The sequence below is a fragment of the Peromyscus eremicus genome, chromosome 3 (assembly GCF_949786415.1).
Source record: "Peromyscus eremicus chromosome 3, PerEre_H2_v1, whole genome shotgun sequence".
In the NCBI taxonomy this organism is placed as follows: domain Eukaryota; kingdom Metazoa; phylum Chordata; class Mammalia; order Rodentia; family Cricetidae; genus Peromyscus; species Peromyscus eremicus.
Genome location: NC_081418.1, coordinates 66,069,435 through 66,210,046, shown reverse-complemented (window position 1 = coordinate 66,210,046; position 140,612 = coordinate 66,069,435). Strand labels below are relative to the sequence as shown.

The window sequence follows — 140,612 nt, the reverse complement described above, 5'->3', positions numbered from 1 at the left end:
GCTGCCGTGCATGGAGATCTTTGTAGGGGATAGAGAAAGCTGGCTTTTAGAGGCTGTATAAAGTATTTAAACCCGTGCCTTGGGCTGATGTAGAAAGACTCCAAGAGGAGAGATGTAGAATCCCCTCTGTTCCTAAAGTTCAAAGGACATCATTGCTTGTCTGTTAATTGGGAAACCGCTGAGGCCTTCTGTCCCAGTGGACCTCCTTGGGCACAGTATCTGTTGATGAGATGAGCAGGGGACATCCTGAACTCATGAGACCTTTGGGCGTGGCAGGATCTGCCTGAACTTCTCCTTTCCATCTGGTTCTGTGACTCACTTTTCAGATGCATGACAGTACTGAAGCCACCCCAGCAGGCCAGTGAAGTACCGAGCTGACCAGGGACTCAGGAGTCCAAGGAATTACCTTGTCCTAAATCTGTTCTAATCAGGCTCTGGGTTGCAAGAGTCAGTGTTAAGGTCAACTTGGTCTCCCACTTCCCTGTAGCCCAGGGTCTGTTGGTGGCTCTGGTCTAATGTGGACGTGCCCACAGGTCAGAAGCCTTGTATAGTTCCATGTTCATCTGTGATTGGATGAGGACTACATGCAAATATTTGCTTGATTCATTGAGTAGGGTTGAAACTTTACTTGCAGATAGAATAGAAAGCGCATCCCCTGAGTATCCAGGATCCTTCTCAATGAATCTGGACTCAGTGGAGTGGAGAATGGAGGAACACAAGGAAAAAGCAGTGTTACTCTGCTAAGTTGTAGCAATCATCCTTAGGGCCTGAAGTTTCCTTCCTTTTAAGAGTCATTGTGGGTGAAGAGAGACAAGGAAATTAATCCCACTCACCCATGAATAAGGAATGATCTGCCATCATAGGCACCTCTGGACCAAAAGACAGAGTTTATTTGTTAAGGGAGTCCTTGGAAGCAGCATATTGGCCTCTGAATATGCACTGGGACACCCTGCTTGGAATCAGCCATGCATTGAGGGGAGTTTAGCCTGGGAAGAAGCATCTGAGTGGTAGAGAGTAAGAGGATGTCACTCAGTGTTGGACCCTTTCTACTCCTCAAAGGACAAAGCTGGCTTGTGCTTGAGATCTGTGGCCGCACGTGTCTGAACAGTGTTCATGCCCGTAAGTGAAGCATCCTTTTGGGAGAGAACTTCATTTCTTGTGTTGTTTCTCGTGAGGCTCACTTCTCCTGTGAAGCTGACCTCTGCTCTGTGTTGCCTGTTTGCATGGGCCTGTGACCCAGTGTTTGTGCGAGTCAACCATTTGTGGATTGTGTTTCTCTTGAGGCTGTTCTAAATATGTGCAATCTTCTTTCTGCTCTTCCACCAGGAAATCTCAGGGGACGAAAGCCGAGGCCCTGGTGCACCAGCTCTCCAACGAGAGCAGACTGTCCATCACCGACTCCCTTTCTGAGTTTTTTGATGCCCAGGAAGTTCTGCTGTCTCCTAGCTCGTCAGAAAACGAGGTTTGAACACTGTTTTCAGTCAGCTGCCTCCCTAATCTCCTTTATGACTTTGTTCACCGAACTGTTCAGTAAGATTTGTCAACAGAAATCTTAGACTCCATGGCTCCTCCACACTATTACATTCTGAGGGTCTGCTTGCAGTACACACACACACACACACACACACACACACACACACACACACACGCACCCGCCACAGCACAAAATGATACTGTCTGCCAAGAAAATGTGAAAATTCAGGGTGTGGGACTCCTCCATGTTTCTGTACTTAGACTTCTCATTGCTAGTTGTGAATTCTGCCTGTTCATGTGCCTGCCTTATATCCTGTGTGTTTTTTAATCATGTTAATTTGTTAGACATTTTCTATCATTACTGTCTGATGTGTTTATTATATTATATTTATAAACATGGATTTAAATTGATGCATAAAAAATATGATTTCTGAGCCGGGCGGTGGTGGCGCACGCCTTTAATCCCAGCACTCGGGAGGCAGAGCCAGGCGGATCTCTGTGAGTTGGAGGCCAGCCTGGGCTACCAAGTGAGTTCCAGGAAAGGCGCAAAGCTACACGAGAAACCCTGTCTCGAAAAACCAAAAAAAAAAAAAAAACAATATATGATTTCTGGAATAGGCAAGCCCCACAGTTAGCATTACTATGTGTGATTTTATCCATTAAATATAGAGAAATACAATAAAAATATTTATTTATATATTATATAGTATATAAAATACAATTTTGTTTATGTACTAACTCCCATGCAAGAGTCATTTTTCACAAAGAGTTCAAAAATAAGTTGCTAACTCCTTTACTGAAGTATTAGCTGTTCTGGAAATACTGCAAAATAAGAATTTTTATGATGACAGCAGTAACACTGGAGATTTTTTGTTTGTTTATTTTTCTTTGAGAACCAAGAATATCTAAGAATGTTCTCCCTCCCTCCCTCCCGTCCCTCACTCCTCCCGTCCCTCCCTCCTCCCGTCCCTCCCTCCCTCCGTCCCTCCCTCCCTCCGTCCCTCCCTTCCTCCGTCCCCTCCCTCCCTCCGTCCCTCCCTCCCTCCCTCCTCCCCTCCCTCCCTCCGTCCCCTCCCTCTTCCCGTCCCTCCCTCCTCCCGTCCCTCCTCCCCGTCCCTCCCTCCTTTCTCCCTTTGCTGGGGCCCACACTTGGGTCCTCGCACCCTAGGCACTAGTCCACCTGCAACCCCAGCCCTAGCAGTTAGTTTGTTTGTTGCTGTGAGCGTCACCTAGGTATATTGGGGGTGTTCTATGAAAATAGCACCCCAAATTATTTCTGTGGATTTGTAGAGTGAGACGTGGCATGCTTGGTCATTTGGAGTGGGGTTTTCTGAAAGGCTGGCTCTCTCTTCTTGCTCGCTCTCTCTCATGGGTATTATCTCTTCTTTCCCACAGATTTCTGATGACGACTCATATGTCAGTGACATAAGTGACAATCTGTCCTTAGACAACCTCAGTAATGACTTAGACAACGAAAGACAGACCTTAGGTAAGTGTTTACATTACAGGATCTCTGGAAGCCTGCAACTGAGTGTGTGCATATGCGTAGGTCAGAGGTCAACCCTAGGTATCATTCTTCTGGTGTTATCCATCTTTTTTTTTTTTTTTTTTTTTTTTGATTTTTCGAGACAGGGTTTCTCTGTGTAGCTTTGTGCCCTTTCCTGGAACTCACTTGGTTAGCCCAGGCTGGCCTTGAACTCACAGAGATCCGCCTGGCTCTGCCTCCCGAGTACTGGGATTAAAGGCGTGCAGCACCACCGCCCGGCCATCTTATTTTTTGATACAGGGTCTCTAACTGGTGCTGGAGACTTTCCAGTTAGGCTAGGCTTGCTGCCTGAGATCCCAGGGATCCTCCTGTCTCTGCTTTCCAAATGCTGAGACTACAAATGTGCACCACTGGGCCTGATTTTTTTTTTTTTTAAACAAGGGTGTCCCTTGTGAGTCAAGCATTTTCTCTGTAAGTGCAATATAGGATATGGTATTCTGTATTCAGATACTGAAATGTTGTTATAATTCATGAATTTGATAGGGCATATGTAACTAAAAGGTCCAAGTGATAGTCAGCTTCAGATTATTCAAGAGAATACACTCTTACCTCCTCTCAGGGTCTCCTAAGCTGCCCCTTTTATTACTGCTTAATCCTAAGAAGGAAAATGATGACCAAAAAAGGTATTTCTGGGACTGGCAAGATGGTTCAGTGGGTAAAGGTACTTGGTACCAAACTTAACGATCTGAATTCAGTCCCTGGAACCCACAAAATAGGAGAGAACTGACACCCACAAGTTGTCCTCTGGCCACACACACACATACACACACACATACACACACACCCCTCACACTGTGGCACATGAATGCCAAATATAAATAGATAAATGCGGTTTTTAAAGAAAGGTATTCCATTATGTGAGTCTGAGCTGTGGGGTCCCTGGAGTGCCTGACTGACTAATTCCAAGCAGCTTGTGACTTCAGGAAGCAGAGTAGTCAAGTTAGGCAGATGCCCATGGAGTGAGTTCCCCAGTCCACGTCCTCCGCACAGGGCCCTGAACGTCAGTCACTCCCCATCCTGGCGTCTGGTTTGCCCCAGTGAATACTCAAAGCATCATCCACCACCATTGTCATATCTGCACAGAGGACCGGATCCCTTTATTTCAGTGTCTCAGCTCAGCGAATGTTTGTGAACTATGCAGATGGATTGTCCAAACACTCCAGAGCCGCTGCTTTGAGGACTCCAGGGGCAGGCGGGTAACTTCCCACCATCTACAAAGCCCCCTTTCAGCATCGCCTGCTGGAAGGGAGATAGTTTGCTCTATAAAGAGTCATCTCTTGATAGAAAAACCTAAAACCCGGTGAGTTAGAAGCAGAAGGTCACAGACAAGAATGCAGATGGTTTTCTGTGAACACAAGGAATGAACAGGTTCATGAAGAAACATCACTCGCTCCCTCAGTGAGCAGTGAGTGGTATGAGCACCAAAATGGTGCTCCAGCTACAGAGGGGGAGATGATAAAGGCTGAGGCCCCTCCCCTATCTCCCAGACGCCTGAGGGAGGGAGTCAGGAGAGCACGGAGTAAACAGGATGCTGAAGTAAGGAAGAAAGGATTGGTCCAGGACATAGTCAACGGCCATGCTGCATTAACAGCAGCTGAGATCAGCATGGAGGTGGTCAGGCTACTTCTCTAGCTTAGTCCGTGGCTGTTTAGCTCGAACTCAGCACATACTGGTTGGAACTTCCTTCATCTAAGCTTGAATACTAGAATCGGATGTCCCCAGTTCTCTGTAGACTTTCTCAGATGGTGACAGGGTTTCTAGACATCTTGAAAAGGCGCCTTCAGAGATAACCTTCATGTCCTACAACCCAGTTTGCCTACTGAGGAAAGAAGAATTAAACCCACTCTGTCTGTGGGTGTAGCTCAGTTGGAAGAGTGTTTACTTAGCATGCGTGAAGTCCTGGATTCCATACCCAGTGCCACATAAAATGAGACATGGTGGTGTTCACCTGTAATCCAAGAGTTAGGGAGGTGGAGGCAGGAGGATCAGAAATTCAAGGGCATCCTTGGCTACATCGAGAGTTCGAGTCCAGCCTGTTGCATATATGAGACTGTGTCAGGAAAGAAAATGTAAATGAAAACAGCTAAAGCAGAGCTCTCCAGCTATTAAACTAGGATTTCAGAGTGTGCAGCAGACACTTGGTGTTTGGGGTACTTCCTATCAGTTTCTTGCCCAAAAGAAATCACAGGTCACGTGGCAGGACCTGTTGCTGTGCTGAATGCCACAGAAGTTAAGTAGCTGAGAATATGGACTGAAGGGAATCCCTGAGCACCAGCTCCAACCTATTCCTTGTTGGTTATGTGTGCTGGACCCTCCTCTCTGCCTCACTTTCTTCATCTATAAAACGGAGATGATAATACTGTTTACTTCAAGAAGTACCCTAAAGAGGAAGAAGAAGAATACACATCAGAGGCTGAGGCGACGAGCACAGTGAAAAGTGGGTGCGTGTGGCATCAGTAGTGTGGCTGTGGTGCTAGAGTAGCAGTCTTTGAATTGTAGACTAGTAGACCAAAGAAAGTATGCCACTACCTGCAGAGCTGCTGCTAAAGAGGCCTCCATTTACACCTGTGTGCCTGTGTCAGGTTTTGCCCATATAACCAATTAAAGTAAATTTGGAACTTAACTGGATGCTTAAGTTAGCATGCAACTGCACAGCATGACCCCAATTTCAGATTTTTCTGTTCATCAAAGCTGCCTCTTTATTCAGAGCTATTGGTTATGTAATGAGTGAATGCTGTTTATGTTTAATAAATGAGTACACACAGAAAGTGGTGTGTTATCTGTTCATCAGTACAGTGAAAAGATGCCATTTGAAAAGAGACACAGGGCAGGAGAGAGACATCAGAGCCTGAGACAAAAGTGGTGGGCAGTTTTATGTATGTGACTGTAAACGTTTCATTCATCAAATCCTCCGTGGGCCAAGCTTAAACGTAAATGCCAACTTGGGATGAAATTGTAAAAACAGATACAAAATTGTAAAGTAGACAGAAAAACGAAAGGAAGGGAGTCAATGTGTATAGGATGAAGAAGAAATGATCACAAAAGCATTCCATAACATACCAGAAAGTTCTTCAGTGTCTTCTGCTCACCTCATGGCAGCCTGGAAGCAGAGGCAGGAGAAAGGAACAGCTCCAAGGGACCACTCTCTCCAACCCCCTCCTGTCCTGTAGTCCACTCACTGTAAGGCAAAAGTCAGTGACCAGCCCATTGATCAGGTCAGAGAGCTCCTGATCCAGCCAGGTCTCAGGAATTGGATCCGTCAGCTGGGGAATCCGATCTTCAACACATGGGCTTTGTGTGTGGTGGGCGTGGGGCATCCCACATCTACTCAGTTGTCTTTTAAATAACATTCGGATCATATGAACCAAAAGCACTCAACCATATGTGCTGATAAAATGATCAGAGGACCAAGCCAATATCTTGATGTGTGGGTAGTCCATATTGTTGGTTGCTATTGGGTTTTCTTTGCGTTTTTTGAATTGTAGCTGAACATCTAGAAACACTTAATGGACCAACAGCAATGAGCGAGCCAATACATTATGATGTGTCTATACCATGGAGTATTTTTACAGTCACTAAAAATGATATTATTGGAGAATTTAAATAACAAAACTATGCTTTAGACAGCTGAATAAGCAGAACATAAAAATGCCCCTACGGTATGAATAATACAGATAGTCCCAAATGTAAAGGGGCACTGTCTGAGTTGGTAGAATAATTGATGGAAACTATTTCTTTCTTATTTTTCTAGAATGAATACAATTTATCCAGTAGGTAGTGCACCGCTAACATCCCAGTACTGGAGAAGTGAAGGCAGATGATTGTGCGTTTGAGGCTAGCCTGGGCTACAGAATAAGACCACATTTCAAACAACATAGATTTGTTTTTCAGAATTTGATGTGGTTAAGCTTTCAAATTTATACCAGTCTAACCTGTTATTGGCATGGAAACCCGATTTCCGTTCTTATTCTGAGTATGAAGCTGTGAGGAGCTAGCTTTTGAGCGGGAACTTAATAAGTCTTCCCAGGAGTGAAGTGCATGGCTTTTAGTGTATACAGTTTGGGGCATTTATTTATTTAGCAGTACCAGGATTAGTGCATAAGCACGTGCTCCCCTACTGAGCTATACCCCAGCCCTGAGTTTTGGTATTTAATTGCTCAGAATTCTTTTGCTGGATTCTAGCTTTCCATCCTACACTGCATAACTGGGTTTGATAGTGAGTACTTGCTAGGGTTATTTTCATGGACTAGCTTCCTGGAGTCAACCAGAATTCTTTCCTTGCAGGGCCTGTTCTCGAAAGTGGTGGGGAGGCCAGGTCCAAAAGGCGGACCTGCTTGCCGGCGCAGGGCCCCAACACCAGTAGTGTCAGCTTATGGAGCATCCTGCGCAACAACATCGGGAAGGACCTGTCCAAGGTGGCCATGCCGGTAGAGCTGAATGAGCCGCTGAACACCCTGCAGCGGCTCTGTGAGGAGCTGGAATACAGCGAGCTCCTGGACAAGGCTGCGCGCATCCCCAGTGCCCTGGAGAGGATGGTGAGGACCCCACTCCGTGCACTGTTCTTCTGAGCCATTCGGAGCCCAGAGGCCTAAAGCCCAGTCCTCATTCTGGTTGCTCCTTAGAGATGGTCATTTCTCAGAAGATTCTCAGCCCTCCCCTTCCTGGCTGTGTGCAGTTACCTCATCAGAATCTGCAGTGGGAAAGGAAGGGGCCTTCTGCAGCTGGTGCCTGCCTGGGGGCGGGCGGGTCGTTCTGCTGGTTTTGTGCTTGCTGTTTCTCTGGAAGCTTCCATCGGATGGTTCTCATAGGCTTGGCTGGAAAACATGCTTTAGGCTGGCTGGCTGTGTTTATTTTTACTACCCTGGGTGGACAGAATTTAATTTCTTGAGCTGTTTCTCTCATCCTGAGTAAATTTCCCTTGAGAATGTTTTTGTTTATTTCTGGAATTGTCCCATTCATTCCTACGCTTTTGGAAAGTATCATTCACAGAGGGTGTTATACATCATGACACCAGAAAGCAACCCCCCACCATCACCACCTTTCCCTCTCTCTATGGAGCTATTTAAATAAGCAATTTGGTTTGCAAAACTCTTGAAAAGATTTGTTGTGGAAACTGTTCTCCTGGCTTCCTCTTTTGGGAGCTGGTGATCAGTCGCCCCCTTGCCTGGGTGGGGGCTGGGACTTGAGTGCAGAGCTCTTTCATTTGCTGCTGGCTAGGTTGGAGAGGAGTGCGCCCATGGGCTTCACACCCCTCCCCAGCCCCCACCCCATGACAGGAGGCAGCCCCCTTCAAACTCCCCACAGCCTGCAGTTCTCAGGCTCAAGGAAGCTTCTTGGCTGCCTTGATTTGGAAACGAATGAGAACCTCAGCTCCTGGCTGAAGAGACATCCCATTGTCATTCTGTCTGATCTCTGGGACCTTCTTATCAGAGAGATTTTTCTCTCTCGATGTTAATGATCATAAATGCCAAAAACCACAAGTTGTGATTTTGCCCTTTTTGTTGACTTTCTCTAGACAGTGTCTACTGGAGATAGGGAGGCAGGAAGCTTTAAATCTAGTGGTAAAAGTCGGCATTTGTGGTGCCTTGCCTCAAAGAAAACCATTCACTTTGAACATAAAAATATGCTTTTGTTTTGTTTTGTTTTTTGTTTTGTGTTTTGTTTTTTTTGAGACAGGGTTTCTCTGTGTAGCCCTGGCTGTCCTGGAACTCGCTCTATAGACCAGAGCTGGCCTTGAACTCACAGAGATCCACCTGCCTCTACCTCCTAAGTGCTGGGATTAAAGGTGTGCGCCACCACCAGGCAGATTCCCAACATCCATATGACTTGCAGTCATCCTTAACTCCAATTCCAAGGGATCCACCATCATATTCTGGCTGGCCTCCCAGGCTCTGAATACATATGGTGCACAGCCATACATGCACACAGAACACACACACATAAAATAATAAAATTTTAAAACAGAAAGGAAGAAAATATTCTAAAGTGTGTTTAACTCCTGTGGCAATTTGAACCCTTAAGATCCTCAGCAGTTGGTCCCCGTAAAAGGGAAAGCGCAGTGGTGCACAACTGTGGTCCCAACCCTGAGGAAGCCGAGGCAGGAGGATTGGTGCACATTTGGGACTAATTGGTCCCTAGTCTTGACCTTGGACAAAAGGTGAAGCTGAGCATAGTGGTACACCCTGTAATCCCAACACTGGGTGATCTGAGGCAGGAGGATTGGTGCGACTTCGAGGCCAGCCTGACCTATAACATGAGATCTTGTCTCCAAAGCCAAAGGAGAATAAGAAAGTTTTAGGCAAGCCCCAGTGGCCGCAGCACAACCACAGAGCCGCAGCTGCAGCCTGAGGGTGTCTGTTCCTGCTCTGCAGTCACCACATTCTCCTTTGTAGGTTCTTGGTGTTGCCAAAGGGAAGATTTTGTTCTGCCTGCCCCTCCTTACTGCCCAGCGTCATGGGTAGCACTGGGTTCTTTAGTCTGCTGGTTTCGGTTTTCTCCCAAAAGATATATTAATGTATTTGTAGGAGTGTGTGCTTGAGTGAGTTTCTATGCACCACTTGTGTGTAAGAGCCCTCAAAAGCCAAGAGAGGATGTCAGATCCCCTGGCACTGGATTTAGGCAGTTGTGAACCACCATGTGCCTGCTGGGAACCAAGCTCTGGTTCTCTACCTGAGCAGTAAGTGCTCTGAAATGGTGAGCCACCTCTCCAGCCATGTATTTTAAAGGAGACTCGAGGTGTTTGGCATTCCACAGAGACAGTGTGAGCTTCCTGTTTGGTGTGTCAGAAACGGAGGAGGCAGAGAGAGAAGCATGTATCCGAGTTTCAGGAATGCAGCATGGACTGGGGATGGCTTAGTCACTAACATGTTTGCTGTGCAAGGACGAGGACCCGATCCCCAGCACCCCATGCCAAAGCCAACAGAGTAGGAAACCCTTAGCACCGGAGGGTGGCCGGACAGGTGGATTCCTGGAGCTTGCCAGCCAGATGATATCATTGCCAAATTAGTGAGCTCCATGTTTGGTGAGAGACCCTGCCTCCAAAAGAATATGGTGGGGAGCAATGTTGACCTCTCACTTCCACATGCATGCTTACATATATGTACATGACACAAGTCCACATCACACACACACACATACACACACACACACACACACACACACACACACACACACACACACAGAGTTATAGATGACACTGAGTTAGGTGTAGCAAACCTCGTAAGATGTTCAGAGAAGCCTGTTGAGACAGTTTCTATTTGGTATCAAAAAGAAATCTCCGTGTCGTTACTTTCATATGACTTTGAGGGGGAAAGCAAAATACAGACGAGAGAATCTGTTTCCCTCAATGCTCTGAAAGAGGCGCTGAAGACCATGCTGGAATCCACATGGTGAAGTTCAGAAAAGGATTTTGCTAATCCCGTCTGGACATATAGTTTATTCTTCCCTCCTCTTCCCCATCCTCCTTTTCCTCTTTCCTCCCTTCTCCCTCTTCCTCTCCCCCCTCCTCCTCTCCCCCCTCCTCCCTTGTCCTCTCACACCCTCCTCCTCTCCCCCCACCTCCTACCTCTCAATTTTCCTCCCAGAAAGGCAGAACTTCAAGGGCCTCTGGCCCGTTGCTTCTCAGAGTGCAACAGTGACTCTCACACTTTCTTTGGTCAATGAGTTTAAGTTTGCGGGTTTCTCCGATACCGATCGGTGACTAGTTAAACGTATTGTGCGTGTTTCTGAATTGGGGGACTGTTTTACTTCTCTGTACTCTTTCACCGTCTGCCCCGAGGCCCCGATGTTGGGATTGCCGGCCCTGGCTGGCTGCATGTAGAGAGGATTCAGCATCGGCATGCTGTTGGATGAATTTTATCACCTCAGTCAAATCACCCCTTCCAGATTTCTGACACCAAAATAAGCGGGCAGTTTCAACAGGTTGATTTGTTGTCTTCAGGCCCAAATGAACATTATTTAAACCTACAACTGTAAACTTAAGTTGGTGGAGCTGCCTTTAAGAGCCTTGTCTTTCTGACGTCAACATGGGTTTTATTTCTTCATGACAAATTTCTTGGTGACACAGGAGTGAGCCAGTCCTTTCCTTCCGCTCACAGGTATACGTGGCCGCCTTCGCCATCTCTGCATACGCATCCAGCTACTTCCGAGCAGGCAGCAAGCCGTTTAACCCAGTCCTTGGAGAGACATATGAATGCATCCGGCAGGACAAGGGCTTCCAGTTTTTTGCCGAGCAGGTAATATGCACCCTTTGTATTTGTTGAGAGAATTGCTTGTGTCTGCTCTTAAATGTGCTTTTGAAATATTTATTCTCCTCCTTTCACTGGCTTCAAAAGGACTGAGGTAATTACAGGCTTGACAACATAAAGTTGGGATATGTTTTCTCTCCACGGAAGCTCAGCTACTACCCACAGCACACGGGCTTTGGTAATTCTGCGCACCTGCCTGGTTACAATGCAGCAGCATTAGCTCTCCTGCAGATCATTAGCAAAAGGAAGTGCCAAGGCCCAAGCCTCTGCCCAGAGTGTGACTTAGAGAAGAAGTGTGCCCAAACAGTTGTTACCACCATTCTGGAGCCTGACTGCCCCTCAGAGTGGGTGTTGTGCCATGGTCTAGATTTTTACTGAACAGGAATCACTGTATGTGTATTTATTATTCAGAGCAACAACTTGTATCTCTCTGTTTTTAATGTTTACTATGTGCCTGGTACTATTGCAGTTGGCTCCGCCCCTGCAGTGGAGTGGGGAGGCTGTGGGGATAGACAAGAGTCCCTCTCTAATGGGTGATCATGTCCTTATGTGGCCTGAGGTCCACTGGGTCCTCCACACAAGTTGGCGTGGAAGGTTCAGGAGCCAAGCAGCTCCCATATGAAGCACAGTTCTGTTTCCTACAGGTTGTAGAGCTCGGGGCAAGTGGAGGGGACGCCATCATTTGTGTCTTCTGTGGTCCTAGAGCAAGGTCTGATCTATGAAGTGTGGCTGTGCAGCGTGCATTGGAGGATGAATGTCCCGTGTGTTTGCTGATGTGGAACACCCCTCAGCTAACACAGAATACGTAACCTTTAGAAAGATGGAAAGCAGCCTTTCAGGAGACTAGTCGTCATTGCTCCCATAGATTTCTCTCCCAACTCCTAGAAAACTGAGGGTAAAGAAGGAGTGTGGGCTGCTAAGTATTCTTTCCCTTCTGGTTATTTTTGTCAATGGATTTGCATTATGGGGACTGGGAGAGAAGGTGTAGCGAGCTTGCCTTTTCTTTTCTTTCCTGCCTCTCCCCCCCCCCCATCCCTTCCGTCTTTCTTTTTCTTTGAGATTAGTGTCTCACTGCATATCCAGTCTGGCCTCAGACACGCACCCTCTTTGCTGCACCTCCCAGTAAAGGGCTTGCAGGTTCCCAACCACCTCACCCAGCTCCCCAGAAACTGATGAATGTGGTGCTTGTCTTAATGCAATATTGGCTGGGTGTGGTCGTGCCTGCCTGCCATCCTACTGTTCAAAGGCCTCAGGCAGGAGGGCTGAGAATTTAAGGCCCATCTTAGATTCACAGAGAGTTCTAGACAAGCTTAGGCTGTGTAGTGAGACCCTATCTCAAAAAAGACAATGCAAAAACCCAAACCCAGAATAATCGTGTTCCCTGGAACTCAGAGGAAAGTGACTATACAAAAGCCCCGATTGTATCGCCAGTGGCTTCCCAGGTGAAAACGGAGCGGTAAATATTCCTTAATAAGGGGAGGTGGGAGCTAAATCAGTAGTTACAGGATCCAGTCATCTGTCTGATTCAGATTCAGCTGGGCTATTTAAATACCGAATTTAAAATGGAATGAGAGGAAATGAAAACATGGTTTGGTTACCATGGTGTTGTATGCACTCTTGTGAAAAAAAAAAAAATGAAGGCCTGAAATAGCCCCAAACTCCAGCTGACAATCAGAGCAGAAGGAAGCCTCTAAGGGGAGACTGACGTGAGCCTTGGAGAGGTGAGTGGCAGTTCCCTGGAGCCCCGAAGGGGTGGCACTAGTCACAGGCTCTGCCAGCACATCCACTGTGGGACTTGGAGAGGAGGACCAGGGCCCATGGGCAGGTGCTCAAGTACCCAGAGAGATCACCAGAGAGTTCCAGAAAACTTAGTCTTTGGTTACACGAATTGGATTCCAAGGCAAAAAGCAAAAAAGGCATCTGGCCATTTTCTGTGGCACAGGCCGTGGCCTCTGTTCAGAGTGCAGCCTTGCAGGAGTGACTTATGTCCTTGGAGCCTTTGCCTTTACCCAGTGGGGATGGCAGTACGTGGCTCATGGGCTGCAGGAAGGGTTAAGTCAAAGGATGCTGTGGCAATTACGCACTTACACAGAAGAATACGTGGTTAATGGTTATGGCTCTTATATCTAGAGGGGACTTTAAACACCTTTAAATAGTGTTAAGGGGAGTGATAAAAGCACAGAATTACAGTAAGATGCGTTGTATCTCCCTGCTAGCACAAGAGGCCGAGTGCCTTCAGTGGGACCAAGTGAGCCCTCAGGCAGCCGCATGTGGCTTTCCTGTCATCATGACCACGGGTCCTGATAGTAATGGAGCCGTATCATCTGTCTGGGTTTTAGCCCTATGGCTCAAATAGCTGCTGCTTTTAGTGCACCGAAGAAAAGCTGAGCTTCTCGAGATGCTACCACTCTGTGCATTTACTGGCACTGAGGGGGAGTTACCCATTAGCAGGTTACTTGGGAAGCAGGGTTATAATCACAGGAGAATGTAAAGATGTGTCTGCCATCTGCCCTAGAAATGGTCAGGGTTGGGGTCAGAGTCTCCTTTTCCTGGGATGCTGGGCCCACAGCTCTGCACACACACACACACACACACACATACACACACACACACACACCCCTTCCTGGGATGCTGGGCACACAGCTCTGCACACACACACACACACACACACACACCCCTTCCTGGGATGCTGGGCACACCTTAGCTCTACACACACACACACACACACACACACACACACACACACACACACCTTCCTGGGATGCTGGGCACACTTTCGCTCTACACACACACACACACACACACACACACACACACACACACACTCCTTCCTCCCATCCTCACTCACCCTCACCAGATGGCACCCTTATGGGAAGCCCTCTACCACAGCGTATCTAAGGAGCATCACCCATTTCGTTTCGTGTTCATGCCTGCTCGTGTGACTTTTCTGCTTCTGGTCCGGGACACAGTCTACCCCATGGAGGCAGCGTGAGGCTGCACTTGGTGTGTGCAGGTGACAAGCTTTTAAATTTGGGGGCATTCTGTGCTTTCCTGCACCTCTCTATAAGTACAGGTATCTAAAGGACCATAGTAATGAACTGAGTGGGGGCCCCAGTTTAAGGTGTGTGTGTGTGTGTGTGTGTGTGTGTGTGTGTGTGTGTGTGTGTGTCTTTGCATGTGTGTGCACATGCGTGCATGTGTATGTGCATGTGAATGGAATTTTATCCTAAAAATGGCATGGATGGAAGTCACAGCTCCCAGCTAAAGGCCCAAGACAGTTTGCCTCTCCTCACTTTTCTAGCCAGCCGTCTTTCATTGGAAGAGTGGTGGGTCTGTTCCCTCCTTCACTCCTGTGACTCAGTTAGTGCAGTGCTGGGTATGTGGCTCTTCGTGTCGGTGAGTCCCAGGGGATGAAGCAATGTCTGCTCCAGAGTTCAGCTAGGTCAAAGCCTATTTCTCTCCCTTGTTGCTCATCGAGAAGACATGATTGCATGCTGCGTAATGGCTCCTGTGGTCAGAAGCCATTTCTAGTTCACATTGTCCTTACCACCATTGAGTGGGAGTTTTACATAGTGCCCTCTGTCTCTAAAGTGTGTGGTCACACTTGATGTCTAGATTGCCCAGAGTGACAGGCCACCCAGGGGCCAGCTTCAGGCAGGAGACCAAGGCTGAAGGAGCAAGGCTTCCTGTGTCTCCAGATCCCATTTCCCTCCGGTTCCTTTCCCTACCACTCTTCTGGGGTCATTTGTAAAGTTTAGTTACTGGGCTCAGCTATCAGAGTTGCTGACCATGGATGTGAAAATAGCCTTTGTCTGTATTGTTCAAGGCCTGGGACCACAAAAACAACACCACTCTTACCTCAAAAGGAATGAGAGAGAGTTTATTCTGGAACCAAATGTGAGTGACCATGTGTTGAGAACACAGAATTAGGCTATCCCAAATTCCGTTTTCCAACAGGGTAAAGTTTGGTAGCAACAGAGCAAAGTAAGTCCTAAGCCAATGCAGTAGGTAGGTAATTTACGGCAAGGTGGGGAAATCCCACCAGAGGCCTCAGGTGCTGTCTGACCACGTTCTTAGCCTTTTGATTCTAGTAAGTCAGACACAAAGGTAGATGAGGAATGGCTATTAAGGGGGCTGAAGATGCCCAAAATAAATTGTAATGAAGCTTTGAACCTGCAACATTCCAACCCCCCCACCATCTTTGAAGTTCTAACCAGTTACCTGCCTTGTAGAATGTTTAATGTGAGGTGAAGTTCTTTCCAGGAATTTGTGTTCACAAACCTTTTGTGCTCCAAGTGCATGAAGGATTTTAGCCTTTTGTCGTGGGGTGTGGCCCTTGTGAGTGAGGGATGCTCAGGAATAGGTCATAGGCGCTCCCGATCTGTGTTCTAACTTGTGGCCCGTCTGCCTTTGGTTCAGGAAGCTTGCTGTGGCCATGGCTTTCTGTGAGCACTGGACCGGGGTTCTGGGAGGGAAGGCCTTCCTCCTTCTCTGGACTCGTACTTGGGGACTCATCTCCTATGCCCACTGCCAGCCTGGGGTGAACACACTGACTCTGGGCGCCCCTGAAGGAGAGACGAGTGAGTTCAGTCAGCTCTGCAGGCTGTTCGTGCCTTTGAGCAAGGCCCGGTGCGGAAGGATGCTGCACAGGGGGCCACTTCTAGAAGTTGCTTTTCTATTCACATGGGACTCAGTGTCGAGAGCATCTGCAAATGATCAGGTGCAGCAGGGTTTGCATCAGAAAAACGAAGAAGTCATTAAGACGTAAGACCTAAAAGCTGCAGTAAGAAAGAGTCCAGGAAAGTCACTTTTCCCCTTGCTCTTCGTGCGACACTTTTTTTTTTTCTACTTTTATTGATTCTTTACGGATTTCACATCATGCATCCCGATCCCACTCACCTCCCCACACCCCTCCCATCCACCCTGGCAACCTCCCTATCAAAATTTAAAAGGAAAACCAAAAACCAAACAAACCAAAACAAAACAGAAAAGGGAGAAGAATCTCATCCTGGAAGCTGTAGTGTGGGCTGTTGAGTTACACCGTGGTCAACGCTTTAGTCCGTTCATCTTTACTTACAAGTGTTCATTGCCAGGAGTCGTTGGTCTGGTTCACGGCCTCTGGCATCCACTGCACTATCAGTAATGGACTCTCACTGGGGCTCCACTTGGATATCCTGTTGTTGTCCTGTGTCATGGGGATCCTGTCATGGAGATCTGTAGGTTTGTTCCCTTCACATGCTCCAACAGCTCCTAGATGAGGTGGTGTTGGGGTGGGCCATCTCATAGCCCTGCTTCTGGGCCTGGGCGGTAGGGGCCCTCGGGTCCAGCTCACCCCTACTTACACCACCAGGGCCAGCTACAAAGTGCAAGCTCTCTCTCTCTCTCTCTCTCTCTCTCTCTCTCTCTCTCTCTCTCTCTGTAGGGACATGGAGACGGGTGTTCAGCTCTCCTGTTCTCATGCCCTCAGGGCTGGCTTACCTGCATCCCAGACAACAGGGATAGCTGTACTGTGCTTCAGCTGGTGAAGGGCAGGGCTAGTTCTCCCACTCCCATGACCCCAGTGCCAGCTCTCTCTCCTGCTGGCCCTTCTTCCTTCTCTGCTGCTCCCTGGAGAACAGCTCTCCTGCCTGGTTCATTCATGTCCCTTCTCGGAATCATTCCTATCCCAATAGTGGCCGGTTGTCTACTCCTAATTAATACTTCATTGTCTTCAATGACTATATCAGAGGGGAAATCCAAGCTGTTCATATAAAGCTATCGATAACTTGAGAATAATGCTGCTCAGTCATGGCTTTGTGCCCCTCTGTGTTTCTAGGTCATGTTATCACTTAAGGTGTTTTGGGGTTTGTTTGGCAAGAAGCTATGTTTCTAGTATAAACCGTGGGCTGTGAACACAGAACAGTTGTCATGTCCTGTCCCCAACCCCTCCGCCACCTCCACACACACCAGCCACTCTTCTGGGCACCATCCTTTGATGGTCCATCAACAAGTCTTCAAGTCCTGGGATTTCCCTTCAGAAGCCTCCACCTTTTCTACTAGTGCTGGCTACCAGCCCAAGCCACCATAAACAGTGGCTGGCATTATTGCACCAGACTGGACTGTGCTCTCGAGTCTGTGGCCAGTTCCTGGAGGACCTAGCACAGAGCGATTGTTTTAAGCCAAGGGAATGACTACTGTATATCTTCCAGTAGCTTCCCAGGCCACTTGGAATAAAATATGGAGCCCCGGCCGTAGTCCGAAAGCCATCCAAGGCCTGCCCACCCTCCTGCTTCTACTTCCCTGCCTGTCAGCTACAACCACACTGTTTCCAGGGCCCTGGCTCCTGCTGTGTTCGGCCTGTGATACCTTCCCCAGATGACTTCCTGTTTGGCTTTCTTATTTCCCCCCCAGCCAAGTAGGTTTCCATTGTCAGAGTCCTACCCAACCATTACTCTTTATGTAATGGCTCCACCCCTCCCAGGGCCTCATCTTCAGGTGCCCCTGCACCCCCATTAACACTTAACCACTGCTGACAAACTGGTACCGTGTGTGCTGTCTGTCTGTCTGTCACTGCTTCCACTCTGACACATCACAGGCACTTAGCCAGTGTTTGATGAGTGACGTGTAGAGAGAATGGTTCCTTGGCCCCTCTCGGGTAGTGCTTATACTCAGTACTTCTCTGTGTCATGTGTTACCCTACACTGTTAATGGTGTTAGGACCTGGGAGGTGTGTAGCTGGTCTCTGGCAGTTTCAGGGGAGAAATGGTGTTATTTAAGTAAGGGATACACTTCTTCTAAAAGTACAAACCCACAACGACTGAAATACATTTTCCTCTTCTGCTTCTGTGCCCATCTGCCTCCTATACAAAGTATAAGCAACATATAAATAAAAAGTGATTGTCAGTGGGAATAAAGGCCTCACATATACAAATAAAGCATAAATTTTAGAACATGTCCACTGTGTTGGGACTTGTGGAAAATACTATATAGACATACTTGTAGTAAATGTGACTCACTGGCTTCATGCACACTTGGGAATTCTAACTAGTGAGGGACTGCTGCCCCTTGGTTGGAGAGGAAGTGATAGGCAAGAGGACTGAGACCAGGTTAAATTGTGCAAATCCAGTAGGGCACTGTCTCCTCTGGGGCCAGATCAGGTCAGATTCAAAGCCATCTACTGCTTGTTTCCTTTTTATTTTACCGTGTGTGTGTGTTTGTGTGTGTGTGTGTGTGTGTGTGTGTGTGTGTTGTGCGCACGCTCGTGTGTCTTCAGATACCCTCGGAAACCAGAGAGGGCACTGAATCTTTTGGAGCTGGAATTGCAGGTGGTTATGAGTTGGGAACCAAACCCAGGTCCTCTGCAAGAACAGCAAGTACTCTTAGTTGCTGACCCCTCAGTCCAGCCCCCTTCACACGCAATCTTTCTTTTTCCTGGCTTAAGATGTAGTAATAATTAGAGACTGACCAGGTTATCTCAGTACTCAGGATGCAAGAGGTTCACAAGCTTGGCTAGCCTGAGCTACCTAGTGAGCCTGTTTCGAAAATAAAAAAAAAGCATCAAGACTAAACGATTAGCAAAGACACAGCAGTTGGCCCTACCTCTTCTTCACACTGTTGAAAGGCTGCCAGCCCCAAAGATTAAGTATCAGTTGGGAATGAGCACTTTCTGGGGGCGTTCAAAATGACAAGCCCTAGAACCAGATTTTCAGATTGCCTGGTATCTTCTGGTGTTCGTATCTGAAGATAGTGAGAACAGATGTTAGCATCAGCATAAGTTTTGAAGTCAAAACTTCTGACTTCATTCAGAAATAAATGCAACATAGAGAAGTTAGAGAGGTCAGATTCGAAAGATTTGATTTTCTTTAAGTGGCCCTGAAGAGGCTTTCATGGTGTGCTGTGACCTTAAGAGGCACGGGAGCCATCTTTGGAAGCAGTCTCTACTGGGTGCGCAGAGAGAGTGCTGGTCCTGTGGTGAGATGCTGCACGTCATTTGGGGAGCACTGGGCAGCAGGTTCTGTGCAGAAAGACCACTTCCTACTTTATAGAGGAAGGTTAATGAAGACATGAGACTACTGTGTCTTCATGAAACAATTAAAATTCCATCTCTCCCAGGCCAGCCAGAAATGACTGGGTGTGAAAGTGCCTGCCTCCAAGCCTGGTGACCTGAGTCCCATTCCTGTGACCCATAGGACCACACTGATTCCTGCAACTTGTCTTCTGATCTCTACATGCTAACACATAGTAAACAAACAAATAAATGTAAAAAAAAATAAAATCCACAGCCATCTTTTGGTTCTATCTAAAGGCAGTTGGCGGAACACTGTTAATGTGCTATAGTGGTCTTAAAAGATCATACCTGCATTCTTATAAAAATGTGTATATACTAATATCACAAGATCCCTCTAGTTCCTATGGGCAGTATGCTTCCCCGTTTTACAGGATTTGAAATAATTACAGAGCAGGCGCATGGTGTTTGTATACAGTAATTTGCTTTGATGTTTATATTTGGTGATCCTCATACACTTACCAAGTTCTTGATGAGCTCCCTCCCATATTGCATGGCTCCTTGCCCTGTCCAGTGGGACATGTCAGGTAAGTGGAGAACTGTGGTTGGAGGAGGCAGCCTTATTCCAGTTTAACTGTATGCTATCCTGTGGTTTAAAATTCAGCAAGCCTATTCTGAGAGCTCTCTCATGGGAGAAAGGAGGATGATAAAGCGCTTTGTGATAAAACTATCGCCAAGTAGTTGGGCTTTTAAAACAGAAGCAGGCGGTTGCTTTGATTATAGGAGCTGGGGCCCTAAGACAGTGAAAATTTCTCTCCAAAACTGCAGAGAAAAGCAGGGGCCTTGTGGCGTCAGACAGCACACAGGGAACTAAGACACATCAAGCCACAGCAGGGTTCCGCCTCCTACTTCCCATAGCGGGGATTTCAGTTCATTGAGTAATCCGAAGGTGTGGGTGCTATTTCTGTCTTTTCTCTGCTTTCCCGGCTCCGCAGTCTGTCAGTTAAGGCTGTGGCAGGATGCCTGGGGATCCTTCAGCCCTGCAGCTCTCCACATAGGGGGTGGTTTACAAAGCAGGATCCCCAGCATGGGTGAGCCCAGAGTGAAGTCAGCGAGTGGCTGTGGACTTGTCGGCCCCTCTCCCCTCCTGTCTCCTTACACGCCTGCTTGTTCCAGACAGAGCTCAGTACCGAGTGGTGAGTGTGAAGTGGATGTGTTTGAGAACATTTCAGCTGCTTAACTATTTTTTTCCTGAAGTCTATAAACCACTGATACTCAGTTTTGCTCTGTGGACTCTCTGAATGCTGTGGTTTGGGAAACTTGACCTATCTGGTTTCAGCCTCCATGTTGTTCCTAGGAAAGGCTTTAAGTAGACATTCCAAATAGAAGATAACCTCTGCTAACAGCCATTGAAATCAGAGAAATTTTGGAAGCATACTGACAGCATGGCTGTTTTTTTTTTAAAACGAGTACTGGTCTGTGAGAACAGCACAGGGTCCTGAGTGCTACTGAAGAGATGGAACACAGCGTCCATTTTGTATTGAGCGTCTTAATTGATGGGTAAAACAAGCAATGGCGTCCCCCAGTGGCAGACTGTTTTGAGGATCATCCCTTCTAGGATGTAATTACTTAGTCATTCAAGATTGCTTTTATATATTGATGATAAACACTTTTTATTTGCGAGCATGTGCCGTGTGTGTGTGTGTGTGTGTGTGTGTGTGTGTGTGTGTGTGTGTGTGTGTGTATATGTGTTCATGTGTTGGCAGGTGCATGTAGGGAGCCAAAAGAAAACCTCATGGTACCATCTGCCATGTTTTGTTGTTTTACTGAGGCAGGGTCTCTCACTGGCCTGGTACTTATCAAGTAGGCTAGGCTGGCTGACCAGTGAGCCTCAAGGACCTATTTGTCTCTGCTGTAGCGCTGGGATTACAAATGCCAGCCAGCACATGCAGCTTGCTTGCTCCACCCCCACACACACCATGTGTCCCCGCCCCGTGTGGGTTCTGGGACTGTATTTCAGTCCCCACACTTGTACAGCAATGGCTGCTTCATGGACTGAGCCTTCTCCACAGTCCCAACACATTTCCCCCCATAGCATTTGATGGACTTTCCTCAGTGTCTACAGGTCTATGGTTAGCTTCACAGACACATTATTTCTAAGAATTACTTTCGGGGTCAGTGAGATGCCCCAGCTGGTCAGGGCACTGGCTGCCAAGACTTAGGACCTCAGCTCCATCCCTAGAACCCACACAGTGGAAGGTGAGAACTGGCTCCCACAAATTGTTCTCACACTTCCACATGTGAGCCATGGTTCATGAACATGTGTATGTGTGTGCACACACATACACACATTCATAATAAATGAATGGATAAATTTCAAAACTTAAAAAAAAGCACTATCTTGGATTGACCATATCAATGACTTAGGAGCCTGGACTTCATGACTCAGTTTCCTGAGCCCTAGGGGGACATATTTTTATGTTACTTAGAAGCAGCACGCTGAAGGGGTGATGTTGACGGCTTAGTTAAAATGCTTGCAGGTTGTTCCATAGCAAGTCAGTTACAGTGCTGGCTGGGGAAATGCAGTCCTCAAACGCCCCTCTTTTTATTTGATACTGTTCAAATCATGCCTGTGTCTCACCACTTGAGGCTGGGCGGGCTGCGCTCCCAGGAAAGCTTCTGGAGGCTTCCATCCCACCCACCCGGAGAAAAGGGGAGCTGGCTATGTCAAGACTGCCCTCTTGAGGACACACTTGTTCCAGCTCCTGTGGTTCCAGCTCCTGTGGTCCCAGCTCGCTCAGCTCACGGGAATGGAATGACTTTCCAGGCATAACAACATTGCCTCAAGTTATGTTTTTGGTGCTTGTCTCCCTCAGGTCAGCCACCACCCACCTATCTCCGCCTGCCACGCCGAGTCTGGAAACTTCGTTTTCTGGCAAGGTATGTGCTGATCCATTTGCCCTCTGCTCTCAGAACTGAAGATGTCCTTTTCTCCAGGGACTGCTCAGTGCTTGCCAAGGTCAAAGGTGGTCCCCAGACCTGCTCTTCATAGAGACTCTGCCCACCGGATGCCCTGGCTTCTCCCACCTCGACAGCAATTGACGTTTACCACATACTCACTGATGGCATGCTATTTCATTTGTTATTGTGGATGCTCAGAATTCAAAGATCAATTCTTTTTTTTTTTTTTGCCTGTTAAGAAACGTCCTCCCTCTTGACCTGAGTCACCTGTTCTTGGAACCTTTCTTCCATCTCACTCTCTAACATCTGGAAATGCCTCACACTGCAGGAGTTGGGCGTTCCTGGCTGGTCAGCAGAGTGTAGGCAGCCAATGGGTTTCTGGCTTTTTAAAAATTTAAATTCTGTTTCCAAAATTACACTTGACACCTCTGACTTTTATTCATCTTCGTTTCTATGAACATTTTTAACCTACTGAGCTTTCATTTCACTTATTTAGTGTGTGTGTGTGTGTGTGTGTGTGCGCATGTGGAGATCAGATGATAACTAAGAAGACAGGCTTTCTCCTGTCGTGTGGATCCGAAGGATGGAACTCCTATCATCAGGCTTGGTGATAAGCCTGAGCCGTCTCAGCAGCCCCTTGGTTTTTTTTGTTTGTTTGTTTGGTTGGGTTTGTTGTTGTTGTTGTTGTTTGCTTGTTTTGTTTTTTTTTGAGACAGGGTTTCTCTGTGTAGTTTTGGTGCCTGTCCTGGAACTTGCTCTGTAGACCAGGCTGCCCTCGAACTCACAGAGATCCGCCTGTGTCTGCCTCCCAAGTGCTGGGACTAAAGGCGTGCGCCACCGCCGCCCGGCCACCGGCCCCTTGTTTTGTTTTTAAGGTTGTTTGGAGGTTCCCTCTGTGTCTTGTGTGGTTGTTGCCATCTCTGTTCGGCTTTTGTCTGGCTTTGTTTTGCTACTCTCAAGATCATAACCCAAAGGTCTGAGAAAGACAGGCACACTTCTACCCCTGAGCTTTGGCCCTTCTTTACATTTGTGGGGCTGTTTTGGAATCAATGTTCCTAAAGCTTACATTTGGAGATGGGGGCGATGGCGAGTTGTTCTAAAAATAATGCCCCAGGTTTCTCCTGCGTGAGGTAGTTTTGTTAGGTTTTCATTTATTCAGAAGATTGGAGTACAGTAAGAGAAACTGTGTATCCCAGGTTTTCAAGAAGTTGAGCACACATCATTGTTTAAAAAAGTATAGTTTTGTTTGTTGGAGACTGAGACTCGTGTAGCCAGGACTAGCCTCAAATTCACCGTATAGACTAGGATGACCCAGAACTTCTTATCCTCCCAAAATGCTGGGCTTCCAGGCGTACCCCACCACACCTGGTTCACGCAGTATGGAGGACTGAACTCAGGGTCTCGTGCATGCTAGGTATGCAGTTACCGACTGAGTTATGCCCCCAGCCCCTAATCAGTTTATAAAAACATTTCCTGGAGTGATGTTGCCATTTGGTTCTCGTGCTGTCTTTATTCACATGTACATAGGCATATATCTATGTGAGATTTGAAAGTACCAGAGCACACTGTAACACTTCCCATTCTCCTGCTCCGTTATCCACTTATCTCTGTATGGATGCAATCGATCTTACCCATTGAAAGTTAAAAGCAAAGTGTTTCTTTTCTTTAATCTTTGCTATTGATGCTTTATATTAAATATTGAAGCTTCACCTGAGATTCCGCTGCTTTTCACCAAAGCCTTCTTGTAGCAAGTCTTTCTCTGTCCTGACAGCCCCCAAATAATGACATACAGATTTCTTATTAATTATGAAAGCTTGGCCTTAGCTTAGGCTTGTTTCTAACTTATAACTTAAATTAACCTATTTCTATTAATCTGTATGCTATCACATGGATCGTGGCTTTTACCTTTCCTTCTGCATGTCCTGTTTCCTCTGCATCCAGTTGATGACTCCCCCTTTCTTCTTCCCAGAGTTCTCTCTGTCTGGAAGTCCCACCTATAACTCCTGCCTAGCTATTGGCCATTTAGTTTTTTATTAAACCAATCACAGTGATATATCTTTTTTTTTTTTTTTTGAGACAGGGTTTCTCCGTGTAGTTTCGGAGCCTTTCCTGGAATTCACTCTGTAGCCCAGGCTGGCCTCGAACTCACAGAGATCTACCTGCCTCTGCCTCCCGAGTATTGGAATTAAAGGCATGCGCCACCACTGCCGCCACCGCCGCTGCCACCACCACCTGGCTACAGTGATATATTTTTACACAGTGTAATCAAATATTTCACAACACCTTCTGGAAATGTTTCTCATAAGACTCCTTAGCTCCTACCTGATAAATCTCATTGGCCTTGTAAGTGCTTCTTTATTGTTTTCATAAAACTTTGCATTTTTGTTTTTAACAAGAGAACCTTCTCAGAATAGTCCCTTGATGCTCTTTCTGTTGTACACATTCCTGCTCACTGTTTTCTGGGTGATTCCACCTGTTCCCTTGGTGTAGGATCTTCATATTTTCCTCATCTCATCTCACATTTCTCTGCCTTTTAACTGGGTTGTTTAGATCATTTACATTTATTGTGATTATAGATGTAGGTGATTTAAATGTGCCTTGTTTTCTAATTAGTCAAATCTGTTCCTTGCTCCCCCTCATTCCTTTTTTTAATGCCTTCTTCTGAATTAGTTGAATGCTTTTCTATATGTCCATTTTATCTCTTATGTTGGATTATATCTATAGCTCTTTATTTTGTGCCTTAGTTGTTACCTTGAGATTATATATCTTTAAGGTGTTGCAGTCTGCCATCAACTGGCATTGTTATATATCAATTTTCATGTAGTAAGAAACATAGCAAAGTAACCCCAACCTTTGTGAGATTTTGTGTTACAAATTTAGCAATGCATTGTTATCTTTGCTGATAAGTCTCCCTTTTTCAGTTTTCTTACCAATTTTATTGAGAAATACATACTGTATTGTTTACCCACTTAAATATATAACTCTGATTTTTTATTAGCACAATTAATTTTAAAATAGTTGCATCACTCCAAAAAAAAAGCTTTTTTTTTTAAGCTAATAATGCTCTCACAGCTTCCTTCAAATCCACCTTTGCAGTCTCTCATAAAAGGACTCCACTTGCCTCTCTCATCTGGACCACAGCCATGTGTCTGCAGGCCTCCCTCACCCCTGCAGTTCTGTCTCAGTGCAGCCACTAGACAGGGCCCACTTCCCATCTTGTTCTCCCTTTTCTCTCTTGGTGGTGGCATCCAAAACTTAGGACAGCTGACGCCGCTTGTAAATGTCCCCTCCCTTTCTCAGCCTGTGTCTGGTTGCTGCTCCATCTCCATTTTTGCTTCTTTCCTCGTGAGCCGCTGCACCACAGCAGTTGGCTTGACTCCTTCCCTCCTGCTCATCCCCTGAGCAGCTGCAGCAGCTGGATCTCCTAACCCCTCGCTTTTAACGCCTCCTGCCCGGGCTCTGTTCTCTGTATGGCTGTGACATTTTTTGCAAGGTTTTTATCTAATCACACTGGTTCCCTGATTCTTTTCAGCTCAAAGACGGCTTCTTAGCCAGGCTTGCAGAACCCACTAGTGCCTCAGCCTGACTTTCTTCTCTTCCCCTTAGATAATCTCAGACCTACAGGTCAGAGCCACACTTGGCTCTCTTACACCTCTGACCCTTTAAATACTATTTACTTTCCCAATAATACTCATTTCCCTATGCACCACGGACGGACGGACTCATTTGCGTTCTGCAGAGCCCTGCTTTTACAGGGCCCTTTCTGACGAGCCTCTTTGAGGCTGCAGCGCCCTGGGGACAGCCTGTGTCTGTGTGACTTCGACTTGTCTTCATCTCCCTTTTGTGCTGTTGACTCTTTCAAGAGGACTTTGTCTTACAACTTTGTGTTTCCCGATTCTGTTTTGGGGACCCTGTTGGGGTACCCATTTCTGGTGCATGAACAGTTGTCTCCATTAAAACTAATTTATCTGTGGTGGTTATAGGACGAGCAGTCGTTTGTCAAGCCTGAGACCTCTGGTCATCTAGCTGTCTTGCTTGAATGTGTGATATTTGGATTTTGTTTCAGATGTGAGATGGAAAAATAAATTCTGGGGTAAATCCATGGAAATCGTCCCAATCGGCACAACCCACGTGACGCTGCCAGCGTAAGTTTCTCTGTGTTAGGAATGTCAGCTCTCAGGCCAGGAGTCCACGTTAGTGGTCTGTCCAGGCTGCCCCACCCTGCCCCTGGCTTGGGGATGATGCTTTTCTTTTTCACTCCATCTAGCAGTGGGTTCATTCAGGTAGTGGCAGGCTCACAGTCTGGTGTTTTGTCTCACTGGGTAGAAATGCCCCCTGCGGACAATAGCTCTCTCTGCACAGAAGCTTTTAAAATTCATTTTTGCTCCCCTTCAAGATAAAGGGTCATTTTTCTTTATCATCGTGGTCCTGCCTCGCTGACAGAATTCCCTCAGAGACAGACGTGGCTTTGGTGATGCAGGCATCACCAATAGGTGTTTTTAAAGCAAAGGGATAGTGGATCCAGAATTCGGGGCCAGGCTATGGGGAATCACGTGCTGCTGTGCCTCGTTCTCCCGTGACTGTTGGTCAGGCCGCCACACCTTCCTTGTCTCTAGTGCCCTCAGCTGCCTCATAGGACACGTGAGAAGATTAGACACATGTTATGCATAAAGCACTTAAAATATTGCTTACTATTTCCTCATAGTTGCTACTTAACTCTGTAAGCAACGCCTAAGTTCTTTCTCATGAGAAGATGTAAATAATGCATAACTGTTGAAGTGTGGGAGCCTGGCTCCCCGCCCCCCAGTTGCTCCCTTTTGCCATTTTCCCCTTCCGTAGTTGGGCAATTTGCTGGCTCAAGAGCCTCAGCTTACGTGTCACTTGGAGCCTTATTTGATGCAGGGTCTGCGAATGAGGGCTGAGTTCCCTGCCTCGTTGTGTGCAGCAGGATGCCTGCCGCATCTGTGGCCGGCTCATCTGGGCTGTCTTTGACCGCTCCTCTCTTCCAGCTTCGGAGATCACTTTGAGTGGAACAAAGTGACTTCCTGCATCCACAACATCTTAAGCGGGCAGCGGTGGATCGAGCACTATGGTGAGATTGTCATCAAGAACCTGACGGACGACTCCTGCCACTGCAAAGTGAACTTCATAAAGGTACCTTGAGGGAGCCGAGCTCCTGTGCTGGAGGGCGGAGGCGGGGCCAGGTGCCCAGAGCACAGGCTGTCCTCCACTCTGTCCCTTGACTGGGACATTGACCCTGCCTGTCTCTCCTACCATCTGCCCTCAGTGCAGAGCCTGGGAGATTCTTCTGCAAGATGCCATCAGACTGTGACACAAAGATGCGTGACACATGATGCTAAGTGGATAAGCTGGATGTGAAAAGATGTATTCTATATGATCCCAATGACACGGATTCCCCAAAAAGCCAAGTTTATAGAGAAAAAAAACAGAGCAGGGGTCATCAGGAACTGGGTGGAGGGCAGGATAGTTTGTGTGTCATGGGTTTGGAGCTTCTGTTGGGGAAAAGGAAAAAGTTCTAGAACTAGAAAGTAGTGACAGTTGTACACCATTGTGACGGTACTTCATATTTTTGAGCTATGCATTTAAGAATGGCTGAAATGAAGCCAGGCTTGGTGGCATGCACCTGTAATTGTAGCGTTCAAAAGGCTGAGGCTTGTGAATGGTGAGTCTGAGAGCAATCTGGACTACAACAGGAGACTGTCATGAAAGAGAGGACTTGGGCGGGGACAGCTATGCCTGTGTGCTTTGAGGAAAGGCGTGACCAGCCGTCGCCTTAACAAAGCTTTCCACTTGCTTCCATACTCTCCAGCAGACGTCTGCAGCCTCTCAAAGGCCCACGAGGCTCTGCACCGTCAGCCCTCACCCCTTGGAATGCACATGCATCCGTAGTACGTGCACACCCACGTGTGCGCACACACACTCACCCTTACCCCTCCCCAGTCCTCGCTCCTGCCACCCTCGCTGCTCCCCTCTCACTGCTGTCTGCCTCCTCAGCCACTGAGCACACCGGCCCTGCTTTCCCCGCTTCCTCCCCACTGGCCTCCTTCCTCCAGATCCTGATGAACCATCTCATGCTGTCATCCACTCGATTTCACCATCCGACGTTCTTCATGGGTTTTGTTACCACTGAAGTGGGCTTCCTAGTTCTTTCTTTACCCATCTGTCTCTCTGCCCTCCACACCCTCCTCCTTGCCATTCCTAGCTCCGCAAGAGTAAAGGCCTGGTTGCTCCTGTTCTTCCTACAGCTCTGACTGGCCCTTGCTGCCAACAGCCGAGGCTCAGAACATTCAGAGACAAATGGACAGGTCAACCAGGTGCAAGCAGATATGTAGGGTCTCTCTGACTTCCTTAATTTGAGTCCCACCCCTTTCCCTCCCTCCTAGAAGCGTTTTACTTTTTAAACCCCATGTACTTAAAGTGACTTTAAGGTATAGTCTTTGCCAAAGAATGTTTGTATTTAACTAAGATCAAAATCCCAAACTGAGTGCAAAGTCATACATTCCTCTCGGCACCACCTGTAACCCACGGGGGACATCTGTGAGGTTGACCAGGCAACTGGGGCAAGAATGTATCCCCCTAATCCAGGTAGACCAGCTGTCCACATCTCCTCAAAGGAATATGTTCACTCCCTTGTCTACCCTGTTCTCATCTACTCAGGACCAGAGCCTCAAACTCAGAGCCGTCCCCCTGCATCAGCCCTGATTACTCAGTGTGTCCACCATCACACGGCTGTACAGGAAATATGCATGTAGTTAGTTATTTGAGATGGTGTAGTTATTTGAGTTGAGCTGTGGTTGTTGAAAGAATCTGGGAGTAGATACAGACATGTGTGGGGCATGGCCGTCTCCTCTGCGGCTTCCCATCCAGTCATCAACATTTGCTTTGTTGACGACTGTCATAAAGGGCAAAAATCTGGCCCCTGCTTCCCAATAAACCGAGGGGTCTGGGATCCATTCTGCTCCTGCCACTTTCACATGGCTGGAGAACTCACTCAGTAATTTCTCGTTCACTTCTCTGGCACAGCTGCATCCCACCCTCCCTTTGCATTTTACCAAAGCCTTGAAGGAAGGAAACTGAACCAGCAGAAAACGACCTGGAAATGCCACTACAACTTCCAAACATGGCTTCAGTTCCAGCTGAAAATAGTGCCAGGGCTTTTGATTTAAGTAGAAATGCCTTCTGTTCATGGCAGTTTTTAAGGGTGGCCAGGTACTTGAGAGCTTTCCAAAGCATCACCTCTAGGGAGTTGGCACTCCCTCTGCTGGCTGGAGAGCGGTACTGTGTAAACTAGGCAGGGGCTGGGATGAGAAGAGCTGAGCACACTAAGCCACGGTCAAGGCTGCCTCACAGACCACTGATACGTGCTGAGAAAGTGGCTTGTAGGAGGTCCCTGCAGCTAGAACAGGCCTAGAACGGGGAATAGTAGAAACTGCAGTTTTAAGCAACCTCCTTAACTAGTATGCAAATGACTATTTTCTTTAGGTAAAAAGAATTATGAGTTAGTTTTAAATTGTAATAGCAAGAGCTCTCAGCCTTTAGAATCACAGTGACATGCCTGGGGCAGCTGCTAATACACTAGCCAGTTAACACTAGCGAATGCACTAGGTTCTTGGCAAATGCCTAAGAGCTGAGTTTGGCATTCCTATGTTACACGAAGCGAAAGTAGCAAAAGCAATAACCTACACACACGTTCGTTATTGGGTTACAAACTGCAGATAGGAGACTAACTGTAAATTTTACTAAATAGCTAAAGGTATTTTTTAAATCCAGAACCTAGGCAGGCTATGGGACCAGGCTAGAAAACCTGGAAATAAATCCACATGTTTACACTTAATTGATTTCAAAAAAAGAACCCCAGTATGACATGGTGAGAAAGGGCAGTTTCTTCAATAATGCTGTTGGGATCACTGGATATCCACATGCAAAAGAGGAAATATTTGCCATCTGATAATGTGTTAAAATGCAAAACATATAAAGGAACTCAACTGGAAGAAAACAGTGGATAACTGGGGAGCTGGGTGTGGTAGTGCACCCTGGTAAGACCAATACTTGAACTCAGGCGGCTGAAGCAGGAGGATCACTGTGAGAGCTATACAGCAAGAGCCCATCCAAAAAATAAAGTGCAGTCTATATACAGATGAACCAATAGATGCTAGATAATGTACCATGAGCCAGGCTCAAGGCTAAAGGATCTTGCTGCAACCCTCAGAATCTGAATGTGGGCTCCAGAGCCTACATGGTAGGAGTGACTCCTGGAAGTTATCATCCGATTTCCATGTGTGTGCTGTAGCATGCTCAAGGACATACACACATAAGCCAGTGTGTTCAACAAAGGCAGATAGAGCTCGGTGGCAGAGAGCCTGCCTCCTAGAAAAGGGGTACAAAGTGCCTGAACGACATCTCTAAAAGTACAAACAGATAGATGAATGGATCTTCATCTAATCAATCATCCAGGAAATGCAAATTAAAAACCCTGTGAAATGTCTCCTCAATGCCTCTTAGAATAGCTCACACCGAGGGATGGTGGTGGTGCACACCTTTAATCCCAACACTTGGGATCTCATGCCTTTGCTCCCAGTACTTGAGAGGCACACATGCCTTTAATCTCAGCACTGTGGAGGTGGAGACAGGAAGTGATATGGCTGGGCAGAGAAAGGAATATAAGGCAAGAGGAGGCAGGAGCTGGGTCTGTCCCCTGAGGAGTTGGTGAGGTGAGAGATGGCTGTGGCTTGTTCCTTTGTCTCTCTGATCTTTCAGCATGTACCCTAATGTCTGGCTCCAGGTTTTTATTAAGACCAACTTAGGATTTGAGCTACACATAGTGTCATGTAGTCCAGGCTAGCCTCAAATTCAATTTGCAGCTGAGGATGACCTTGAACTCCTGATCCTCCTGCCTTCCTTGTAGAAGAGCACCACTGGGCCCTATCTTAGTTCTTTCTCTTGCTCTTCCCCCGCCCCCGCCCAATACCTGTAATAAGCAAATGCCAGAGTCTTCCCCAGACCATTCTCATCTGCATTCTAGGCGAAGTACTGGAGCACTAATGCCCACGAGATCGAAGGCACAGTGTTCGACCGAGATGGGAAGGCTGTGCACCGGCTGTTTGGAAAATGGCATGAAAGCATCTACTGTGGTGGTGCCTCCTCTTCCACATGTGTCTGGAGAGCAAGTGAGTGTCCACCAGATCCTAGGCATGGAATGGATGAGTGTCTGGGTCAGGGCAGGGGAGCTGGGAGGGGTGAGTGCTACTTCGTAGCTCTAGGTTACCACCTGCTTGTTAGCAGGTTAGCAGTACTGGCCCATCTGTCAAGTCCTTATCATGCTTACAGTAGCATCTTCGTTTGACTGCTAGGTTCTGTTCTGGGTTCTCAGGACCTCAGAAAGGAGCTGCCGTCAATCCAGGGGTGGCCTGAAGGGTTCTTGGGTTTCTGTCACACATAGGAGTATGACAAGCCCTGTTGGAATGCCTGTGAAATGCAAGAGTAGTTCTTGAGCAAAGATGAAGAGGAAAGTGTCACTAGAAAAACAGTGACCTGGGCTTCCCAAAGCGTGCAGGATCCTCCAACCGGCCCAACCCCAGAAGCCACACTGTATCCCAGAAGATACAACCCCTGGAGAAGCTGTGCCAAGAAGGCTGTGGAAGCCCAGCCTCCCAGCAGCACTTTAATCTTCTGACTGAAAAGTCAGAGTCCTTTTATTAAACCTCTATCTCGTCTGGTTAAGGGAGGGAGAGAAAGGTTGGGGGTTGGAATTGGAGGAAGGGAAAAGAAAAACCACTCCGTTCATCATTTAAGCCATGGGGCTACATGCCATGATTTAATACTGAGTTGAGAGGTGATGGCTTCCTGTTGTTATCTCCACAGTCTACTCATGTCAGAGACACGGGTCCACGGGGAAACACTATGCTACACGTTGTTTCCTCCCGTGTGTGAAGATGATTGTCACAACTCAGTATCAGGTCACCTCATAGCCGAATGCCAAGCAGGGAGAAAAGGGAGAACTAGAGAGCTTTTGATCTTGCACCTCCCTTTTCTCAAGAATGAAGCATTTCCCAGGATTCCCAGCCAGTGTGTCCTAACAGCACATCAGCCTGAAGTGGGTCCTAGCCCATCCCCGTGCCAAGTGTGGGTAACAAGGAAGGCTCAGTTCACCTGACCTTGGGCTTGTGTTCCATGAGGACGAGATGGGACCCTAGGGCCAGCGGTGTCTTTGTCAGTTGCAGCCACGTCTTCCTCCATCCCAAAGGTTGCTGTGGAACCAGAATGCCTCCCTAGCTTTGAGGCAAATAGGACTGTTCACGTGGACAGTCTCTCATTTGCTGAAAGCTGCCTCATGGATCACTGTTACATTTGGCAATAACACAGCTTCACGGAATTAAATAAACACAACATGAAAGAATGCAACACATCTTTGTATCATTAAACACATGTTCCCCAGCATAAACGAATGTGACACATCTTCAACTAAGATTCTACAACATTTCCCCCTATTTGCCTAAATAAAAATGAAAGATTTTTAACTTTAACATAGTGAAACTATTTACAACAAAAATAGTTATCAAGTAAGAATTACAATGTCTAGTCCATTTGTATTTAGCAAATTCAGATAAAATACCCCATTATCTATCTTATCTTAGTGATTCTAAGATTTTATACCTAATTTGCTTTCTATCATAAACTAAGGAAAACTGTAACTCTAACTATTTAGTCTTTAACTCCATCAAAGACCCCAGAAGGATATAATATTACAGAGATATCTGACTGCCTGGACAGTCACCCAAAGTTCCTCTGCAATGTTGGGGCATCCATCTTCAGCCTACAGGCCTAGAATATCTGGTGGACTTTTCAGTGAAGCAGGAAATTTGAAGGACTGTCCCACCTTATATTGGCAAAGTTTGTCAGTCACTTTCCTCTGTGTCCTGCAGAATATCTGGCAGACTCTTATGTGAAGAAGGAATTTTGAAGGCCTGTTTAGCCTTGCAAAGTTCAACAATCTTTTTCTTGTGTTTTTGCCACAATGAAAGCAAACTCCATATGGAGTTTCTTCAATGCCCATCATCCTTTTGTGAAGTAAATTAGTAGCTGCCGGGAACAGATGTGTCTCATTGTCATGAAAAACCTTAGGTTATTAAACATCTTAAATGCCACATTCTGTAGGTCTTTGAAGTGTTTGAAAATCATCTATCTGTCTAAAATACACCTGTTTAACCTTGAAAATATGCCTAATGTGACTATAAGTTTGATTATTATAGATTAACTACTAACCTAATTTCTTAATTATACAGTGCATTTTTAAATGAGCTTGCTGGTCACATATCCACATAAAAATGTCCTCCCTGAACGCTGCCACACACCTACTTTGTGAAGCCTCCATGTCCCACTGGCAGCTAATCCCACTACCTGTGTACCTTATCTTAAGCGTGCACACAGGAGCCAAGCTCCATGCTGCGCTTACTCTGAGACCCCGCCCACCAGAGTAAAGATGGGGGTTTCCTTCAACATGGGCCAGGAGAGCTTGAGGTCCATGTGAAGACAAAGTCAAGGAAAAATGGTAAGGATGTAACTGCTGTGGAATATTAGTTGAAGACGTGTTCCATTCGTTTATGCTGTAGAACACCTGTTTGATGATGCAAACGTGTTGCATCCCTTTATTTTACATTTGTTTAACTGTGTAAAGCTGTGTTACTGTGCTTGTCTAAAACACCTGATTGGTCTAATAAAGAGCTGAACAGCCAATAGCTAGGGAGGAGAGATATGACCCCCAAACAAGAGTAAAAACATATATCCAATATAACAAAAATAACTTTAAATTTGTATCAATATAGCAAAATCCATGCCAGGGCAAAATATCTGAGATTAATAGTTGCCTTTTATCCTATAATCTTATTTTCCCCTAAATGATAACAAACATCCATAACCTACCAAATAACACCCACTCACCCCATCTCTTGGGAATGTGGACATTGTGCTCTCCAGACTGCTTCCTGTTGTCTGTGGGCAAAGGCATTTTTAGGCGTCTCTGAGACAATTGAGATAATGGCCAAGTCCTGGGAAGACCAGCTGTAACCTTTGTTGATATATATCACCTATCAAGATTCAGGAGGTCTCCATGATCAAACCTGATCCATATCCACCCTGAAAGAATCCACAGCCTCTCGTTTCCTGTGGAAATAAAAACAAAACGTCTTCTCCAAAGCAGTGTATTTTTTGAGTTCCATTTTAATGTTGAGGCATTCTTAAAATGTCTAGGCTGCTTTATTTCATCAGTCCCTCTTTGAATTCCACATCTCTTAGCAGCTATCATTTGCTTATCAGCAATCAAAAAATTTAAGGTCAGTACAGCAACATACAGGATCCAGACTCCCTGTGTATTTTTTATCTTTATGTGGCTTATTCTTTTATATTATTTTTACTGTCTCCTTAAAGAATTTATTATTTCTAAACTATTTCTTTCTATGACTATCTATATCCTTTTTCTTTCTTTCTTAAACCTATGCACATTGTAAAACACACTGGAACCTGTTTAGAGTTTTTTTTTTTCCATCTGGACCTCTTTTACTGGATATCTCTAGTCTTTTTTGGACCACATAAGCCTTTAAACTGCTAAGTGGTGTAGCTAGGACCTCCACAGTGGCTTTAACAGCTGGTTCCACTAGCTTCTCAGGTCCCTGAAAGCCAAACCTTAAGCTTGCTGTCTGGTTGAGTTGGTCAATAACTGCATTCAACCCCCCAGAATTCTAGAATACCAATGCTTGCACTACACCAGGCATTTTTTACCTAGGCTTTTTTTTTTTTTTTTTTTTTTTAAAACTTACTGGCTGCTCAGGGGCTTCCTGTAAGGCAGAAACTCTTAAAGGAGCCATGTCCTTTTGTTTTGTTTTGTTTTTGTTTTTCAGCTTTCTAAGGCCCTACATGGAAATTCGGGCCTCATGTTGGAGCAACAAAATGTAGTTTTTTTTGGTCTTTTTTTTTGCTTTTAGCTCTTTGGGGGCCCACCACTCAGCTCACCTCCCAAATAAATACATGGCAATATATTCTTACTTACGAATGCCTGGCATTAACTTAGCTTGTTTCTAGCCAGCTTTTCTTAGCTTAAATTGTCCCACTTACCTTTTGCCTCTGGGCTTTTACCTTTCTCTATTCTATGTACCTTTCTTTACTTCTTACTCCGTAGCTGGCTGTGTGGCTATCTCCTGGCATTCTCCCCTCCTTCTCCTCTTCTCGATCCCCCTCCTTTCACCTCCTCTCATTCTCTCTTCCTGCCAGCCCCACCTCTTCCTCTCTCCTCCCTGGCTATTGGCTGTTCAGTTCTTTATTAGACCAATCAGATGTTTTAGACAGGCACAGTAACACAGCTTTACACAGTTAAACAAATGTAAAATAAAGGGATGCAGCATGTGTTTGCATCATCAAACAAATATTCTACAGCATAAACGAATGGAACACGTCTTCAACTAATATTCCACAGCAGTTACATCCTTATCATTCTTCCTTGACTTTGTCTCCACATGGACCTCAAGCTCTCCTGGCCCATGTTGAAGGAAACCCCCATCTTTACTCTGGTGGGCGGGGTCTCAGAGTAAGCGCAGCATGGAGCTTGGCTCCTGTGTGCATGCTTAAGATAAGGGACACAGGTAGTGGGATTAGCTGCCAGTGGGACATGGAGGCTTCACAAAGTAGGTGTGTGGCAGCGTTCAGGGAGGACATTTTTATGTGGATATGTGACCAGCAAGTGTTAAGTGTCTGGGAATTCCCCTAGTCTGCATTGGATCTCGCTGGTGTACACCTGATTCTTAGCTGAGATCAAAGTTAGGGCAAAGTAGAACTCTATGTTCTAACACCGGGATGTGAGATTTTAGGGGCTGAGACTTGGCCAAAAGAAAGGCGAGGGGGGAAGGAAAGAATAACGTGTTCTGATAGCCCTTAGGGAGTTCAGAACGTGTGCAGTTGCTGTGGAGTTCTGGGGGAATTTGGCGTCTCTGCGTGAACATGGGTCTTCTGCAATGGGAGTTGGCTAGTTAGGCAAAGGCCTAGTGGGTTTATTTATTTGGTTTGTTTTTTTAAATGTGTATGTGTGTGTGTGTGTGTGTGTGTGTGTGTGTGTGTGTGTGTGTGTGATATTATGAGTGCAGGGATTATGCATGCCACCATGGGAATAAGGAAGTCAAAGGACTCCACAACTTTGTGGAGTCAGTTCTTTCTACCATGTAGGTTCTGAACTCAGCTCATCAGCCTTGAGTGGCATCTCACTGGGCCCCTGGTGTGTATATTTGAATAACAAATTCTGTGATCGCTCAGACAGTACAGATGCTCCTCAGCACTGAATAAATTCACTAAAGGACCAAGGCAAAGAGACCATATCCCTGGGATAGAAAACTCAGGCAGGAAAAATCTGTAGAGAAATGCTCAGTAGCTGCTTGTTAGTCAGAATATTTTAATAGAAATGGAACAGTTTAGAGTCAGATGAAAAAGGTGAAGGAATTTAACTAACACGAATGAATTGCAAATGAGAGCGGGTGGTTTATTTCTCTTTCAGATCCCATGCCGAAAGGCTATGAGCAGTATTATGGTTTCACACAGTTTGCGTTAGAATTAAATGAAATGGATCCATTGTCAAGGTCTTTATTACCACCCACCGACACTCGGTTTAGACCAGATCAAAGGTAAGGATTTTTTCAAAGAGCTTTCTCTCCGGAGACATTTAAAACCATCTACAAAAAGTGGTATTCATAACTGCCTGGCTACCCGGAGCCTATGGTGGGAACTACCATCAGGTGTACAGGGACAAAGTGGAGGCTTGAAACATCTGTCTCCGAGGGACTAAAGCCTGTACTTCCACCCTCCTGTGGGGCATCCTCCACACATCTGTGGGGCCCCATTTCTGTTGAAATGCAGAAAAGAGGGGAGGCTTATGTTGAAGAATTTCACTGTGTGTAGTAATAAGGAATTTAATGTTTATTTGAAATAGTGAAAGTACCCAGCTCTCCTAACCCTCCCGTTGAAATGATTACAGTGAGTTGTATGGTCTGTGACAAGGCTTTTCCTTTCCCAGCCTCAGTTTCCTACTCTGGAAGACAGAAAGAATCTCCCCCAAGCCTTTTGTAATTGAGACTCAAAATCTAAGGGCCACATGAAAGGAAAGATTGCTACGTTCGATTTAACTTTTTTTTAAGCCTTAAATACGAGTATATAACCAAATTCAAAGACAATTGATCAACATAAATCTGTATTTACAATCTTACACTATGGATTTGGTCTAGAAATCAGTAAGACGTCACTAAGTAGGGAGAAAATGGAATTGGGGAAATGAACAGTTCATGGATAAGAGGCTTGGATATTCCTTAAACATGGAGAGAAATTCAGTTTTGCTTATAATATTTTTAAAATGCTAATTTTTAAATCCAGGTGAAAATAGCATCATTACCTTAGATTGGCAAAAAAAAAAAAAAAAAAAAAAAAAAAAAAAAAAAAAAATTCACTGTTGTTGGTATTCGTGGCCACTGGCCACTCCCCCAGCCACATGACCATGTATGCACTGGCAAAACAATTAGTCAGCCCTCACGTCCTATGTAATCCCTGTGCTGCGTGATCACACAATCTGCGCATGCGTGCCGTAAGCCCATATGCGCATGTGCAGGGGGATCCATAAGAGGCGGACACAGACCCCTCCCTCTTCTCCTCTTCTTCTCCGACCCACTCTCTCTGCACTTGTATTCCACAGACCTGGTCACACTATCTTTTGTCCCTCCCTTCTCCCTTCTAATAAAACTCTTGATAGTGAGTTTTGTTGTGCCTCGTGACTTTTCCTCGCTGAGTAAAAGCGCTTATTAAAGCCAACAACTATCTGTGGCTGGCAACAACATGCTATAATATAAATAAACATATAATATAAAAAGGGGCAATACAAATTGCTTCAATTCCTTATAAAGTGTAGTTTTATAATATATCAATTACAGACTCACTCTTTTGTCCAACACCCCTAAGTCTAGAAGTTTCTTGCAGATACACTTTCTTATGTGTAAATGGTGGTTGTCCAAAGTCATTCATTGCAATGTTAAATGTAACACTAAAAATAGTAGGAACAACCCAATGTCTTTATGTAGAGCATGTTTGAAATACATTCACTAAACGGAATACTATACAGCTTTTAAAAATGAAGGTGTCTGGGCACTACTGTGTGTGAGAAGTTCTCTAAGATGCATTGTTAAGTAAAAGGCAAAGTAAAGCAAAGCAGTCTTGCCACCATTTATGCCCTTAAAATGGAATAAGAATCGGTATTTATATTTGAAAACCATGTACCCAAGAAATGAAAGTGTGGAGTTCCCTGTCATGGGAGGCTGAGGGAAGTAGAAAGCTAGCTCAGGTTTCTCTGGCTAGAGTTTTTGAACCCTGCAAAGATCACCCGTCCACAGAATTTTTATCTTCTTCTGGCCCAGAATACTGCATCATGGGCTGAAGAAGGGCCAGCCTTGGGCAGAGAAGTGGTTGGTTGTTATTTTTCAGTGACTGTTCCTTTCCTCTTTCCCCTCAATGCCCAGGCTTCTAGAAGAAGGGAACATAGAGGAAGCTGAGGTGCAGAAGCAGAGGATCGAGCAGCTGCAGAGGGAGCGGAGGCGGGTCTTGGAGGAAAGCAGCCTGGAGCACCAGCCCCGGTTTTTCAGGTTTGTGCATGGGGGGGGGGGGGGGGGGCGGGTGCTGAGGGGTCCTGCCGACCTTCTGGATGCTGGTCAGACAGCAGACAGATAGCATCTGCGTGACAGTCACTGTCCTGAAACAGGATTGGTGCCCCTCGCCGCTCCCTTGCTCCTCCCCTTGGCTCAGCAGTACCGCCACCGAGTCTCTCAGTCAACCCCTGTACCGGAAGGACACTGTCAGAGCTGCTCCTCACACCCAGCCACCTTGTTACATCCGTAGCTGAGGCTGGTTACTAGCATGGCTAGATTTTACATGACAGGCTGCTGATGTCCGCCCTACCGTAGAATTCAAAGTACCTATGCCTAGAATCAGCAGTTCTGATGCGTTTGTGCTCGAGTTCGAGAGATCTGATTGATCTTTTAAAATAACTTTCTGGAGCTGGGTGGCTTGTAATCATACTTGTAATCCCAGCATGAGGGGGGCTGAGGCAAGAAGATTGGTAAGAGTGTGAGGCTAGCCTGGGCTATAGTGTGAAACCCTGTCTATAGATAGACAGACAGATGGATGGACAGATGGATAGATAAGACAGATTAATAGATGGATAGATAGACGGATGGATGGACGGACAGACAGATTGATAAATAGATGGATAGATATATAGACAGGCAGATAGATAGATAGATAGATAGATAGATAGATAGATAGATAGATAGATGATTTGTTGAGAGGGTCTTGTTTACAATGTACGTAAAATTGTAAAAGGGCTGTGAGCAATTGTAGCCCTTACCCTCTCCCGTCCCTATTCTAACTGAGGAGAAACAGAGGCCCAGAGAATAGAGGGGATTGAAGAAGAACCCGGTGGAATCTTCCAGATGGGGCCATGCCTTTCCTGACAGCCTGGCCAGTACTCTGTATGGGTTGGGGATTTGTTGCAGCAGCTTATGTAGAGAATGCACACTCCTGGTAGGTCTGCTCCTGACCTACAGCCAGTGGTTTACTGATGTTTGGGGCAGGTCTGGTTTCATTTATCAGTACGAGCAACAGACACAGTTTCCAGAAGGCTGTAGGGACTAATCCTAGCAGCAGAAAAACGTCTATCTTTTAAAACATTGAGTCCTGGTGGCACAGACATGTAATCCTAACACTCTGGAGATTGAGACAAGAGGATTGCAAGTTCAAGGCCAACCTAGGCAAGTTAAGAATGACAACAAAATCAAAACCCTGCCTCTAAAAAGAATAAAAATGGCACCCAGAACATGTGCTTTATTCCTAATGGAGTTAATGGCAGCTTAACTGCCCATCAGCAGGGCAATGCTAAGATGAACTATCATCCATCCCCACAATGGAATATCACTCAACTGTTTAAAAAGGAGTGAGAAACCCCATCACCGAGGTCACCAAGTTGACCTATAAAGAGCAGATGGTAGATGTTGCTGGCTGGGCAGGTGGTAAGGCCTCAGCAGTCACTTACTCCCCTGTTCATCGTGGAAGTAACCATTGATCATATTTAAAGAAATGGGCAGGGCTGTGTTCTAATCAAACAGTATTTCGAAGGTGTGCGTGTGGCTTGGTGGGAGAGTAGTTAGCATGCCTGAGGCCTTAGACTTGACCCCTAGCTTTGCAAACACAAACGCTCTCGAGACCGCCTTGGGTCCGTGGGCCCTAGTTTGCTGACTTACCGTGGAAGAGTGAAGATAGATGGTCCACATCTTCCTGTGTGGATGGAAAACATCTCCAGTATAGACTGTCGTGTGTAATGGAAGGGATAGTGCACTGGCCAGCGCTGTGGAAGGGAGAGAAGGCCATGTGTGGGCACGTGCAGGAGCTTTCTCCAGCAGAATGAAGCTGACATCAGTGCCTCGGGAGCAGACAGAGGCTGGGAGGTAGGGCTAACCGAAAATGGTAGACTCTGCGTCCTGTCACGCCTTTCGATTGTGGATCTGTGTAGCAGGTTTGGTTATCTTTTCCCAGAGGAGTAAACCAAAAGTTTCCTCTCCAAACTGTTGTGGTATCCAGTTCCAGTTCCTTTTTGGTCTGTTCTCTTTTTGGCTTTTTGCTAACTTAGGTTTACTTTGATCAACCTAGTTGATTGTGCAGTATTTAGTCATTCCCAGGGTGGTGGCTGTTAGCCTAGCCCTGTTTGATGTACAGCACACAGAGAGAGGATGAACGCACACACACACACACACACACACACACACACACACACACACACACACAGAGATGTTCTCTCAGAATCACCACCTTCCCAGCCTCCAGGCTTAAGAACTTAATATAATGCCAGAAGTAAAAAATGGCTGCCAGCCTGCAGACACCACTCTGATACTCGATACCCAAACAACAGGAATAGTGGATATGTCTGGAATGATGGTGGGAAGCAGGGGAAGGAGGGGAAGGGAGGGTGTGATAGCAGAGTCTTTGAGAAGCTGTCTCATCTCCCACAGGAAATCCAGCGATGACTCTTGGGTGAGCAACGGGACCTACCTGGAACTGAGGAAGGACCTTGGCTTCTCCAAACTGGACCACCCCGTCTTGTGGTGAAAAAGCAAAGAAGAGAGACGTGTTTGTGCACGTCCCTCACGTTTGATTCCAGAAGCAGCGCACACTTGTGTCTGTACGTCTAAAAGATAGTATCTAGAACGATCACTTGTGCTTAGATTAGCAGCGTGAGTACTGAAGTATATATTTTCTTCAGTAAGTTTCTTTACAGGTTCAAGTATTATCACGATTGTTTATATGAATGTAGAACACCTCGGTATTTCCTTTTATACATAAACTATTTAATAAAAATGAAAGATTGAATGTTAGTGTGTGGGTTTAAAGAAAATGAAGCTTTAACACTAATTTCCCAAAGGTAAGGGGGGAAATCAAATGTATGCCTTATAAAATCACACTGGAGAAAACAGCTATCTCCCAGGTGCATTAAGAAATAAGAACAGCCAGGGTTGCTCACCCGTGCACTAGCTCTCCAGGTTTAATTGGTAGCTGGGATATCTTTTTGCCTCAGACAGCTCTTGAATTGCTCATACAGAACAATCTGCTGGTGCTGAAGTACCAAGACTATTTTCATTTGCATTTTAGTGGTTAAGGCGTCTGTGTGAGGTTAGTGGGATGCATATTTTTTATGTGAGGTAGGCATTGCCCGTTTGGAAGGGGAAGCCTTTTCTCCCTGTAGTTCTGTTGCCTTATATACAACATTCCCCCACCCACCCACCCACACACACTTGCTTAGATTAATCAGAGAGATCTCCAATAATTCAGTGTCCTGATAGCATCCCAAGGAGGCAGAAGGCATTTCATCTCATTTCAGTGAGAGCTGAATCCTTAACAATTTAAGAAACTACTTTCAGCTTCCTGCCCCACCCCGGCTCACAAGCCCTCCTTCTGGCCCCTATTTCAGATGGAATGTCTCCCATGTAGTACAAGACATACAATAAACAGCCTGCAGCCGTGTGACCTTCTGAAATGTTAGTGCAGTCAGGGTGGTTTGAAATAACCCGGCACATCCTTCTTTCATGTGGCTTTGGTGTTATCTACCTCTTACTAAGATCTGTACTCTCAACCATGTGTAGACATTTGACCATCTGCCTTATAGACAAGCATCAAGCATTCTTCTTCTGTGTCGTCCTGAGAAAGCTGCAAAGGTTTTACCTCTCTCCTCTCCTCTCTTCTTATTTGTAATACTCTGACATCTGCATCTGTCTCAGACAGGAGCTACCAAAACAAAACGGTTGTTCTTGTAAATGTCTTACTTCACATTACGATAATAGAATGTGTGTGGTAGCTGAATTGTGTTATCAAAACAATTCTGACTTCTGCCCAGAGCACATTAAAACTAAAGCCTGATTGTTAAGCCTTTGACTTGCATGTCTGTAATGATTCTGTGAAGTATTGTGTGTAATGGTAGGGTAAAGAGATTTCTATAGAGAGAATTTGAGGGGGCCAGTGAGATCGGCTCAGCAGGTAAAGGCACTTACTGTACAAGCCTGGCAGCCTTAGTCCAATTCCCAGGACCCACATAGAAGGTGGAAGGAGAGAACCAACCCCACAGAGCTGACGTGTGTCACACCAAGTAGCTGACTGGACAGCGCTGAGTGTTCACAATGGAGTGTTGAAAGTGAATCAGTAGTCTTTGGAGTCTTCAAGTGACTGTCATTTTAAACAACTCATTAAATATTGGTTCATTTATTCCACTTTATATGGAGACATCAAGATGAACACAGTGGGAACCTCATTTCCATTTCTAAGCAGCTGGATGACACAGCCCGATTCTTTAGTTCCCATTTTTCTTCCGTTCCTTTTAAAGCATTATCCACATTCTGCTCACAGACTTGAGGAAGTGGGCTGTAGATTTAACGGCTCTCAGTGGGAAAACAAATCTGGTGTACACAATGTGAGTATAAATGTGGAAGTTTAGTAATATTGACTGTTAAATAGGCCTGCTCCAGAGGCGGGCTCAAAGGAGAAGGAAGAAAACAACAAAAACCAAAACCTAAAAAATACCACCGGAATGGATGCCACTTTGTGGTACCACTTATTTGAAAATTCTCTTAGATTATCTCATGGTGTGATTTCTAGCTTTATTTTTGGAATCCCATAAACAGCTGACCCAAATGTCACCTCTGTAGTCACCTTATTTGAATCAGAGACAGGAATGAACAAAATATGTTCCAGAACCATATGTAAATTCTCCTAGTCCCTGCCAGTGTCTGGATGAGGGCTTTCTGACAAGCAATTGGTCTGGAGGTACAACCTTGGTATTTAAATTTTAAAACTCTCTGCAGGAGGGAGGAGGCTGCTGCATTCCTTCCATCCTGTCTAACACACCCTTCCACCAACCTTGTGTAGGACTTGCATATTTTATGAGGAAAATAAAACTATGGTGTTGTTTGAGAAGAATTAAGGTAAAGGTTAAGTCTCTGGACCCTTAACTTTTTCAAATCCATAATACTAATCACTGCTCCATTTGACATTCCTGTTTCAGCCTCTCTCATTCTAATGATCCTAGTTCAAGTTTATGACGAGTTACAGATGCTCTCTTGCTGTAGAACCACGCACTACACCTCATGCGTTCCTCTTTTTAGTGCCCAAATTGCGACACATCCTTAAGGAATGAGCATCTTCAGTATAACAAAGGAAGAGGGCCGGTTTCCTCCACAGGTCCTTGAGTACTTGAAGGATGATATTTCCCCTCTTCAAAAGTGGTAGTAAAAGCCTCAGTGCAGTTCACATCCTGATGCTAGGATGCTTCTGGTACTCACTAAACAGATCAGTTCCCCTCCCAGACCCCAGGGGGAGTCTGGTACTAAGTAAATAGATGCAGTTCACTTCCAAGGCACTAGGGTGAATCTGGTACTAACTAAACAGATGTGGTGCATCTCGGAGACACTAGGGAGAGTCTGGTACTCACTAAACAGATGCAGTGCACCTCTGAGACACCAGGGGGAGTCTGGTACTCACTAAACAGATGCAGTGCACCTCTGAGACACTAGGGGGAGTCTGGTACTAACTAAACAGATGCAGTTCACCTTAGACTGGTGGTGGTGGTGGGGTTCTTGTACTAAATAGATGGAGGTTAACTTTAGGATATAGATACAGTTACTTACTAAGTAGAAAGAATGCCTCAGCAGTTCCCCCAGTCTTCCAGTGCATCTGGGGGGCTTCCTGAAGGAAAAGTACACAAACTGAATTTTTTAATGTTTACTTCATTTAGGCTAATGTTTTCCTCAAATCCTATTTTTAACTACTTCCAGTAAATCATTTGCTCAGCCTTCTAGCACTGTCCTTCATCTGCATTTGCCAGAGTCAATTTGTGATGAGATATTTTATTCTACCCTTAAAGATGTCAAGCCAAAAATAGAGGTAAGGGTTACTTTGCTTTTTAATGTAGGCTGACTGTGCACTACAAGCTCTCTGGTGGACTGTGGCTATTAGAGACTGTCCTCTTAGCTACCAGTAAGAGCAGTAAGTTGCTCTCGTGAGCTTAGGAATAGCAGCTACAGTGTGTGGGCAGAATTTATCTGAATGTCTTTAGTTTTGATATCAACATCAGCATAAATCTATTTTTGCTAGCAGATTAAAGCTGTTTTCACGTGTTCAATTTTCTGTGTTGTATCGATCTGTGACTGAGTATTTATCTTTCTCTGTTGAATTGAACAAGTATCTGCAAATCATGATGGTCTACAGTGCAAGTCTGTTTTAAAGACCAGTTTTAGGGGATGCAGCAATCAGAAATGACTCATTTATTTCATTCATGATTTTTTTTAAAAAATCTTCCTCTGTTGCCTCCAGAGGATATGCTTCTGGGGGGGGTGGGGACTGATAATTGTAAATCTTCTGCGTAACCATTTATAAAGGCTGAGTCGTACCTTGCTGCCCACACCTGTTCGGCTTCCCAGAAGCCCCTTCAATTTGTTGTCTCCCTACCCGAGTGGCTCAGTGACTGAGAATAAAGACTATACCAATGGCCACCTTTGTCTTTGTTTTCCTGGTTGTGGGCAGTTGATGGAAGGGGACAGCAAGATCTTCTTCAAGTCTTTCTAGAGGAATATACCTGCTCGTCTAAAGCGACAGATCCTGAGATACTGAACTTGGGAAACACTGGGTTGCTGTAGTCTTCACCCCACATTTCCCAGTCATCCTCAGCTATTAGAATAGGCACTAGGAGCTCCAGGGAGGTCACCTCTAGTCCAAGGATTCCTGCTCTGCTCACTTACTGTGCTATGGAAATAGCATTTCCTGTGTGTCACAACATGAAATGGAAGCATGCTGATAACACCTGTGCCATCACACAGACAGTGACTGATCCATCTCCCCTATCCAAGTCACGTCCCTGAGCATTCATGGGACTTCATTTGGTTCAAGTTGATATGTCCCAGCATCCTTCAGAATAATGTGTTGCTAAAGGAAATCTTGTTGCTAGAGTTTTCCTGCCTGGCCCACAGTCAGGACAAATCTCTCTCACCCACCAGTCCCACAGCCGCTCAGACCCAACCAAGTAAACACAGAGACTTATATTGGTTACAAACTGTATGGCTGTGGCAGGCTTCTTGCTAACTGTTCTTATATCTTAAATTAATCCATTTCCATTAATCTATACCTTGCCACGTGGCTCGTGGCTTACCGGCGTCTTCACATGCTGCTTGTCATGGCAGTGGCTGGCAGTGTCTCTCTGCCTCAGCCTTCTACTTCCCAGAATTCTTCTCTCTCCTTGTCCCGCCTACACTTCCTGCCTGGCCACTGGCCAATCAGTGTTTTATTTATACAGAACGATATCCACAGCAAAATCTGAAGAGCATCCTCAACTTTGTAAGATACTGGCCACTGTTTGCTCATGTTGGTATTAAAGCATAAAGACGCCAACAGTTGAGGAGACAGTTTGGAGGAATACATACACTCCAAGCCATTGGTTTACAATTTTAGCCATGTTCTCATTATCCCCATAAAATACTAGCGACAGTGTAATTCCCTGTCATCAGTAACGAGCAAGCCAGGACTGCATCCCCAGCTGGCGTTCTTCTCATACACTGCTTAGCAGAAGTCCTTCCAGGGAACACAGTCTAACCCAAGCCGGTCAAGAGAAGTAAATGGAAGGTCCAGAGCAAGTGTGAAGCACAGAGGATTAACAAGGCAGGAAGTCATTACTGCCTCAGTGGCAGCTGGAGCTCCCAAAATGGAGACACCATCAGAAGTGTGGTTTTGAGGTACATGCCACTTTGCCAGACAACCCAGAACAGTCTAGAAGAGCTATCCCCAGCCTGGGTCTCAAATCAACCATTTGTGTAATGGTTTTAATGAGCTGAGAAGAGGCTCCTTAATTGCCGTCATTTAAAATCATAGAGCAGGAAAGATACATTAATTAAGAGCGGGTGGTGACGGCACACACCTTTAATCCCAGCATTCGGGAGGCGGAGGCAGGCAGATCTCTGTGAGTTTGAGGCCAGCCTGGTCTACAGAGCGAGTTCCAGGATGGGCTCCAAAGCTGCACAGAGAAACCCTGTCTCGAAAAAACAAAACAAAACAAAAGATTCTTAAATTTGGTTAAAGTCCTGGGAGTAATTTACACATATGTGTATATGCGTGCACACACACACACACACACACACACACACACACACACACACACAAATTTTCCCCCAGGTATTTCAGACTTAGACAGCCCAGGCACTGTGCTGGTCAGTATTTTAGTGCCACCATGGGGCTGGGACACAATTGCCTAAAATTGTCATGCTGCTAGGGACAAGTTTCTTTTCCTAGATTGTGTATATTGTTTTATAGTGTCTTTGAAATTGAACCTGGGGACTAGGTGACCTTCGCTTTGATTTCGATGGAGTGTCTCTTTGTTGCCCAGGATGGACACCACAGGTGTGTGCTTCCTGCCCAGCTGTTTCTCGAGTAGCTTTCAAAAGGGCTGCACAGAAGGCGGCCCCAGCTGCTGCTGGGATGGAGTCTTGGGGACACATTTGTGGAGCAAAGAATGCTTCTAAACCTAGACATTTCTCCACCTCCAGAAGCCACCCGTCTGGTGGCCAGCTTGTAGGTAAGTCAGTCATCACCACATGCTCAGAAGGCTCTGTCGCTCACATTGTCCAGGGAGAGATAGATGATGGCAGCATCTCTAGACTGGTGACTGATCTAGAGGAAGTCTGTCTCTCGGTGACTGGGAAGAGCAGGGGGTGGGGGTTGTCGCCAGGGAAGGGAGAAGTTATAGGTGACCCAAGCCTTCTCTCCAAGCTTACTAAGTGCATGCTTAATCTTGTCAATTTATAATCACCATGGATACAAGTCTCTGGGCACATCTGTGAAGGAAATTCTGGTTAGGTTAGTTGAGGTGGGAAGGCCCACCTAGTTGTGGGCTCGGGTCTTGGAGTGAATGAAGGGGACACCGGGAGCTGAGCAGTAGCATTCTTCTCTCCTTTCTGACTGTGGCTGCAGTGTGACCAGTGGCCTTGAGCCTCTGTTCCATGATCATCCCCACCGTAGTGAACTGTACACTCAAACTACGGGGTTGGTTCTGACCTTCTGTATGGGTCCTGGGGGTTGAGCTTATCACCAGGCTCAGCAGCAAGTGTCTTTACCTGCTAAGTTATTGCCAGTCCCTCTTGCATGTCTTGCTATGTGAGGTGACAGATGGACACTGTTTTTCATGGTTCTTTTCCAATCTAAAGAATGCCTGTGCTGCCACTGAATGCACAGTCCATACACCATGTACTGCTAGTAGCAAAACATGACTTGGGGCCTGAAATAAGGGTGTCACAGGACTGGAAGACATTTATAGATATAGATTGTTCTGTATTCCACTCACTTCTATCAATAAGGTTATATTTTCCTCCTCAAGGCCACACTAATCCTCTCTACCGCACCTCTCTGACTGTATCTGCCATTGTGTGCTTACTGACAACTTTCCCACCCAACGGCCTTGCAGTTTCCACATCTACTGGCCCATCGTGTCCGTCCTTGTAGTTTCCAATGCCTCTTTTCCCTCAGCACACCTTTCCATTTTTCTAGCCAAATGTACAAATATGCTCATTTTCACTCTTTCAGGAAAGGCCCACATTCACATGGGCCAGGCTTCTGTATAGGTTATCTCTACAGCTGCTGGTAACCCTGCATACTGGGTCAGAGGACCAGTTCCAGCCCAGCAGCTGGGGCTTGGGTAGAAGGTCACAATATGAGAACATATGCAGAAAGAATCACTTAGGAGATGTATTGAGAAGGGTTAACTGTCAAGGATGAGCCTGCTACCCCTTTGCTAGCTGCTCTGCTCTCTAAGTTAGTCTCTCCTGTGGCTGGGCACATGGTTATCTAGCTATGACATTTTCAAACTAGTAGTTGTAATGATGTGACCAGATTCTGACTGGAAAGTTTGAGAAATGGGATCTGCATCTCCCGGGTTGTGCACTGAAAAAGAAAGAGCCAGGCATTTTCTTCCCATCTCCACTCCCTGGTATCCAGGATGTCTGTAAGGATGCTACCTCATGCTGGCAAACCAACAAAGTAGATGGATCCTGGGGCCCAACCCTGAAGGCCAACAACTCGTCATGTTTTGCCCAGGTCATTCCCTGTTCTAATACTGAGCCCTGCTAACCAGCTTCTGTGGGCTTGGATAAACTGAGATAACTGGTCAACCTACACTGTTGAACTGCCTTATCAGCTCTAGACAATATATTAAAACTCCAGAGATAGAAAGACTGGGCCCAGGGCTGAAGAGAAAAACCAAACAAGGCTTCCATCCTGACTACACCACTGCATTTGGGATCCCTTTGTTTACGTCATTATGCCCTGTCACATCAGCACAAATAAATGCCTTTGGTCCAGAGATCCTGCTAACCGTTTTCTTCTTGTCGCAGCATGAGCTCTATAGTTCCTCAGCCAGGCTTCTCCAGCCTGTTGCCTGGTCTATCATGTCTGAAATCCAACCTCTCACTCTCATAACAGCCTTTTATTTTTACGTGTGTGTGTGTGTGTGTGTGTGTGTGTGTGTAAATGTATTATATGGGGTGTGTGTCTGTGTGGCACATGTGTGCAGGCACCCATAGAGTGCACAAAGGGTGTCTCATCCCCTGGAGCTGGGATCATAGGCAGTTGTGAGCTGCCTGACAGATCGCTGGGAGCTGATCTCGGGTCCCCTGGAAGAGCAGCAAGCACTCTTGACCACGAGCCATCTCACTAGCCCCCAGAGTCTTTTAGAAAACGCCTTTGAGGAGAACAGATGGAGGAAAGCTGGAGAAGATTCAAGACATAGCAGATTTTTCTTTTTTAAAAATCTCATAATATATGTTCTTAAGAGAAAATGGAGTTTGACTTCTCCCCAAATTGTTTGAACCAAAGTAAGTGGGCGCCATCAGCTCCCTGGGGCCTGCATCGAAGCCAGGAAGTACATTTAGGCTTAGATGGTTGCTGGGGTGTGTGTCATGGGCGGCTCTGGGAAGCACATTCAGGTACTGACTGGGAAGGGTCTTGCTGATTAGTGAGTGAGCTACAAGGCTAGGCCCAAAGAAGCCAGTGAGCCCCCAGAACCCTGGCTGTACCCAGTAGAGCTCTCATCTTAAATAACTGGCTGTCTTTAAAACACCAACCAAACAAAAAACCCGAGTTGTCACGCATGTAGTACACATACATGTATGCAGGTAGAACACTCAAAACACATAGAGTGTAAATAAGGAAATCTTTAGCAAAACAACAACAAACCAGAGTTCCAAAGAGTCTCTTCCTAGATGACACTTCCTGCGCCTGCTCTGTGAAGTGTCCCTGAAAGTCTGTCACTCGATTTGTGTGCCTTGGGGTTCAGATAATATACAAGGCCACGCTTTGAAGCATCACAGGCACTCAAGAAAAAGGACGACTTATGTGGGCAATTTCAGAGTGCCCATGTCTTTGCCTTTTTGGTTGACTGATTAAAATACTTAGCATTCTTCACATTTATCCAAGAGTTAAAGCTGGCAAAGAAACCAGCATGTTGTAGTCCAGGAAAGCTCCAGAACATTGTTCATGGTGAACATTTTTATTCATTTACTGAGTCATAAAGATGCATGGTTACTGTTATTTCTTGCCTCCTAAATGCCCCCCAAAGATGTGTCTGTTGAAGACCTGGTCCCCAGCCTGTGGTGCTATTGGGAAGGAGTGGGACCTTCGAGAAGCGGTCAAGGGCTCTAGCAGGTCTACACAGCAAACACGGCACCCACAGGCCTTGCCCTTCTCCCCACGTCCCTCTCCCCCTTCTAAAAACCATAGATTACATCCCTAAAGTGGACCCCAAGGTCCACTCCATATTTGGCCACTGACTCATTCCTGAGAAAAACACCAAGGTCCAACAATTAAAATTCACTATTTGGCTAATATGTGCGACCAGGATTGACCAGCTCACCCTGGCACAGACTCTCCCTTTTCCTCCTTACAAACCCACTCCTGCAAAAATATCTTCCCTTGCTCTCTTGCTTCCTGATGCAGCAGCAACACACATACACACATACATACACATACACACACACACATACACACACACATATACACACATACACCACACACAGACACACATACACCCCACACACACACACATACACCACACACACACATACACACATACACCACACATGCATACAGCACACACACACACATACACCACACACACACACACACACACACACATACACCACACATACACATACACATACACACATACACCACACATGCATACACCACACACACACACACACACACACACACATACACACACACATACACCACACACACACACATACACCACACATGCATACACCACACACACACACATACAACACACACACACACACACACACACACACACACACACACTTGCCCCTCTGGGGCAACAAATCACCTTTGTGCTGAGAATTTGGTGTCTGGGCATGTCCTGCACTGATTTCGGGGGGCCATCCTCCCCTGCAAGTGAGGCCTGTAGAGGTAAGCTAAGTCATTGGGCCTAGGCCCTTGAAGGTGATATGGAGACACCCCCAGCTCCTCTTCTGCCTGCTTCCTGGCTATCGTGGAGGTAGGTAACAGCGTCCCCTGCTGTGTACCTCTCATTCACTACAATTTTCAACTTCACCTCAGGCCCCAAAGTGATGGGTTCGAAGGACCATGGACTGAAGCTGAGGCCATGAGCCAAGCCTTGCTTCTTTTAACCTGTACGCCTCAGATATGTGTCACAGCAACAGAAAAGATAACCAACACAATTACTTTTTAAAACAACTGAAGTTTGAATAATTGTAAAATAGTATAACAATACAACAAAATGGCTGCGTTCTTTAGAAATAGAAATTCTTACTGGGCATAGTGATGGTGGTACACGCCTCTAGGGGCTGAGGCAGGGGGATTGCCATGAACTCTGAGGCCAGCCTTAGCTACACATATAGTGACTAGCAGAACCGCCTCAGGTACATAGCAGATCTTGTCTCAAAAAGCAAAAACATAAAATAAGGAATGGGAAAATTACATCCCATCCTCCCAGGAAACGGAGACAGAAAGACCACTGAAAGTTCAATGCCAACCTGGGTGAACTGGCTGCTTTGTGTCAATTTGCAGAAACTGGAGTCATCTGGGAAGAGTGAGCATCAGGTAAGGAACTGCCTCCATCAGACTGGCCTGTGGGCAAGCCTGTGGGCCATTTCCTTGATGGATAATTGATGTGAAAGGGCCCAGCCTACTGTGAGTGGTGCGTTCCGGGCAGTTGTTCCTGGGTTGTATAAGAAAGCAAGCTGAGCAAGCTGTAAACAGCAATCGGTGTGTAACTAGTGCCCTTCCACTTCCAGCCTCAAATCTGCCCTGGCTTCCCTCAGGGATGGGTTATACAGTGTAAGTGAAATAAACCTTTCTTCCCCAGATTGCTTTAGGTCATGGGTAGAAATGGGTACCAAGATCATGGCATATTGCTGTGACCGATCCAACCATGCTGTTTTGGAGGAGGATTGTAGAAGTATTTGGGGCTTTGATCTGGAAAAGCCACTCAGTGTTCAAAATTTAATAGGCTGTCCTGTGGGAACTTGGAGGATTAGTGTGTTGAGAGAAATGTAGTCACTGGAGGCCTGGCTTATGAAGTTCCAGAGGGAAGCAGAGACTCTCCCAGAGCTGTACATACCATATTCTGACTGAGAACCTGTGGTTTGTGCATTGCCAGGGCTGAGGAATCAGCTGTGGTTAATGAGAAACAGCACCACTGGAGGGAAATGTTTGTTTCGTCGGGGCCTGCGAAGTGGGCTGTGATTAACCAGAGTGAGCATCATCGAGGTGAAATCTTCAGAGTCAGAACACAGACACTGAGGTCCAGAGGAGCCCAATGCTGCATCCCAAGATGACAGCCGAACTTGGTAATGTATATGACTCTCCCACGTGGGTGTTGGTTTTGAAGGCATGAAGGGGTCATAGAGAGCAGCTGAGGCTTGGCACCATGTGACAGGGTTGGACTCCCTGTAGAGAGGTCCTGAGGCCATTTGTGAAGATGCAGCCTCAGTGCTAGCGGAGGCCCCGGCATTGAAGGGGACACAGAGAGAGGCTGAGGTTTGGTACCAGGTGGAGTATGGGTGACTTTTCTCATTGCTATTATAAAATACCCAATAGAAGTTAAAGCAAGAAGGAGTTTTTTTTCCCTATAGTGTGAGAGAGTATAGGCCTTTGTGGTAAGGAAGGTATGGCATATGGGGACCAAGGTGGCAACCATCTCATTCAGCCAAGCCCCACCTCTCAAAGGTCCCATGACCTCCTGAAACAGTGCCACCAGTTATGGCCCAAGCATTCACATATAGGAGCCTGTGGGGGAGGCAATTCATACCCAAACTATAACATGAGTGCGTGCGCACACATGAATTTATGGTCTTTTAAGAACTAGAAGGGCACAGCTTGCATCAGACTGGTGTAGGGAGACAAATGCCCGGCCCCTGCTCCCCAGGCTCAGCTGCTGTGGGGGTTTTCCACTAAGGCCTTGACTGCACTTGTGTCTTTCAGTAATGAAACAGTAGTGTTGGCGAAGTCTTGAAGACCTGGTCATTAACTGGGTAAGATTTAGGATGGCACTGTTGGTGCTGCCAGGGCCTGGATGTAGACGACACAGGAGTGCCACCACACTGCTAACCAAGACACGGGGAGAAGAGCACAGAGGGACTAAGGGGACTTTCACAGTCTTTGATATCATTTTGACTTTTTTTTATAACAAAGTTAAAACAACACTTAGACCCAGAAACTGGCTCCTGGTGGTAGACGCACCATGACTCTGTGCCCTTCCACATACTTCCTGTTTCTGGGACTCAGAAATAACCTCAACCATATCCACCATGGCCGGTCCCTAGCAACGCGTCTTTATCATAACTCATTCTTTTTTTTTGTTTTGTTTTTGTTTTTGTTTTTGTTTTTGTTTTTGTTTTTGTTTTTCGAGACAGGGTTTCTCTGTGTAGCTTTGCGCCTTTCCTGGAACTCACTCTGTAGTCCAGGCTGGCCTCGAACTCACAGAGATCCGCCTGGCTCTGCCTCCCAAGTGCTGGGATTAAAGGCATGCGCCACCACCGCCCGGCCATAACTCATTCTTAACACAGATGCTAAGAACTAGTTGGGACTGGTGAGTAGGAGGGGCCGGTAATGTGTCAGGAATTCCCAATCTCTCTTTTCAATCTTTAATATAAATTTTTTGAGACAGGTCCTATATAGCCCAGACTGGCTTGTGACTCATCATGTCGACAAGACTAGCCTTGAACTTGCCATTTTTCCCCCATTTCCCAAGTGCTGGGATGACAAACGTGTGCAAATGTGCCTGGACCAGCAGCCCTGAAGTATCATAGAATTCTACTCAATTTACCAGTTTGTGTCAACTTGGCATTATAACAATCTGATTACTAGGGAAAATGTCTTTCTTTTTTTTTTTTTTTTTTTTTTTTTTGGCTTTTTGAGACAGGGTTTCTCTGTGTAGTTTTGCGCCTTTCCTGGAACTCACTCTGTAGACCAGGCTGGCCTCGAACTCACAGAGATCTGCCTGTCTGCCTCCCGAGTGCTGGGATTAAAGGTGTGTGCCAACACCGCCCGGCGAAAAGTGTCTTTCTGAGCCTCATTTTTCAAATTAATTAAATGGGCCATAATTCTATTATATAACTGCCCTTATTTTATAATACAGAAATTAATCAAATAACACATACCAAAAGTTATCTAGCAAGCCGGGCGGTGGTGGGGCATGCTTTTAATTCCAGCACTCACAGGCAGAGGCAGGCGGATGGATCTCTGTGAGTTCAAGGCCAGCCTGGTCTACAGAGTGAGTTCCAGGACAGCCAGGGCTACACAGAGAAACCCTGTCTCAGAAAAACAACAACAACAAAATAACCTAGCAGGCTACGCATGGTGGCACATACCTTTAACTCCATCACTCAAGAGGCAGAGGCAGGCAGATATTGATGAGTTGGAGGCTAGCCTGGTTCACATAGTGAGATCCTGTGTCAAGAAAACAACAAAACCCCACAAAAAAAAAAAACAAAACAAAACAACAAAAAGTAATCTATGTAGTGGAACCATAGCAGATGATCTGAATTTAGCTTCTTCCTTGTTCCTAAGTTGAGAATCTAAGTTATCTGCCTTCTTAGGACTAGATATGATGGGCACATAATATTTTGTGATCATAAAGCCTGGCCTTATAGTTCCTTAGGAAAGGGGCTGTTCTCATTGATGAACTATAACATCTTAAGCTCAAAAGAACAGGAAACCTGAGAGATGGATTCCCAGGACCACCTGGTGTGCAAGACTTAGCTGCTGGCTTTGGTTTCTTGTTTCCCCAATGGTTCAGTGACACCTTCCACACAGAATGCCTTCCACGGTATTATTTGTATACATGTCAACCAGGGCCTAGGTTCCGTGCCTGGACCTGTCCCAAGGAAACTGAGCAACTGGATTAGTTACTTTCTCATTGCTATGACCCCATGCTCGGCAACCCAATGGAAGGGGAGCTTCTTTGGATTTCCAGTTGAGGGCATAGTCCACCATGCTGGGGAAGGCATAGTGGCAGGAGCGTGCGACACCTGGTGACATTTCACTTGCCGTCAGGAAGCAAAGAGTAGACACAACATGGAGCCAGCATCTAGTGACTGACTTCCTCCAGTGAGGCTCCACCTCCTGAAAGCTCAATAGTCTTCCGAAACAGCGCCACCATCTGGGGACCAGGTGTTCAAACACATGAGCCTCTGGGGGACCTTGTACATCTTAACCACAACAGTAAGCATGGGCGAGTTTGCGGATGCACAGTTGTTTTTTTGTTTGTTTGTTTGTTTGGTTTTTTTTTTTTTTTTTGTTTTTCGAGACAGGGTTTCTCTGTGTAGCTTTGCACCTTTTCCTGGAACTCACTTGGTAGCCCAGGCTGGCCTCGAACTCACAGAGATCCGCCTGGCTCTGCCTCCTGAGTGCTGGGACTAAAGGCGTGCGCCACCACCGCCCGGCCGGATGCACAGTTTTAAAGCTAGAAGTGAGTTTGGGGGTTCTAGGTGAAAGGCGGGGGAGGGAACACCAACTTCGGCACAGTTGGTGTTCAGCAGCAAATGAATGGTAGGAATAGAGAGCGCTGTGGGATGAAGTTATGGGGGAGGTGAAGGATGAAAAAGACCTGGGAGTCCCTTCTAATTCTCAAGAGTCCCCTTCTTCCTGAAGACTGCAGGGTGGCCCCAGGATGGAGCTCAGTTAGCAGAGCACTAGCCTACATATACAGAACCTTGAATTTTATCCTCCTTGCTATAGTTTCCAGCAATTGGGAGCTAGAGGCTGGAGAACCAGGAGTTTAAGGCCATCCTTGGCTATTCGGTGAGTTTGAAAGTAACCTGGGTACATGAGACCCTATCTCAAAATCATAAACAAGAGCTGGAGATATGGCTTAGTCATTGCAAGCACGTACTACTCTTATAGAGGACATGAGTTATGTTCCCAGGACCTACATAGGGTGTTCACAATTGCCTATAACACCTGATTCTGGCCTCTGTAGGTATTGGCACCCATGTTCACACACACACACACACACACACACACACATACATACACATTTTTTTAATTAAAAAAAAAACTGCAGGATGGTTTGTTCTCCACTTTGATCTCACATACATTTGATCTCACATTTCAAGACATCTGTGCATCCCAGACACACATCTGGAACCCAGGGAAATTTAAGATAAAAAGACAAAGCTGGATGAACAACCAATAGAGATTGTGCTGGACACAGGGGAGATGCGATTATGGCATCCTGGTCTTCTGGTGACCTTAGAAACTGCAGAGGTTTCCAGGGCTGACAAAGATCAAGGGTTCGAAGGACACTGGAGGTCCATCCTCATTCACAAAGAGTCCCTCAAAAAGTCCTGTTTTCCCTTTCTTCCTCAAGGCTGCAGGGTGGAAACTGGGGGTGTGGCTTAGTTGGTAGGGTGCTTAGATAGATTGAGGAAAATTCTTTCAGGGAAGTATTGCTTATGGTACACAGTTCTTGCTATCCACAGGGCATTGACTTGGGGGCATACACAGATTCTAAAATCATGGATGCTCAAGTCCCTCATACAGATTGGCTCAGCATTTGCAGACAGCCTGCATGTATTTTCTCAGGCGCTTTAAATAACAATGGCTAACATAATACAGCTACTATTTGGTGTAGACAGTTATGCTGCATTGTTTAGGGCAATGACAAGGAGAAGTCTATTTATGTTCCATGGAGGTGAAAGTTTTTCAGTTTTTCCCCACGGATTCTTTGTTCTTGTCTAGTTAAATCCCCAGATTCAGGGCCTGTGCATACCAGGGCCCAATGTGATGTACGACACTCAGCCAACCCCAGGTGATTTCGGAAGACACAGAGAGACTCTTAAAAGAGAGGGAGAAGGGCTGGGCGTGGGGCACAGTGATGCAGTGTTTGCCTAGCATTCCTAAGTGCTGGGTTCAATTCTCAGTGCTATCAAAATTAACAAGATAGAAAGAAGGGGGAGAGAAAAGGAAAGACACAAAAAACTGGGCATGGGAGCGCAGGTCAGTAAGTACTCAGGAAGTTGAGGTAAGAAGATCTGAAGTTCCGAGTTGTCCTTGGCTACACAGCCAGGTTGAGGCCAGCCTGGGCTACACTGAGACCCTGTCTCAAAAGACTAGGAAAATCGTTTAGAGGAATGGGGAGAGAGGGGTCTGTACTAAGAAGTGCAACAGGATTAAGACCATTAATCCAACATCATTAAGACTATTAATTAGCCATGACAACTCTCTAGATAATGCATAATGTATCTGAAGCTGAGAGGCTCTGTAAAGCCTACACAAAAAAGAGGAAGCTACAAAGTGGCAAATGGACGAACAATGTGACCTGTGATCAACATCAAATATGAATTCAATTAAAATGAATTAGTCATGAGCCACATTCAAATGAAGGTCAGGGGTATTTGGATTTAGGATTTTTGACTGAAATGTGCACTGATAACGGCACTCTATCCTAAGCCGTCAAATCTAACTTGGGATGTTACCAGTTAGAGTTGAAGACGCCTAAGTCACCAGCAGGACTGGAGCCCAGGTGAATCAGCGATGTGAGGGTAAACACAGATTCCCTTATGGCCCAAAAGCTATCAGCCCGGATGGGATTGACTTCTTTAAAGCAGATAGGAGAACTGTATTATCACAGATACATTTCCGGGGTACAAAGGACAGATTCCTCAGAAATGGAGATGAGGGAAAGAGCATCTTAGGCTAACTGCTGAGCACTGCCTTGCATGTTCCCTTGAGTCTGGACCCCCTAAGCCAGGTCAGTGACCCAGGGTCCGACAGCACAGGGTTCCATGTGTCTGTGCCCTACCACAGAGCTCCATGTTGGGTGATGGTTGTCGGGAATAATCCAAGCCTCTTCAATTAGATCCTTCATCTGTTAAGGTCAACTTCATAGCCTTTTCCCTTTTTTATAAAATTTATTTTATAAAGGTTTTATTTTCCTTTTGTGTGTATGCATGTGTTTCTGTATGAGTGTATGTGCACTTAGTGCAGGTACACACTGGAGGCCAGATGAGGCACTGGATCCCTTGGAACTTGAGTTACAGGCGGTTATGAGCTGCCCCCATGGTGTTGGGAACTGAACTTGAGTCCTCTGGAAGAGCAGTAAGTGCTCTTAACTACTGAGCCGTCTCTCTAGACTCCTCCTTTTAGAGAACAGATTTATCTCTTTTATCTATGAGTGTGAGTGTCTGTGTGTGTGTGTGTGCCTGCCTGTGTTTCTTTGTATGTGCATGTGCCCCTGGAAGTGAGGGGGGGGGGGCTTCAAACCCCATATGAGCCACCTGATGTGGTTATGGGACTCTCTTGTACCCCTTTCAGCTAGCTTTAGGCTCCTGGACAGTTTTTGCTCTTGTTTTTTTGAGACAGGGTTTCTCTCTGTAGTCCTGGCTGTCCTGGAACTTGCTTTGTAGACCAGGCTGGCCTCAAACTCACAGAGAGCCGCCTGCCTCTGCCTCCTGAGTGCTGGAATTAAAGGCATGTGCCACCGCCACCAACTGGCTTCCTGGATGGTTTTAACTCTATCTAGATATCAAGAAAACATGAAGCCTCCATGTTAGATCTCCCAGGACAATGTGCATGCTCATTTTGAAGTTTTTAAGGGCATATTTCTATAACCTGTAAATACTGATCAGGGTTATATTCTGGAGGTGTGGGGCCAAAGTCCTCAGATTCAAATGACCAAGGGACCTGTTCCAGACCACAAAGAAACCAAAGCAGCTTTGGTGTGCTATCAGAAATTCAAGCACTCATCTGAATTTAACTGAAAGTCTTTTGGTTGAAATGGGAGGGGGAAGAAAGAGGCAGAGTGGAAAGAATAAAAGTGCCACATGATAGTTTTAATTGTCAACTTGAAACCCCCTAGAATTGCCTGGGAAGACATCTCAGCCTGGAACTGTCTAGATAAGGCTAGCCTGTGGGGTTGTCTTGATTGCCTTGGCTGAGAGAAGATGCAGTATCTACCGTCCCTGGTTTGGGGCCCTGCACTGTGTAAGAATCAGATAATTCAGTAGCAGGCATGCTTGCGTTCATTCTCAGGGGTTCATTCTCTTTTCCCTGACTCTGCATGTGAACAGCTATTTCAAGTTCCTGCCTTGACTTCCTGGAAACACTGGAGTGTGATCCAGAATTATAAATGGGATAAATTCTCTCTCCATTAAATTTGTTTTGTCTGAGTATTTTAATTACAGGAAGAAATGAAACTAGGGTGGCATGCCTTTAATACCAGCATTGGGGAGGTAGAGGCAGGTAGATATCTGAGTTCAAGGCCAATCTGGTCTACATAGTGAGTTCAAGGACAGCCAATGCTACAAGACACCCTGTCTCAAAATGAAGGAAAACTCGAAAAGAATATGTTTATTTATCTTTGTCTTTCTGCAGTTTTCTTATGGCATGCTTTAGATGTGTGTGTGTGTGTGTTTTCTGTATTCTGTGTCTTCCCAGCCATTCCCTAGCCCCCATTTATCCTGTTTAGTGTTCTATAAGATTTCTGGGCCTGTGGTTTTATAACTGACAGCATTAATTTGAGAATTTCTCAGTCACCATTGCTCTGGGTATTTCTTCTGGCTTATTCTCTCTGTGTCTCTTACATTTTTATCAACATATCCACAAGCGTGGAGAATGTCTCTTTCTCTGTCTGTGTCCTGTGCTCTAATGAGCCCTCAAAGGCGGTCTCCACAGCTGTACAGGGCCTTTCATCTCCAGCACGCTTTGAGCTCTGAGAGTCTCATCTCCCTGCTTGCATCAGTCTCAGATTCTTTATGGGGTAGTTTCTGACCCCAATTCTGTTCTCCAGTTCTCTCCCATTGGCTGTGTATTCAACCATTCAATTCAACTTAAAACCAACTCCCAACGCATGTGCAGACGTCACAGGCTAAGGGCTCAGTCTCATAGCTCATCTCCATGCCAGACTAGACATGACAGCTGCAACTATCCTGTCCTTATGTAACTCTGTGCTTCTGTGTCTCTTGGCTCAAAGAGGAAGGGGGTCGCTGTAACTCTCTCCTCAGTTTCAATTATTTCCTGGAATGGCTGACACAGAACTCGGGACAGTCCTTTTTCACTATTGCCCAGTTCTGAAGGAGACAGCTCAAGGAGAGGCCTAGCGGAAGAGACGTGGTTTGGTACACCTGGTAGTTTTTTCTTGCAAGCTGGGGTGCTGTCCTGGGTAAAAGGGCAGAAGAGCCAGAGGCAACGGAGCTGAGCTGTGATTTGAAGAGATCTCAATGATTTGGGCTCTAGCAAAATAGCTTCCTTTTAACCGATGTTTTATTTATGTGTGTACTCACATGTGTGTGTCAGTACCTGAAGAGCACCTGAGGCCAGAAGATGGCATCAGATCCTTTGGAGCTGGGTCTACAAACGTTTGTGAGCCACGTGACATGTGAGCTGGGATCAGAACGCTGGTCCTCATGGTTGAGCAGCAAGTGCTCTTAACCACTGAGCCATCCTTCCAGTCTCAAAACAGCTTTTCTTGAAGACAGGTCTTGTTAAGAATTTATCTGGTGTCTTAAAAATGCCTTCTTTTTTCTCCTCTAGCAACTCAAGGGGATGTTCTGGGGCAGTCTCTGGATACACCTCGGTGGAGAAGTTAGACTTGGTGTTTCAGGCCTGTAATCCCAGCACTTAGGAGGCAGAGACAGGGACATTCAGGGGTTAAAGGCCAGTGTGGGGTACACAATGAGTTTGAAGCCAGTCTGGGATAAATGGGCCCTTGTATCAAAAACCTATTGCTAAAAAGAATTTGGTTCTTTTTCAAATAAAACTCATAGTAGTGGGGCAAGTTTTAACTCACGGAGGATGCACCCTGAGCCTTGGCAACTGATGATCACAACAGACGCTTTCCCGCAGCCACGCTAATGCCCACTGGGGTGTCCGTTCTGGTAGCTGTGCCTTTCTGTATCTGTCTGTTTTTCTGGGAGAGAGGTTTGCCCTCTGATCCCTCTTCTCTAAGAGACCCAAGGAAAACATCTGATTTTTCACTTTGTTCAGCTCGCCCTCCCTCCCTCTCTCTCCCTCTCCCTCTCTCTCTTTTTCCCTTCCTTCCTTTTTTTTTTTCCCCCTTTTTTTTTGAGACAGGGTCTCACACAGTACAGGCTGGCCTCCAACTCACTATGTAGCCACAGATAACCTTGAACTCTTGACCTTTCTGCTCCTACCAAGTGCTAGGATCATAGGCATGTATGCCACCATGTGCTGTTTATGAACCCAGGGGTGCATGCATGCTAGGTAAGTACTCTCCCAGCAGAGCCCATCCCCTGATCCTTAGTCAGATTTTTACTTGATTGTAGTAGAATAGGAATTTTGTTTGGTTGTTTTCTTGGTGCATGGTCTCATGTACCCAGACTGTCCTGGGTACATGGCTGACTATGTAGCCAAGGATGACCTTGAACTCTTCATCTGCTTTACCTCCCAAGTGCTGGGATGTTTTCCTATTCTTACTTGTTAAGTTTTAAGTAATGTGTCCAAGCTCCTTACAAGCCATTACCATCCATATGTTTTCTTTATTCATCCTGCTTATTGTCATTTTACCAACTAGAATATGAGCTCTGAGCTGCACACACCTCCCACCCCTGTGCCCAGGATAGAATCTGCACCTACCAGAGATCTAGTGAGTGTGGTGGGTGGGTTTTTCTTCCTTGTCTTCATCCATCCATGGAGCTAACAAAATATCATCCACTACAACTTAATATTATGGAATTTAGTATAAGCTCACCTATGTTTTAACTGGTGGTAATTTAATAAGTAATTAAAATAAGACTAGATTGCCCCATGCCATTGCTCTCAATCTCCATGGTTTCCTACCACAGACAGAAAATAAAATGTGTTCATTCGATAACCAACCAAAGACTCATCTCAAAGACCTCAGGCCTCAGTGTCTAGTCTCACTTGCTACCCATGTGTGGTGCCAAACACACCTTGATTCAACAGTGATGTTTAGGACCAGAGAGATGGCTCCGTGGGTAAGGGTGTCTGTCACCAGGCCAGGTGACCCGAGTTCGAACCCAAACACCTACATGGTGGAAGGAAAAAAGTGACTCCTAAAAGTTGTCCTCTGACCTCCACATGTGTGTTTGCATACATGTACACACACACACACACACACACACACACACACACAATGGAGGGGGAAAGAGGAAGAGAGAGAAGGGAGAGGAAGTGTGTATGTGTGTGTTTAACCCACTGAAGAGACCCATCTGTTAGCTAGATCAAGCTGAGTGTCTCCAAAGACTGCAAAGCTAAGACCAAGAAGGGGAGGAAGATGGTCAAGACTCTACACTGTAGAGAAAAGATCTATCTGGGCATGCTGGCAGAGGCTAGAATATTAGCTCTTGGGAGGTGGAGGAGGAGGATCAGAAGTTCAAGGCCATAGCTGACTACATAGCAAATGTGAAGCCAGCCTGAGTTGTAAAAAAAGAGAAGTAAAAAGAAATGGTTTCTTTAAAAAAAAATGCCTAAACCATGCCTCATACCATCCTATTGTCCTGAGAATCCTTCCCAGTGAAGTGGTCTCATCTCTCCAGTTGGTTTCTGGTCTGGAATGTTCCACCTGATGCTGTTTCCCTTCCCCATATCTATTCACCAGTTCCCAGCAGCCCAGCAGCCCCAGCCTCCCCAACAGCATCCCCCCCACCCCGGAGCTGCTGGGTGGTTGGCCCACAAAGCTGTGTTTGCTGTAACTGGGGGAATGGGTCCAACCTTCTATTTTGAGGTGAAACACCACGTAACCCAGACAGGTCGAGGGTTTGTGCTGGCCACAAGACTAGCAGGGGGCAGGTTGGGAACATGGGTCTCTTGGTCCTCTGCCCAGTCCACTACTCAGCTTAAGTTCTCCTGCTAATAATAAAAACGTAATTTATTGATGGTGATAACCAACTCAGCCAAGAGTCTATATGATTTGTAGCGACAACCAGATGGTCCTTAATAAAACATTAATAAAGCAAAAGCAGATGGCATTTAATAAAGGATCGTATAAGCCTGTCTGGGAGCCATAGAAAGCACTTTTTCTAGACTGTCTAATAATAGGGAATTATCAGACAAGTTATAAAAGAGGAAGCTGGTTCCAAACTGCGATGTAGGAAAATGTTTTAGGTTGTTGCACATATTGGATAATAAAAGAGTTTAAGTGTAATTTTATCCCAGATTTTTTAAAATTCTAGCATGATTGTAGTTTGGGGCAATTTACAAGAAATGGTGGAGTCATCACTAAAAACAAGAGGAAGTGCTTAGAACTCCTTCCTCTCTTGGAATTCCCTCTAAAGCCACACTATACCGTTCTTCCTACTGTTACAGGAAACCCAGTGTCTAGAATTCATAGAAACGTTTCCTTTGGTTGCTCGTTCACCTGTTCTTGCCTTTTTTGTCTGTTTGCTGCATTGATTGGCTAGTATTTTGTTTTGGAATTGTTGTTGGGTTTGTTTGGGGAGAGAGTCTTGCTATAGTGCACGCTAGCCTTGAACTCTTGATCCTCCTGACTGCTATGGCCATAAGCCTGTGCTATCAGCCCAATCAAAATAATGTACTTTAATATCAAAATGGGACACAGTAAATCACTTCAATGGACCACAGGGGCTGCTCTAGGAGTCACTATCAGAACTCCGTAGAATTGAAGAGCTAGGAAGATGTTGTATGCTTGTGGTCCCACCGTTCAGGATCCTGAGGTAGAAACGCTGAGAGTCCAGGGCTAGCCTTGACCATATAGAGAAGTGAGGTCCAACTTGGGCACCACAGGAAGACCCAGTCTTAAAAACAAAACAAAACATTGTGTGCAAAAATCAAGGAATAACCTATTTTGAATAGTTGGATCTTAATCAGCAGGAAAGTAAAAGGGTGAAGACCAAAGTTAATATTTAGATGTTTGATTCATCCCAAATCTCCCTATCAGGCGGGAGTCAAAAGTTCCAGTATGGACTCTGGCCTAGAATCAATTTTGCCAGATTCCATCATTACCTTTGTGTTGTTTTGTTGTTCTGTATTGTTCTTTTCTGATGGTCTCCTCTTTAGCCCATAAAACCTTGGAACTTGCTGTATAGTTCAGGCTGGCCTGTGTTTACATGGCGGTGCCCTCTTGCCCACGTTCACAGATCTGTGGAGATCAAAGGTTGATGAACTGTCTTCCTCCGTCACCCCACTTCATTTATCTGGGCAGCCTCTCCTGCAGAACCCGGAGCTTGCTGCTTTGGCTACTCTACCTGTAAGTTTCCTCAGGCACCTGTCTCTACCTCCCAAGCGCTGGGCTCCCTGGCTGCTGCGTTCTTTCCGGCTTTCTTGTGGGTGTTGGGGGTCTGAACTCCAGTCCTGCATTTCCATGTCAAATACTTTATTCACTGGGTCATTTCCTCAGATTCTTGCTTTGTTTTTGAGGCAAGGTTTCATGTAGCCCAAGGTCACCTCTAATTTGATATGTAGCCAAGGCTGGCCTTGAACTCTTGATCCTTTTGCCACCACCTCCCAAGTGCCCACATTCCTACATTGTTTATTTGGTGCTGAGGATGGGGCCCAGGGGTTTGTGCATGCCAACCAAGCACTGTACCAACTGGGCTACATCCCTAGCCCAACGGGGATGTCTTACTATAAGTGCTGCAGTATGACTTCTCTAGGGAATCTATGTTTCAACAACTTCTAGTTCCTGGAGGGGATGTCGGCATTCTCTGAGGGGTGGGCTTTGGCTTGAGAAGGAAGAGAAGAGAAGCAGAACCTCACAGCTTCTTTAGCCTGCCATCTTGCCTTGTGTGGATCCTTCTCCTAAAGGTCCTGGCCTGAGGCTGGTCTTTGTGGGACACTGGAGCACATCTATCCACAGCTGTTCCTTCCCTGGTGAGGACTGGGTTCTTTTTCAGCCCTTGAGCAAGCCAGTTGTAGGTGTGTGTTCAAGTGCCCAGAGAGTCCTCAGTGCTGTTTGCAAAATTGAATAGAGATCTAGGGAATGGACATTAATAACCTTAGTCACTATTTATCAGGATCCCAGTGAGTGCCCAGCAGTGGAGTCCCAGGGACCCTGGGAGTTGGGTGTTATCATCTCTGCAGACGAGGAGACTGGGCCTTGAAGGACTGAAGACAGCGAGCAGGCAGCTCAGACAAGACTTGGGTGACTTCCAAAGCCACAGCACAGCCTCATCTCAGTCAGCCTGCACACTGGCATTTACCTTTGAGGCCATTGGGGCTTTCCTTATCTCTAGTATGAGGAAGTTGACCAATGAAGGCAGAGAGCAAAGCCACTTGAAATCGGAAGTTCCCGGGTGCCCACTTCCTGCTGGCTGCCTAGATTGCCCAGACAAACCAGGATCACTGTGAACATGGACACTCCTTTGAGGAGAAAGAGAAGCTTGAAGATTCAGTGTGGCAATAGAAAAAGATGCTCCCTGTCTACCAACAGTGAAGAAAATCAAAATACAAACAACAACAATCCCTTTTTGTGTGCTCCAAGGTGCACAGGTAAGGTATTCAGCTCCCAGAAGTGTTATCTCTTCCACTGTCCACACTAGCAAACATAACTGGCTGGTGTGTTTACAAGGCAATCAGGATGGAGTCAAATGCCAAGATAATTTTTCCTTGCCAAATTACTTTCCCCATTGCAATTAGCCCTTTTAGGGACCTTACCAAACAACAACTACGCACACAATTCCCTCTGTCCCCCTCCAATTATAACCTGGCTAGGAAGCTTTATTGGTAATAAATTGTTCTAGATGAAAACACCAGCCCCTTGCCTGTGAGAGCTCCAATGTCTACACTCTCAGCGATCCTTTAACCAGGCAGAGGAGTAAGAAAGGATCAGTTTTTAAGAAAACAGACTGTTTATACAAACTGAAGCTATATTATTTAACTGAAATCAGCCCAGCTGTCTGGGCTGTCCCAGATGGGGCGCCCATGAAAGCCGAGGCAGCAGAGGCGTCTTTGCCCTCGAAGGCATTCTGTACCTGAGTTTGCTGCTGTCTTTTTACAGGGTTCACAGACTAATAAACAAGCAAGTAAATAAACAAATAAAAATTTGAGGCAGGGTCTCACTCTGTAGCCTTGGCTGGTTAGAACTCATTGTGTGGACCAGGCTGGCTTCCAATTTTCAAAGGTCCACCTGCCTCTTCATCCTGAATGCTGGAATTAAAGGCATGTGCCCACACCTGGCCTTCTCCGCCTCCTTTGCTGTTGTTAGGGACTGTGGGCCTAGCTGCTGGCCTCTGTAAATAATGAATGTGCCAGTCTCATATACATCTGTCATGGGGAGAGGGAGGTGGGCAGGGAGCCAACAGGTCCTCCCTTAATGCCCTCTGCAGTTTCCCATGGCAGAGCCTTCCTTCACTAGCCCAGTGTCTGAAGAACCCACCCTCCCCCACTCCCAACACCTGGAACTACCTTAGGTTACTCCCTGAGCAAATCGTGAGCCACCATGCACTTGAGTCTTTATGATGCAGGGCTTTATTTTGCTGCACCGTACCCTAATTTCCTTTTCATGGGCAGTTAACCTTTGTTCTTCTACTATGCTACACACTACAGCCTGGGGTTCCCCCAATGCTGTACCCCATCCCTTCTATTTTTGCCAGCAGAAGACTGCAAAGCTCTACGGACATGGAGAGCCAAGACCACATTCGCCATGTTCACCCTCATGTCCTCAGTGCTAGTACAGTGCTTGGCATTCAAGGAGATCAGGAGATGCCACACCAAAATGAGCCATAAGAGTTGTTTTTGAGCTCAGGGCAATCAAACAGCACCAGGGAGACAGCTCACCTATTCTGCTTCTCTGACTAGCAGAGGATATGAACTCTCCTCTGGTGGTGACTATTGGAGACTCGTGAGCCCAGAGCTGGCATAGGAGGCGCCTGGAAGTGAACCTCCATGTGCTTGGTTTCCCACACATGCTCACCTTGCCACAGTTTCCCACCTTTGGAAACCTACCATGGCCTGCCTTGGTTCTTCTCTCCCTACAGATTTACTATTCTCTGTGGACGATGCTATACCAGGGGCCGAGGAGATGGCTCAGTAGGTAAGAGGGCTTGCTGTTCAAGCATGAGGACCTGAGTTTGAATCTCAGGCACCCACAAAAAAAGATAGCTCTGGCTTTGTGTGACTATAAACCCAGCATCAAGGAACAGAGAGGAACAGATCCCAGGAGCTTGCTGGCCAGGCAGTCAAAACATCAAGTCTCTGGCCCAACGAGAGACTCTGCCTCACACTAATGAGGCAGAGAGCGATGGAGGAAGACCCTCTGTGTCCTCGTCTGGCCTCTTCATGTCCCCCTGTGATTGTGTGCATTTTCACACCCATGCGCATGCATTATATGTATGGATATATATGTATATGGCACACACACATTTTATATTAAATTTTATATTTAGTGTGCTACACACTAATATATTTGTGTGTGTTTTTTCTCTCTTGTTAATCTGCTTTTGTTATAGGGATTCTAAGTAGGAACTAAGATGGCTGAGGGAGTCTTTAGTCTCCCTAATGCCCATGGTATATCCTTAATAAACACTCGTTAGCAAGATGCTGCCTAAATCCTAAGTACTGGATCTAGAGCACTTGAGTGCTGGACATAAGTACTGCTGACAATGATGGGATGCGGGCAGTTTGCATGACTCTGGGTTGTATCGCTTGGAATGTTTCTGTAAATCCAACATCTGCTGGATGACTATCAGTCTTCATTACAAATTTCTTCAGTGATGATATTTGTTTGTACATGAACAATAGATAAAAACAGAAATTTTTCCTTGTGTGTTTAATAAAACCAAGAATTAGATTGAAACATTATGGAAAGTCATTGTGATTTCCCTAATGGAGAGGTAGAATGTCATTCTTCTGAGTGTTTGTATTCTGTGGTGATATATTGTGGGTGATAACCCAATAAAACTTATCTGGGGATCAGAGGACAGAGCCAGCCACTAGATTAGACATAGAGGCCAGACAGTAATAGGACACACCCTTAATCCTATCACTCGGGAGAGTCCGATCTCTGTGAGTTCAAGGCCACACTGGGAACAGAGCTAGGCGTGGTGACACACACCTTTAATCCCAACACTTGAGATCTCATGCCTTTGCTTGGGAGGCACACATGCCTTTAATCCCAGGAAGTAAGATGGCAGGGAAGAAAAAGGTATATAAGGCATGAGGAAACAGGAACTCACTCCCTTGAGGCTGATGATTTCGTAGAAGTAAGAATGTGGCTGGCAGCCGGGCAGTGGTGGCGCACACCTTTAATCCCAACACTGGGGAAGCAGAGCCAGGAGGATCTTTGTGAGTTCGAGGCCAACCTGGGCTACAGAGTGAGTTCCAGGAAAGGTGCAAAGCTACACAGAGAAACCCTGTCTCAAAAAACAAAACAAAAAAACAAAAACAAAAAAAAGAACATGGCTGTCTTGTTCTGTTTCTCTGATCTTTCAGCTTTCACTCCAATGTCTGGCTCCAGGTTTTCTATTAATAAGACTGTTTAGCAATTCCTGTTACAGTATTCCTCCAAAATTCATATGCCTAAGTGTAATTAGCCATGTGATAACATGAGGAGGTGGGGGTTTGATAGGCGATTATATCCAAGAGTGGTACTGTCTACCATGTGACAAATCATCTAAAAACCAAGAAGCATTTTTAACAGGCAGAGAATCTGCTAAGCCCTTGATTATGAACTACAACAAACTGTGAAAAACAAATTTCTATTGTTTATAATCCATACAGTCCATATTATTTTGTATAGCATCCTGAAGGGATTAAATATTGGCGAAGCTATCCTATGCCTTTCAGACCAAACCATTACCTCATCAGCAGTTAAAGTCCTTAGAGGGACCTCAGTTAATGCCACATGGAACTGAATGGTTGTGTAGCTGCCCTGCCCCAGGTCCCAGCCTGTAAAGCTGGGAGGTATAAGAAGTGATTAAAGCTACAAAATGAAGCTATTGATAATTGAGGCATCAGCTTACTCTGGGGTAGAGCCGGGAACACCCAGTGAATAGTAGAGCATTTAGCAAGATCTGCAACTTGAAAGTTATGTGATGAATCTTCTGAGAAGCAAATACTTGCCAACAATAAGCACCCCAGTCTTTCTCCAGTGAGAGTTCCCACACCCCCTCTTCCTAACAGAGCATACTGATGAGAGTCTGAATTAGAATCTTACTTTGTTTCGATTGTGGCCTCTGAAATATTCAAATAAAGTGATAGCAAGAAGCACAAGTGTAATTAAAAAAATTAAAGTATGGGGCTGGAGAGATGGCTCTGTGGTTAAGAGTGTATCCTGTTCTTGCAGAGGACCAGAGTTCGGTTCCCAAGACCCACATTCTGTATGCTATGCTCTGTACCTGAGTTAAACTCTGACATTACTTCCCAGTTTCTGAAGTCTCACTCCCCTTGTTTAACTTGAACCCAAAGTTGGTTATGAGGGTTAGATAAGTTTGTCTTTATGTGTAAAGTACACACAGCCATGCCTAGAGACAGTACCTAGAAAGTGTCACCTCCGTCTCAGCTGCTTATATCTCCCTCTGGCATTTAATGACTAGCCGCTGCACAGGATAGGAAGAGTGAAAAAATGTGAAGCCACTGAGGAATCATTGCTTCAGAAACTCATGTGGTCTCAGTTTCAAGTAGTGACCTAGTTAGAGGATGAGCCATCAGGGTGGGGACTGCTTGAACATGGTGTTATGAGGTTGCTCAAAGGTTGATGCCCCAGGCCATGGGGCAATAAGCTAAGATAACAATTAAGTTAACAAGTCTCTTACTTGACTTTGTGAGGCTAGAACAGAATTCCTGAGACTGGGTAAATGATACAGAACCCAGATTTTATTTCTTCCAGCTCTGGAGACTGAGAAGTCCTTGGTCAAGTTGTGCTAGAGAACCCTCTTGCTCAGTCATCCTAAGACAGAAGGTGGAAGGAAAGGGAAGAGGGGGGCAGGTGGGGTGGGGAAGGGGTGGCAAGCTCCTTTGATCAGAACCAGTTCCCATGGTAACCAACCCACTCCCTTGTCAACAGTATCTGAGGGCGGAGCCTTCATGTCTTAACCACCTCTTATGGACACCCCCTCTCAACACTGCACGGACTTAGACTCTGGGGAACACAGTCAAACCCTAGCATCACTGTATGATTTTATGAACCCAAAGGACCAATGACAGATTTTAAAACTCTCTTGACCAGACTAGAATAGTGACTTTTCTTTCCTTTCAGTACCTAGTCACAATGGCAAAGCATAGGACCAGAGGGGCAACTGGCAATTTCTATTACTCATTCATCTGATACCCACTGTCTACACCTTCCTCATGCATATCAAGTGGGGAGCTGGGGCCTTCAGGATGGGCACTGAATGGTGAGGATGCTCTGAAGCTTAACTGCCCAGGTCAGGAGGCAATGGACACTGATAAGTCTTCATCCTCTTACATGGCTTAAGTTGCTAGAAAGAAAATCTTGAAACTAGGTAACTTATGAAGACAACCCCATAATCCCCATATGCCCCATTTGAGAAAAAAATTTATCATCTATCTATGTATCTATCTATCTATGTATCTATCTATCTATGTATCTATGTATGTATGTATGTATGTATGTATGTATGTATGTATCTATCTATCTATCTATCTATCTATCTATCTATCTATCTATCTATATCTATCATCTATCTATCTCTATCTGTATCTATCTATCTTCTATATCTATCCATCATCTCTCTCTCTCTCCATCATCTATTTATCTATCTATATCTATCATCTATATCCATCCATCTATCTATCTATCTATCTATCTATCTATCTATCTATCTATCTATCATCTATCTATAATATGCACATGTGTAGGTACCGGTGCACGTGTGGCGGGCAGACAATAACTTGTAGGAGTCAGTTATTCCACTGTGTGGGTTCTGGGGACTGAACTCAGGTAGTCAGACTTGAAGGCTGTCCCCTTTACATACTGGGTATCTCACCAGTTATTTTCTAATCCAAGCATAATTTGCTGAGTATCTACTACACAGTAAGTTTCAAGTTTGGAGCTGGACACAGTGAACAAAGCAAAATATCTCCCTGTCTGTGGGGCGTTTGTCTACCCACCACCCCCACAGTTCCCCAGAGTTTTCTTGAGTGCGAGCAGCAGGAAATATTAGATAGAAGGATTTATTGCGGAGAATCTTGCGGAGATAAACAGATAGAAAATAAAGGATAGCCTCGAGAGAGCCTGGAACCTATTCCAACAGGCCCCGACTGTCTCTGCCCCAGGGTTTTCACAGAGACGCCAAGGGGTGGAGCAAAAGACCTCCTCCTCCAGCACAGCCAAGTGCAGACCATCTCAGACACCTGCACTCAGGCCCGTGGTCCTAATCATCCTCTATGGGGACCTACGAGAAACCCGAGAACGGGCTCCCACACCTGTCCTCAGAGAGACGAAAACTTAGGAAAGAACTATGTATTATACGTGTAGTGATGTGATGGCGGCTGGGGCAAAGGAGAATCGTGAAGTGTGTAAGGAGCTACAGAGGGTCCCTGTGGTCCCTAGTAGTATGAATGGTTAGGACAGGCTTTGTGGTGAGGTGACCAATGGAGAGTCCACCTCTGTAGCCACCTGCCGGGCTCCTTCCTACCTCCTACCGGGGCAGCCGCTGTATTCTGAGTGTAAATCCGGTGACTCGGTGACTGGGGGGCGGGGGGCGGGGGATGGGGGGCGGGGTGGGAGGATTTTCTTTTCTGCTGTTCATCGCACAGGAAAGAACATCCTACAAAGACTGACTGAGAGGGTACAACATTCTGCTCTAATCCCCTCCTTTGTCACCGCTGGTGACAGGCTTGGTTCTCCTTCAGGGAGCTTACCCTCACAACACCAATCCCCAAGCAAGAGTAAAGGTTCCCAAGGCCAAGGACTGAGTTCCCTGGATGAACTGTAAGGCCACTGTGCCAACTCATATCCTACTGGTGGCATGACAGGGTGTGGGGAAAATGGTGGGGGGTGGGGTGGGAGGTGGAGAGGGGGGTGGGAAGGGGGGTGAGGCATCTGTGGCCAGTAGGCCACAGCTCATCCTCACCTCCCTCCTCTGGAGCAGATGCTTCAGCCAAAGCCTGACCTGGGCAGTTGGCAACCTCCCTGGTATCCCCGGAAGGAAGAGAGGCAGTGTCTGTCAGCAGCTGCCTCCCTGCTGCCTGGAGCGTCTTTGCCTCCGCCGCCAGGGTCCCTGAGTCCCGGGTACAGCCCCGCCTCCAGCGTGGTGCCTCTGCTTGTGGCCCCGCTGAGACTCCCTGGGGCAGGACTGAACAAAGGTCCGGGCCCGCCCTGCTCCTCTCCCTGAGATCCCGGGAACGCGCCTGCAGGAACCGAGCACGTGCAGGACCGAGCTGCAGCGCGCGGGTAAGTGGCGGCGGGCGGGCGCGTGCTGCGGGCTCCGCCTGTGCTCCTCTCCCCTCCTCCCTCCGTGGTATCCCGGCCTGGGGCAAACTGTCAGCGCCCCCTTTCCCTGGGGACCCCCTTGCTCCCTCCCAAAGCCGGTGATTGGGGGACAGTCGCCCCTCTTTTCTCCTCCACCCTCCAGCAGGGACAGCTGCTCCGTCTTGCCCATAGTCGGATTCCGCCCAGGTCTCCATCCCATCCTTGCCTCCTCCCAGCATGCTCGTGGCCACCCCGGTAGTCCTGGAATGTGGCAAGGGCCGCTGGTGCTCTCTGGCACCCCTACCTCAAATCATGTCCCCACCCCCATATCCATCCTTTGTCTTCTGCTCTCTCTCTGGTGTCTGGAAGGATCCAGGCATGTGCATGTACGGGAGGAAAGGCCAGAGGCAAGGCAGAGGCAGGCTTGGGAGCGGCCAGGCCTAGGGTAACTGAATCTAACCTGGGCACTGAGACCCTTTTGCCTCAATCCGGAATGGGGACTGGGGAGGGGTTCTTCCCCTCTGCACCCCTCAGGGAAAGACCTGGGGGCAGCTCTAGGGCTTTGCTGGAGCCTGAACAAAAAAAAAAAAAAAAAAAAAAAAAGCCGGCCAGTCACCCACTTACTGGGAGTCTGAATGCGACTTGGAGAGAAGTGAGAAAGGATGTGTTGGGACAGCTGGGCTGGGCTGTCACGCCCCAGGCAGAGCTGGGAGTTAAAGGAAAAGAGCTGAAAGGTTAGAGGAACAGCATCTAGATGTACAATAAAATGAATCGTCTTCAACATCTAACACCCACAAGCACTTCTTACAAAGAAATACTTTGGGGAGAAGCTGGGCCCCGACTCCTGATGAGATCTGAGAGAGAAAACTGACCCAGACTGCCTGCCCAGGTCCCTGGACTCCAGGCTGGCTTGCTCAGAGGACTCTCTACATTGTCCATGGGGTGTTCTTGTTCCTGAGCTCTGTGGACGCCTGCTAGAGAGGTCCCCTCTTTATGTGTATGGATCTTCACGTTTATCTTTGAGCTAAGTGTCCTGACAGCCTGGTCTGCCCTTGAACATTCTGGTCTTGCTGCCTCTTCCCGAACAGTGGTGGGGGTCAACCACAGCTGTTTTTACCTTTGAGATTCATTAAAACATTTTTAAAGCTATCATATCCCTGTGAAGACCAGGCTGGACTTGGATTTGTAATTCTCCTGTCTCAGCCTTTCTAGTTCTAAGTACCCAGGTTACAGGCTGTACACCACAACCCTGGCTCCCCTCTGTCCCTAACAGTCTTTCATTTCCTCCACTCCGCATCCTTTGCGGCCTGCTTCAGTCTGCCTGTTCAGACTCATGCCTGTCCTCTGACCATCATTTGGTTCTTTATTTCACACACTATTGGTGAAAAGATACATTTTTCAAGGCAATGGTTTTGTCTCCACCATAACTGAAGTTGGCCTTTCCACATATACTGTCTTTCCCAAATGGATCATATGCAGCTAAATTAAAGAAGAAAAAGCTGACCAGGGTCAGCAGAATGGAGTGGTCAGAAGCACCTGCTCTGGATTCAAGGAGATCTTCTTGGCTCAGTACTAATTCTCTTGGTAGATATTCAAGGTCCCCTAGTCAAAGCTACTGGGATTTGGACCTGCTGGATTTTATTGCTCCTTGTAGCAAGGGGGAATGTGGGTTGCCAGTGATTTCAGAGGGAAGTCTTTGCTCTGGATTAGAGGCTGACTGTAAGCGGGGAAAAATTCTGATTGCATCTCTTCATAACCGGTTGCTTGATGGAAAGCCTGTCAGGGCTAGGCTGCAGCTGGGGTTGGTCAAGAAGCAGCCTCAGTTTACAGGCTGGACCGGGAGGAAGGTGGTATTGGCCATTTTGTGGTTTGGAGAGCATTTGTGCTTGGTCTGTAGTTGGTCATGGTGCCAGAGTAGTCATGGTTTTTTGCCATGATTTGTGATCACAGTGGTCTCACTCATGTGGATGCCCTGTTCACGTTCAGTGGGGGAATACAAGTCCACCCCTAAGCAGCACCAGGCTGGCTTCATAGGCATCTGTTTGTCAAGATCTTGGGGAAATTACTTAACATTTTTGACCTTCAGTTTCCACATCTGCAATGTGTGCAAAACGTTTGCTTCGGAGAGTTGGAGAGTAAATGAGGAAACACACAAAGGCATCCTGCTCGGCACCTGGCAACGAGCAGGAGCCCAGAGCATGTTGACCCTGCTCTTTATTTGGTGTATCCAATGCTGTGGTCTCTCCCCAAGAACCCTGGGCCTGTTGTGGCAAGGCCAGAAGAAAAAACTTATTCCCACCTCTGGGAAACAGAGACAGGAGGCTACAGAGTTCAAGGCCAGCCTCAAACTCTCTCTCTCTCAAACAAAACAAAACAAAAAACAAGAGGAGGAGGAAAAAGAAGCTTAAGTAGGAAGTGAGAAAGAACACGGTCCCTTGATATGCAAGATCATGTTCCCGAGACTGAATCAGACCCACTGTCGTGGTAGGGATGGCGGTCCCTCATGCAACTGATGCCTTAGCCATTCTTTTCAAGATTCCTTGTTCCCAGGAGCCAATGGCTCCAGGTGGCCATTTTCTTGGCTAACTCTGAATGCTGTCTTGCTTTCTTCTTTTCTGAAGAGTCCTTCTCTGTCCTTAACCACATCCACATGGACTGCTTATGTTCTAATCTGCTTTGGTTGGGAAGTCAGCCAGCCAGGCAGGTGAATAAATGTTTGCCAACATAATTCTTAAGCTCTGGGTGAGGGTGCAGGAGCTCTCACACCTGTGAAGCCCTGTGGTTTTTTTTACATGCATAGCCCTGAGTCTACTGTCATGGATTTCCAAGCTAGAGCATTATGGAAATTTGAATTTAAAGTTTGACTTCTGGTTAGTTGAGACTTAACCGTGTTTCTGTGTATTGAGCAATGTGGGGTCCTTGTATCAGGTTCTAGATCAATGGTTCTCCACCTTCTATTAGACCCGAAGTTAACCTGTAAGCACCACCTGCCCAAAGACCAGGTAACTTCCTGGGATCCTGGGAGTTGGAGTTCTTGAAAGATAACACCTGTCCAGGGACCAGACAACTTCCTGGGATTCTGAGAGTTATAATTCTTGGAAAATAACAACAAAACCTCATGAGAAAGTGCAGTGGCCTATTGGTTTACCCGTATAAGCTCTGTCAACATGGATCTTGGGGCCACTTACCTGTAAAGTTTCCATGTAATGATCCTGACCAAGTTCCATCTTGGTCAATATTTAAAATTTTAATAAAAGCTTGCTTAAATTTGGCCAAAATGATAGAATTGGCTTTTCTGGCGAATTTCAGGATAAACACTTCCTAATGCTGGGACCCTTTAATACAGTTCCTCATGTTGTGGTGACTCCCAATTGTAAAATTATTTTTGTCACTACTTCATAACTATAATTTTGCTACTGTTATGAATTATAATATAACTATCTGATATGCAGCCCACAAGGTGGTCGAGACCCACAGGTTGAGAACTGTCATTCTAGCGCCTTGGCTTATGAACACCTGTGCATGTTAGATCTTTGTTGACTAGTCAGTTACCTCGGGTGATCGAGATGATGGTGGCAATGTGGGGCCTCCTAATGGCATGACATAAATTTGATTGTGTTGAATGTCTCGCCTGTAGTTTGGCTGATGCCTCTGTTCATAGCAAAAGTTTCCAGGCTAGGCATGATGACACACACCTCTAATCTCAATATTTGGGAGACCGAGTCATGAGGATAGTGAATTCGGAGCCAGTCTGAACATACTGAGACTCTGTCCCAAAACCATTAAGAACAAAAACAGAATTCCCATAACTGGGTGTGGTAGCTCATGCCTGTAATGTCTGACTGGACGGGTGGAGGCGCGAGTATTCCTGTGAGTTTGAGGCATGTTCCAAGCTAACTTGGGATTCACTGTGAGACCCTGTTTCACAGAGTAAGCAGGCTAGAGAGAGAGATGGCTCAGTGGTTAGAGTGCCTAGTGCTCTTCCCTAAGACCTGGGTTTGGTTCTGAGGCCCACTTCAGCTGACTCATTGTTGCCTGAGGCTCCAGCTCTGGGGGAGCTGAAGGCCTATTCTGGCTTCCAAGGATTCTGTACTCACACGGCATACAAACAAGCACATACAAATACACATCATTGAAAAGTAAGATTATATTTAAACAACAACAACAATAGCAAAAGCAAACAAAAAATCCTAGATATAAAGAAAACAACAGTGGCTGGAGAGATGGCTCAGTGGTTAAGAACACTGGCTGCTCTTCCAAAGGACCTGGGTTCAAGTCCCAGTATTCACATAGCTGCTCAAAACCTTCAGTAACTATAGTTCTAGGGGACCCAATGCCCTCTTCCAGCCTTCCTGGGTACAAACATGGTATATAGTCATAACATGCAGGAAAAACAGCCATACACATAAACTAACAAATAAAACAATAGAAAAGCCAACAGCTTTTTATGAAAGAGAGAAACTTTTTTAAAGGCTTGTAAGAAAATATCAGATGTTTGGTTTTCTTTGTATTGAAATAATGCAACCTGTGTCTACACTGAGATTCAATTTTTCCTCCGGGACTGGCAAAGATTCTAAAGTGTGAGGCCATCATTGCTAATACAGACACTGTAACACATTTTAACAGAGGTCTGTAATAGCAGTTACATTGTTATTTGGACTGCAGAAGGAAAGATACTCTGGAGTCACAAATGTACCTACCCACTGATGAGCAATCTCTTACCCAGGGCACTAGTCTTCCCATCCAGTCATCTATCTATGAAGGAATATTTAGTGGTATTTTGTTTGGTTGTTTGCTTTTTGCTATGGGTTCTCTATAGTCTAGACTGGCCTGGAACTCACTATTCTCCCAGGCTAACCTCACACTCATGACAATCCTCCCACTTTAGCCTTCATAGTACTGGGGTTACAGGATTAAGCCGCCACATCTGGATGACAGTATTTTTCAAATAGCAGAAATTAGAAAAAATAAATAAATCAGCTGCTGAACCACATATGACAGGCCAATCAGCAGTAACACACCCAGAGAAGGAGTACTATGCAGCTGTAAACAAGAAGATGCTTGTGTTGCAGAATCTATAGATTATACCACTACATAAGAAAAACAAATGTGGAGGGATGCACAGACTTTTACACTCGTATTTACACAAGGAAACACAAAGAACGGTAGTAGAAGGGGCGTAAAGGGCAGGTAGGAGGAGAGGATGGCGGGAATGGAAGTTCAGAGTGCTTAGCATTTTTGGAGCATAGATTTTGGTGCTATATAAATTCTACCCACATGCAACAGAAAGAAAGTGCTAGCCTTAACTGCACCAGGAGAGCATCTTCACGGAGTCCCGTGATTGGCCAAGCCTGGATCTGACAGGCCCTCAGAGCAGCAGGCTCCCAGTATCTCCCTAAGCAACTTAGTCTGTCAAGAAGGAAATTGGCCAGGTTTGCTGTTAGAGGAAGCATAAAAAAATCCCACTAAAAATGAATTTAAGTGCCCTTCCTTCACCCTCTGATCCTCTGGGGGAGTTGGTGCTGTTCCCACAGCTGGGCCTTCACAGCAGCTGGATTCCGTTTTTTGTTTTGTTTTAACAGCAAGCCTGACATCAGCTCCATAGAAACCCTTTTGATGTGAAGATGGGTTTGTGAACTCCCATTCAGCTTGTTTCAGAAAAGAATCTAGACTATAAAAAAAATAATCCCAACATCAAGGGTGAACTTAAATAGCTTGTTCTACCATCCAGATGAGCTCTCACACACCAAAGGGGAGACCCAGTTTTGTTCAAAGTTCTTTGGTTTTGGCACAACAAATCCTTCATCTTGTTCCTTGGACAGCGGTGGCCGTTGCTGCCCTCAATTTCCTGACTCCATCTCTTGGTAACCAGCTGAGCTGTGTCATCACCCACCACCTGCCTGGACTGTCTGGAGGACGTCCTAGTGGGTCTCCTGTCCTGTGTCATCATTGGTCACCCAACCGCAGTTCTAGTAAATCCGCCAAACCTGCATCTCCCTGCTTAGAATACTGACAGCTTAGAGCACCATAGGTTTGCATCCATTTCTAACCTGTTTCTCTCCTACCCACTCCCTGCTTGCATTTATGGATTTGTGTGTGTGTGTGTGTGTGCAGCTGTGGAGGTAAGAAGAAAACTTACAGGTGTTCGTTCCCTCCTCCTCTCTGTGGGCCTTGGGATCGAACTGGGATCATCAGACTTGGCAGCAAGCACCTTTGCCTGTCCCCACCTCACTGTGTTGTTTAGAAGACCCAAGCGACTTTGCTGATCCCTTTGCTCTCTGGTCACACCCTTTCATAGATCTTGCTCATCTGACACTTGCACAGGGGTATATGGACCTTCAGGCTCTGGTCCAGGGGACTTCCCAGCCTGTTCCTGTCATGTCCCCATTCTGGAACTCTGTCTTGCAATGCTCATCAATCGCAAAGCTTCCTAAGCATTCTAAGTCTGTTGGTGCGGTGGCGGCAGGGCACCGGCATGGACACGATGAATTTGCTGATAGCCTGACTTGCCTTCCTGGTCTCCCTTACACCTTGCCCCCTGCTTCTGTAACTGCTGCTCTGTCACAACAGCCTCACAGATTCTCCTTGGCTACAAAGTGCAGCCTGGAGGCCGTAGACTTCCCTCGCACACTGGGGCCCTTGTCCGCTTGAATGGACAAAATTTTTTGTTGTTCATTCTCCACCATTATCTGCCACTAGCTACCATAAAGTAGTGTGTGTGTGTGTGTGTGTGTGTGTGTGTGTGTGTGTGTGTGTGTGTGAGAGAGAGAGAGAGAGAGAGAGAGAGAGAGAGAGAGAGAGAGAGAGAGAGAGAGAGAGAGAGGAGGGGCCTACTGGTCTAGAACACACAACTATCTTTCTGGCTTATTTGAGTGCTTAGATTACAGGCATGAGTCACCAAACCCAGCATAAACCTAGAGGTTTTTTTAAGTGCTTCAACCCAGAACCTAGTGTGTATGAAGAATTCTTAATGAATGACTCAGTTAACAGTTTGGCAAATGAATAAGTGAATGTTCCATTGAAGGCAAGCACGTTAGTCATAGTGTTTACAGGCCGTTGTTCAAACAGGAACTTTGCTTCTCTTTGAACATTTATTTTTACCCTGAGTATACAAGAATCAGCTGAAGCAGCTTCTGCTTCATAGTGACGAAAGAAGAGGTGCTTTGCAGAGGTGGGGGAGGCAGATGTTTCTGAAACCCCAGGGAAGGCGAGTGGTGAAGAAAGTGAATCAGACAGGGTAAAGTCTACACCCAGCTGTTAAACTCCAGGAGTGTTGTGTGACCAAGGGATTGGCCAAGTTCCAGGGCAGGAGTACAGACAAACGCCAGCTCTTGTCATCAGACGTGTTTACTTGTTTGTAGTTAGTCGTAAAGTGCTATTTCACTGGGCATGATGGCTGCCATGGTAATCTCAATACTGGGGAAGATGAGGCAGGAGGATTATGAGTTTGAGGCTAGCCTAGGATGTTACATACCCAGCTTTAAAAAAGCCTAAATAAAGTCAAAGAAATAAAACTAAAATTAACAAGCAAATAAGTGTCATTTCAATTTTTTTGTGTGCAATATTAAATATGTGACTTGAAATCTGTGCATATCTGTATATATACAACTATGTTCAATTTATGTGTGGTAACATACAATTTTTGAGTGTTTCTTCTAATCAAGTATTTGATTTGTAAAAGTTTGTTTTGGTATTTATTTATTTTTATTTTATATGGGGGTGTTTCGTTTGCATGGTATGTCTGTGGGCCAGGTATCTGCAGTGTGTGAGGAGGCCAGCAGAGAGCATCAGACCCCCTCGAACGGGAATTTCCCAACAGGTGTAAGCCTCTGACGGGGTGCCTGAAACAGAGGGAGTCCTTTAACCACCGAGCATCTCTCTGGCCTCTAAGAGTTGTTTTGAAATAAATCCTCTTGAAATAAATATTGCAAATACTTACTCAGATTACAATTTGTCTTTATAAATGTCCTTTTATCCTATGATTGCGAAAAATATTTCTCTGCACTTCCTACCTTTTTTATGGTTTTATTTTCTTCAAAGAAATCCTGATTTATTACCAATTTTTTCTTGTGTTGTTATGAGGAAGGAATAAGGGTATTCCTCCATAAAGCTGGCCCACTTACACTAGCCTACACTCCCACTGAATATGCTACTTTCTCTTTATATCTCCCCGGGTTTTCTTTTCTCTCCAGATGAAGTGTGACTATACTTTTATTTCTGGGTTAAAAATTTATAGCTAGCTAGTATTCATTTCTGAGCAGGGAAGATCACACTATGTAGCGAAAATCTATCTTTGACTTCTCACAGAACTGCAGTGGTCCCTAGGTACCACTGAAAGGAAGTGGAGGAAACCCTGAGTGAATGTGTAAGGAGCAGAAGAAGTTCTGAGTGAGTGTGTCTTGTTGACCGGGGCACAACCATGCCAAGGACCTGATGCCTCAGACCTCTGGGAAGGGAAAACCTCTGAGGCTCAGAGTGAGACGGCAAAGCCCTCTTCTGCCGAGTGCAGAAGCTGACTGTGTGCAGAAGCTGACTGACTGTGTGCAGAAGCTGACTGACTGTGTGCAGAAGCTGACTGTGTGCAGAAGCTGACTGACTGTGTGCAGAAGCTGACTGTGTGCAGAAGCTGACGACTGTGTGCAGAAGCTGACTGTGTGCAGAAGCTGACTGACTGTGTGCAGAAGCTGACTGTGTGCAGAAGCTGACGACTGTGTGCAGAAGCTGACTGTGTGCAGAAGCTGACTGTGTGCAGAAGCTGACTGACTGTGCAGAAGCTGACTGTGTGCAGAAGCTGACTGACTGTGTGCAGAAGCTGACTGTGTGCAGAAGCTGACTGACTGTGTGCAGAAGCTGACTGTGTGCAGAAGCTGACTGTGTGCAGAAGCTGACTGACTGTGTGCAGAAGCTGACTGTGTGCAGAAGCTGACTGACTGTGTGCAGAAGCTGACTGACTGTGCAGAAGCTGACTGTGTGCAGAAGCTGACTGACTGTGTGCAGAAGCTGACTGACTGTGTGCAGAAGCTGACTGTGTGCAGAAGCTGACTGTGTGCAGAAGCTGACTGACTGTGTGCAGAAGCTGACTGTGTGCAGAAGCTGACTGTGTGCAGAAGCTGACTGACTGTGTGCAGAAGCTGACTGTGTGCAGAAGCTGACTGACTGTGTGCAGAAGCTGACTGTGTGCAGAAGCTGACTGTGTGCAGAAGCTGACTGACTGTGTGCAGAAGCTGACTGACTGTGTGCAGAAGCTGACTGTGTGCAGAAGCTATCCGCCCCAGCTTTCTCCTCCCAGATGACTCCAGCCTGAGGCTGCTTCCCTGGGAGCCCGCCTGCCCAAGACTGACTAAACCCATCTTCTTCCTCAGCTGTGTGCCACGAGCCTGCCTCTTCTTCAGCTGCGTACAAGGAGCCAGCCCCCTCGATTTGGATTTCAGATGTATAAAATCAACACTCTGAGTTTCCAAGTTGCTGCTGTAGATGCTGCTCCGCCAGGGAGAGCACAGCCCACCTGATCCCAGATTTTCTGAACGTGTGTCTGTGTGTCTGTCCATTTCCTCAGTGACTGAGGCCGGTTTCCAGGATCAAGCCAGGCTGGACTTGGCAATGTGGGGCCATCGTCCTTAGCCAACCCTCCTACAAAATGGTGCAGTTTGTACACATCCTACACACAGCGTCTGGTGTATTTAAATCACCTGTACGTTGTTTATACAGTTGGTCTTTTGCTTACTACAGCATTGTTTTAAGGAGGAAGTCTGCACATGTTCAATCCAATGCAATCATTTTTTAATATCGTCAATCTGCTGTTGATTGAATGTTTGGAACTCATTATGTCAACAAATATCCCCAGGTCTCTGCCTGCCTGGTTCTTGGTAGGGTTGCAGGCTCCATTCTCGAGGTTGGTTAAATCCGTGTTTTGACAAGTTCTAAGTAAACATGCCATCAGTACCTTTTGTGCTGGGAGGTTTAATTGCTAATGTGAGACCTTCTAGAACTCTCTTTTATGTTGTGTAATGATTGACACTGTTCAAGATGGTGGTTTCCCCTTTGATCCTCTGAATGTCCACAGGAAATAAACTCTCAGCCAGGTGCTGGCTGACTTACTCCTATAACACCAGTAACTCCCAAGGCTGAGGTGGGAAGATTGTTCAGAGTTCGAGGCCAGCCTGAGCTATACAGTGAGTTCCAGGCCAGCATGGGCTAACATATGAGACCCTGTCTCTCTCTCTCTCTCTCTCTCTCTCACACACACACACACACACACACACACAAAAAAAAAAAAAAAAAAAAAAAAAACCCTCCCAAAATAAAATGGAAACCTCAGACCTTTCCTGTTCGTCTTTATTGGCATGCAGTATAAGCAACAAATGACTTCCTTCTGGGATGGAGTCTAGGCCTGGAACCCACTATTCAGGCCAGGCTGCAGTTAAGTGTGTTACTCTGCCGCCCCTGCTCCATGGGATTACAGATGTGTACCATCAAGCCCAGCTCACCAAATAAACTTCTATTGCTGTAAGCTGATGGTTCTCAACCTTCCTAATGCTGTGACCCTTTAATACAGCTCCTACTGTTATGAATCGTAGTGTAAATACCTGTGTTTGCTGATGGTCTTAGGTGACCCCTGTGAAAGGGATTGGGACCCACAGGTTGAGAACCAGAGCTGTAAGCCACTGGGATTTCAGGGTTGCTTGTTTTGGAAGTATAACTTCCTAACCTATCCCAACTGAAATCTTCTTTTGTTTTGATGTCTCCCTGTTTTGATTTGATTTCATTATCATCAACTGAACTCACATCAGACAGTTTCTCAGAGAGGACACATTCTTTCACATTAGCTATAGGAACTATAAAGAAATATAACTTTAGAAAAAAAAAGACACAAAATAATTCCTTGTTTGACTCTATGCTAATCTTATTTTTCAGGTAATCCGAACCTGACAAAATGTTTGCCAAAGCGACTCGGAATTTCCTTAAAGAAGTGGATGCTGGAGGGGACCTGATCTCAGTCTCACACTTGAATGACTCGGACAAGCTGCAGCTCCTCAGTCTGGTGACCAAAAAGAAGAGATACTGGTGCTGGCAGAGACCCAAGTACCAGTTTCTGTCTGTCACCCTGGGAGATGTTCTCACAGAGGGGCAATGGCTCAGTCCAGGTATGTTTCCTTGTGAGGATTCAGTGGCTAGTCCCCAAACAGGAAGTGGCTCTTTTAGGCATCTGGAATGGAGGTGGTGCCTTACACTGAATTCTTCCTTTTCCTTGGCCCTCTGGTATAAAAGGATAGCCTTCCTTAATGAGCACAACTATGCACACCTGAAATGTTATCCCTTAGTGTTGTAAAAGTGATAGTCAGTTTGGGTATAAAAGTTCATCGTGCTCATCGTAAATGTTGGAGCCACTTGGCATAAGTGGGATGGCTCCTCATACAAAACTTGCTTTAGTATGGAGACTAAAATGCTGCAGACTGACCAGAGAAGCATGAAGAGTTCTGTTCTTCCATAATGATTTCTGAGAGGAGCAGGGCAGTCTCCCACTCTGTCCAAAAGTGGCTGTAGAGGGCTTGCTAAAGAGATTGTCCGCATTCATCGTGGCAGCTGGTGAAGGCCCTGCCTACGAACTGGGACTCTGTGGTTTACTTTTCACTGGCCCCTGTGGAAGGGACACCTGGGCCACTGCTCTTTTACTCTTTGTCTGTCTGTCTGTCATTCCCTCCCGACTGTGTGTGTGTGTGTGTATGTGTGTGTATGTGGTGTGTGTCTCTGTGTGTGTGTGTTATGTGTGATATGTGTGTGTGGTGTGTGTGTGTGTGGTGTGTGTGTGTGGTGTGTATATGGTGTGTGTGTGTGGTGTGTGTGTGTGGTGTGTGTGTGTGATGTGTGTGTGTGATGTGTGTTTGGTGTGTGTGAGATGTGTGTATGGTGTGGTGTGTGTGTGTGTGGTGTGTATATGGTGTGTGTGTGTGGTGTATGTGTGGTGTTTGTGTATGGTGTGTGTATGGTGTGTGTGTGTGTGTGTGGTATGTGTGATGTGTGTGTGTGATGTGTGTGATGTGTGTGTGATGTGTGTGTGGTGTGGGGTGTGTGTGTGTATAGTGTGTGTGTGTGGTGTGTATATGGTGTGTGATATGTGTGGGGTGTGTGTGTGGTGTGTGTGTGTGGTGTGTGTGTGTGATGTGTGTGTGGTGTGTGTGAGATGTGTGTATGGTGTGGTGTGTGTGTGTGGTGTGTATATGGTGTGTGTGTGTGGTGTATGTGTGGTGTTTGTGTATGGTGTGTGTATGGTGTGTGTGTGTGTGGTATGTGTGATGTGTGTGTGTGATGTGTGTGATGTGTGTGTGATGTGTGTGTGGTGTGGGGTGTGTGTGTGTATAGTGTGTGTGTGTGTGGTGTGTATATGGTGTGTGATATGTGTGGGGTGTGTGTGTGGTGTGTGTGTGTGGTGTGTGTGTGTGATGTGTGTGGTGTGTGTGTGTGATGTGTGTGTGTGGTGTGTGTGTGTGTGGTGTGTGTGTGTGTGGTGTGTGTGATGTGTGTGGTATGTGAGTATGTGGTGTGTGTGTGTGTATGTGTGATATGTGTGTGTGTGGTGTGTGTGTATGATGTGTGTGTGGTGTGTGTGTATGATGTGTGTGTGGTGTGTGTGTATGATGTGTGTGGTGTGTGTGTGTGTGGTGTGTATGTATGGTGTGCATGTATGATGTGTGTAGTGTGTGATGTGTGTGTGTGTGTGTGTGTGTGTGTGCATGTTGACAGCCAGTCAACAGCAGGTGTCTTCCATCACTCTCCACCTCACTGTTTGGAGCAGGCTCTCACTGGGCCTGGGTCATGCTAGTGCAGCCTGGACTTTTCTATGTCTGTGCTGGAGATCTGACTCAGGTCTCCACATCTGTGCAGCGAGCACCTGCTCCTTCTCAGAACCCAGCCCCCACACCTAAATAGTTTTTACAAACAGAAATATGCTGTATATAATTTCAATATATTCCTCATTTATTTTTATTTAATATTATGTAAGTTTTCCTCTGTAGATTTAGATACTTTTAATTCTACTTCAGGAAAACACATAATATTCCTTTGTGTGTGTGTGTGTGTGTGTGTGTGTGTGTGTGTGTGTGTGTGTATACACCCTAATTTGATTAACTATTCCAATTTTGTGCTTAATAAATAAGGCTGCAGTGAACATTTTTGTTCGTGATTCTTAGCGTGCTTTCTCGGGTTTCCTGGACCAGAGGTTGGAAACTTTCCGAAACTTGCTATCCTTGCTATCTACTTCCTGGAACACAGTGACGTGTGACAGTATCAACAGTTGTTAGTTATTGAATGAAACCAAGTCTAATTCTCCTTCACAGTAAAGTTTCAGCCTTTTGTGACTGCATATCTACTAAAAGGAGAGGGAGCTAGAGTTGCTTGGGTCTGCAGTCTCCACGCTTGCTTCCAGATGAGCCTTCCTGTGGATGCTGCCCTCAGCCGGTCACCGGAGCTGCCACAGGATGGGAGGATGGGTTGGTCTGAATCACGTCATCCCCCACATGTTAGCTGCCTTCCCCGTTTCTGTGATGAATATCTGACAGGAAGCCCCTTAAGAAAGAAACAGCACATTTTAATTCACAGTTTTAGGGAGTTACGGCAGCAGAGGTTTGAGACATTGCTGGTCACGCTGCATCTACAGCTAGGAAGCAGGAGGCCATGGATTCTAGCACTTGGCTGGCTGTCTCCTTTTTATTCAGTCCGGGACCCCATCCCACGGAATAGTGCCGCCACAGTCAGGATGAGTCCTCCCACCTCAGGTGACCTAATCTAGACCACCCTTCTGAGGCATGCTTGGAAGCTTGTCTTCTGGGTGATTCTAGAGTTTGTCAAGTTGACAATATCAACCGTCACTCCCCCACTACCCCCAGATATATGTTCTTGAGGGTAGAACCTCTTTTGAGTAGTAAAATAGCTAAGCACAATTTGGAATGAGAGGGAACAAACACATCATAAAATACACCAAGGACTGCTGAGTACTGGCATTTCTCTCTGTGATGTTGAAATGATAACTTGGTAGTATCTTGAAAGATCATGCAGACTTAAGTTAGACTGGTGATGGTACTTGTCACCACAGATCGTGGATTCTCGAATACGACCATCATTTGAGGTCAGAGCTCAGGCTCGATCCTGAGTCCTGTTGGAGTCATGGCTGGGAAAAGCAAACTCAAGAGACTTCATTGTTGTTTCCCCATTTGCTTCAACCCTGGCGTGAGTGTTGCTAAGGATAGGGAGGGGAAATGGTGGTGACTGGATTGTGGGTGGCTCAATGCTCCCTTCTATCAGATGATAACTAGATGAAGAACTCTAAGTGACATCTTTTGCAGGTGTGTCTAGGGTGACATTTCATGTGTGTAGTCTCGATTTCTCCCTATCTGCAATGTGACCAATTCTGGGGACTGTTACGTTTTGAATCTAAACATGCACCCCCGAGTCTAATGTTTGGAATGCTTGGCCCGCAGCTCATGGTGCTGTTCTGAGGGCAGTGGAGCCATAGGAGATGGGACTAGCTGACGTTAGTAGGTCACTAGGCAGTGGCCTTTGTAGGTTGTACCTGGCCTCTGGTTCCTGTCACATATTCCCTGCTTCTGGGAGTGGATGAGTCAAGGGGAGTCTGTCAGGCTCCAGGTGGTTTGGAATCCCTTCTGAAGATCAGTCAGGAGCTAGGAGAGACTTCGGTGAAGGATACAAAAAGGCAGAGTGTGATGCCCACAGCAGGCTCTTGATGTGTCTCTACCAAATGGTGGTGATTGAGGCTGGTTTTTTTTATATAGTTTTATCTTGACAGATTAAAATGAGGACAGTGGCCTGGGGGCATATATTTGTAGTAGAATATATGACTACTATATATGAAACCCTGGATTCACCCAAGAGAGAAAAGAGAAAAGGGTGGGGGAGAGAAAAAAGAAACCTCTCTCTCTCTCTCTCTCTCTCTCTCTCTCTCTCTCTCTCTCTCTCTCTCACACACACACACACACACACACACACACAAAACCCAAACCCAACCCCAAGGCTGGTAGTTCACATGAGGGTTTTGAGCAGAGGGTGGACCCTGAAGGCACCCTGATAGCCCTCACTTATGTGTGGTCATAGCTCGGTGGTAGGACAAGGCAATTCCCAGCTGACTTGGTTGACAGTGGAATACCAGGTGGTATGGCTGTGTTCCTTAGAGTCTGGAAAACCAGGAGGGAAGGCAAGTGGGGCTTTGTGTGCTTTGGGAGGGGATGGAGGGGCATGTCTGGTGACTAACATGGTAAGGAACTGGATGTCTGGCTAGAGCTCAGATATAATGTAAACATTACGTTGCTGGGAGATGTTAAGGAGGACCAGGGAATTGTTCCTTAGGATGGGTGGTGGGAAGGAAGGATGTCCAAGAACTGTCCGGGAGGATCTGCCATGCTAAGTCGCTCCCCTGGGGTTGGCAGCAGTAGTGTGGGTACAGGTATCACCCGCCATCCTCCATTTCGGTCCCCTTTCGGTCTTTACCCCAGCTGGTGGCCATCTTAGTTACTTTTGATCCTTGCCGGGACAAAAATTCCTTGCCAAAACAACTTAAGAAAGTTTTTATTTGGCTCACACTTTGAGGGTGCAGTCCATCATGGCGAGAAAGGTCTGAAGGAGGGCGCGGGTCACACCCTGTCTGCAGTCAGCTCACTATGTCCTCCTGTCTGTGTAGTCTGGGACAGCAGCCCATGGAATGGTGTCTCCCATATTTAGAAGGGAGCTTTCCTACCTTAATTAACCCAATCTAGAAACTCTGTCCTAGGCATGGCCAGAGGTTTATCTCCTGGGTAATTCTAGATCCTTTCAAGTTGAGAATCAATATAAACCATCCCAGTGGCTAAAGAGGTGCTAAGCACGCCTGGACTCTGTCCACAGCTGTGCTCAGTCAGCATGTAGGTGTGCGGACTGCCTTTTACCTAATGCCGGCACAGCTACCCGATTTCCAATCGGATGCTGGTGTGGGTTTCCCATGAGGCTGCGGGGGAAGCTGGGCAGCCCACAACACTGAGGTGTCTTAACTGCTTTTGGATTCCTCTGCTCTGTTCTTTCCAGTGGTTGTGGAGTCAGACTTCGTGAAATACGAAAGCAGGTTTGAGAACCACACGAGTGGGAGCATCGGGACGGTCGTGGGGAAGGTCAAGCTGAACGTTGGCGGCAAAGGCCTGGTGGAGGGCTGCTCGTCGTTTGGAACCCTGAGGAAGCAGGAGGTGGACCTGCAGCAGCTCATCCAGGATGCAGTCGGGAGGTAAGGGGAATTCTGTTCTGCACGGTGGGCCTTTGTACATCTTATGGCTGAAGGTCATCTGATTGGACTCTACTAAACAGCATGTGTTGAATGCCAGTAGTCCTGAAACTTTCTCAGAGCACATTCTTTATTTTACAATTTACTGACTGTTTTTTTTTTTTTTTTTTTTTTGGTTTTTCGAGACAAGGTTTCTCTGTGTAGCTTTGCGCCTTTCCTGGAACTCACTTGGTAGCCCAGGCTGGCCTCGAACTCACAGAGATCCGCCTGGCTCTGCCTCCCGAGTGCTGGGATTAAAGGCGTGCGCCACCACCGCCCGGCTACAATTTACTGACTGTTTTTTATCTGAGAGTGGAGACCTCCCGAATGCTAGGATTAAAGGCATGTGCTACCATTGCCTGACTTCTATATTAGTTCAAGAAAAATGGCAACAGTGGAAAGATGGAGTCCTGCTTTAGCATTTTTTTAAAATTTATTTCACATGTGTGGGTTGGGTGGGGAATGTTCCATGGCAGACACATTGGGGTCAGAGGACAACTTGCTGGAGTCAGTTCACTCCCATGTGGTCCTCTGTAAGATGAATTGCTAAACAATCTAATTAATAAAAACCCACAGCCAGATATTGGGGTGAAAGCTGAGAGATCAGAGAATAGGACAAGCCACAGCCAACCTCACTTCACCAACTCCTCAGCTTCCAAAGAGACTTACTTCTTATATACCCACGCCTATATGCCTTTCTGTTCCTCCATCTCACTTCCTCTTCCTGCCCAGCTACATTGCTTCCTGTTTGTCTGTATAGACCTCCAGACCTCTATGGTTAGTGCTGGGATTAAAGGCATGTGCCACCATGCCTCAGTGTGGCCTTGAACTCACAGAGATCCAAATGGATCTCTGCCTCCCAAATGCTAGGATTAAAGGCATGTGCTACCGAGCCGGGCGGTGGTAGCGCACGCCTTTAATCCCAGCACTTGAGAGGCAGAGCCAGGCGGATCTCTGTGAGTTCAAGGCCAGCCTGGACTACCAAGTGAGTTCCAGGAAAGGCGCAAAGCTACATAGAGAAACCCTGTCTCGAAAAACCAAAAAAAAAAAAAAAAAAAAAAAAAAAGGCATGTGCTACCACTGCCTGACTTCTATATTTACTATAGTGGCTGGCTTTTTCCTCTGATCCTCAGATAAGCTTTATAGGGTGCACAATATATTGGGGGACACAATATATCACCACAGTCCTCAGTAGTCATGGCGGTCAGGTCAGTGACTTTAACTACTGACCCATCTTGCCAGCCCCTGATTTGCTTATGGGTTTTTGTTTCCATTTGTGTATTTATTTGAGACAGTTTCCCTGTGTAGCCCAGGCTGTCCTACTTCAGCCTTCCGAGTGCTGGAGTTACAGGTCTATGCCACCACATCCTGTTCAAAGAATCAGCGATGGTTTTGTTTGATCTCAGCGCTGGAGCTTGAACCAGGGCCTCACAAACTCTGGTCGAGAGCTGTCTACATCGCCAGCCTCATACTTTTGAGTATTAATTCTAGAAGCAGGAAGCTCCTAAGTCCACTTTGTGTCTTTGCATTTTTCTCATGAGGAAGAGAGCAAGCGCAGGACTTCATGAAGAAGAACTGGTTTACCACTTCAACATCTTGAAGGAAATCCTGTGCTTATTCATTTTTATCCCACGATAACTCTTCATTATTGACTTTCTGCCTTGTGTCAATTCAACATTCAACAAGTCATTCTCCTGACTGAATGCGATATATTCTCCATACTGAGGATGCCACAGCGAGCAAAATGCTATGACTTCTCAAATTCTAGTGGGAGAGATTCCAAATATGTAGTTAAATAAAACATGAAGTAGATTGATGAGGTTGGAGCCATGGGGGGAAATGTAACAAAGGAGGATATGACTTTACAGTGAGGCCAGAGAAGACACTGGAGAAATTGGTCTTAGAACCAAGCCTTGAAGAAGGAGAAAACAAGCGCGGCCCTTCACAAGGATGCTGTGTGCTGGGACCAGGATAGCTGCCCCAGGGTGACCCAGGAGAGGTCAGGGGAGAGCCAGGTCCCCTAGGACCTAGAGGCCACTGGAAAGACTTTGCCTCTCACTCTGAGTAAGATGGGATGTCCCTGGAGATTTTGAACAGGAAGGTGACATGTTGACTTATTCTTTAGATGGATTCTCTTGGCAACTGGGTTGAGAAGTGAATGGATGGGCAGAAGCCAGGGGGCCGACTGAGATGGTATTTCAGTGCGATGCATACTGAGCTGTATGTGTGTCTCCATGTGTAATTTTTATCACCCTTTCCCACTTAAGACAGAGAATTCAAATGCAAATGCATATTCATCAATGGAAAAGTCATTTGTATGTAGGTGTAGGTAGTTTGTCTCGTCTAATGTTCTTAGGCCTGGAGGTGTAGGTCAGTGGTAGAGCACATACCTATAGCACATGCAAGGCCCTGGGTTCTAGCCCTGACAATGGAAAAGCAATAACCCAAAGATAGTAAGTCCTTGATCTTAGAATCCAAAGAATGACATGCTTATTGAACAAAGCTATGTTTTAAATTAATACATAAAAAGTACCATGCAACATGCATGTCAAGCATGTGGTGGGCAGATTTAGTACAGGCTGGATGTTAGACTTCAAAGCTAGGCACCTGTAACTGCCCTGTTTAGCGGACTTGAAAGAGCACCATCATGTATCTGGCACCTCCTGGCTTTTCCCAGGGTTCCCCCGGGACCTCACTCTCTTTGGCAGTGGGAGGCACAGTCACTCTGTGGCTGATCTTAGTTCTTTCCCTGGTTGCTCTTGTCAACAAAGGCACCTTCCTTCTCTCCTGCAGTGGACACCAGGGGAATATTGTTTATCTGCTATCAAAATATAACTGGGCGATGCTCATTTTCTTTGCTGAATCCGGTGACACTGTTCATAGAGGAGAGCGGACAGGAAGGTTGGGAGAGTCCAGGCCTTTGGTCCCCCACTCTCTACTCACCCCCTTTTAGCTTTGATGTGCAGTTTTGTCATTTCTATTTCAGGAACCAGGGCTGGGCAATGCTCTGCAATCACATCTCCTGATACAGGATTTTAAAGGAAGTCTCTGTGATTCAGGTGTAAAAGCTACTGCTGGTGGGGAGCGTGGGGGTGGGGATCCTGTGAACACTGTGGGAGAAAAAATCTAAGAGGAAACAGAAAAGGAGAAGGGGGGGTCACCTTTAGGGCACCTACTATGTGCCAGCCAGTGGGTATTTATCGCCTCATTTTCTCTGCACAGCTGACTGCATTTGTGTGTGAAAGACTGAGGCTTAGGAGAGAGGCTGTTCTCAGTCACAGAACTGTGTGCTGCAGCTGGCATCCAACCCAGGATTTCTTGGTTCCAAGCCTCCTGTTCTTTCCTCTAAATCTTGCTTCAATCGGTGGAGGTAAAAGTGATTTGGATGTGACGCAGAGTACCCCTGAGGGTGTTTCTGGGTGAAGTGTGGGATGGGCCCTGTCCTCCATGGGTGCTTGGGAAGGGTCAGGCAGGTCTGCTCCCCCAGGACATGCCTGGAGGGTTGAGATCGTCTGAGAAGACAGTTCACCCATCCACTGCAGGTGTGATGGGAGAAGGGGTGGTTTGGGGAGTAGTAGCTGAGGGATGAGGAGCATGTTCAAGACTATAGGTCAGGATGTAGCCAGTGGTAGAATGCATGATTAGTGTGTGTGGGCCCTGGGTTCTATCCCCAACACTGAAAATCAAATAAAGCAGGTGCAGTCCCTGGACCCAGGAGGTGCCTTATCACAGAGCCACCCCCTTGTTACATTTTGCTGAGGGCTAAAGGTGAACTACATGGGAAGGATGGGAGGTACTTTCCCAGTCTCAGGATGGATAGCAATCAAGCTAGCATTGCTGTGACTTCATACTAGAGCAATAAATTCTTATCTGTGTGGTCTGCCCATCTTTGGACTCCTGGAACATCATCAGGATTGATAAGGTGCTGTGGATGCAGCTGTGGCCCTGGGCACAGTAACCAGTGATGCCTCAGTACTGTGTGTTCTCAAGGGCATGTTTGCAGTCAGGCATTTTTATTTCAGTCATTTAGATAAGGTATCATCTGTGTACAAGTTTTGTAGGCTCTACAAAAACCAAAGTATTGGAGCTAGTGTGTAGCTGGGTGATACAGTTCACTTGCTGAGCTTGCTTAAGGCCCCCGGATTGATGTAGGTAGCACCAGGAGAAAGAAAGAACTCCAAGTATTAATTGTATTGTCTGCAAAATACATGCACATCTCCAACTCCATTCTCTCTTTGAAACTATCCCATGTATATAGAAGATTCATTTAGAATTTGGGCAGTCATGCTTATAGGTACCTGGAGCTGATTGCTTCTAATGAGCCATGGGTTCAGCTTACATATTCTTGATAGAAACTATCCTGATAAATGCCTTCTATTTCTTTAAGTGGAAACTGACAAATGTATTGAGAATTCTCAAAACACGGATTTGTGCTTTAGTATTCATATCCAATATTATTCTGTACAAACTCTCCAGAAAGGCTTTGTATTGTCTCTGTCATCCAGCGGCTACTTGTCACTGTCTTAAGCAAAGCAGCCTTACTTCACCCCACCTCTGCCAGTGAGCACCTGACTGCCTCAAACCTCCCACAATCGGGAGAACCTCATTCCGTGTAAATAACTTAGACGGACTTAGTAAGTCATGCCAGCCTCTGGCCTCACGCTCCTCAGCCTACATGGTCTTCAGGAGCTATCTCTGAAGTGTCTAGATGTGAGTGGGCACACACCAGATCTTTCCCTCTGAGGTTGGGCCTTGCTTCTAGCTATGGCCGCATGGAGGGTTTGGGTTGTTTTGTTTTGTTTCGTTTGTTTGGCTACACGAGGTTTGAGTTGATGGTTACCATAAAGGCACTTCCAATTTTTATTATTTACCTTGTTTCTAAGCAAATTTTGGTAAAGCTGATTATAGTTGTCTGTATGTATATGGTAATTAGAAAATTGGTTCTTGATGAGGAACTCTCCATTAATTATATAAATTGATATACCATGAATGAGATGATGTGGCAATAAATCTTCACAATTATTCAGAATGTTTCAGCCCACGTATGAAAAACAATGGAGCCCTGCTCTGGCTCTTCGGCCTCCTTAGAGGAGGCGAAGGACTCTTGTGAGTGCTGGTTCCTGTTGACACTTACTTGATTTAGGAGTCTTGCTTTTTATAGAAAAGAACATATACAGCAGAGTTGGACACACCTTCCTTTCTCCTGGTTCATTTCTGCATGGAGACCATTTGATAGTCGTGCATTTGATTGTCGTGCATTTGATAGTCGTGCATTTGATAGTCGTGCATTTGTTCTTGCACTGCTCCGTTCACTCTTTTCCTTTATTCTCCTTTTTTTGTTCCTCCTTCAGGGGCAGCATGGGCATGATGGGAATGACCTGAGTAAGGGCCCTTGAAGGTCAGGGTGAGCACAGCCAGCAGAGACACCTTATGCTCATTTCGCAGCTGTTTTTAGACCCATGGTTGGGTGGTAAATGACGTCCAGTGTGTGTGTGTGTGTGTGTGTGTGTGTGTGTGTGTGTGTGTGTGTGATAGGATTTTACTATGGAGCCCAGCCCTCTGACTCCCAAGTGCTCAGATTACAGATGTGCACCATCACATCTGGAAGGTTTGTTTTTTAAAATGAAAAAAATAATTGTGGAAAGTATGGAATAATGTAGATTAAGGAATAATGTAATAAATATATTCCACTTCTTATCCAGCTCAACAAAACTACCTTCCTTCCTTCCTTCCTTCCTTCCTTCCTTCCTTCCTTCCTCCCTCCCTCCCTCCCTCCCTCCCTCCCTCTCTCTCTCTCTCTCTCTCTCTCTCTCTCTTTCTTTCTCTTTATCTTTCTTGACAGGGTTTCTCTGTGTAGCCCTAAATGTCCTGGAACTTGTTCTGTAGACAAGACTGGCCTCAAACCCAGAGATTTGCCCACTGCTCGAGTGCTGGGATTAAAGGTGTGCACCATCATGCCTGGCCTCTGACATTTTTTAATCAGAATCAATACCCAGGAGCCATCCTCTTTTGCCTTCATTACCTGAACTTCATTAGCAAGAATGGTCTTTGTGTTTCTCTGAGAATTAGATGAGAATGTAAGCACGATCTGGACAGCTGCCCCTGGCTTGTGGTAAGTTCCCCTTAATTCCTTCACATGGTTGTGAGTGGGTTCATTTCTGACACAGTAGAGCCTGGTTACCAAGCCTGGGGGAGGTCAGTGCGCCTGGAGGAGAGACGTGGCTAGCATGCTAAGATGGGGCAGGAGCTGTGGGGCTTAGAAGCGGGGGGTGCTGGCCCTGAGTTGCTCGTGTGTCATTTGTGGTGCACCCTCATGATAGCTGCTGTTTCCCGGGGGTAAGTGCCAGGTGACAAGCCAGCATCCATAGCTGAGTTGGCTGGGTTGAGTCAGGAGCTGGGAGCCAGGTGGCTTGTGTGTCTTTCCCCTGGGCTCCCAGAGTGTGATATGGGTGACAACACCCACCTTTGAATTGTCTGTCTTCCTCTCCAGTCCCTCCTTGGAGCTTCATGGTGAGCAGTGTTCATCTGCTTCAGCCAAACAGCTGGGACGGGGCATGGCTCCTCCTCACCTCTTTTACACCCATCTCTCACCCGTTGGTTCTCGCTCTTAAGTACTGGTTTTATCTGTTCTCATCGTCCCAGCTTCCTGACCTTTCTTTAGCTCTTGTCAGCCCACCTCTGGCCCTTTCCGTCTCTGGCTCCTCCACAGACAGCCAATCAGATCATGTCATTAATCACTGCCAGCTCATCCTCCTGTGTGCCTTCCCTGCCCCAGGAAGTGGTCTGCGTACCTCTTGGCCACACAGTCCCACATTCCCTCTGTAGAACCATTGTTCTCCATGTTCCCCTCAGCCCTCAGGCCTGTCACCTGACTCCAGTTCCGGAGTCACACACTAGGCCCTCCTCCCCTAGGTCCCATCTGAAGGCTCCTTCTCTCCTTCCATCCACACAGCCTTTCTTCCTGTCACACCCAGCCCGTTCCTAATTATCCTTCATGTCCCAGCCTAGACCCAATGTCCCCCCTTAACAGCTGCACCCCCACTCTCCTGTTGGGGCACTGGGCGTGCTGAGGGGTCACCTGCTGTGAGTTCCTTGTTCTCCACGGGTTCCTCCCGGCAGCACTCTGGGCACTGCTCGCTTGAAAGAATTGGTTTATCTTCCTTTTACGTATGAGGAGTTGAATTCAGAAATTAATTAGTCTGCCTGGACTCAGGATTTAAGGCCAGACCCACAAACCGTGTGATTTTTCCAGTCCAGCTGCTATGCACGGAGCTTGAAAAGGAAGAAAATTCCCAAGAGATGATTCAGGCATTCACCTCATTGCTCGGCTTCATCAGGCCTCACATCTTCCTGGCTGGCTGCACCCCACCACCTGGTGGCCGTTAATTAATTACACAGCCCCAAAGGGCGAGCACCTGTAATTGCTTCATCATTTTCCCTTCCAGTCTCCCCAGGTGGTTCTGTGTGATGAAGACACGATGCCAGAGATGGATGCATTAGGAGCCGGTGTGGTGTGGTGTGGTGTGGTGTGGTGTGGTGTGGTGTGGTGGTGGTGGGGGGGGGCAGTCCAGTCACTTGAGGAATGATGATTTAATTCTTGTTGCAATTTACAAACATGAAGTCATCTACATCTTCACAACTGAGTGAAAGAGAGAACTGGAGGGAGAGAGGGAGGGAGGGAGGGAGGGAGAGGGGGGGGAGAGAGAGAGAGAGAGAGAGAGAGAGAGAGCACTTTTCCACTATAGCCACCCTTCCCAACTTCAGGGAACATGGTCCAAGTTCTCGAACGTGTGATAAAACTGAGCACAGTGTCAGTCCTCTGTTGACTGTTTTTGTGTGTACACATGTGTGTTAAAGCTTTCTCTATAAACCGGGCAGAGTAAAGACAAACTACTAATAAAACAGAACAATGTACTGCAATTATGTAACCGTCTATAGCAATATACTGTCATTCAGTTGTGACTCACTGTGGAGTTATGTAAATGGCCATCTTACTGCGCCACACCCACCCTTCTTAGGCTGATGGGCCTTGATCTAAGCCTGTGTCATCAGGGGAAGTGAGACCAACAGCTGAGGACTTAGACTTACCGTGACCATCACTCTGTAGTCAGATACTGACCACAAGATGAGGACCATTTTTCCTTCACTGTTGGTCTTGGCGTGCGCTTTCTTTGCTTATTAACCTCTCCTTGTTAGCTTGAGAACTTACTTTCCCATCAAAGGAAGCATGATAGAGGATCTTTTGGACATATCCGAATTGCCGTCATCAGTCCCCCTTTGGGGGGTCATTATTAATTAAAATGGAAGTTACTTGAACACAACCACTGGAACATCACAAGTCAATTTGGTAACTGAGGCTGCTGCTTTGTGACTCCCAAGTGAGTAGCATATACATGGTGGATACATTATACAAAGAATGATTCATAGCCCAGGTGTGTCTGCATGATAGTAAACCACATTCCTCAGAACAGTGAAAATTTAGTATTTTTGGATTGTAGTTGACTTTGGGTAACTGAAATCATGGAAACCAGAGAGGAGATGGCTACACACTGGAAGTGAGGATGCCAAGTCACAGTAGTGAAGATTTCTAGAAGTTTCTGTCCTTTGCTCCAGGTTGTTGTAGTTTGGATTGAAGTGTCCCCCAAAGTTTGCTTGTTAACGGCTAGGTTCCCAGCCTGTGATGCTACTAGGAGGTGGTAGAAGTTAGGTTATTGGATGCATGTCTTTTTTTTTTTTTTCTTTCTCTTTCGAGACAGGGTTTCTCTGTGTAGTTTTGGTGCCTGTCCTGGATCTCATTCTGTAGACCAGGCTGGCCTTGAACTCACAGAGATCCGATTGGTTCTGCCTCCCGAGTGCTGGGATTAAAGGCGTGCGCCACCACAGCCAGGCTGGATGCATGTCTTCAGGGGAACTATTGGAGACCTCTGCTCTTCCCTTTTCCATTTAACTTTCTGACTCTCTGGAGAGGAACAGGATTCATCCACCACATACTGGTTACATGTTACACTATACCAATAATGGGGCCAAGCAGCCATGGAGTGAAATGGCTGAAGTCCTGAGCCAAAACACTACCCCTCCAGTCAGAATGAACCTTCCTTCCCTTCCTCATGGTTTATCATGGAGACCATTGGTACGCCCTCAGTGGCCAGCGGGTGGCTGTTTCTGGAGACTCTGCTGCCAGTATTCCCGGAGCTTTCACGGGGAGCTGAGCAGAAAGGCTGCTTATTTGCTAAGAAGCAAGCATGGATTAAGCTGTGCAGAGCCCAGCAGGCCCTCAGGAGGGAGAGGGAAGATGGGGGCAGAGTTTCAGGTTTGAACAAGGCTGAGTTGTTGAGCTGAGACCCTATTCTACCCACACTGACCTGTGTCCCTTGGGTCTTTGACCTGTGAGTTTCTCTGTGCTTTGTGTCTCTCTGTGAAATAAGGATGACAGTAACTTCGAGAACAGTTTGGGTGTCTTGTTGCAAAGAACATTTCTTACCCCACATAAGGAAACATCCCGAGGTAGGAGTCCTGGTTAACCGTGTGATTAGCTCAGTGTTGGCGTGGACCTGGGTGGCATCCCCGCCTGACGCTGTCTCAACAGCCTGAGTTTTCTTGGTTCTAAATGTCAGCTTATGTTATAGACAACGAGGTCCAGGTGTAGACAAATGACCTGTTATGTGTAACTCCCTTTTAGAGGGAGAAAAAAAATCTCCCTAATATAACATTTTCTGGGTCTCAATGGACAGAATTGTCCCCCAGTCCTTAAGAAAAATATGACTACAATTGGCTGAGAGATGAGCCAAAGCTCCTGGCAGGACCGGACCTAGACTCCCTACAGCCCATGGCTCTTCAGCACCTGTACAAAACTGGAGTGTCCTAAGCATGCCCGCACTCCTGGTGTGGAGGGTTCTAGCCTGCTAAGTGCAGACCGCAGCATAGTGCCTTGGGAACAGAGGGCTGAGGACTGCCTCTCTCCTCTGGCTATCCTGGAGCTCACAGACCTTAGGAGGTAGGAAGCAGTGTCCCGGGGAGGGGTAAACAGGCTGTTGAAAGGCAGCAGAGGGGCCTGCTTTCTGGAACTCTAAGAGGTAGTTTCTGAAATGCAACCTTGGCGGTGGGCTTGGAACTGTGAGCCTAGGAGGCTGGTCATCAAAAATCAGTAAGCTCCCAACTTTGTGAAATGTCAGGAGGGCTGTCAGTACCAGGGAGTTCAGAAATGATGTTCGTGGAGTCCGTTTTCCTACCTGCAGCTGGTGTGTGTGCACACTGGCTCTTTTAACTTAGCTGTAGCTAATGAATTAAAGCCCTTTGCGAGAAACACCCCACCTACCATAGCTTTAATCCTCAGTATAGATCTACATTTCTGTGGGCTAGTAATTCTTGCTTAACACTCCTGCAGGGGCAGGCTCTTCGTTTTCGTTGACTAACTTCTTTTCCTTCTGCCATTTGATGTTTTAAATTTCAGTTAAGTTTCTTCTGAGCATTTCCTCCATGTGGACTGTATTCACATCATTCTACTTCCTCTCCCCCTCCAGCTCCTCCCACGTTCCCTGACTCCCCTTCCGATTCATGACCTCTTTGTTATTGTTATTGTTGCATATGTACATGTGGGTGTACATGAATACAACCTGTTAAGTCTATTTAGTGTTGTTTGTGTGTGTATATATGTTCAAAGCTGACTACTTAGCAGGCTCTTTTTAATGTCCCCATCTTATTTCTGAGACAATGTCAAAATCAATCTTTTTGGTCCTTAGCTCTTTGGCACAGTGAGTTTGCACTGTTGTCTGTTCCTGGTGTTTAGAATTCTGCAAAGTCAGTGGCTTTTAAAAGAAACTGCCAGAAGATGGGTGCCCTGATGGTATTGCTGCTACTGCTGTCCCAGATGACCAGGGTTCTGTAAGCTACCAGGGCACAGTCTATGAACAGATATCAGATCACATCTGGGTGCCCAGGACTATCCCTTTCACGCCTGTGCAGACATTGCCAATCGATCTCAGCTGTCTTGTTCCTCACTTGCTCCTCACTGTACTTTATTGACTGAGCTATCTCCCCAGCTCTCAAAAGATTTTTATAATTTTTCAGTTTTATTTACTTTATATGTATGCATATTTTGCCTGAATATATGTATGTGAACCACGTGCATGCCTAATGCCCATGGAGGCCAGAAGAGGGTGCCAGGATCCCTTGAAGGTGGAGTTACATGTGGATACCTGGAATCAAACCAGGTCTTCCGCAAGAGCGACAAGTGCTCACAGCTGCTGAGCTCTCTCTCAGGTTCCACCATTTATTTTTTTTTTCAGTCATAGGAATTGAACTTACCCCTCACACATCCTAGGCACGCCCCCTCCCACTCAGTTACTGTCTCAGCCTTCAACCAGGATTTTAAATGCCTTTGCTTCTTGGAACTTTTAGTGCATACAGGAATATAAGATTATAAGCTCAACAAGTCCATTGCACTGTGGTTTCCCGCTTGGTACTGGGGGATCTCTGTTACGTGGTAATCCTTGTCATGGACTGAGGGGGGTTAGAGCTATGGGCACAGTTCCAAGCTATTTTGGGTCTGTGCTTGGGGACAGTTCCCCCTAGGGGCCTTGGAGTCTCTCCTGATGCGTGGGGTCATGCAGGGTTAGCAGGAGGAGGAGATGGGCAAGGATCCCATTAGAGATTGTTTTGCACAGGGTCAAATGGACATCTATTTTCTGTTATTGTCCCTCGCAGGTGCCTCTGAACTGAAGATTATTAAATTTGTCCAGTGTCTAGCCTCCAAAAGATGGCAGCACTCTCTTGGAAACCAGCAAGGTGATCTCTTCACAGGAGGGACAGAGGGGAAGGCTGCCTGGCCTGGCCCTGCTTTGTATCTTGTCAGGGAGTCATGGTGTGTCTCCTAAGTCAGGGCTGTAGGACGGCTGCATATCAGCCTCAGTCTTGGTCATGGGCCTTGTGTGTAGATGAGCTCCTGTTCCCTTCCCACAGCTATGGCTGTCCCTAAAGACCTCTCTGGGCTCAGCAAGCCTTGGAGACTTGTCACCAGAAGCAAGGGGCTCCATTCCTTCAGAAATACTCTTGTCTTGAGGCTCAAGGGGCACGTGGGGCCTTTCAGCAATCTTGGGATGGTCTGGCTGAGACTTTCCTTTTATAGCAACTTACCATTAGCTTAGAACAGCTTTGTAGTTTAGCGGATTCTGTTAGGGAACATTGCAGTGTAACGAAGCGGTGATTTCTAACCGCCATAGTCCTGTCAGACTCCTGGTGGGTCCCTCAGCAGTTCCTCTCCCTTAGCTGTGGCTTGTGGGCCACAACACTGCTCTGATGTGTATGGTCAAGTGAGTGCACACGTGAACTGTCCCAGACCAAAGCCCTTCCAGACCCGATGGGAGGCAGAAGCTGGAAGAGACTGTTAGGGACAGCTGGGTTAATGTGCGTTCTGACAGGTGGACATGCTGGCACCTAACTTTAGTCTACGGGTCCAAAACACAGTGGCCTAAGAAGACTCACATGTAAATACCACACTATTGAAAAGCAAGTCTTGAAGATTGAGACACAGTATTTGTGCATCTTCATGGGTACATTAACGTTACTGAGTATGTGTAACTAATGTATAAGAAATCAGGGTGGCACGCACAGCTGGTTCTTCAGACATTAAGCATTGCACACTCTTTAAGTATGGCATGGGTCACAGTGCTCTCTCTCATCATCAACCGTGTGTTAAAGAAGGTCCAGGAGTAATTCCTTCTGGTGTGTGTGTACCACATGCGTGTATGCCGTATGTGAGTGCCACATGTGTGTATGCCATGTGTGAGTGCCACATGTGTGTACGCCATGTGTGAGTGCCACATGTGTGTATGCCATGTGTGAGCGCCACATGTGTGTATGCCATGTGTGTGTACCACGTGTGTGTACTCCGTGTGTGAGTGCCACATGTGTGTGTGCCACATGTGTGTACATCATATGTGAGTGCCACATGTGTGTACGCCATGTGTGAGTGCCACATGTGTGTACGCCATGTGTGAGTGCCACATGTGTGTATGCCATGTGTGAGTGCCACATGTGTGTACGCCATGTGTGAGTGCCCCTAAAGGCTAGGAATGGTTGTTAGATCCCCTGGAGCTTGAGTTGCAGGCAGCTGGGAGTGTCCACCATGAATGCTGGGAACACAATTCAGATCTCTGCAAGGGCAGTACGCACCCACTACTACCGAGCCAGCTCTTTAGTCCTTGGATTTCTTTCTATCCCACATTCCCTTCCCAGCCCTCGGTGACTACTCTTCTAATCTGATGACAGTGACTTACATTCCTCACAGACGAGTGAGAATATGTGGTATTTATCTTTCTATGTTCTGGGTTATTTTACTTAATGCGTTGCCCTCTAGTTAACATCTGTGCTGCCACAAATGACATGGTTTCATTTTTATAACCAAGTAATATTCTGTGTGTGTGTGTGTGTGTGTGTGTGTGTGTGTGTGTGTGTATCTCACATGCTTTTAATTCTTCATCTGCTAAAGGCCATCTGGGCTGGCTTTGCTTCAGTCGTAGTGACCACTACTGCAATAAGCACAGAGGTGCAAGTATCCCCCACCTTCCTTGGATAACAGCATCATCTGTCTCGGATTCCAGCAGGGCTGTTGGATACTATCATAGTTTTATTTTTAGTTTCCCATAATGGCCGTAATAACTTATAGCCCCTCAGCTCTGCATGAGTTCTCTTCCCTCCACAGCTCAACAGCATTGGCTACTTTTTGTCTGACAACAGCCATTTGCTGGGGGTGAAATGATACCTCACGGAGGTTTGACTTGTGTTTCTCTGATGATGAGGGAGACTGAGCACTTTTACTATCGGTTTGCTGACTGAATCTCTGTTCTCTGCTTTGGCTCTACAGCGCATTTTCAAGTTACATTGTTTTTGTGGTACTCCACTTTTTGGGCTCCTGTGTGTTCTGGATGTGACCCCTGCTGGCAGAACAGCTGACAGAGACTCCTCCCACTCCAGGCTGTCTGTCAACACGTTGGTTGTCCCCTTGGCTTCATAGACACCCCTTAGTCTGACAGAGGCCCACACGTCTGTTTTCCTTTTGTCTGAGCTTTTGCACTCTTGTCTGAAAGCAGCCGCTGCCTTTACTGACCAGTGTCTTGAGGGTTCTCCTGTTTTCTCGCTGTCGTGGTTTCGGACTAACCCTTAGGAACTTATCCTTTCTCGGTTGACTTAAGCAGGGGAGAGGAGGGGATCAATTTTTCTTTTGCATATGTAGAACCAACTGCGACAGCAGCTTATCAAAGACACTATCTTCTCTCCATCCTATGTTCTTGGCGCTTCGTCAACACTCGGGTGGCTGCTTGATTGTAGGTTAATGTCTGGACTTTCTGCTCTATCCCAGGGGTCTTTGTGCTGGGTTTTCAGCTAATACCATGCTGTTAGAATTGCTATAGCTTCACAGTTAGTGGGTTAGCCAGCTAGTCCCTGTGTCTGTCTATCCTAGTCTCATAGGCCAGGCTAGCTTGAGATGTATTGTGTAGTCCAGGTGGGTCTCAAACTCACCACCCTCCTACCTCGGCTTCCCAAGTGATGACTGCAGGTGTGCACACCACCCACTTTGTAGTGGGATTTGGAGTGAGATATTTTCTTCAAGATTGCTTTGATTATTCTGGGACTTACACAGACTTCAGGGTTTGTTTGTTTCTTCCCTTTCCATTTCTGTGAAGAAGGGCCTCACTCTGCATCTCACTGACTTGGGAATCACGGTGTAGCCCAGGCTGACCTTAAGTTTGTGGTATTCCTTCTGTCCCAGCTTTGCAAGGGCTGGGATTACAGATGTGAGCTATCACCCTTGGCTGGCATGGGGCTACTTTCTTAGTTTCTGTTCCAGAACATTCATTACTGTGGTATAAAAATGGCGCCAGCTTTTGTGCATTGACTTTTTTGTCTTGTCACTTTACTGGATTTGTTTGTAAGTTCTAACAGCTTTTTTAAAATGGATTTTTTAGTTCAACATACAAAGTGACAGTCTTCATGTGACAGCTCTTTGGTGGTTGTGTTTCTCTCCACATGAAATCACATCATCTGCACACGCCTAATTTAACTTGTCCTCCTTCCTTTGCCCAGTTGCTCCTGCTCAGATGTCAGCACTCCATTAAATATGAGAATGGCTTGGGCACCCTTGCCTTGCTCCTGATCTTAGGGAAAACACAGGATTTAGCTGTGGGCTTTTCACTTCCTGCTCTTACTGTCTTGAGGTGTGCTCCGCCTATCCCCAGTCTGGAGAGTGTTTCTTTGCGCAAGAGCTGTTGAAGTAGCTTCTGCAGAAACAGCTTTATTTTTTAAGATGGGAAATGGCAGTTTCTCTGGATTCACGTTTTTTGCATTGGCTATAGTGCCTGTGTGATTTGCTGTTTTTGATTGACACCAGCATGCCTACAGGGGTTCCTGTAGAGACTGTAGAAGTTCATGAAGGTCCTTTTGTGTCTTTGCAGAGGACACATGCTTCCAAAGGTCTGTGTCTCAGGCTCCACAGAGCCAAACCCTGATGGCATTAGGGTTTGTGATGGTGGCTGCCACAGTCCCAGAGGTATGAGATGAGGTTGGGTTCTCTGCAGGTCCCTTACAGCAAGTGCAGCTGAGGCCAATGGAAACAATACCTGTGGCTGTGACCCCTGTAGGTGACCTACCTGGGATCCTCAGGGTAGACACGGGAAATGCCTCAGCCTGGGGCACTAGCAATCACAGGGTAGTGTGAGGACATCCTCCGCTCTGCAGGGTGGGCATTGGTGGTGCTATAGCTGGTCATATGGGAACTGTTGTTGAAGGTTTGAAGCCCAGCACTGTTGCTTCCTGACCAGGTCAGGAAGCCGAGGGAAAAGGGAACTTTTCAAGATCCAGTGGGATGATTACAGTTGGTGATTCTACCGTGGCTCTGGTAGCAACATTCGTGGATTTCAGGGTCTCTATGCATTTTTTCCAGGCCCCAGGAATGGCAATGAGGCTCATTGTCCTGCTCTTTGTAGTTGGAATTTTCTTTGGGCTGCTAACTAGCTCCCAAATAGAGACACGGAGACTTATTATTATAAATTATGAATGCTCAGTCTTAGCTTAGGCTTGTCCCACTAACTCTTGTAACTTAATTTAACTGCTTCTATTCATCTATGTTTTGCCTCAGGGCTTTTTTATCTTTCTTTCACTCTGTGTGTCCTACTTTCCTGCTTCCTCCCTGTCTGTCTGTCTGGCCCCTGGGGTCTCCTTTTCTTACTTCTTTTTCTATTGAGCCTAAATTCTTCCTCCTACTTAACTCTTCCTGCCTAAAGTCCCGCCTATATCTCCTCCCTTGTTATTGGCCATTCAGCTTTTTATTAGACCAATCAGGTGCCTTAGGCAGGCAAGGTAAAACAGCAACATATCTTTACATAGTTAAACAAATGTAACACATCTTTGCATTGTTAATAAAATATTCTGCAACAGCTCTTCTTGTCAGAAAGCCAGAGATTATAGTGAGATGTCCTTAACCTGTGTTGGGCCATGTGCAGGTAACATGTAAGCTGGTGGTGTGGTAAAACCTTCCCTGAGCTCCTTGGGTTAAACAGACATGGTCTTCGGTATCTGGAGCTCATCTGGTATTTGAAGACTGTTCAGCATGTCCCTAGGTCACACAGAGCAAACTCTGGTGGACACACAGCTTACTGAACTGGTAGATGTTGTGGAGATGTGGAATACAGATGTTTTTTCCCACAGTCCCAGGGACAAACTTGGTTAATGCCAGAGTTTTTTTGCACCAGTAGGTGCTGCCCCATGGTGAATACCTACCCCAGTCCCCACCAGACAAGTACAGGTGTGCCCAGGTAGTGGCAGGTCCTAGGGCCCCTGGTGCTCATGTTCCTGAAACTATGGGAAACAGCTGGGACCTTTCTCAGCTCCCAGTCAACAGGGGATGCAGCCCCAAGATTGTACAATGTGGTGGGGGCACCGGGTGTAGTTCCTGTGTGGAAAGTGGAAGTGGGTGTCAGCTTGTTGCTATGGTACCTGTGGATCCTGAGGGGTGTGTGTCCACCACCTGTTGGAGTACACGCTGCCTTGGGCTTCTAGGAGGCTGGCCCCAAGCTGTCAAAGGGTCTAGCATGACAGCTGCAGCTTGGTTTCTGGAGGTTGTAGGCACACACAGTAGGTTCCTTCACTCCTAGACATCCCAGCTCCTCACTGGATACAAAGCTAGTGAGTGCCGTGACTTAGCATCTCCTCTGGCTGGGGCTGAGGGCCACTGCAGTGTGGGGGCTGTGGTTACTCAAGCTCGCCCAGCACTGTGGCTTCCTGACCTGGCAGGGAAGCCGAGGGCATGGCAGCAAACTGCTTTCCTCTCTCCCCTCTTCCTTTCCTGCTTCCCCCACTTCTCCCTCCTCCCTCCCTCTTCTTCTCCCTTTCTCTCCTCCCTCTTTTTCCTACCCTCCTCTCTCTCATCTTTCTCTTTAGTCTTCTTTCTGCTTGTCTTACTCTATAGCCGAGGCTGGCCAGGAACTCACTATGAGCCCAGGCTGGCCTTGAACTTAGAGCAGTCCTTCTGCAGCAGTTTCCTGGGTACTGGGGTTGCAGGCATTTGCCCCACACTGGCACTTTCACCCAGTGCTGTTTAGGTTCCTATCACTTCTTCACTGGCCCCCAGAGCCTTACCTCGTGATTTCCCCTCAAAGTGCAGTACCCCTTTTATATTTAAAAATGATTGCTTTTTAAGTGTGTGTGTATGTGTGCAAGCCAGTGTGAGTTTATATGCACCGTGTGTGGGTGCCTCCAGAGGCCAGTAGTGGCCTTTGAATTCTCCAGACCTGGAGTTCCACGTGGTCGTGAACCACCATGCGGTTGCTGCTGGGAACTGAACCCAGGTCCTCCGCAAGAGCAACCAGTGCTCCTACATACTGAGCCATCTCTCCAGCCCTTTCCTTTTCAGTTTAGTGAAAGCTTTGAGTTGATTTCATTTCTACATCTTCTCGGTTGTTTATCCCTTTTCCTTTCACACTGGTCAAAATTCGTCTTTCCGTTTTAGCATCTTTTCATGGCCTTTGTCCTGTTCTGGCCCAGTGATAGTGAATGTCCATGGAGACGGCTGTGCCATTGACCTGTCCACCCATGCGCCTGGCCAGTGTAGGTGACATACTTGTTCCTGGAAGTTTGTACTGCCTTGCCAATTTGCTGACCCTGATAAGATCCTAAAGCATCTTTCAGGTGGGCGTGGCCGGAGCATTGAACTTCTCTCGGCTCTGGGAAAGAAGGAAAATGTGGGAAGGGACTGTAAAATGCCCTTTCCTGTCCTTGCTTCAGTCACAAAGGGACCAGACTTCATGTTGACCACCCAGTGTCTGTAAAAGGGGATAGTTACCCGTTCACCGTTTGCTTAACCAAACATCAGAATCCTTCTCCTCCCTCTCCATCTTCAATATGTTCTCTTCCCTCCCTCCCCTTCTTCCCTCTCCCTTCTTTTCTACCCTCTGTGCCCCGCTCCCTCCCTTCCTCTTCCCTCTCTTTCTCTGACTTACACACACACACACACACACACACACACACACACACACACACGTGCACATGCATGTATATTAAAACAATAGACAAGGAAGAAACCGACAGAACTTACGTCGTCAAATGTTCCCTGAGCCTGCTCTGGTGCTGAGTGCTGTCCAGCCCTGAGAAAAGCAGAACACGGTAGGAAGGTCCCCACCCGCTCTGTGGAGTTTCTCCTCTAGACTGAGGTGCAGGCAATGAACACAGAATGAGCTAGAGAAAGAGTTGTGTGGACATGTGTCTCCATCTTAGCTGTGCCATGTGACAGAGTGCCACTCACGTAGCACATGGAGCTCAGTTCCCTGAGGAGGTGGCAAACAGCTATGACCTCCAGGGCTTTGACTGGGCATGCGCCTGGCCTCTCGACGGCATAGAGGAAAGGCTTGAAGGTGGGTTTGGCAGAATAGGAGGCAGGGACATGATCATGGGCTTGTAGAACCTGGCTGAGCAGATGAGGCAGAGCCCTTGAAGGCTTTTTAAGCAAGTGAGCGGTATGGGAATTTACCCCTGACCTAGATAAAGGACCCACCGTTCCCAGGAACTGCACACGCAGTGGCTGTGTTCTGTGGACCTCGTCGGGAAGCTGGCTGGAATGTTTGTGTGGCACACAACGGCTGTGGCATAAACTGACTGCTCAATACACCCTCAAACAAGCCATGCTGAGGGCATTGTTACCAACTGCTAGTCATGAGAAAGCCGCCATGTGAAGGTGACATAATTCACCCCAGGTCATCAAGGGGGAGGGCAGCACCCAGCTGCTCCCTGTCCATACTTCTTCCTGGAATTGAAGCCCTGCCTGACAATGAACTAATCAATCCATCGATCTACTTTTGTGTCTATGTGGTATGTGTATACATGTTTATGTAGGCATATGTGTGTGTGCATAGGTACACACACAATGTGGGTGGGGACCAGAGGCTGGCATCAGGTGCCTTCCTCAGTCACTTCCTGTTATTTTTGGAGACAGTCTCTCAGTGGACCTGGAGCTCATTGATTTGACTAAACTGGTCAGCCAGCGAGCTCCAGGGGTCCTCTTGCCTGTGCTTCCCCAGAGCTGGGATTACAGACGTGCACACTGTGGGCATTTTCCGTGGGTGCTGGGAGTCCAGCTCAGTCATGCTTCACCAGTGGAGCCGTCCCCAGGCCCCGGCCGGCGGTTTTGTTCCTGGCCTATTTTGACTCATGTGTATATTGCGGTACTTTTGCGTTGCCCTGGCTAGTGGGAGACTGACCAGTATTACACATGTTTTTTCTTTTTACTGTGGAAAAATATAAAATTTGGAGGTCTGTCCTTAAGTGTATAATTCATTGGCACTAAGCACATTTCCTCTGTTGTGTAGCCACCACTGCTATCCATTTCTGGAATTTTCCACCACCTCGAACCAGAATTCCACAGCCATGAAGCCATTAGTCTTCCCTGATTCCCCTACCCTCCAGCCCAGTACTCCAGTCTTCACTATCATTGTGACTTTGTCTATTCTAGATCTTTCCTAGATATGGAATCTTACCGTGTTTGTCTTTTTATGGAGGCTGACATTGCTTAGCATGAGGGTTAAGTTCCTTCACATTGTAGCATGTGTTGGAGCTGACTCCTTCCCATGGCTGACCAGTCCCATGGTGTGGATAAGCCACTTTGTGTCTATTCCTATGTGGGTCATGAGCTGGTTAATGCCCCGGGAACCCTAAGTGTACCTAGGATGGAGCACCGGCCCCTTAGTGGCCAGGGAGGGATGCTGAGCTTACAGGTGACTGACCTCAGATGTCCTTGTAGTCTAGGCTGAGCCTTTTCTTCCCGTGCTGACCGCACCTGGGATCTGGTGTTTTTCCCACCCTTCCATGGCCATGGTGTTAACTGGGGTCTCCAAGGAGCTTGTCTCCTCGCTGGCTTTTAAGTACCAAGTTACAGCTGGAAGTGAGGCCCGGCCTTGCAATTCTACAGAATTTTAAGTGGCTCAGGATGGGGAACCATGCTGGTAGCCTGAGGCAGCTGCATACCAAATGACTGTGACAGAAACCCCACAGAGAGGTTCTGCACCTTTCTCAGCTCCAGTCTGGTCTCCAGCCACAGCTTGTACTTAAATGGCCACCCCTCCTGTGTGAGGAGCCACTGTGCCTCTCATCATAAGGACCCTGGGCTTCGGAGGAGGAAGGATGTCTGGCTACCATGTCTGCTGTGCCCATCCCCAGCCCACCCAGGAGGATGGGCAGCAGCTCTCTCATAGATGGCTTTCCGTTGTTCTTCACTGAAACCAGTGTGGCTGTTGGGGACTTGTTATAAGAGTAAGTCATTCCTTGGTACGTCCTCCAGTGTCCAGCCTGTCCCACAGCTGGTCTGAGGGGCCGCAGGAGAGCTTGGCTAAAGCCATTCTAGAGAACCTGCCTCCTCTCTCCTCACCAGGAAAAGCATGAAACCTATCCTTCCCTGTTCCCTCTTCCAGCCACAAGAGGGGATTCTGGTCCCTGCCTCGGTCTCCCTGGAGCGATGGGGTTACACATGACCATTTTCCTTTTTCAGAACAGTTAATCTGGACAACCCGGTGCTCCAGCAGGTGCTAGAGAGGAGGAATGAGGTCCTGTGTGTGCTGACACAGAAGATTGTGACCACGCAGAAGTGTGTGATCTCTGAGCATGTGCAGACGGAGGAGAAGTGCGGAGGCGTGGTGGGGATCCAGACCAAGACTGTGCAGGTGCCGCCGCCACGTCCCAGCCTGGAGACCTTTCCCCACGGGCCCCTTTTCTGGTGTCTTCCTCAGTCAGACCAGTGCTGGTTGTTGAATTAAGGCCACTCCACGTAGTTAAAAGGGAGGTTTATTTTGTGGGGTAACTTACAAGTGAAGGGATAGGTTACAGGGTCCAGGAAAGGTGTGGCGCAGTCTGGCAGTGTTCTCTGGAGAACTCTGCTTGGTCTACCTCCAGCGTCCAGGGTCCAGGAACCAAGAGAGCCGGCACATCCGGATCTCGGGTCTTCAGGGTCCTCTCTTGGCCCCGCTTTGTAGGCGTGACAGTTACCGGAGCCTCAGTGGGGGTGGTACCTCAGAAAGGGGACTCAAGCTGGCTCTGGTAAACAAGACCTCCCTGGCTCATGTAACTAAGAGCTTTGAGGCATCTGGCCTCAGTTACCATGGGACTCAGGACTTGATGTTGTGAGCTACCCAGAAAAGTGGAGTATTCTTCCTCACGGAGCTGGTGTCTCCAGGCTTTCTTCAGATTTGCCACAGTACAGGGAAAGAGTGCAGGGCTGGATCTCACCAGACCATGTGGGTCGTATCCGTTTCTCAAGCGGTGGCAATAGAACTCTAGTGCAGTGGTTCTCAACCTGTGGGTCGTGACCCTCATTGACAAACCTCTATCTCCAGAAAGATTTACATTACAATTCATAACTGTAGCAAAATTACACTTATGAAGTAGCAAGGAAAGTCATTTTATGGTCGGGGGTCACCCCAACATGAGGGACTGCATTTAAAGGGTCACAGCATTAGGAAGGTTGAGAACCACTGCTCTAGTGACTAGCTGGGCCTGGGCCAGGCACTGTCCCTTATGGAAGGAGAGTGCTTCCATCAAGGGAATTGTTTAGTCAGGCTCTAGTTGGGCCAGGAACAAGAGGATCTGTCTGTCTGTCTGTCTGTCTGTCTGTCTGTCATTTACTGTTTCTTCCAGATTGCAAGCTGACCCTGGAGCTGGCTCATTAGCCCTGAACTGTTTTCCCTCAGCTGGCTGCAGGGCCTGTAATCTTCTTCAGAGTTTCCTTCTTGGTAGTGCTGGGTTTTTCTAGAAGACCCAGGAGGCTGTATTTGGCAGGGGCCTGGGGTGATAAGGGGCCTGGTTATAAGTCTAGGTCTGGGGCAGCAGGGTAGACAGGTGAGAGGCTGGACCAGATAGGGGGAAGGCGGACCGTGGACCTGATAGAGGTGGCTTCAGCTGGCCCTGGTGACACTTCTGCCCATGGTCACCACCCGCTGAAGCTCTGGTCCTGGAAGCCCAGCTGCTGCTGCTGCTTCTTGATTCGGAGCAAATCCTCGTACCAGGGGCAGATCACTAAGCTATGCTGTCTGTCTCCAGTGTCCCGCCAACAAATGGATCTCTGGCTTCCTGTTCCTGGTGTACTGTGGGAAGGGCTCTTTCCTGCCTGATACCCCAGCCCTGCCCATCCCTCTTCCTCCTGCCTCTGTGTTTCTCTCCCAGCCTCTCCGACTGCATTGTCATCCCGGCTCTGTCTGTGCACAGAGCACCATCCATAGGTGTGTGAACAGCTCAGCAAGCATTTCCCAGCCCAGCTTTGATCCTGCTGGGATTTTCACCGGGATTTCAAAATTGTTTCTCAAAGCCTAGGAAGGGAATTGGAAACTGATCTTATTTATCTGCAGTCATATATCACTTAGCTATGCTCTGAGTTACACATCACCAGGTAATTTTGTTGGTGGTGATGTCACACTGTGGAATAATTTATGTAGGCCTAGGTGTCCGCAGGGTTTCATGGTGGACCTGAGGGATGCAGTGAACCTGAGATGTACGAGGCTACTGCCAGCCTACCTCCGCACAGTTTATAGTTCCCTTCCCTCCCTCCCTCCCTCCTTCCTTCCTTCCTCCTTCCTTCCCTCCTTCCTTCCCTCCCTCCCTCCCTTCCTTCTTTCTATATGGGATATATTCTGAAAATACTGTAAGATGCAATGTTAAGGATCTAGTCTAGTGTACGTGCGCCAGTAGCATAGTCATTTATAATTATCATGTGTTCCCTGCTGACAGTGACTGTAGGTGCCCAGGGAGGTGTTAGCGGCATCACCATAGACATGAGTGATGCATCCTGCAGTGATGTTACAGCACCCAGGATGGCACTAGGAGACAGAAACATTTTGGTTTCATTAATCACCTTATTGTGGGACCACAGTGGTACAATACTAAGTATGTTGTTGTCAAAACATGTCCTGTGGTGTGGCTTCCTACCCCATGCACGGCCATCTTACCCATGCCACCAGATATCAGTGCCAGCTGTCTCCTTCTCCTGCCTTAGCTCTGTGCTAAGATCTTCCAGCCTCAGCGACTGTTATTTCCCCAGCATTCTTAGGAGGCTGGGCAGAGGGGTGACGGGAAGAAGCCAAGAGTGCTTCTTGAGTATACAAGGGGTACATTGCCCACAGGTGTCAGCAATGGAGGACGGGACCGTCATGAAGGACACCAATGTGGTGCTGGAGATCCCTGCTGCCACCACCATTGCCTGTGGCATCATCGAGCTGTATGTGAAACAGGACGGCCAGTTTGGTGAGTCCTCGGGAGGCACGCCCTGGTAGAAAGAGAGGGGGACATCAGAGGAGTGTGAGGGTGTCAGAGGATCTGGGGGGCACTGGGGAGTGGGCTGAGGGAAGCCAGGGGCTGCATGCTCCTCAGGTGTCACTGTGGCTGTGGGGGGAACATGGGCTCTGCAGGGCTTACACGTCCTGAGGGAAGGAAGCCCACCACATTGGGAAGCAGCAGACAGGACAGCGGGCACAGGGTGCTGAGCGCTCACATCCTATGCTGTAAGCATGAAGCAGAGGGAGCTGGAAGTGGTGTGAGCCTTTATACTCTCACATCCCACTCCCGGTGACACACCTCCCCCAGCAAGGCCACACCTCTTAAACCTCCCCAGACAGTGCCACCCACTGAGGACCAAATGTTCAAATGCCCAAGATTGTGGGGGACATTTCTCACTGAAACCACCACAGGCCACCTGCTCAGAAGGGGAATGAGAGTCCCCGATGAGTCCTGGGCAGAGTTAAGCTGGTTTCCCGAGGCCTGGGAAGTGCCCGGGAAGTGGTAACTCACAACCACCCTGACTTATCTGTTAACCCTGTCCTCACTGTGACTCCACCCTCCCTCCCAACGTGAAGCCCACACTGCAACTTGACCTTGCTCCGGGCCTCACACGTCATTGCTGTTGGTAGAAGAAAATAAGGGCTGTCCTTTCTTAGAGCTGACTGCTGACTCCAGATCAGTGGTTCTCAACCTGTGGGTTGACACCCCTTTTGGGGTCGAATGACCCTTTCACAGGGGTTGCCTAAGACCATTGGAAAACACAGGTTTTTATGTTACTATTCATAACAGTAGCAAAATTACAGTTATGAAGTAGCAATGAAAATAATTTTATGGTTGGGGGGTCACCACAGCATGAGGACCGGTATTAAAGGGTCACACTGTATTAAAGAGACCCACTGTGCTCATGTACAAGGCCCCTTCCCAGGCCTTCCAAAACGGCATAAGGGAGTGTGTGTGTGCTGGGGGGTAAAGGATGCCGCTGGCTGTGACAGTCGCTGAGGCTGGAAGATGAGCAGCTATGGCCATTTCACTGTGCACTCTTGTTAAGTGTGACCTTTGCCCTTGAGAATAGACTACACACGTGCCTGTTTGCCACTCTCCTGTTTGTCTTTGGTGAGGTGGGTAAGGTGGGTCAGCCTCCGTGAGTCTGTGCTGACTCTCACGAAGACCACGTGACATGCTACCCGGCTCTGCTGCAAAGGTGGGAAGCAGGTCACCAATGTCATCCAACCCACATGCATTTGACGGTCTGAACAGGCCTGGCACAAAACACTGAGCCCCCCTCACTGTCTTGTTCATCTGTGCTTTGGGAAGTGGAAATGATTTGCCTGAGGTGACATTGTGTCTGTTTTTAAAAACTGATCAAGAATGCTAGGGGAGGGAAACCTGGGCTGCTCCGAACACTGGGGTGGCACCTACATCCCCATTGCAACTAGTTCACAACATTAAAAAAAAAATAAGATAGTCTCATGTAGCCCAGCCTGGCCTTGGACTGGCTATATATTGCTGAGGATGGCCTTGAACTAACTCCTCATCCTTTCCTCCACCTCCAAATACGGGATCACAGGCTTATGCTACCACACCCAGATACCCCCCAACACACACTAGTTTCTTCTCTTCCTCCTTTTCTCCCCCCACTTCCTTCCCTTCCTTCTCTCTTTTCTCCTCACCCTTCTGCCCTTCTGTCTGTCCATGCTCAAACACACCTGAAGGTGAGCAGATTGCTCCAGTATCAAAGTATGATAAGCATTGTCAGTGTGCACTTGTACGGTTCAATTGGCTGCGATGCTCCGGGGTCTCTCGGGTGGTTTTGACTGATGATGGGTCACTGGGATACTTTCCCCTGCTTTCGTGAGGCTCACGAAAGGGATAGTTGTGAACTGCCACATGGGTGCTGGGAACCAAACCCAGGTTCTCTGGAAGAGCAGCCAGGGCTCCTAACTGCTGAGCTGCAGTCCTTTTATTTCTCAGTCCCAGGACCCCCAGCTTTACTCTTTTAACCCTAGCAGTCATTTTAACCCACACATTTGTTTCCATGGCAACAGCATTACTAATGCTTGTCACAAGTCTGTGTATTTGATGATAAAAACTTCCTCGTAACTGGAACTTGGGGTCATTTAGCCAGTGTGTTTCTGTTTCATCTACTGCGTGGCCCTGATGACCACCATTTTTCTCTGCTTCGTGAGATTTACTATTCTAGAATCTACATATGAATGTGATCACACAGTGTTTGTCTTCTTTCGTCTGGGGTTTAATGTTCTCCAGATGTATGCGTGGGTTTCCTTTTCACGAATGAGTAGTATTCCATTGTGTGCATATAACGGCAGCTCTTCTATCAATTTGTTTCTAGTGCTTTTATTTCTATATTTAACTACTGTCAATGTGTCGTTTCTCTAAGGCCCGTGAAAATGTGGCCCACGTGAGGGGATGGCTGTGAGCTCTGGGAGGGTCCTCAGTGGCAAGAGACCAGGCAAGCTCTTTCCTGCAGCTCATTTGGGGTGGCCTGTTTTCCCCAGGAGCTTCCTTCTCCTTTCGTGCTTTCTGGATTCTGCTGTCTCCCTCAGCCCCCATCCCTGTCTTCGGCTCATTTCCCAGGCCCTGGCCTTGGAGGCAGCTCCCCAGGCTTTCTCCTCTGTTGAGCGCCCATCTTTGCCTGTTGTGGTCGGTCCATAACCACTATAGTTCTGCTTTTCTCTCCATTCCTACCCATCTGCATTTCCTGTCACTCTCCACATGGAATGTTCTTATATATATAGTCCCATCAGCAAACCTGTGGGAGCTGGAAGGAGGTGCCTGTCCATGCTTCCTGCCTATGGGAGCTGGAAGGAGGTGCCTGTCCATGCTTCCTGTCTATGAGAGCTGGAAGGAGGTGCCTGTCCATGCTTCCTGCCTATGGGAGCTGGAAGGAGGTGCCTGTCCATGCTTCCTGCCTATGGGAGCTGGAAGGAGGTGCCTGTCCATGCTTCCTGCCTATGGGAGCTGGAAGGAGGTGCCTGTCCATGCTTCCTGCCTATGGCAGGGTTACCATAGACAGCAACCCTAGCCGTCTTGTCAATCACTGAGAAGCCGATTCCATCCTTCTGTGTTCTCAGCCGCCATGAACCCCCTCCTTACACGTCTCTCCTGGGTCTAATCAGAGGCACCATTCATCACTCTGGAACTGAGCTTGCACTTGTACAGTGGCCATTTGCTCTTCCTCCAGTGTGAACTGGATCTGATGTCCCCAGCAGTGACTCTGTTCTTACCCTGCCTTCCAGTCCTAAGCAGCCCCCTTCTTCTCACCCACGTATTCAGGAGCCCCGTGTTCTCTTCCACCTTGCAGTGTAGTCAGTAGTGAGGATTTGAGCTACAATCGGAGCGTTCCAGGCACCTGCTCAAATACTCTCCGTGGTGGCCTCTGTTCTCAGGATGAGCTTTGCCCTGCAAATATGCCCCCTTGATCTCTTATCCCCTACACCACTGCCCACTGGTCTGCCCAAAGGTCTGGAGACACCCCTGTCCCCTGAGCCCTGCGCCCAGTGCTGCTCGTACCTAGGGTATCTAGCTCCTGGCCCACAGCACTTCTGCTGAAAGGTGGCCTCTTGGGCTCTGCTTCAGCAGGAGTCCTACTCTGGCTCTCTGTCACCGTGGCGGCGTTAGGATGTGAAACCCCAAACATTTTACAGTGAAGGAATGTGAGGAAATGGTGGAGAACAGACCTCGGGTTTTTTTTTTTTTTTTTTTTTTTTTTTTTTTGTGGCACACCCTCCAGGAGAGGTGTCTTCCCTGCGTTCATCTCAGAGGACAAGGACACAGAGGGAGTCCTTGGGTGTGCCTAAGCTTGCTGTAGCACAGGGATATTCTGTCAGCCACACTGCACTTCATCAGACCGAGTGTGAACATCCTCAGGTGAGCAGACATGGTAACACCTGTCTGTCATCCCAGCACTTGGGAGGCTGAGGCAGAAGGATTTAGGGTTAGAGGTCAGCCTGGGCTGCACAGTAAACCTCTTTACTAGTTATTTTTCTGGTGCTGTGACAAAACACTGTGACCAAAGGCAAATCAAGGGAGAGAGAGTTTAATTTGGCTTACGGTTCCAGGTAGAGAAGCGGAGGGGTAGAGGCATGTCAGCAAGTGGCAGGCATGTCAGCAGGGACAGGAAGCTGAGATCCTACTGGATGACATTAGCTCAAGCCTGTAACTCTCAGAGCCCAGTGACGTACTTCCTCCAGTGAGGCTGCACCTCCCAAACAGTGCCACGGCTGGGGACCAAACGCTCAGATGATGAGCCCATGGGAGGTATTTCTCATTCACACCACCAGACTGTCTCAAAAGCAGAGGCAAAGGAGCAAAGGCCTTTCTGTGTATCTTCTACCACAGCCTGAGACATGTAAAGGTGAGTCTGAGATGTGTATGAGCTGTGCTGATCCATGTCTGACTTGGGCTCTTCTCCCCACTACAGAATTCTGTCTCCTGCAAGGGAAACATGGTGGCTTTGAGCACGAGAGGAAAGTTGACTCTGTCTACTTGGACCCCATGGCCTACAGAGAATTTGCATTCCTGGACATGCCGGATGGGGGTCAAGAGATCTCTTCCCAAGATGGGCCACTACATATTTTAAAACAAGGTATTGCCTGCAGCATGGTTATGGCCAGATGGAGACATGAACCCTCTTTCCCAAGAGGTGATGTGGCCTTCAAGATCCCCTTAGATCTTAGGGAGGACCAGGTCTCGGGTGCTGTTTTGGAGAATGGAGAGACCCTAGGTGGGTCTGTGTGGGAGGCCAGGGAGTGCCCTGGTCAGGTACCTGACAGTTTTCTTTTCCTGTAACCACAGAACCTAATGGACTACTGAGAATGGCCAGTGATGAGCAGGCCTGGAGACCTCAGGATCTGTATCAGTTTTGTTACATTCTGAGCTTCACTGCATGGCAGGCTGAGTTTTGTCAGCATGGTAAAAACCATGGCGGCAGCTCACCCACATGGCAGAGGGGCTCTACCCCTGAACTGGCCATGGTAATCCTCTTTGCTCCACATAGCTTGTTGCTTTAGAATTGGTTTGCTTTGCTGAGTGCAGGACAGCAGTGTGCAGTAGGGGGAACTGGGGGAGAAGAAGAAGAAATGTGATGAGGTAAGAGCTTAGGAGAAGCAGGGGCTGTCTCAGAATATGCTCTGCCTTGCATAGCAAGAAAAGCTTCCTCCCTCCCTGGGATTTCAGTAAATCCCTAACCAAAGGATGCTGTTCCTGTTACAAATTGTCAGTATTGGAGAACAGGGTGATGGAGACCTGGGGTTAAGGTAGATCTTTCCTGGGACAAAAGTTGACTAAATTTGAGGCATCTACTTGCAAAAAATGGCTGTGGCTGAGCTGGCGTTGCCCTGCAGATGTAGGCTGGAACTCCTTCCCCACCGCTCCAAGCCAAGTCAGCCTCCTATTGGCTGGAGTGTCCTGGGCAGCTGGGGATGGTGGCAGGTGTATTGGGAGGTCTGGCCTGGTATTTGAGCCCCCAGATTCTAGGCTAACCAGGACAGCCCTTCTTTTCAGGCAGGGTCTCACAAAGGGGAGTGTTTGAAGATGTGGCTCAGGCATTGTGTGTTCAACCTGTAGGGCTTTCAGCAATTATTTCCTAGACCTCCATCAGCAAGGCCATGCATTTCTGCATCAGCACGCAGCCCTCGGTAGGAAAGCACCATCTCAGCCCATCTCTTTTGGCTTAATTTACTAGAAACTTTTGACTGTCCTCGGGAAAGAGAAGAGGATTACAGGGCACAGGCTTCCAAGCCCCCTGTGGAGGATGTGAGCAGCATAGCAGAGTATACACTCCGTGCTCATCTCGAGCAGGAGTGAAGGGCACAGGGAGAGAAGTGGAAGCCATGTTTGTCATGAACGCTGAGTACCGGCCCTTTGACCATGCATGGAAAAGGAAAGCATGCCAAACTGCAGGGCATTTCTAGGCAGGGCTGGAAAGGATGTGTCTGGGGACCAGTGTGCCTCATGTTTAGTGATTCAGCTTTGAGATGCATTTCTACAGGTATCATGCCAAAGAACATAAATGGCTTCCAGGAACTACCTGGTCAAGCTTAGCACTGCATGGGCAGAGAAGGGTGAGGCCTGGGGTGTCAAAGCGGGCTTCCCTGTCCCTGCTTCCTTTCCTGTAGCTTCCTTGGTTCTTGAGAATCACTCAGGTACCATCTCTGAACCTGGAGTCCTTTGGAAGGACTGGTGACTGAGAGGCAGGTTGTGAGCTAGGCCTGACCCTGCATCTGTTCTGCGGCCACAGCATCTGTGCACCTGGAGAGGAGCTTCCATCCCTTTGCAGTGTTACCTGCACAGCAGCAGATGGCGCTGTCCTGTCTCCTGCAGAAAGTCCTGTTCGATGAGGAACTCCTTAAGGCCCTGGAGCAAGTGGTGAGGCAGGGGTGGGGGATTAGTGGTGGGGATGAGGGGGTTGGGGTCGGGGTGGTGGTGGTGGGCGTGGGAGTGTCAGGGTTGGGGGGCTGGGGAACTAGTGGTGATGGTGGGGGATCGGTGGCAGGGGAGGGTGTTGAGTTTGGGTTTGTACTTGGTTGCTCTGAAAATGTGCACAGGCTAGACTCCTCAGGACAGGCTTTGGGGTAATATGAAATTAAGTTTCACTACCTCCTTTTGACCCTAAAACTTGAAGCTGACATCAGGCAGAGAGGGACAAGTGACTTTCTTAGAGCTATAACAAATGACCATAGGCTTGGTGCTTAAAAATATCAGAAATATATTCTTACAGACCTGGAGGGCAGAATCCAGAGGTGACAGTGGCAGCAGGGCCATGCCCCGCTGAAAGATCTAGGAGAGAATCTTGTCGCCTGCAGTTTCTGGTGGCGCCTGTCATTCCTTGGCTTGTGGCTACATCACTCTTCTGTCATGTCCTTCTTTGTTTACTCAGGTCTTCTCTAGACACAAAGCTCATTAAGGATCACTATTACTGGATATAGGGTGCTCTTACTTTGAGACTCTCACCTTAATTATGCCTGCAAAGACTCATTCCAAATTGGCCCCATTCTGAGACTGCAGGCGGACATGTATTCAGCTCACAGTGAAGGGACTATGTGGCAGAGCCTGTTAGTCTGTCCCATTTAGAAGACAGATAAGTAGGTGTTTATTGCTTTGTTTTGCAACAGCCAGATTTTGGGGGACACTCCAGCTGCTCACCCTCCATCAGCTCAGATTTTTTTAACTTAATGAGGCTGAAGCTTTGGAAATTTTCATTGTGACATTTTTCACCCTTCTCTCTATACTGCTCAAATGCTTTAGGTGTCCAGAAAAATACTCATGTTACCTTCCCTCTTGAAATGAGATCGTGCTGGAGAGCACAAAGGGTCTGGTTTGCCTTCTGGAGGATGCAGGCTCAACCCTAGGAAGAGCATAAATGTTTCAGAATCCCATGACTTTTGTTGCTTCATTAAATAGCTCCTTCCTAGAGAAAAATATCAGGCTGGTCCCTTGTAGAGCAAGTAGCAGCTGCCCTGTCAGATGCTGCCAGAGCATCAGCCCGCTGGTGGGGGTCAGAAGGGATGCAGGGTACTTATAGAGTGGAGCTAGCCCAGGAGATCGGAACTGGCTCATGGGTAGTGCCATCCCACCCCAGAGCAGCCCTGTGGGGATGGGTAAAGCTGCCAAGGTAGGTTGGGGACACACTAGGTTTAGAGGGCTGTTTTTAAGAGTGTGAGAGCTAGGAAAGGATGCTGCTTTTATGTCCCACTCATCAGTTTGGTATGTAGCTACTTGTCCCTGTTTCTGGTAAAACTCAATAACCTGGCTTGGTCTGGAAGGTTCTCTCTGCCCAACATTTCCTGCATGACTCTTCCCCCTTTCCTTGGATAGTACTTGGGCAAGGCTCAGCTTAGTGTGTCCTTTGGAGGAAATTTAGGCCCATAGGAAGCATCAAATACAGAAAAGGGCTCAGTGCTTGCTTTACCTGGAGAAGGTGAAATGCATGGAGTGTTGGCAAGGTTGGGGTAGGCCAGAGGCTCAGTTGGTTGTACTTCAATGGGTTCTGGCTTCACCATAGCCTTTCTTCCCTTTCTGCACTGTAGTGTGATGATATGGCTGGTGGCCTCTGGTCCTCGCAGGCTATACTGGCGATGAAGGAGCTAACAGACAGTCAGCAGCAGGACCTCACAGCCTTCCTGCAGCTGGTGGGGTGCAGGGTACAGGGTGAGCGTCCTGGCCCGAAGGATGAGGTCAGCAACCAGAAGCTCTTTGCAACAGCCTACTTCCTGGTCAGTGCACTAGCAGGTATGGAAACCAAGACAAAAAAGAACAGGGCAACCTCTGCCATGGCTGGGAAATGGTATTGCTTTCTGTATGTGCTTCTGGGACACAGAAGCAATGATGACCAAAGATGCTTTCTCTCCTTTTCAGTCCTGAGGATAAGAGTGGAAGGTCAGTGGAGTCCTGCCTGTATGTCTGTCCTACTCAGGGAAGACTACCTTCTGGTCCTCTCACTGGAAGTCCTTTTCAAATACAGCCTGTGATCTACACCAGGGCCCAGACAGCACTGTGCAGCAGACACTTTCCCCTGGCAGCTGTTTGTCCCGACCTCTCCTTCCTCTCTGCACACTTATGCTCCACTCCATGGTACTCTCAGGGTTCAGAGTGTGTGGTGTGTGATGCACAAGGCAAAGAGGCAGGCTATAGCTGGGCTTCTGCATAGGTCTTCCACAGCCACTTATAAAAATAATCTCTCAGGCTTATATTAATTACAAACTGTATGGCCAATGCTTAAGTTTCTTGCTAGCTAGCTCTATCATCTTAAATTAACCCATTTCTATTAATCTATGTTTTGCTACATGGCTGTGGCATTACCAGTCTGCTGGCATGTTGCTCCTTGGGAGGCGGGCTGGGGTCTCTCCAGACTCCTCCTTTCTCTTTCCTGTCTCTCTCCTTGGATTTCCCGCCTGCCTCTAAGCTGCCTTACCATAGGCCAAAGCAGCTTATTTATTAACCAATGGGAACAACATATATTCAGTGTACAGAAAGACATCCCCCAGTAGGTCTTGAAATGGCTTTCCACGGGGAGTGGATTTTGGTTACTGTCAAGTGGAGACCATCATGCAGGAAGGCTGGTGGTGCCCTGTGAAGCAGCTGTAGCCACAATCCCATCCTCGGAGGACCAACTTCCCTCCAACGCATGCTAATAGGCACTGGGTCCTCACACAGGCGCTTTCTTCCAGCACTACAGAGGGAAAGGCCCAGGGAACCTTCAGTGTTTGAAAAATGAATCTGAATGTTCCAGCTTGATGTGCTGATGGGTCAACTCTGTATCTTGCTCTGAACCACAGATAAAGGCTTTGAGTGGTTGACTGGGACCAGAGCTGAGGCACAGGCTCTGTGAAACTCCACCTTGAGTCTGGATCCATGTTAACAGTGAACATGCTTGAGTACAGGCTTTCTGTCAGCTTTTGAGAAGCCTTCTTATATATCCTATACTACTCAAGCATTTCTATATAGAATAGCCCATGGCTGACTATACCTCAGTCCCATTCTCTCAGACCTAGATACAGCTCTGCAGCTGAACACAGCTGGCCACATAAGGGACTGTAACACAAGTTATTCCCGTTTGGAAGCTGGATGCAGGGAAAGCTTTAGGTGTAGCTAGTGTCTACATCAACCCTGCCCTTTCTGTCGGAGCTGTGATCTCATTACAATAGCCACAGCAGAGGTTGGCTGATTTAAAGCTTTTGGTAGTATTCTCGTTAATCCTGGACCCTTCCTTGGCCAACGCTTCGCAGACAGCATGGTATTCTAAGATCTGGGGATAGTGCTGGAATAGAAAGTGGTCCTCTTGGGCCCTGACAGTGTTATTTGGCTTTATCTTGCTTTGCTGCTTCCAGCACTGCAGTCTCCCATCTCCTGGAAAGCTTCCCTGCCTGTGTGACTATGAGCAAATCCCAGCTCTCAATACCACAGAACCTCCTTTGTAACTGATTCACTTTCTCTAGACTCCCTGGGCAGCCTTACACTGTCTTCCAGGCAGTTAGGGGAGAGCAGAGCATGTCTGGCCTAGCACATGCATCAGGGTGTGAGCTGTCTTTGTGTTGTGCTAACAACTTGGGATAGGCATCTCTAGGGATGAGGGATGCAGCGCTAACTGAATGAAGCAGGAGGCACCCTGGAAGTGTGTCAGTGCTTGGTTGACACTACATGCCCTTCTCAGCCCTGTGCTTTCTATCCCCATCTTCATGGAGGGGGTGAGGACACAGAAAACTGTGAGCCTTCTCAGAGGCAGGGGCATGACCGCACTGGAAGGTTGTGTTGGGGTTCTGATGGGATCACCTAACAGGGTTGTCCCTTCCTTCAGCAGCCTTCAAATTTTGGGGATGGCCATATCCTTTTGGGGATGGCCATATCCACAGTCTCAGTGACACGTCATCTTTAATACAGCTAACAGATGAAGGTGGTCATAAAGTTCATCAGTAGTCACTATACCAGGTGACTTAGCAGCTCCAAGGTCGTGCCCTGGGGATCAGGGTCATTTTAGGAGCTGTTTTTTACTGGGAGGTATTGTATAGAGGCTTGAATGACACTGACTTGGATTCCCTTTGGCAGGGCCAGGAGCTGGCAGGTACTCTGGTGTAGCCCTAGCGTCTCAGAATTCTGACACAACTTTGTTGTGTCATGATTATTCCTCTTGGAGCTTTCTTTCCCAAAGGGACTGATTTATGTTTGTGTGGTGCCCTGACATGTGCTCCTAAATACCCTCTAGTGTGTCAAATGGACAGGCTTCTAGAGGTACACCCTGAGCTATGGTCTTACATGTTTACATGTTATATATTTACATGCCTGTAAATCCCAGTACTTGGAAGAGGCAGGGTTATTGCAAATTCGAGGCTATTCTGGGTTACATAGCAAGAACGTCTTAGAAAACCAGAAACAAACAGAAGCTCCAGCCTAGTTACCTGGAAGCGCTCTAACCACTCCAGCACTGCTTTTTTGAGCCAATTATTCTTTCCCAGAGCCCATGCCCTTCTTTCTGGCTAGCAAATTTGATGTCAATGAACATCCTCTGGTGACTAGATTCTCTGGAAGATCCCACAGAAAATCAGCACTGCCTTCAAATGTGACCTCACTCTTGTTTTTCAGAGTGCGGAGCTCTGGCTGACCTAGAACCCAGAGACTGCCTGTTTCTGCCTCCCAAGTGCTAGGATTAAGGGTATGCCACCACGCCTGGCCTGGACACACATTTACTTTCTCTAACTGGTTGTAGCAAGGTAATGAAATATAAATTGGGCACCTAGGGATGGACGAAATATTCCTTTTAATACAAGGGCTCACTGCATAGTTCAGGCTTGCCTCAAACTTGTCATTCTTCTGCCTAACCTCTCAAATGATGAGTTTCTAGGCATGCATCACCATGCTTGGCTTCCACAAACTTGTTTTTGACAGTGACCATGACCACGATGCATGTCTTCTACAGAAATGCCAGATAATGCCACGATTCTCCTGGGGACATGCTGTAAACTCCACATTGTTCGTATGCTGTGCCACCTGGTAAGGAACCTTCAGATGGGACAGTAGGGTGGAAAGGAATGGGGAGGAGGAGGGACAGAGTCTATCCAGCTGGTAAAACACCTCTAGTTTCTCAGCTTGAGACAGTGTAAGCACGCGTTATCATTAACACATGGGTGCTGTGGGATGTCTGAGGTCCAGAGCAAAGCAGCCCAGTGTGCAGACTCCAAATCATGTTCTTTCCCCAGTTTGGAGACTTGGCCATAGCTCAGTACTGTGAGGCCCAACACTCTGTTGTTGGTCACTGCAGTGTGTGGGATGGTTTGAAGCTGCTTTGTGTCAGATTTGCCAGGAAGCACTCAGGGCTGCTGTCTGGAGGAGATATAGCTTCTTCCATCCTCTTACAATATCAGCAGCTTGGTGCTCTCTGTAAATATCACTGCAAGAGCAGTGATCATTAATGTGTCTAGCCCCAGGGTGGAGCTAAGCTCTCGTTACAGAGAGGGCAGTTAGCAGAGGGATCAGCAACAGGCTGCCCCAGAATGCCCAGAGGCAGCTCCTCTCAGTCTGTGTTGGCTCCACTCTTACCCTACAGAGCAAAGCTGGTGATGCAGACTGCCTAGACAGGCCTGCCTACCTACCTTCGTTCTGCATGTGCTCTGAGAATACCAAACCATGCACATGGTCTTGGATGTTGTTCTGCATGGAGGATGTGTCAGAAGTCAAGAGCACTGGCTATCTTATCACACAGCTGGGCAGGTGCCATCAGAATCGACCAGATTCTGTGCCCCAGGGTATACTCAACTACTTGGAAGCATGCCACCCTATCAGACCAGCTGAGGGTGATGGCTGCTGGTGTAGTTTGATTATAGAAATGATATAATTGTCCTAATTGTATGAGATGATGAGCAAAACAGCTCTGTTCCCTCTGGCAGCAGTGAGTGCTCAGCACTTCCAAAGTCTGTTTCTTGAGTATTTAGGGACTAATTAAAGCCATTGAGGAAGTACACAAAGAGAGACTTGTGCTATGGGAGCCAGGCCCTAATGAACTCACTTAGCACCCCTTTGCAGTCAGCTCTGGCTCTGGCTCTGACTTTGGCTGATGTCCCATGACCAGCAATGAACCAGTTCCAGAATGGATGGACTCCTGCTGCCTGCAGATGCACCTGCCTGCTTTTTGGAGGCTGCTCAGCAGACAAAACAGGTTTCTTTAAAGGAAGATCTTCCTAGGTTTCTCAGGTAATCTCTGTAGATTTCCTACTGCTCTCTTTAGAAGAGCCAGGCTCCTGTAAGAGTGGAGTATTGTGTACTTCTTACAGTGACTTACCTAGAAAAGGGCACACAATCTATCTGCAGTCTTGTTTGAAGGCCCAGGTAACTCTGAAATCGTCTTCTTTAAGGGTTTTGGGCAAACAGTGTCAGATATACTAACCATGTGCTGTGAACTGGTTAAGAGGGTAGATTCGATCATTAGAGAAATCTAGAAAACATTCCCAGTCAAAGGATATAGAATAGCAAGGGCAAAGGTTCTTGAAGCAGGAAACACAATTAACAAATGACAGTACCTACACTTGAGTTCATCCAAATATCTAAGAAATTCTAATATTGCCATTTACATTAATAAACAAAACCACCAATGGCCAAGTGGTGAGTGTATACCTGCCCCAGAGCAAAGGAAAAACTGTATATTGCAGAACTCTACAATTAGCAAAATAGTGACTGGAACGTTAAACATCGTGGGAAGTACCTGTTGTATGTCCCCTGCCCTTCACTAACCCTGATGCTGCCTGAGGAGAGAATGGAAATGGCTGCAGGCCTCATTGTTCTACAAGCCTGCAACTGTAACTGCCCAAGCCAGAGAACTTACAGCTTTATGTCTACTTTGAGTAACTGGTTTGTGTAAACAGGGCTCCAAAGAAGGTGGTCACCTGTGTTGGGCCTCTCATAATCAGCAGGGCTCTTACCTTGTTACAGACCTTGGGTCCTGTGCCCGCACTGGGTGGATGGCAGTGCGGTCTGCCTTTTGCTCCTTCAGGCTCTGAAGTACCACAGTTTTATGCGTGGCAGCCATCTCCTCCTCAGCCTACAACTTGGGGTTGTGGGGCTGTAGCTGCTCTCTGAAGCCCTAGCCTCACTTGCACGGGTCTACCAGGAGCTAGCCCAGTTCCCAGTCAGGTCCTGCAGCTCCAAGATTCCAGTGATCAGGGCCCCAACCTGCACCTACCCACAGGGGGTACTAGGGAACTTTTGTGTCTACAGTTTTGGAACTGTAGCTGATGGTGCAAAACGCCTCAGCACCACTCAGGCTTGTAGCTGGGATCACATCTGTGGTCTTCAGCTTCATGGCAAACAATGTCACAAGTATTGGCCTCTCCATTACTTATTCTTTGCATGATCTAGGTATGTTTCCACCCTGGCCTTGCAGCCAGACCGCAAAGGACACCAAAGGACAGGCTTGCACACCACTCACATTAACCCATGGCACAAAGAGGAATTCTCCCTCATGCTCTGCACCTCCAAGCATGGAAACCAGAACTATTGGGAAGACCCAAGGAACTTCTTCCACAGTCCATTGACTTCGGGTTAGGGCTGCTGGTACTGAGTAAAACTTGTGCTTATGTCTTGGATCCTGGAGGAGGTACTGTCTGGATCCCATATCTCCACAAAAAGTAGTTATAAAGCCCCAGCAACTTTAATCACCCCTATGGGACTAGGGAAGGGCTCCATTATGTTTTAAAACCTTAAGTCCCATGGCTCCCAGAGATATTTTTCTGGTAAGACCTGGAGAAAGGAAGTGGTTCCAGCCTGCGGCTCTAGAATTGTGGGTGTTGGTATGACAGACCCAAGCATCTCCTACAACTCTTGGTATGATCTATGCTCACCTGTACAGACCTGGGGACAGCTCTTTCTGCATCTCATACCAGCGAGTCCACAGCAACAGAATGTGCTTTTGGAAGCCTGTACTCAGGGCAAAGCCCCACAGCTACCTTCATGAACTACTGTGGTTAGGACTGTTGCTGCACTCCAGCCCCTAACGATGGGAACCAAATGAGGCACTGCATGGCAGTTACACCTTTGAGCTCATGTGTAACTAAAGCCCGAGCATCCATCCAGCTGACATTTAAATCAACAAAAATTCCTGCAGGAAGTGCTTCAAAATATTGGACGTTCCACAGATGTACAGGATGCAGAGAACAAGCCAGCTCCAAAGAGAGTAGCTGCTCTCTAAAAATAATCTCATAGAAGGAAGTCTGAAGAGAGTTTACAGTAACGATCCCAAGAAAACATTAATGAGCTCCAAGAGAATATAAACAAAATAATACAGAGAAGAAAGAAAAAATAGTTCAGGATATAAATGAGAAATTAAAACTTAGAAATCTTACTTAAAAAAACTAACAAAGACTCTTAATTCTGGAGCTAACATATCCAGTCAGTGCAATAAAACACACAAAGCTCTGACACTAGGCAGGAAGCAGCGCAAGGGAACACGGCGGAATCTAAGGATAATGCTTCCAACTACTTCAGTAAGACAAGGGGGCTGGCGTGGGTAATGGGGAAAAGCTACAAGATATCTAGGACAGAATTATGTGAACAACTATTTGCACTGTGGGGATCCCAGATAGGGAAGGAAAAGAGTCATTTAAAAACTAGTTCCCTGAAACAATAGCTGAAAACTTCTCAAATCTTCAGAGATATGGATATCTACACATCAGAACTTAAAAGACCCCAACTAAATTAATAAGCAGAGATGTCCGTACCAAGGCACAGTCTAGTCGACACATCAAAATCACGAGAGAAGGAAAAGCAAAACAAGTCCCACAAGGAATGCCCCTGGACGGAAGGAGATGGCACGGTATGCTCTAAACACTGAAAAAGTAACTGTCAGCCAGGAAACCTTAGCCTTTAAAGGTGAAGAGGACAAAGATGGTGTCACACAAGCAGAAACCAGGGGAATTCAGGACCGCTGGACCAGCACTGTAAGAAATACTAATGGGAGTAGATACCACACTACAAAGATCGGGTGCCATTATCAAAGCATGTGATATATAAACCCCACTAGCAAAACATACATGAAAGGAAGGAGTAACACTAAAACCTCAGCATGACAGGGTATCCCAAAATCACAAAAGTGACAGGCAAACAAATCTGTACAAAACAAGAAAAATTATGCAAATAATAACATGGAATGTAAATGAATTAAATTCACCAACCAATACACTAGCTGAATAAGTGAAAAAAAAAAAAAAAGCAAGAAAGAGCTGGGCATGGTGGTGACTGCTTATAATCCTAGAAACTGGGATGCTGAGGCATCTTCAGCTACATGTAAAGTTTAAGGGCAGTCTGGGCTGCATGAGTCCTGTCTCAAAAAAACAAAAGTACCACCCACCAGATTTAACTATATGCTGTCCACAGAGACAAGAAATCCATTTACTGATGTATGTGTATGTGGTGGCTTGAACAGGTATGGTCCCCATAGACTGACTCATGTGTTTGAATGCTTGGCCCATAGGGAGTGGCACTATTAGGAGGTGTGGGCTTGTTGGAGGAAGTGTCACTGTGGGGGTGTGATTTGAGGTCTCATATGCTCACACTGTGCCCAGTGTGGTACACAGTTGCTTCTGCTGCCTGTGGATCAAGATGTAGAACTCTCAGCTCCTTCTCCAGCACCATGTCTGCCTGCACACTGCCATGTCCCACCAAGATGATAATGCACTAAACCTCTGAGCTGTAAGCCAGCCCCAATTAAATGTTTTACTTTATAAGAATTGCCTTGGTCATGGTGTCTCTTCTAGCTAAGACAGTATATTAAAAGGGACGGGGGAAATAAAGCACTCAAATGGAAAACAAAAGCAAGCAGGAGTTATACTCATATTCTCATAGGGTAAAGTGGACTTTAAATGAAAAACTAGAGAGAGAATGCAACCACTAAATATTCCTAAACAGATCAGTTCAGCAACCAGGTGCAGAAGTGCAAATATATATGGATCCAACATTACCAATCCCATAGCCAAAACAACCGTAGATGTGAAAGCAGATGTGAACACAGCTGCAGTCAGGGACTTCCCTTCTTTTTCCACTATGGGCAGCACATTTAAACACGAAATTAAACACCTCAGTCTAAACAAGTGAGTGTTAGAAGTCACAGGGCAGCTTAACCATCAGCAGTGGCAGCAAACTCACTCTTACCAGAGCATGTACTACTCAAGACTAGAGCATGTTAGGCCACAAATAAATCTCAATGCAATTTTTTTTTTTTAAATTTGAAGATTACAAAAGAAATCAAGAATAACCAGTTATCCACATTCAACCCTGTTATATCAGGAATAAGAAAGGGCACAAGACAGACAGGCTGAAAATCAAATTCAGGGAAAGGGCACTCAGGGTTCTTGCAGTGGTAAAGGATTTGATGAAGCCAAGGCAACGACAGGTTCCACAGGGATGTCAGACATGACATATAAACCAGCCAAACAATTGTGAGGGACACATAAGATGTTATTTTATGGGAGAACTCTTAAAAACGCCTGTCTAGCCGGGCGGTGGTGGCGCACGCCTTTAATCCCAGCACTTGGGAGGCAGAGCCAGGCGGATCTCTGTGAGTTCGAGGCCGGCCTGGGCTACCAAGTGAGTTCCAGGAAAGGCGCAAAGCTACACAGAGAAACCCTGTCTCGAAAAACCCAAAAAAACAAAAAACAAACAAACAAACAAACAAAAAAAGAGCCTGTCTTGAAGAGGAAGAAGTCTGTAGAAGTTTTTCTACCAAGGCCCCACTAGTTCTTCATAACCCACTCTCACTGTTTCACCCTCCTCTAAGCTAAAGCTGGTCTGTGGATACACAGCATGCAATCTTTTACCCCGTGGCATACTACCCTCCATTAGCCTTATTATCTGCACATTAACCACATGCTGCAGCACCCATGTGCTCAGTTTTGAATTCAGTAGAACTTCATTAGTGCTCTAAAGCCTGAGTCAGTGGTCACTCCTGCCCCCAAGACATAATTCAGGGTAAATCTTTCTGCTAGTTGTCTGATGACTGTGTTGTCTGCATGTGTCTATATACAGCATATGTATGCCTGATTCCCTCAATGGTCATGGAAAGGAGTCAGATCCTTTGGATCAGGAGCCACCATGTGGGTATTGGGAACCAATGGTCCTCTTTAAGAACAAAGTGTGCTTAACTGCTGAGCCACTTCTCCAGCCTTCATGGGCTAGTTTCTGAATAAAGGCCTTAGCAGTGGTTCTCAACCTTCCTAATGCTGCAACCCTTTAATACAGTTCCTCATGTTGTTGTAACCCCTAGCCATAAAATTATTTCATTGTTTCTTCATTACTAACTTTACTACTGTTATGAATTGTAATGTAAATATCTGATATGCAACCGCCTGTGGGGTTAGAGTCGATGGCTACAAATGAATCATTAGATACAATACATACAATGATAACTAAACCTTTTTGTACACTGCAGTTTTACACCACATTAAATCCAAGGGACAAAGTACTCAGATTTTTAACTGAAAAAAGAAATCAATGTAGCTAAACTAAGTCTTTTTTTTTCACAGCATTTTAGTCTTGAGGTTTTTTGTTTGTTTGTTTTGTCTTTATAAAACCATTGAAAATGATGGAGGTGCTAGCTGGTGCCACTATAATTCAGTCATTACTCTATAGTTTCTACTTAAGAGCTAATTCATGCTTAATTCTGTTCCTTTAAAAATATATTTTTAGAAACCATTATTACTCCTGAAGACACATGCTTTAGGAATCTCTCTTATAAAAAAAATAAAGGTACAATCATGCTCATCTCTTCTTTCTAAATCCAACTATCCACACACATCCTAACCTTGTCACTTGTCCGTTAACTCACGACCTCACTGTATTTCTACTCTGAAGTCCATTTTCAGCACAGGAAGTAAGCATATTATGTATCTTTGGAGGGCATAAGGGAATAAAACTTAAAAAAGAAACCAAGAACAGAAGTTATAAAAATATATGTTCCTAGTGACTAATAGATAACTAGAGAAATTCTAGAAAGAAATGAAGGAACTCAACAAAAGCCATGATCCACAGCAGTGAAGGGAACTTTCAAACAGTAACAGCATCCATCAGACAACAGGAAGATCTAAGGCTACTGACCGACCGCTGCATCTCAAGGAGGTAGAAAAACAAGGATAAACCAAAACCTAAATCTTAGTAGAAAATCCAAACTTAAAAATACAGAAGAGTTGGGTGTGGTGATACACACCTTTAATCCCAATGGAGGCAGAGGCAGGAGGATCTCTGTACTTTCCAGGCCAGCCTGATCTACACAGTGAGTTACAAAACAGCCAGCGATACATATTGAGACCCTTTCTCAACAAAACAAAAAACCCACAAAACAATGAAACAACTGGGTGTTTTGAAAGGAAAGTAAAATTGTCAAATTAGGCTGTGTCGGTGGCAGTAGGGTAGACTGAAAGGAGACACTGCACACCACCACAGAAACACGCAGGATCACAAGGAATGACTACAACAACCACAAAGCTACACAACTGGAAAACCTACAACAGAGTTAACTTGGAAGTGAATCAAGAGAAATACAAAATCTAAATAGACCAATAATGAGATGGAAACAATAAGTGATATTTCCTAAAGATGGTCCAGGACTTGGTGACTTCACTGCTGAAATTTACAAAAACAATGAATCAAGAACTAATTCCAATTCTGCTTCCATGATTTAGAAGTTGAAACTGGAGGAACTACACCAAATGCATTATCTGGATACCCAGAGGAGACAAGAAGACAGCCACAGACTCACATACAAATATTCTCAATACAGTAGTACCAACTGAACTCAACAGCATAGCAAAATATATAACACACCATGAGACAAGTATTTACAAACCATCTTCTGATAAGGGATTCATTTGGAAAATATTAGAAATTCAAAAGGCCATAATGCCATAAAAACAATCCAATTTAAAAATGAGCTAAAAACCTAAATGGATACGTCTCAAAAGATAGACAAATTGCTAGTACATGAAAAAAAAATGCTGTCTCTCTGATCACCATGGAAACACAAATCAAAATTGCAATGAAGTAGCATGTCACCCTCACTAAAATAACTATCATAAAAAGATACAAGAAATGCTAGAGAAGATATAGAAAAAGGTAAACTCTTACATACTATTAGAAAGAATGTAGTTAGTACAGCCATTATAGAAAACACAACAATCCTCCAGACACTAAAAATGGCTGAAATTGTGAATGTTACTATGTCTATCTGAAGATGAAATATCATAGATGTGTACTCCCATGTTTGTTGAGCCTATTCACATAGCTAAAATGTGAAAATAGCCCAGATGCTCCTCAGCAGATGAAGGCCAAAGAACATGGAGATAAATGCACAGTGGAATATTATTCACTTGTAAGAAATGAAACCACGTTATTTATTGGCAGCAACATGACTGAAGCTGGAGGTCACTGTTGAATGAAACAGGCCAGACACAGGACACACACTCTCATGCATTTGTGGAAATACTAAGTAAAACTCTTAGAAGAACAGAGTAGAATAGTGACCACAAGATTCAGACAAGCAGTGGGGAGGGTGGATGAAGTTCTAATGAGCTTCAAACCACGGACAGGAAGGATACTTTTGGATCTTCTTTAACACAGTAGGTAACAGATAAACCACCCATATTTCACAATAATTAGGAGTGTATCTTATTGCCCTGACTTTTTATTACAAGTTATATATATATATATATATATATAAAATTACTCTAATACAGCCCATAAAAATGTACACGTTTATCAGTAAAGTCAGATGAATCCTTGTATGTGGCATACAAAAGGCACATGATGATTTCTCTAGTCTACTGGGCTAATGGGTCTAGAAGGTGTAACACAATGGGGATTCAGACAGGGATACAGGCAGAGAAAAACAGGCTTAACTAAGGTCTTAGCATGAAGAAACATGTATCTTGTTACATTTAATGGTTTTACTGTCCTATTTGGGAGACTTTAAAAAAATAATCTAATTGGATTTTCTGGGACATTTTGATGTTTGTTTAAATTTGTCATTTCAGCTCGACACTCTGTCTGATGACAGAGTATGTGATTTTGAAGACCCCACCTTGGCTCCTCTGAGAGATACTGAGAGGTTTGAGATTGTGCAGCGTTTGTTTGCCTCTGCCGACATTGCCCTGGAGAGGATGCAGTTGTCCATTAAAGCCACCATCCTAAAGGACTCTTGCATCTTCCCACTAATTCTTCATATCACTCTAAGTGGGCTTTGCACTCTAAGCAAAGAACATGAGTAATGTCTTTGCCTGTCAGAAGAATGTGCTACTGGCCAGGGCTGGGTACTTTTTAGAAATACGTTAGGATTTTGGGCTAAGAGTGATGACTTTCCACACTGAATGTCTGCAAGCATTGTGAATGGTTTCTTTTCATCAGAGGCCTGGTGTGCCAACAGACAGTGACCCCTGGTGACCATGGTAGATTCTAACATCTGAGTCATTGAGGGAAGTGTCAAGGGCTTTGTACTGGACTCATCGGTCACTTTATTTCCCACTCACTCCTGTTATACAAAAACAGAAGAGTCTGAGACTTCAACATTCATCTTAGGCTATGAATGCTACAGGAAAGCAATTTCTCTTCTTTCAGAAATGCCGTACATTACTTGATGACTGGGAAACTTTAAATGCTACCTGAGAATATGAAACAAAATTATATTAAGGCCATCTGATTTTACCCACCTCAACGTGGGGATTTAGATATATTCCTTTTATTTGACTTTGTTACGCTTTGATGAACATACTATGTCTAGAACACAATTCCAGTGCATTCTGGGAATTTGTCACATGTTGCAATTTCTATCAAAGGAAATTCTGAACTATGTATAGTTTGCTATTTATTCTGTTTTGATGTCCTTCTGCTTCAGCAGTCTTGGATAGTCTCCCCAAGCCTCCCGATTGCACTGAAAGTATTTGTTACTATAGATCAGACTCAATGCCTCTGGGCAGCAGCAGGGAGATACATGTTAGCATGTAGTTTCCATCTCCACTTCGCCCATTCGGCCCCTTCAGATGATAAGGAAGAGTAACAAAGATGAAATAAAAGGAGACTCCACCTCCCGCAGCTATCTTTTACAGGGCTAAAGTTGTACCAGCAGCACTGCTCAGAAATAAACTGATCATAAATTAGGAAATGCAAATGTGTGTAGTTGTGCGAAGTTGGTACTGTGACTCATTTATTTCTGACATAAGACATGAAGAGCAAGCTATGGACAGAACATATATGAATCTACAGGCGGAAAACACACATGTATGGGCATGGGAATGCATGTCTAGAATTCAGGAGAAACCTAGCAGTGGTGCACTGCAATTCAGGGACTTTTGAGATTGGGACAAAAGGCAAAAAGAGTTAACTTCCTTACCTTTATATTCTGGTTGGAGTTTTATATTATCCTTCTAATGATGGGTCATATAAAATAGAAAATATGAAAGGGTTAAGTGATTGTTGTACAAAGCATGGGAACCTCAGTTGGGTCTCTGGCACCTATGTAGACTGCCAGGCATTGTGATCACCTCAGTGATACCATCACTGGAAGGCAGAGATACCAGAAAGACATCTCTAGCCTCTATGTGCAACACACATACACACAAAGAATGGGAAAAAAAATAAACAAAAAAAATTTTTCTGGAGACACAGAAACATCCTAAAGTGGCATGTTCCTACACATGAGGTATGGCATCCTAGAAACCAGCATGGGAGAGCTGCAAAGGGCACTTCTGGAAAGGCTTCCTGCTGCACAAAGCCCCACTGCTGTGTTTCAGTGGGTGCCTGCCCTCTTCCTCCAGGCCCAGTGTGAAGCTGCAACGCACAGCAGGGCTGCTTGCCGAAACACAGGATCTCTTTCCTGGGCAGATGGGAAGTGGCCAGAGGGACTCATGCTGTCTAAGCAGAGTCTTTGTTTCTTGATCCTGTATTTTAATCTTCCCCAACTCTGAAATCCTTTTCTATGAAAGCCACCATCATGCACCAGCCAGAATAGAAACAGCAGCAAAGGGAATCTTGGCTGAAAAGTAGAGGCAGGTGAAAATTTATTTAGGTGGAAAAAATTTACATTAAGGACTTAAAAATCCATTTAAATCAAAGTTAATGCAATATCCTGTAGTTTTATCTCTTAGTTCTACCTGTAAATGAAACATTGCCAATTTTTCCAACAGCAAGTATTTCTTTAAATGCACAAAAATATTTTATCAGGAATATGTAATCTCACAAACTGAACACTGTAATAATTTTTAACTATATGTGGAAATATGTTGAAAGATTTATAGTGAGTTTCTGAAACATCAATACTTACTGTATTATAGGAAATTAATGTATACAAGGACAGCAGTGATGTTTCTCTTTGCAGAAACTAGTAATGCAGATATCTAGAAAGCAGGGATGCTTAACTTTTCTTTTTAAACCTTTTCATCAGAAAGTTCCTTAAGCAGCTTGGCAAGCTTCGACTTTTATAAGCATGTTGTCTTCTACTGAAAACTCCTTACAGTTGCTAAAGAGGGTGGGGTTAAAAAGAGCATGTGTTTGTGTTAGAAGGAAAGGTATGCAAAAATGAACTGGGGGTGGAGAGACAAAAAGTTTCCACAGCAAGTCATTTACATCAAATGGTCTTTGTGAGTTCTGACAATTCAAAAAAGCTTGCAGAAAATTTCATTTGTTGCCGAACACTTGTGCTGGTTCATTTTATGTCAACTTGACACAGGCTAGTCATCTGAGAGGAGGGAACCCCAATTGAGAAAATGCCTCCATAAGATCAGGCTGCAGGCAAGCCTATAGAGCATTTTCTTAATTAGAGATTGATGGGAGAGGACCCAGCTCACTGTGGATAGTGCCACCGCTGGGCTGTTGGTCCTGGGTTCTATAAGAAAGGCTGAGCATCCATGAGGAACAAGTAAACAGAGTTCTTCCATGGCCTCTGCATCAGCTCCTGCCTCCAAGTTCCTGCCCTGCTTGAGCTCCTGTCCAGACTTCCTTCAATGATGAACCATGATGTGGAAGAGTAAGCCAAATAAACCCTTTCCTCCCCAAGCTGCTTTGGTCATGGTGCTTCATCATAGCAATAGCAAGCCTAACTAAGACAACACTATTGCTCATTTTTTTTTTTTTGCAAGATATCATTTAAAAAACAAAACAAAGAAACCATATAAAACAACAAAAGCCAGTGTTACAGAAGAAATAGAAACCAGCATCAATTTTTATAAGATGGCATACAGTGAAAACAATCATCTACTTTGCATTTCATGTTCAGATACATATGAGCTATTGATGTAGGAGAAACATGAACTAACAGCAGCCATGTTATGAAGGACTTACTAATAAACTTGCTCAGGAAATAATAAGTTACAAAGCAGGACTTAGCTAGGGAGTGCCACCTCCACAGGAACTGGGAGATAAGCTGTGTGCTAACTAGGCTTGTCAGAAATGGCAGGAAAGAACATTTTGTTCCTCAAACATAACTGGAGTTTAGGACTCCTGAGACCGTTCACTAAGACTGACCAGCTGTGAGACCCATCCCCATATCAGAATATGTGTTTCTAGGGTGGCAAGTCAAGTGAGTGGCAAAGGGTGACAGTCATCATTAAGTGCTGATCTGCCCTTAGGTCTCTGTTCTTTTATCATAGTTCTGCCAAGTGGGCTAGGTGACCCTGGATAACAAGCACCCCAGAAAACACTGATGTATCTTTGCTGTGTAAATCTCCCATTTACCCACCTGACTAGACTTACAGACTCCTGTCTCTTTAAATTGTTCAAGTGTAATCTGGGGCCAGGACCTGAAAGATTTTTTTTTTTCAAGACAGGTACAATTTCCTGTTTGAGGCTGCTTTCCCTTTGTGCATTAACCAGAACCAGGCACATGCTATTAGAGGATTTTTTCCTCTATTAATTTCTATGTACTTGGAGTGAGTTCTCACTGCGAAGTCATGTTCATTCTACAACAATATAGCATCTAACTGGTTCTATCTGTAAAGACTAAGGTATTTCTCACTTGGACCACACTTACTAGCAGTGCTACCATAAACTAGCTCTCTGACATAAGATGTAATCATGTCTTAACTGGTAAGGTTTCTGGCTCAATGTAATTTGTAGCTGAGAAGGGTTTTTGTTTCTAGGGTGTTAGCATATGCCTAGGACCATGTGTACATTAAGCTTGCAAAGCACTCTACCTCTAAGCCCCCACCCTCTTCAACTGAACAGTTGTTAATGTTGTGATCTTTCTTTCCTCTTAACTAGTTTTAAGTTTCCTCTAAGTTCTCAGGCAACCTTGACTAGTAGAGGCGGGAAGCTAGTTTTGAGGTATGGCCTATCACATTTATGTATATATTGCCTAGTCAGTTTGCCTTTGGCTCAGTTGTAATAAAGGCAACTATTTCTGACTTTTGAAATGAAGGCTGGGACTACTGCTCAGTATTGGAGCATGCGCAGCATATGCAAAGTCCTATACTTATGCCCCAGGACATCTCTGCTCTGTGGTAGTAACAACTATTTATTTCAGGAGACTAAAAAAGTGGTAGTTTTATATATAAGAAATAAATGGTCAACTTCCAAGTTATAAGTGGCATTTATCTTAACTATCGATGTGTTAATTCAGTTTGTGTGAGTGATTAAAAAACAACAAAGTAAAAATAAAAATAAAAATGGCCATTCTGACCTGTGTCCTGAGGTTGTCAGTTATCACATCACTGTGACACCAGCCACAAGACAATAAGCAATTAGAAAGAGAAAGAAGTATTTTCTGGATTTGGGGTCCACTAATTGGATGTAACTGTTTAGTATTTTTTCTAATAAAGATATAGGTGCCCATTAAGCTTCACACTATGGGTAAAAACCAGGTTGCAGTGTAAATTTTAGGCACAAGGATAAGGAAGAGCAGCTTCAGAATGCTCTGATGTAAACATCAGAGGATTTCAAATCTGTGTGATTAGTGAACGACTTGCTTAGCAGCTAGGGACTTGGAATGGGATTCTAATGGGACTCCTAGATTAGGACCACCGAAAGGCAGATTGTCTTCCACACTGCAGCTCAATCAAGAAGCTCTCTTAACCCTGGGGATGGGTTCCTGAACAGTTCACCATCTGCTACTTCACCTTAGAATGAGGTGACTTTACAGGGACTGAAGGAGAAGCAACCTCGGGTAGGAGAACACATTTAATAAGTACTCTCAAAGGCTTACCACATCACAATCACAAGTTATCCCTTAGAGTTGAAGATGAAGACAGGTATTAACCTAGCCCTACACAACACGTGGAAGGTAGAGGGAAATTAAATGTTCTCAAAAATCACATGGTAGGATCTTAGTCAGCAGAAGTAGCACAACTATTTTTACTTTTATAACAAGAGATTATTTTTTTTTTTAAGACAATCTTGTAGTGTTTTGCCCGAGTGGTGCAACCATGCTTACCTTAGAAAAGAGAGCATCATTCTCTCGCTTTTTAGTCCACTAAGGACGTGTGATTCTGTGCATTTTTCAAAAGTCACTCCAGGATACAAAGCAACAAGATGAAATGAGAAATATTTTTAAAAGAATATAACTTTAAAGCTAAAACAAAAATACAATTTAAAAATAACCTTACCTTAAAAAACTATAGAATTATTATCTTCAGGTGTATCACATATACTTACAAAAAGACCAATATGATGCTGAATTATTCATCAAATGTATTCTTAAAAATCTGTGAATAATATTGTTATATACAATAATCTCATCATTTAAAATACTGAATTTCTCCCAAGAACTCCAAATACATTACAGATGTTATAAGAATTCTCACAGCAATCCCTTGGAACAGGAGGCGCACAGGCACTGTAATCTTTAAGTCTAACTTATAGCACAATTTCACTTCAAAGTTGAAGTAAATATTTCCCAAGAGGCCTCCATCCAGAAATGTTTTTTCTTACAGAAATTAAATTCTAATAATGAAAAACAGTTTTCCGGGCTTAGTTTCTCTAGTAAAGTCTTCAGAAAGGAGATTAGTATCAGCTTCAAGGTGGAGCCAAAGCTTCTTAAAAGAATCGAAAATAGATCAGAATGTCTAGGAATTTGAAAGTAATTAGAAGCCTTAGAACACCAGCTGTCTGGCCAGGCGGTGGTGGCGCACGCCTTTAATCCCAGCACTCGGGAGGCAGAGCCAGGCGGATCTCTGTGAGTTCGAGGCCAGCGTGGGCTACCAAGTGAGTTCCAGGAAAGGCGCAAAGCTACACAGAGAAACCCTGTCTCGAAAAAAAAAACAAAAACAAAAACAAAACAGAACACTAGCTGTAACATGTGGGCAAATATATTTAGCTTTATCATTCATTACTTTTGGGAGATAGTTCTATATTATACACATAGCTTTGTGTGTGTGTGTGTATATATATATGTACATGTTTTTTAAAAATGAACTATTTATGTGCACAAAACTTCAGGACTGCCCTTTTCTTATTTAGTATAAAGATTAGTTACTGTGGAGGTAAGGTCCTCCAGTCTAATTCTGTATAATGAAGGACTGTTTCATTAGACACAAAAATAAGTAGATGGCTATTTTCTTGCCATTTTCAAACTTTTTATATTTTGAATTTACCCATTTAAAATAATTATAACTCATTTGGTGGCCTTGGCAATCAACTTCAATCACTAAGTCATGATACTTGTTCTACATAAAAATAAGTATTTTAAATTAATTTTTGAAATAAGGATCATTTCTAGTGTTGCTGGGGATTAAGCCTAGGATCTCACACATGTTAGTTAGGCACACACTCTACCAAAGTTATAACCCCACGCCCCTGTTGTTTCTTCTTTTGTTTTTTGAGACAGGGCCTTGTTATACCATGCAGGCAGGCTAGCCTCCAATTTGCAATCCCCCTGCTTCAGCCTCCTGAGTGCTTGTATTACTAAGCCTGGCAAAATCATCATTTTTGGCCAGAGTAGTACCTTGTCATAATCAATGTCCAGCTATTGGATTATACTGCTAATGAGCTATTTTCTAAATATGTTTAATAACTAATTTGGCCTTTTAAAGGAAAAATTTTTACAGTTTGTATAAATAACTTTACTAGACTCCAGACTCTAGGGTTTAGTCCTATTTGGTTTATAATGATTTCTATTTTAGAGAGCTATGGTCAGCAATTGTATCAAGTCAGCCAAAACAGACACTCCTGATGTATTTGACATCTGATATCTAAAAACACAAAAACGGAAACTGCACAATAAAAGCACAGTAGTAACGAAGTCGAAAAGTCTACTATAGGGCATTGAATATATTCCATTAGCAAAGGTTAAATGACTTGTTCAGAGACATCATTTCTACAGGCATTTGTACACTTGAAAATGAAAAAAATACATATAACCATTAGTTGTA

The 140,612-nt window shown here is 46.2% G+C and overlaps 2 protein-coding genes across 2 annotated transcripts in view; both read left to right on the top strand.

The window, feature by feature from the left end:
* Positions 1-43,917, top strand: part of Osbpl3 (oxysterol binding protein like 3) — a 95,466-nt gene extending 51,549 nt beyond the window's left edge. Inside the window, 12 exon segments of the mRNA XM_059257833.1 lie at positions 1,327-1,350; positions 1,352-1,462; positions 2,869-2,962; positions 7,304-7,554; positions 11,116-11,253; positions 22,126-22,189; positions 26,277-26,355; positions 27,220-27,364; positions 31,254-31,398; positions 36,765-36,891; positions 38,767-38,889; positions 41,308-43,917. Of these exon segments, the coding sequence (XP_059113816.1) occupies positions 1,327-1,350; positions 1,352-1,462; positions 2,869-2,962; positions 7,304-7,554; positions 11,116-11,253; positions 22,126-22,189; positions 26,277-26,355; positions 27,220-27,364; positions 31,254-31,398; positions 36,765-36,891; positions 38,767-38,889; positions 41,308-41,404 (1,398 nt within the window). The 3' untranslated portion in view covers positions 41,405-43,917.
* A 39,679-nt stretch (positions 43,918-83,596) lies between these two features.
* Gsdme (gasdermin E) lies at positions 83,597-134,492 on the top strand. The gene is made up of 9 exons (XM_059257832.1): positions 83,597-83,815; positions 88,740-88,932; positions 109,997-110,168; positions 112,617-112,737; positions 117,212-117,376; positions 119,030-119,157; positions 120,819-121,020; positions 124,202-124,275; positions 133,293-134,492. The coding sequence occupies exons 1-9, from the start codon at positions 83,605-83,607 to the stop codon at positions 133,524-133,526; spliced, it is 1,500 nt and encodes a 499-aa protein (XP_059113815.1). The 5' UTR covers positions 83,597-83,604; the 3' UTR covers positions 133,527-134,492.
* Positions 134,493-140,612: the final 6,120 nt, after the last annotated feature.

What these genes read in the sequence shown, in the direction of transcription:
- Gsdme (XM_059257832.1), top strand. Translation starts at nt 83,605, where the DNA reads ATGTTTGCCAAAGCGACTCGGAATTTCCTTAAAGAAGTGGATGCTGGA. An exon ending in GAAACAGGACGGCCAGTTTG is followed by an intron (nt 112,738 to 117,211) that starts GTGAGTCCTCGG and finishes TCCCCACTACAG; the next exon opens with AATTCTGTCTCCTGCAAGGG. An exon ending in TTCGTATGCTGTGCCACCTG is followed by an intron (nt 124,276 to 133,292) that starts GTAAGGAACCTT and finishes TTGTCATTTCAG; the next exon opens with CTCGACACTCTGTCTGATGA.